The 144,179-nt window shown below is 43.5% G+C and overlaps 3 protein-coding genes and 2 non-coding genes across 7 annotated transcripts; 3 read left to right on the top strand and 2 right to left on the bottom strand.

Annotated features, from left to right (window-relative positions):
* Positions 1 to 41,908: 41,908 nt before the first annotated feature.
* LOC106583638 (cytosolic 10-formyltetrahydrofolate dehydrogenase) lies at positions 41,909 to 77,691 on the top strand. Of its 3 annotated transcripts, none has more exons than XM_045705652.2 (23): positions 41,909 to 42,057; positions 43,410 to 43,552; positions 45,498 to 45,732; positions 46,158 to 46,323; positions 46,549 to 46,650; positions 46,937 to 47,026; positions 48,587 to 48,724; positions 64,732 to 64,857; positions 65,025 to 65,116; positions 67,357 to 67,504; positions 67,769 to 67,888; positions 68,066 to 68,193; positions 70,206 to 70,356; positions 71,529 to 71,599; positions 71,696 to 71,801; positions 72,596 to 72,683; positions 72,929 to 73,022; positions 74,171 to 74,270; positions 74,406 to 74,504; positions 75,994 to 76,159; positions 76,397 to 76,502; positions 76,669 to 76,868; positions 77,516 to 77,691. In XM_045705652.2, exons 2-23 carry the CDS (start codon positions 43,423 to 43,425, stop codon positions 77,569 to 77,571), a joined length of 2,712 nt encoding a protein of 903 aa, XP_045561608.1. In that variant the 5' UTR covers positions 41,909 to 42,057; positions 43,410 to 43,422; the 3' UTR covers positions 77,572 to 77,691. The 3 variants fall into 3 exon arrangements, with proteins under 3 accessions (XP_045561608.1, XP_014023521.2, XP_014023522.2); XM_014168046.3 differs by having other exon boundaries at positions 43,407 to 43,552; XM_014168047.3 differs by having other exon boundaries at positions 41,925 to 42,062.
* On the bottom strand, positions 53,317 to 63,826 carry LOC106583639 (uncharacterized). The gene is made up of 2 exons (XR_014382204.1): positions 63,509 to 63,826; positions 53,317 to 57,455 (listed from the first exon to the last, which is right to left on the bottom strand). It is a non-coding gene; the product is annotated as an uncharacterized LOC106583639 (transcript).
* Positions 77,230 to 77,284, top strand: LOC123729734 (U7 small nuclear RNA). Its single transcript, XR_006761442.1, has one exon. It is a non-coding gene; the product is annotated as a U7 small nuclear RNA (small nuclear RNA).
* A 6,684-nt stretch (positions 77,692 to 84,375) lies between the features above and the next one.
* LOC106583640 (solute carrier family 41 member 3) lies at positions 84,376 to 96,867 on the top strand. Its single transcript, XM_014168051.3, has 10 exons — positions 84,376 to 85,350; positions 86,910 to 87,017; positions 87,299 to 87,370; positions 87,865 to 88,009; positions 88,309 to 88,455; positions 89,638 to 89,782; positions 90,120 to 90,199; positions 92,023 to 92,157; positions 92,886 to 93,034; positions 95,648 to 96,867. The coding sequence occupies exons 1-10, from the start codon at positions 85,156 to 85,158 to the stop codon at positions 95,819 to 95,821; spliced, it is 1,350 nt and encodes a 449-aa protein (XP_014023526.3). The 5' UTR covers positions 84,376 to 85,155; the 3' UTR covers positions 95,822 to 96,867.
* Positions 96,868 to 97,830: 963 nt separating this feature from the next.
* On the bottom strand, positions 97,831 to 137,783 carry LOC106583641 (carbohydrate sulfotransferase 11). The gene is made up of 3 exons (XM_014168052.3): positions 137,322 to 137,783; positions 110,768 to 110,850; positions 97,831 to 99,383 (listed from the first exon to the last, which is right to left on the bottom strand). Exons 1-3 carry the CDS (start codon positions 137,512 to 137,514, stop codon positions 98,538 to 98,540), a joined length of 1,122 nt encoding a protein of 373 aa, XP_014023527.1. The 5' UTR covers positions 137,515 to 137,783; the 3' UTR covers positions 97,831 to 98,537.
* Positions 137,784 to 144,179: the final 6,396 nt, after the last annotated feature.

Raw genomic sequence — 144,179 nt, 5'->3', positions numbered from 1 at the left:
ACTTTTTTGGTTACTACATGATTCCATATGTGTTATTTCATAGTTTTGATGTCTTCACTATAATTCTACAATATAGAAAATAGTCAAAATAAAGAAAAACCCTGGAATGAGTAGGTGTGTCCAAACTTTTGACTGGTACTGTATATTTCAACTGAATGTTTGAATTCCCTTGGGAATATACAGTAGTCCACTTCCTCTAGTGTCAGGGTTGGCTTATAGTACCAATAATTATATCACAAAATATATCACAATATAGGCCATACAAGAACTGTATCAGAATATCGGCCATAGTGTATAGATTCTATAGTATATTTTTGTATTGCCATGCATGCATGGTTTTATTCATTTTTATTTCATTTATACTGGGACTGCAGTGTATAACACACATGCATCTCAGCCTGAAGCAATAACCCCTCAAAGTTCTCTCTCCATGTCTTAACTCTGTCATATCATATTTTAGCACTGCTGCCATGTGAGGTGGAAGGCTGCTGGCTGCTGAGGCCTCACTGTTTCCCCTTTAGGTCTTTAGGGCTTCCTGGTAGGATAATCAATCACCAGTTAGAATGAGCCTTTTTTTCTCCCAGTTCAATGATGTTTGTGTTTCCCAGGAAGGCCCACAGACCCAGGGGCGTAACTTTCATTAGGGACAGGGGGGAACCCCCCCAGTTTTATCATTTGAATGTGATACAAAACGAGACAACGGTGTGCTTTAGGACCATGCGGACGCCTCTGAGCGGTTGGGTAGGCTGCTTGGAGTGTTTATCACCCCCCCCAAAAAAAGTTATGTCCCCCCACTTCTAAAACCAAAATTGCGCCCCTGCCCAGACCTACTCCAGTTGGGCCCCAGAGCCCAACCATAGGTCAATGAGAGGGTAAAAGCCAGTTAGCCTAGCTAACACTTCTGAGTCAAAACAAGTGTTGTCTATCGCTAACACTTACAGTTAATGAGAAGCAAATCGTGGGGACGGGCTAAGGGGAGGGGGGAGACATATTTTTTTCAAGGGCCTTGTTATTGGTGTTAGGGTTAAATGTAATCAATGTTTGTTCCTCTTTTATTAGAGCTGTTAAGCTCTCTTGTGTTGTTTTTCCATACTTCAGTTACTACCTGGAAATAATCCCAATTAGGTAATTCATGTCACAAGTGGATTGGCTGTCTTAGTTTTTTTTACTGTAGGACTCCAGCTGGACTTCATGTAGACACGTGGTGGTTTCAGTGGTGAAAAAAAAGAGACCAAAAAGAAAACTATTCCTGGTGCTTTATGCAACGTTCACTCTATCATGGTTATGATGACCAGTTGTCTTCCTTTCCTGGAAAGGAAAGCCTTTTAATGGAATGTTATTTCTATAATACCCAGTACTGAAAAGGACTGCATGTCTGTCTCCAGGGTCTAAATACAGTATGACACATAAACACACACACATGCTTCCAAGGGCACTTGGGTGGAGATAAAGAGGCCCTCGAGGCATAAGTAAATGGCATAGCTCCAGTAAATGAACAACTCTCAGCCTGTAAGGTGTTCTTTGTGTGTGGATGGGTGGGTGTGTGTGGGTCTGTGTGTGGTTTGGTTTGACTATCCATGTGGGTACTGAAAGTCCTCACAAGGATAGTAAAACAAGCACAATTCGGACAAGTATTTGTTAAGTAGGGCTGGCTGGGCAGTATACCGTATTTTACAATATACCGGTATTGATGCACGGACCGGTTTGGGTTTTTAACTTTACCTTCTATAACGGTATTTGAATGTTTGGTTTGTTAAATGTGATATGCCGTGTGTAACGTCCATTTGTATAGTTTACTCCGCTACTTGAGTCATCCCTCTCTGCCCTCGCTCTCTCTCCATGCCGCTTTCCACACAGACCTAGTCCCACCCCGTCACTCAAGGAGCGCATGTTGTTGTTGTTGACCACGAGACACTTGTTCAGTCTGCATGGACAATGCAGCAAATGCAACAATGTTCACAACGATGTTGTTTCCACTTTGATCTTATTATAAATCCACAAGCTTTTATAATTACAATATTAGTTTGTGTTTCTTACATCTGCAAACAGCTAGTTTGTATTTTCTTAGCAAGTTAAGTTAAATCGTGTTAGACACTAATGCTAATCGCTAGTTAGCTGGCTATCTTGCTAGCTAACTAGCTAATAAAAGTACTGAGTCAGAGCAAACGTAGTTAGCTAATACAGCCTGATACCAGTACTGGTGGAGGCTTTAATCAGCATGTTGTTTGAGCAACAGTATCTTCTAAATCAAAGAGGAATAGACGAAGCATGTATATGTTGGCTAAATGAATAAAGATTTAATGTAGCCAAAGATTATAGGGTCCCCTAGGAAACACTGAACGTGACTTTGGTTCCTACCCTGTCACAGTAACTCATCCATGGCATTAATGTCAAACATTGTATTGAAAGTGCCCACTATTATTTATATTCTAACTATAGAATTAGAATAAACATTCTATTTCCATGATTCCAAAAGTTCACCCAAGTTTTTTGAGCTAAATCACGTTTGCAATATTTGGTTGAAAATAAGGCCTAGTATTTTTGCCCATATTGTGGCAGTGTGGAAATGATCTCAAATGAGTGCCGGAAATGCAGGAAATGATTTTAGGTTGAAGTTGAATTGAACAGTATAAAACAATCCGAATGGAGAAAGACCCATTGAAATAATTTAGAATATATGTGTTGCCACCCTAGGGTCATGCACTACTCATAAAGCACATGTAGAACTTTTATTAATCAAAAACATAAAATACCGTCAAAAACTGTCACACTGTCAAACATGTGAAAATGACCATGGTATGATATTTAGGCCATCTTGCCCAGCTCTAAGTTCATGTTTTAAGTATCCCTATACTTCTGTTATTACAGTGCTCTCACTCTATCATTAGTGCACCTGGCAGAGATTTCCCTCTCTGTTGGACCGGGCCTGAGTGTAATGGCAACTTTGTACCATGGAGATACAGTAAAGTAAGCATTGTTAAACTGGAACCTAGTCGTTGTGTCATTTGGAATTGGGGACATTTGTGGGGACATTTCGCCGGTCCCAACAAGGAAAAAGGCTATTTTAGGCTTAGGGGTTAGGTTTAGGATTAGGGTTACAATCAGGGTTAGGGTTAGAATTAGGGTTAAGGGTTAGGGTTAGGGGTTAGAGTTAAGTTCAGTTTTAGGGTTCAGGTTAGGGGTTTGGGTTTAAGGTTATGGTTAAAGTTAGGTTAAGGATTAGGGAAAAAAATATTTTAAATGGAATAAATTTGTTGGTCCCCAAAGGCACATCTCCCAGATGGATGGATGAAGGCCTGCATGGCTCAGAACATTTTAGCCACTCGTGGTCTATTAGCACTTAATGCAAAGGCAGCGCTATCTACGTAGCAATTATCAATGAGGCGTACAAGAGAGAACTCACCACCACTGTCATTGAGCCACACCTTTGACTTCTTGTTCTGAAGCAGCTTGGCTGCCTTCACTAAAAGCAGAGCTGCATGGTTCTGTAACCACGGAGATGTTGCAAGACCAGTCTGAGAAGATCTTTAACCTTGTATCTGAATCAATGATTAATTGGTTGTTTTTACATTTCTTCTTCGGTACAGTGGGTTTTGAGATGAATATGCACCGCTACAACTTTCCTCCTAGGCAGACTTTGGACTCCAAGAGGTCTGAAAGAGGCCTGGGTCTCAAATAAATCAACCATCGTCATGTCTCCGCAAAGTAGAGCCAAGCTTACATAACTTTCAGAAATTAAATGAGTCTACAAACCAATATTACAGAGACTGTCTTAATTGGAAGATCTCAAAAAGGCTTTGTTATTACACTGTACTGAGCTAAAGTTGCTGGGACGTTGGATTGAAGTTGACTTTGTTAGTTCGCTTTGCTATATTCCTTTGTGGATAGTTTCAGCATATGGCTACTAGAAAGGACACTAATGAAATAAGGGAAAGGAAGATGGGTCTGATGGGGTAGGATGTAGAGGGGGGTTTGGTTAAAATAGACATAGCCCAACAAACACAACGTTTCCTCAACGTTCCCTCAAAGTTTTCTTTTAGTTATCAGAAAAATTACTTTCGCACAGCGTTCTGGGAACCACAATGACTGTTCTTGGGCCTGGCCACTGTAGTGAAGTTTTGTGGCGAGGAAAAGGAGAGGTTGGCGGAATGCGTCAGGGCCAAAAGACTTGGAAAACCTTGATTGTTACAGTACTACGGGTCAACCTTACCTCCAGGAGTCGTCTAGGAATTAAACTCTTGATCGTTACAGTACTACGGGTCAGGCTCACCTCAGGAATCATCTAGGAATGTGCTGTAATCATTAACACCAAGCGGAAACCTTGGAGGAGAGGCGCCAGTTTCATGAATGAATGTATGGATATGTACACAGGCTCACACATACACACCTACACCTCCACATGTGGCAAATACCTTAGAGCAGCAGAATTGCACAGATGCCTTTTCATGTAATTGACTGAGGTTTGTTATGTAATTCCACGATCTGCCCAGATGTCTGTTTGTGTTGGAATGGTCACCTCATCGTAGCACCACTGATAGCGAAGCTCTGAGAGCTCTCTCTCTCCCAGACAGGCCTCTCTGTCCTGCAGAGAAGCACTCTCCTGTTCACTCTTATCCTCAACCTGAACTGGAAGCCAGTTACTCTGCTCTGCGCTGACTATGACTTTGCACTTTAAAAACTACAACTAAATTAAGGAGGGGGATGGAAACAGAGTACGCACTGAACACCGTGTCGCCGTGGATGTGCCTTGCCATGGAAACATGAGTATGAGGTCATGTCTTCTTGTCACTGCATGGGCAGTGAGGGACAGGACTGAGATGAGTGTATACCGTATTTGTAGAGGGTAAACAAAGACAGTCTTATACTCACATATGTCATTCCAAAAGTAAATGAGCCTTGGATCACCAATCCAGAGTAAAGAAATACCACATGACACAAGACTTATAACAAGCATGCCTCTATCCATTTTCAACAAAATGTATCCTCTGACTCATAACAGGAGTTGACTATCATGAGGGAAAGTCCTTCAATTGAACTTCATAGACCTGTCATGTTGGTCATTGAGCATGATGGTTATAACTACATTACCAATGACCAGCCCCTGCAGTTAGGTGCTGTCATAGACATTTTACATTTTAGTCATTTAGCAGACACTCTTATCCAGAGCGACTTACAGTAGTGAATGCATACATTTCATACATTATTATAAAAAAACATTCGTACTGGCCCCCCGTGGGAATCGAACACACAACCCTGGCGTTGCAAACACAATGCTGGCATTGCAAACACCATGCTCTACCAACGGAGCCACAGGGAAGCACCGCTACTTGTACATGAAAAATGACAGTGCTTTATGAGACTGAGCGGAGTACTGTACAGTACTGTATAGGTCTAAAACTGCTTGATGAGACTGAGAGGAGTACTGTACAGTACTGTATAGGTCTGAAACTACTTGATGAGACTGAGAGGAATACTGTACAGTACTGTATAGGTCTGAAACTACTTGATGAGACTGAGAGGAGCACTGTACAGTACTGCATAGGTCTGAAACTGCTTGATGAGTCTGAGAGGAGTACTGTACAGTACTGTATAGGTCTGAAGCTGCTTTATGAGACTGAGAGGAATACTGTACAGTACTGTATAGGTCTGAAACGGCTTGATGAGACTGAGAGGAGTACTGTACAGTACTGTATAGGTCTGAAACTGCTTGATGAGACTGAGAGGAGTACTGTACAGTACTGTATAGGTCTGAAACTGCTTGATGAGACTGTTCAGTACTGTATAGGTCTGAAACTGCTTGATGAGACTGTTCAGTACTGTATAGGTCTGAAACTGCTTGATGAGACTGTTCAGTACTGTATAGGTCTGAAACTGCTTGATGAGACTGAGAGGAGCACTGTACAGTACTGTATAGGTCTGAAGCTGCTTGATGAGACTGAGAGGAGCACTGTACAGTACTGCATAGGTCTGAAACTGCTTGATGAGACTGTTCAGTACTGTATAGGTCTGAAACGGCTTGATGAGACTGTTCAGTACTGTATAGGTCTGAAACTGCTTGATGAGACTGAGAGGAGTACCGTTCAGTACTGTATAGGTCTGAAACTACTTGATGAGACTGAGAGGAGTACTGTACAGTACTGTATAGGTCTGAAACTGCTTGATGAGACTGAGAGGAGTACTGAACAGTACTGTATAGGTCTGAAGCTGCTTTATGAGACTGAGAGGAATACTGTACAGTACTGTATAGGTCTGAAACTACTTGATGAGACTGAGAGGAGCACTGTACAGTACTGCATAGGTCTGAAACTGCTTGATGAGTCTGAGAGGAGTACTGTACAGTACTGTATAGGTCTGAAGCTGCTTTATGAGACTGAGAGGAATACTGTACAGTACTGTATAGGTCTGAAACGGCTTGATGAGACTGAGAGGAGTACTGTACAGTACTGTATAGGTCTGAAACTGCTTGATGAGACTGAGAGGAGTACTGTACAGTACTGTATAGGTCTGAAACTGCTTGATGAGACTGTTCAGTACTGTATAGGTCTGAAACTGCTTGATGAGACTGTTCAGTACTGTATAGGTCTGAAACTGCTTGATGAGACTGAGAGGAGCACTGTACAGTACTGTATAGGTCTGAAGCTGCTTGATGAGACTGAGAGGAGCACTGTACAGTACTGCATAGGTCTGAAACTGCTTGATGAGACTGTTCAGTACTGTATAGGTCTGAAACTGCTTGATGAGACTGTTCAGTACTGTATAGGTCTGAAACTGCTTGATGAGACTGAGAGGAGTACCGTTCAGTACTGTATAGGTCTGAAACTGCTTGATGAGACTGTTCAGTACTGTATAGGTCTGAAACTGCTTGATGAGACTGAGAGGAGTACTGTACAGTACTGTATAGGTCTGAAACTACTTGATGAGACTGAGAGGAGTACTGTACAGTACTGTATAGGTCTGAAACTGCTTGATGAGACTGAGAGGAGTACTGTACAGTACTGTATAGGTCTGAAACTGCTTGATGAGACTGAGAGGAGTACCGTACAGTACTGTATAGGTCTGAAACTGCTTGATGAGTCTGAGAGGAGTACTGTACAGTACTGTATAGGTCTGAAACAGCTTGATGAGACTGAGAGGAGTACCGTACAGTACTGTATAGGTCTGAAACTGCTTGATGAGACTGAGAGGAGTACTGTACAGTACTGTATAAGTCTGAAGCTGCTTTATGAGACTGAGAGGAATACTGTACAGTACTGTATAGGTCTGAAACTGCTTGATGAGTCTGAGAGGAGTACTGTACAGTACTGCATAGGTCTGAAACTGCTTGATGAGACTGTTCAGTACTGTATAGGTCTGAAACTGCTTGATGAGACTGAGAGGAGTACCGTTCAGTACTGTATAGGTCTGAAACTACTTGATGAGTCTGAGAGGAGTACCGTTCAGTACTGTATAGGTCTGAAACTGCTTGATGAGACTGAGAGGAGTACCGTTCAGTACTGTATAGGTCTGAAACTACTTGATGAGACTGAGAGGAGTACTGTACAGTACTGTATAGGTCTGAAACTGCTTGATGAGACTGAGAGGAGTACCGTTCAGTACTGTATAGGTCTGAAACTACTTGATGAGACTGAGAGGAATACTGTACAGTACTGTATAGGTCTGAAACTGCTTGATGAGACTGAGAGGAGTACTGTACAGTACTGTATAGGTCTGAAACTGCTTGATGAGACTGAGAGGAGTACCGTACAGTACTGTATAGGTCTGAAACTGCTTGATGAGACTGAGAGGAGTACTGTACAGTACTGTATAGGTCTGAAACTGCTTGATGAGACTGAGAGGAGTACTGCACAGTACTGTATAGGTCTGAAACTGGAGCAGAGAAGATAGACTGGAATGACTGGTACAGGAACAAGGACAGCACCGGAGCTTTAAACACAAACACATGTGGAACAGCGCAGGCTGATATGCCCCAGACCTATGTGTGCGTGAGGGATTGACAAATATAATGTTATAGCTTCACAGTACAGTAACCATGGTGAAAAACACATAATAAAGTTATGCAATACATTGCAACCTCCAAAATTCTAGGTACAAATCAAACCATTGTGGATTGTTGTAACTGCTCCACAATTTAGTGAAAGGGGGTCTCATTGGAATGTTCACAAAAAAAACAGCCAGCTTTCCCCAATAATGATATTTGTACTACCAATGTACTATTGGATTTTATGGGCTCTATTTTCGGCTGGCGTTAAGGCGGCGCTCGTGTCAAACGCACATTATTTAGCAATTTCATCATGTAAAAACTGGCGCACTAGCATTTTCCAGCTCTAATGACAGGTTCGACAATTTACCTGTCGAAAATCAGCACGCTGGCGCTCAGATGGGAGAGGTGGAAATATTTGAGGCGTGTCCTTACAAACTTGAGCCAAAGTGCTAATTTCAGGCAGCGCTGGTAGGGATATTTTAGCTGTACGGTTATGGAGTTGGTTATGGCATGACTTTTGACATGCCGTGACGCACTGTGCCCATATGCGCATGGAAAAAAAATGTTATTTTGGTGCCTGTATACTTCGCATTTAGAAACATAAACACAAATGTTTTTTCCCCCATTTCATTTTACTGGATAAAAACCAAGCATAGCCTAGCCCCTATATCAATGTGAATGCTATGTATATATTTCCACATTGAAGCCATACAATTACTTAGAACAATGTGGACTGCAAACAGGTTCAAGTTAACATACTGTATTTGGCAAAGATAGGATAGGTCTACATTTTGTTATTTGGTTGCTGTAAGCTATTTAACATACTATAACAGACTAATGTTGGTATTGGAGTTGATTTCAAGGCAATACATAAAATACTGTAAATAACCAACTTGAAGCAACCACATATTTTTATCCATGGAACGAGTTCTGATTGGCCAGTTAGGGGCCACGCATAGACACACCCACAACTTGTTTTTTCATCAAAACACAGCCGTTTCGCACCACCGCCAACACTGCGCCAATAATATTTGGATGTGAAAATAGCAAAAAATATTTCTGACACCCCCGAACCTATAGTGCTACTGCCAGCGCTTAGACTTACTACTGAGTTAGGTTAGTTCACATAGAGCCCTAAGTGTTTGGCTTCAATGTGGAAATATATACATTCTGAAATATATACATTCACACTGATATTTATTTTGTATTTTATTTATTTATTTCACCTTTATTTAACCAGGTAGGCAAGTTGAGAACAAGTTCTCATTTACAATTGCGACCTGGCCAAGATAAAGCAAAGCAGTTTGACACATACAACAACACAGAGTTACACATGGAGTAAAACAAACATACAGTCAATAATACAGTAGAAAAATAAGTCTATAAACAATGTGAGCAAATGAGGTGAGATAAGGAAGGTAAAGGCAAAAAAAGGCCATGGTGGCAAAGTACATACAATATAGCAAGTAAAACACTGGAATGGTAGATTTGCAGTGGAAGAAAGTGCAAAGGAGAAATAGAAATAATGGGATGCAAAGGAGCAAAATAAATAAATACAGTAGGGGAAGAGGTAGTTGTTCGGGCTAAATTATAGATGGGCTACGTACAGGTGCAGTAATCTGTGAGCTGCTCTGACAGCTGGTGCTTAAAGCTAGTGAGGGAGATAAGTGTTTCCAGCTTCAGAGATTTTTGTAGTTCGTTCCAGTCATTGGCAGCAGAGAACTGGAAGGAGAGGCGGCCGAAGGAGGAATTGGCTTTGGGGGTGACCAGTGAGATATACCTGCTGGAGCGCGTGCCACAGGTGGGTGCTGCTATGGTGACCAGCGAGCTGAGATAAGGGGGGACTTTACCTAGCAGGGTCTTGTAGATGACCTGGAGCCAGTGGGTTTGGCGACGAGTATGAAGCGAGGGCCAGCCAACGAGAGCGTACAGGTCGCAGTGGTAGGTAGTATATGGGGCTTTGGTGACAAAACGGATTGCAATGTGATAGGCTGCATCCAATTTATTGAGTAGGGTATTGGAGGCTATTTTGTAAATGACATCGCCGAAGTCGAGGATCGGTAGGATGGTCAGTTTTACGAGGGTATGTTTGGCAGCATGAGTAAAGGATGCCTTGTTGCGAAATAGGAAGCCAATTCTAGATTTAACTTTGGATTGGAGATGTTTGATGTGAGTCTGGAAGAAGAGTTTACAGTTTAACCAGACACCTAGGTATTTGTAGTTGTCCACATATTCTAAGTCAGAACCGTCCAGAGTAGTGATGCTGGACGGACGGGCAGGTGCAGGCAGCGATCGGTTGAAGAGCATGCATTTAGTTTTACTTGTATTTAAGAGCAGTTGGAGGCCACGGAAGGAGAGTTGTATGGCATTGAAGCTCGTCCGGAGGGCTGTTAACACAGTGTCTAAAGAAGGGCCAGAAGTATACGGAATGGTGTCGTCTGCGTAGAGGTGGATCAGAGACTCACCAGCAACAAGAGCGACATCATTGATGTATACAGAGAAGAGAGTCGGACCAAGAATTGAACCCTGTGGCACCCCCATAGAGACTGCCAGAGGTCCGGACAACAGGCCCTCCGGTTTGACACACTGAACTCTATTAGAGAAGTAGTTTGTGAACCAGGCAAGGCAATCATTTGAGAAACCAAGACTATTGAGTCTGCCGATGAGGATGTGGTGATTGACAGAGTCGAAAGCCTTGGCCAGGTCAATGAGTACGGCTGCACAGTATTGTTTCTTATCGATGGCGGTTAAGATATCGTTTAGGACCTTGAGCGTGGCTGAGGTGCACCCATGACCAGCTCTGAAACCAGATTGCATAGTGGAGAAGGTACGGCGGGATTCGAAATGGTCGGTAATCTGTTTGTTGACTTGGCTTTCGAAGACCTTAGAAAGGCAGGGTAGGATAAATATAGGTCTGTAGCAGTTTGGGTCAAGAGTGTCCCCCCCTTTGAAGATAGAGGCCTACTGTAAATTGCATTAAGGTTGAGCATGCCAAACTTTGCCAATAAGCAAGATTAAATTCATTATTGAGGGTGGAACTTTACTTTAGGCTATGTCTCATAATGCTCAGACAAGTTTTTCTCAGAAACTGCACACTTTGTGCTATAACTTTGATTGCTGTCTGAGATCTCGAAACAAATCAGTCAACTCCTGTTGGCCTGAGGGAAAATAAACAGCCATTTCTGTCAATTTCTTAAATACTGTTTTTTTTTTTTTCCTCATACTCATGCACACTTGACCTAGCAGCACAAGCAATGAGGATTTGCCCTTGGGAATGAAAATTACTCATGGTTTGGCCACCATATGTGCCTTTTTTGTATTCTGGCATCCAACTTTAAGTGCTGGGTTAGAAACAAAATATGTACCGACTGAAGCAGTTTGAGTTAGCCAGGATTGAGTTAGCCAGATTTGAGTAATCCAGGCTTGAGTTCACTTGCCTTGCTTATGGTGAGTGAGGTGAGCATGGATTGAGATTCTGGAAATATTTTCACAGGTGGAACTGCTGTGTAATGCAACTGAAATAGTGCTTAATGTCAAATCCAATCTCAAACATGTACCCAATTGAGATACCAATCATTGTTTCGCTGTTATCTCTTCCTTATAAGAAAACAGTTACTTTCCATAGCCTCTAAGACATAAAATATGGCTCAATTCATAATGTACTTTCCCCAAGCGCTTCTAAAGAATTGAATGCCGACCAGAAAAATTATACTTTCATAACACATCTGGCCAGATACGGTAAAGTTGCTTTGAATAGAGCAAACATAAATCCCTATCATAGAATAAAAGGTAAGAGGAGGCTTGTGAATGGCTGTGGGCTTCTTGAGGAGGCTTGTGAATGGCTGTGGGCTTCCAGAAGTGGAGGCTTGTGAATGGCTGCGGGCTTCTTGTGGAGGCTTGAGAATGGCTATGGGCTTCCAGAAAAGGAGGCTTGTGAATGGCTGTCGGCTTCTTGAGGAGGCTGAAGAATGGCTGTGGGCTTCCAGAAGAGGAGGCTTGTGAATAGCTGTGGGCTTCTTGATGAGGCTTGTGAATGGCTGTGGGCTTCTTGAGGAGGCTTGTGTGTATGGCTGTGGGCTTCCAGAAGTGGAGGCTTGTGAATGGCTGTGGGCTTCTTGAGGAGGCTTGTGTGTATGGCTGTGGGCTTCTTGAGGAGGCTTGTGAATGGCTGTGGGCTTCTTGAGGAGGCTTGTGAATAGCTGTGGACTTCCAGAAGAGGAGGCTTGTGAATGGCTGTGGGCTCTTGAGGAGGCTTGTGAATGGCTATGGATGTCCAGAAGAGGAGGCTTGTGAATGGCTGTGGGCTTCTAAAAGAGGAGGCTTGTGAATGGCTGTGGGCGTCCAGAAGAGGAGGATTGTTAATGGCTGTGGGCTTCTTGAGGAGGCTTGTGAATGGCTGTGGGCGTCCAGAAGAGGAGGCTTGTTAATGGCTGTGGGTTTCTTGAGGAGGCTTGTGAATGGCTGTGGATGTCCAGAAGAGGAGGCTTGTGAATGGCTGTGGGCTTCTAAAAGAGGAGACTTGTGAATGGCTGTGGGCGTCCAGAAGAGGAGGCTTGTGAATGGCTGTGGACATCCAAAAGAGGAGGCTTGTGAATTGTTCATTCAAATCAATGAACTTGAAATTATGTAGTTCATGAGTTTTTAGATAGCAAACATGATAAGGTCAAGAATTGATTAGTTAAAAGGTGAAGTACCGGTATCCGATAAGAGTGAGTAGAGTGTGTGTGTGTGTGTGTTGAGGGATGTTACTGGAACGTCTATATACTCTAGTTCCAGTAACAACCCCTGCACACACACACAAATACTCACTCACTCACTCACACACACAATTTTCCACCAAAACATGATGTTCTCCCCACCGCCTGCCAACCACTATGAAGAGTAAAGGAAAAAAAACTATTTGAAACAAATGCAAAAAGTTTGTAAATTAATGAGTTCCATTATTTACATTTACATTTAAGTCATTTAGCAGACGCTCTTATCCAGAGCGACTTACAAATTGGTGCATTCACCTTATGATATCCAGTGGAACAACCACTTTACAATAGTGCATCTAAATCTTTTAAGGGGGGGGGGGGGTTAGAAGGATTACTTTATCCTATCCTAGGTATTCCTTAAAGAGGTGGGGTTTCAGGTGTCTCCGGAAGGTGGTGATTGACTCCGCTGTCCTGGCGTCGTGAGGGAGCTTGTTCCACCATTGGGGTGCCAGAGCAGCGAACAGTTTTGACTGGGCTGAGCGGGAACTGTGCTTCCTCAGAGGTAGGGGGGCCAGCAGGCCAGAGGTGGATGAACGCAGTGCCCTTGTTTGGGTGTAGGGCCTGATCAGAGCCTGAAGGTATGGAGGTGCCGTTCCCTTCACAGCTCCGTAGGCAATCACCATGGTCTTGTAGCGGATGCGAGCTTCAACTGGAAGCCAGTGGAGAGAGCGGAGGAGCGGGGTGACGTGAGAGAACTTGGGAAGGTTGAATACCAGACGGGCTGCGGCGTTCTGGATGAGTTGTAGGGGTTTAATGGCACAGGCAGGGAGCCCAGCCAACAGCGAGTTGCAGTAATCTAGACGGGAGATGACAAGTGCCTGGATTAGGACCTGCGCCGCTTCCTGTGTGAGGCAGGGTCGTACTCTGCGAATGTTGTAGAGCATGAACCTACAGGATCGGGTCACCGCCTTGATGTTAGTGGAGAACGACAGGGTGTTGTCCAGGATCACGCCAAGGTTCTTAGCACTCTGGGAGGAGGACACAAGTGAGTTGTCAACCGTGATGGCGAGATCATGGAACGGGCAGTCCTTCCCCGGGAGGAAGAGCAGCTCCGTCTTGCCGAGGTTCAGCTTGAGGTGGTGATCCGTCATCCACACTGATATGTCTGACAGACATGCAGAGATGCGATTCGCCGCCTGGTTATCAGAAGGGGGAAAGGAGAAGATTAATTGTGTGTCGTCTGCATAGCAATGATAGGAGAGACCATATGAGGATATGACAGAGCCAAGTGACTTGGTGTATAGCGAGAATACGAGAGGGCCTAGAACAGAGCCCTGGGGGACACCAGTGGTGAGAGCGCATGGTGCGGAGACAGATTCTCGCCACGCCACCTGGTAGGAGCGACCTGTCAGGTAGGACGCAATCCAAGCGTGGGCCGCGCCGGAGATGCCCAACTCGGAGAGGGTGGAGAGGAGGATCTGATGGTTCACAGTATCAAAGGCAGCAGATAGGTCTAGAAGGATGAGAGCAGAGTAGAGAGAGTTAGCTTTAGCAGTGCGGAGAGCCTCCGTGACACAGAGAAGAGCAGTCTCAGTTGAATGCCCAGTCTTGAAACCTGACTGATTAGGATCAAGAAGGTCATTCTGAGAGAGATAGCAGGAGAGCAGGCCAAGGACGGCACGTTCAAGAGTTTTGGAGAGAAAAGAAAGAAGGGATACTGGTCTGTAGTTGTTGACATCGGAGGGATCGAGTGTAGGTTTTTTCAGAAGGGGTGCAACTCTCGCTCTCTTGAAGACGGAAGGGACGTAGCCAGCGGTCAAGGATGAGTTGATGAGCGAGGTGAGGTAGGGGAGAAGGTCTCCGGAAATGGTCTGGAGAAGAGAGGAGGGGATAGGTTCAAGTGGGCAGGTTGTTGGGCGGCCGGCCGTCACAAGACGCGAGATTTCATCTGGAGAGAGGGGAGAAAGAGGTCAAAGCACAGGGTAGGGCAGTGTGAGCAGGACCAGCGGTGTCGTTTGACTTAGCAAACGAGGATCGGATATCGTCAACCTTCTTTTCAAAATGGTTGACGAAGTCATCCGCAGAGAGGGAGGAGGGGGGGGAGGGGGAGGAGGATTCAGGAGGGAGGAGAAGGTAGCAAAGAGCTTCCTAGGGTTAGAGGCAGATGCTTGGAATTTAGAGTGGTAGAAAGTGGCTTTAGCAGCAGAGACAGAAGAGGAGAATGTAGAGAGGAGGGAGTGAAAGGATGCCAGGTCCGCAGGGAGGCGAGTTTTCCTCCATTTCCGCTCGGCTGCCCGGAGCCCTGTTCTGTGAGCTCGTAGTGAGTCGTCGAGCCACGGAGCAGGAGGGGAGGACCGAGCCGGCCCGGAGGATAGGGGACAGAGAAAATCAAAGGATGCAGAAAGGGAGGAGAGGAGGGTTGAGGAGGCAGAATCAGGAGATAGGTTGGAGAAGGTTTTAGCAGAGGGAAGAGATGATAGGATGGAAGAGGAGAGAGTAGCGGGAGAGAGAGAGCGAAGGTTGGGACGGCGCAATACCATCCGAGTAGGGGCAGAGTGAGAAGTGTTGGATGAGAGCAAGAGGGAAAAGAATACAAGGTAGTGGTCTGAGATTTGGAGGGGAGTTGCAATGAGATTAGTGGAAGAACAGCATCTAGTAAAGATGAGGTCAAGCGTATTGCCTGCCTTGTGAGTAGGGGGGGAAGGTGAGAGGGTGAGGTCAAAAGAGGAGAGGAGTGGAAAGAAGGAGGCAGAGAGGAATGAGTCAAAGGTAGACGTGGGGAGGTTAAAGTCACCCAGAACTGTGAGAGGTGAGCCATCCTCAGGAAAGGAACTTATCAAGGCGTCAAGCTCATTGATGAACTCTCCAAGGGAACCTGGAGGGCGATAAATGATAAGGATGTTAAGCTTGAAAGGGCTGGTAACTGTGACAGCATGGAATTCAAATGAGGAGATAGACAGATGGGTCAGGGGAGAAAGAGAGAATGTCCAATTGGGAGAGATGAGGATTCCAGTGCCACCACCCCGCTGGCTCGATGCTCTAGGGGTATGCGAGAACACGTGGGCAGACGAAGAGAGAGCAGTAGGAGTAGCAGTGTTATCTGTGGTAATCCATGTTTCCATCAGCGCCAGGAAGTCTAGGGACTGGAGGGTAGCATAGGCTGATATGAACTCAGCCTTGTTGGCTGCAGACCGGCAGTTCCAGAGGCTGCCGGAGACCTGGAACTCCACGTCGGTCGTGCGCGCTGGGACCACCAGGTTAGAGTGGCAGCGGCCACGCGGTGTGAAGCATTTGTATGGCCTGTGCAGAGGGGAGAGAACAGGGATAGACAGACACATAGTTGACAAGCTACAGAAGTGTTGTTTCTTGTATTATTGTCTCTTGTGTCTTTAGAGAACTGTTTCACTTTGATATCCTTTTTCTTCTGTCCTGATTTTCTCTTTCTTTTCATTATGCTACTATTAGTTGTGCCAGCAATAAGCAGAGAAATGAAGAACGTACTTGAACCTCCACAATGAAACAGAGGCGTGGATTAGATAGTCTGCTGGACTTTCAGCACCTCTCCACATAGTTGCAAGGCAAGGGTTGAAAAGGAAATGGAAGAGGAGGCTCGCTAAGCACATGGCTCTGTGCTGGTATCCAATGTGTCCATGTATGGCTTTCCCACTGCCCCTCTGTGTGAGACATACACAGGCCCTTGCGTTAAGGGCAGAACAGGCCTTGGGTTACTTTGTTTCCAGCTGTTGGGAGCAGTGGGATATTTTTCATGACTTATTCACTGGTTCTGAGGTAAGTAAAAGGCAGAGGAAAAGAACAAGAGCCCAGTGTGACTCCCCCTTGAGGTTGGTCATACTCACACAGAGTATGTGAAAAACTGTTTCTACAAGGCTATGTGGGGAGTTTTTATGTTCAGAATAGAGGGTCTTGAAACTTGTCATGTCTCACAAACAATACACTGTCACAAACCCACTTCTAAGCTTTAATTCATGTTCTACTCTAAAATATATGTTCCTGCTACTGTGTTCTTGAGCTTGATCTCGACAAACCATTTTTGTATGGACCTCGCTTCGTGCACGGGAGCATTGTCATCCTGAAACAGGAAAGGGCATTCCCCAAACTGTTGCCAAAAAGTTGGAAGCACAGAATCGTCTAGAATGTCATTGTATGCTGTAGCATTAAGATTTTGAACTATGCATTGGGGCAGGTTGTGTTCTCTTGGCATCCGCCAAACCTGCTGTGTCTGCAGACATAGCCCCAAACAAACAAAAACCGACTCTCTGTGAAATAGTGCACAACTGGTAAATAGTCGCTTATAGATTATGTCAATCAGTCAGGTGGCTGCTGGCAGAGACTTCTATTGACGTAACGTTGAAGGGCAGCCTTTTCAAACCTGTGTTTTGTGGGTAGTTATTTTCTGTTTAGTATTTTCTGTTACCTGACAGAACTGTTGGCGTTTCGTTTTTGTTACTTTGTTCAGTTGTTTCATTGATTAAATTAAAATATCATGAACACTTACCACGCTGCGCTTTGGTCCCCTTCTCATTCCAACGAAAGTCGTTACAGGTTCCAGTTTAACAAAGTTTACTATACTTTATGAACACACTACAAGGTAGCCATTCCACTCAAGGCTAGGTCCATCAACAACCAAACTTCCCGCGCAGGCGCACTCTTGACCGAGTGATAGCCCCGTAATAACAGAAATATAGGGATACTTAAAACATGAACTTTACACCTACCTCAGCAGGAGCAAAATATAAGCTATTAAGTTCTCATAATAACTTTGCTTTACAGAGAGTGGGCTACTGAGACAGACAGTGATGTGCCGCTCAGTAGAGAAGCTGGGGCAGGCTGCAATGCATGCAGGGTAAGCAGATAAGACAGAAAGAGAGGTTAGTAAAGTGGTTCCCAAACTTGGGGTCAGGGCCCCATGTTGGGTCCCCTAATTAAATCTGTACTAATCTTATCCAACAAGTTATGGTAAAAAAAGAGATGTTTCAAATTGAACATCTCCACATGGCCTATCTTTTCTATAGGCCTACATAAAAACGCAATCAAAACTCAAACAATACAGTAAAAAGGCAGACATTTTCGTTTCGCCACATGTCAGTGTGAATCATTTATCATATTTCCCCCTTTCAGCAACAGAACATTACAAGTGTATAGCTAGTAGGCTATGGGTTTGTAGATAGACTGAGGTGAATGAACTGACAGCAGCCAAGGTGATAATGGTAGGGATAATTTTTGCTTGTTTTGGCTGTTCTCCAAATAGCATTTAAAAGTGTTTTAATTGTATAGAAATGCAATAAATGAGGTTCAACCCCCACCCGCTGGGTTCAGATACATGTGTTCAAATACTCAGCCCAAAACAAGTACTTTATAGATATAAGATCCCATGTTTAGGGGATCTGCATGGTTCTGGTACCGGTTCTGACCGTCATTCTTTCTTATACATCGATCTGTGGACACCGTAGATCGAAATGGCTTGCATTGAGCAATAGCCCTGGTTCCCACAAAGTAGTATATTTTTGCGTCTGTGTGACATATGATTTGAAATCTGAAACCACTTGAAGCTGGGATGTCCCTCCTACCATTTTATTCTGACTGTGTATCAACTGCTGAGTGAACCGTACATCACAGCCACCGACAAAGCACATGCCAGCAGCCCTTACATGGTAGTGCAGCAGGAGAGAGTGGTTTCGTCGTTGTAGCCCATTCAGAGATTTGTTTATAGCCATTCATCTAAAATAATTCATAGATTTTAAACAGAAAACACTTTCTGTTTGTCATAGACGGACGAGATTAATATGAGACAAGTTCCTAACGAGTTCAGGAAGCTAAGCTAAAGCTCTGTGTGACATTCACAGCTGTGGGGACAGACGTTTTGATCGAGAGACCTTTAGAAAATATGCACATTTTCTCTAACACTAAATATAGAAATATGTATTTTACAGTTATATGGAAGGTGAAATCATATAGTTAGTCATTTATAAATTGATTATACTATATTTAGAAAAGCATATAAGTCATTTCAAGCCTTATTCATACGGTTTTGTTGAATAGAAAATATATTTCCTATTTTTATCATATTTGTACTGTGTACTTGAGCTTGTGTACTGTGACTACATCTCAGCAATGTATAACATATTTTTACCAGAAAGGTGAGATTTCAGCCTTTCTTGGAGTATGCAACATTACTAGTTATTGTTTATGGTCCTCTCATGATAAATAATAACTTTCGGGGATTACGTAGATTACATTTTAGATTACATGTAGTTACATTTAAGTGGTTTTAAGTATTTTAATCATTATTTGTAAAAACAAAAGTCTACCTGTATTTGAGAGTATTTTCAAATACTTATTTTAAATACTATTTTCAAATACCTGGGTTAAATGCATGGGAGTGTATTTGAGTCAGTACAAAACTCCTCCCACCCAAACCACGGCTTGTTCTCCCCACTTCTATCTCTCAGGCGCAGACATTATAGGAGTATCATGGCAAGAACTGTCCGACTAGCTTCTACCCCCAGACCATCAGAATGCTGTATAGCCAATAGACACCTTCCTGCTAAGCCTGTCCCCCTCCTGCACCTCGGACATCCTACTCCCCCCCTTACCTTGCCCCCACCCCCCAATGGACATTTTTTATTGCTACAGTTGTGAATGTGTGTATGTTATTATTATTAGAATTTGTATTATTGTCTCATTCACTTCTCTTTTTTTGACCTGCACTGTTGGAGCTCCGAGCATAAGAATTTAACTTTACCCTGCGATGACATCGGCGACCCTGTGCATATGACTAATGAACTCATCTAATCTAATCTACCCACCTCTTGGTGGCCACACACCTCATTCAATGTAATCAACCAGGTCACATCCACTTGAAAGAGGCAGGGCTATGCCTTTAAATGCCCCCCACCTGCAATCCTTAGCCTCTTTCAAACCAAACCAACATGGAACCCTAGAGATGTGTTATTGACTGTGAGTGTCGTATGAATGTGGTGTGTGGTGGCCAAGGCTATGGCTGCGTTTATACAGGCAGCCCAATTATGATCTTTCTTTCACTAATTTGTCTTTTGACCAATCAGATTATCTCTGAAAAGATCTGTGATTGGTCAAGTAGTGGAAAAAAGATCAGAAAATGGCTGCCTTGCTTTGGCTGCCTGTGTAAATGCAGCCAATGCAATCCCTTCCTATTGTAAATGTAGCCTGAACTGTTTGATTTAAAGAGTACTTATTTAACCTATTGATGTTTGATGGATTGTCGTGCATACTATTGCAATTGTTTGCTACAGTAATAAAAATAGCATCTAAACATTTTATTCAAGTTTTTTCATTAATGCCCATATGTGCTTTATTTTAACATCAACCTCTTTCTGTCTGATCCTAGTGAACGGTTACTTGAAAACCATCAATGACGCCATAAAGACCAAAGAATAACATGATTTTAATGAAATGGTCGAAGGCTACCCTCTCTCCTTCTTCTTGCAGACATACCCATTGATTTACCTCCCAGACTTTAAGACATTTTTCACTTCCCAAGTGTGTTTCCAAATACAGTAAAATAGTCACCTTTCATTTTCACATAACATATATCTGAATGTAATTGAGGTTTTAAATAGTATTTGAACCCAGGTCTGGTGTAAACCTCATTCAGTTTATTGGCTCCTATACCCAATTCACTAATAGGCCAATGCTAAAATTATTTTACACTATGTGGACATGAGTGTAGGTGCATTTCTATGGCGATTGACTATGGCATTCCCCTTGGGTAACAATTAGACCAGCATCCTTAAATCCATAGCCTGCCTAAATTGGTTAATAGACCAATAAGAAAGGGTTCCAAATGTTCTGCCAATAAGAGCTAGTGTTACGCTCCCCACTCAGACCACTCCCAGCTAAATTCTTGCTTGAGAACTTGCTCTTTGCTAAAGTTCCATTTCTGTTTGTTTAAAATTTAAATTATTTAAAAAAATCACAGTAAGGTACTTAATTGTTACATAGAAATGATTTGATATTGAAAAACGGTTGCTGCATTGTACCTTAAACACCCACGAAGCCACAGGCGCTCCCAATGACCCTAATGTTTACTGGATAGCGTATTCGAATTTAAAATCGTCATTGCCTAGTCATATTGATGCAACCTCAGTGTCATATCAACTCTTAGACTATTACTATGCTTAAAGCTCTATATTACTATGCTTAAAGCTCTATATTACTATGCTTAAAGCTCTATATTACTATGCTAGGGCTCCCGGGTGGTGCTGCAGTCTAAGGCACTGCATCTCAGTGTTAGAGGCGCCACTACAGACCCTGGTTTGATCCTGGGCAGTATCACAACCAGCCGTGATTGGGACTCCCATAGGGCGATGCACAATTGGCCCAGCGTTGTCCGTGTTAGGGGAGGGTTTGGATGGGGTAGGCCGTCATTGTAAAATAAGAATGATTTGCCTAGTTAAAGGTTAAATAAATAAAACAATTACTGGATAGACTGGGCTCTTTCTGAGTACTTACATCTATTTATAGCACCTTTTAATGTTAACCGAAAGTACAGAAGTTAGACCTGAAGTTAATCTGTGTACATACAGTAGGAATGGACAGATGTTTTAGGTTATTCCAGGAAGAAAGATGGAGCGTGCTGTGTGCATTAAGTTTATTTATAGCAAATGAATCTCTGTGGAGAGAGAAACGCTGTATGAAAGTCCTGTCGGAGTCAGACCTTTGGAGACAATAACGACCCCCAGAGGCCAGATCTAAACGAATGGGTGGTCAGTGTTGAGTTGTCGGCCGGGGATAGAAGTTATAATTACTGTGTATGATGGGATCTTATGTGGGGTCCCATGCCAAACGGCCTAATGCGACGGCACAGAGCATCGCAGAGTCCATTTTATACACTGCAAACACACAAGAAGAAGTGTGTTTCAGTTGTGTATACATACAGCACTGCAAACACACAGGATGCCTTTGACTGGACCGTAGATTAAGGTAATGCAGTAAAGACTGGGGTCTTATTCATGTTAGAGTGGCCTTGTCTGTGCCAGTCTAAAAATGTAGAATTGTCTTTCTTCTTTATTTTCAAGTTATTACTGTGAGATACTGTATAATGTTATCAAAGTTTGTGGCTGTAATTAAATTTTTTTATGAAAGCATCAATGATTAACTCCTATTACACGATTAGGCCTATATGTATACTGTTCATATATAATGTATATCTCATAATTGGACTATAATATGACATAATGGAATGAGGCTATTTAGATATATTTCACACATACAGTGCCTTTGGAAAGTATTCAAACCCCTTGACTTTTTACACCTTTTGTTACGTTACAGCCTTGTTCTAAAATGAATTAAATAAAACATTTTCCTCAGCAATCTACACACAATACCCCATAATGACAAAGCAAAAAGGTTTTTAATGTAAGTATTCAGAGTCTTTGGTATGAGACTCGAAATTGAGCTCAGGTGCATCCTGTTTCCATTGATCATCCTTGAGATGTTTCTACAACTTGATTGGAGTCCACTTGATTAGTCAGTATTGAGGCAAAGATGAACGGAGCAAAGCACAGACAGACCCTTGATGAAAACCTGCTACAGAGTGCTCAGGACCTCAGACTGGGGCGAAGGTTCACCTTCCAAAAGGACAATGACTCTAAGCACACAGCCAAGACAACGCAGGAGTAGCTTCGAGACATGTCTCTGAATGTCCTTGAGTGGCCCAGTCAGAGCCTGGACTTGAACCTGATCGTACATCTCTGGAGAGACCTGAATATAGCTGTGCAGCAACGCTCCCCATCCAACCTGACAGATCTTGAGAGGATCTGCAGAGAAGAATGGGAGAAACTCCCCAAATACAGGTGTGCAGGCTTGTAGCGTCATACCCAAGAAGACTTGAGGCTGTAATTGCTGCCAAAGGTCCTTCAACAAAGTTCTGAGTAAAGGGTCTGAATACTTATGTAAATGAAATATTTCAGGTTTTTATTTTTAATAAATTAAACATTTCTAATAAACTGTGTTTACTTTGTCATTATGGAGTGTTGTGTGTAGATTGGGGGGGGGGGGGGGGGGGAACGATTTAATGAATTTTAGAATAAGTCTGTAATGTAACAAAAAGTGTTCCAGTGGTGACCCGTCATTCAGGGCAGGTGGGGCTTGTTTTGAGCTCCACATTTTTAGGCCCAATTTTATTTTTTTATTTTTTTTTGGGGGGGGGGGGGGGGGGGGTCATGCATGTTAAGGGGCTCTTTTCCAAGTTTAAAAATATAAACATCCAACATTGGCCATGCAGTCAATTATTATATACATAGGGAAGTAATTAGGGAAGTCAGTTAACAAATTCTTATTTAAAATGACAACCCACTGTTCCCCGGTAGGCTGACTGCCTTGTTCAGGGGCAGAATGACACATTTTTACCTTGTCAGCTCGGGGATTCGATCCAGCAACCTTTCAGTTACTGGCCCAACGCTCTAACCACTAAGCTACCTGACTTCAGTCAGTTCAAGACACTGAGAAGTTGGGAATAAACAAGCTCCGACTGGGAAAATACATTTTGAATGGCCATCCAACTCGGAATTGTAATTCCGGCCTCTTTCTACGACCTGAAGATCAATGACGTCATCATGATTCGACCTTGTTTTTTTCCCCCTGTGTTCCCATTTGTTTTGAAAGCACCATAAATACAGAGAATGCCAGACTTTGATGACAAAATTTGCCCATGAAGGGCCACCTTCCTGTTGAAGTGAGCACAGCACAACATGGTGAGTCCAAAAATGTATTGTATGCTGCTGCATAAATTATGTAATATGCAAGGGAGATATGTGTACTGTAGCTAAGAAAGTAATACTAAGTGTATGTTGTGTAGTAAGATATTAGTAGCCCATGTGACTCACCCTAATAATTTGGTCTAGTTACCCCTCTTAATGTCGCCTACTGTTCTGACTTGCTGGTGCACATATAGCCTTTAACCTATTTTAGAGAAATGTAATCATCGAATATTGTAAGAGAGTCCATTGTCTGCTCATATGCCCCCTTTATTTATCCCACAGTTCTGACTTGGTGTACAGGGAGAACACTTAGAATGGCCCATGTTCTGAATTCTGTCATTGTACATTTCAAAAGTGCTAAACAAATAGTTATATTGACTACGTCCATCCTAGCTCGCTCATTAATGTCTTAATCGAAATTACGGATTGCCTCTTATCTACTTGTCGTCCCCTTATGCCATAGTTTGGACATCTCAATTGTCATTAAAAAACACATTTGTCAGCCATATCAGCTATGTTTTCTTAAAAGGCAGTAAATGAGGCTGAATGAACTGTTTTTCTGCCAGACAAGGCTCCGCTGATAGCCACGTGTAGCAGTGGTAAGGTGTTGGGACTGCTGTTGGGACTCTGCTGTTGGGACATCTTTATGTGGGCCCTAACAGTTTGTTGGCACCGTTTGTCACCGTTATAGTGCAATTAAGGTATTGTTTAGTGTTGTGTTGTGGCTTTGCTGGCATACATCCCACTTTTTTTCCCCCCACCAAGATTTACATGCTAAAATCGCCACTGAAGTGTTCAAATACTCATACCACCTCACTCTTTACTGTAACCCCGATGAGTTTACTGTAACCCCTCACTCTTTACTGTAACCCCGAAGAGTTGAATACACACACACGCACACACACATGCACTAAGGTACTGATTTACTGGGGATATAAACAGAGCAGATCTGTGGAGGCTCTTCAATGCCTGGGTTTTGATGTCAGCGATTCCTCTATAACCCCAAGCAAAACAATCCATAACCACAACCCATCTATAACCCTAACCAAAACAATCCACATGCTCCAAGGGTTTGGATTTAAACGAGAGATTTGAGGTTCAACTCCTGAGGCTACTTCACTCTACTGTTGAGTCTTTAAACATGCTTATGGTATTAACGCCCTGTTATTTGAGATTATAACATAAACTAAATTGGAAGCAGACAATGGCGTTCTTTTCTGATACAGTGTTGCCCCTCTGTGGCTGAAATAGATATAACCTAATGGTCCGAAACTAAACCACATGAATAACAATACTGGACACTATGGAACGCAAAGCTTTTATCATCTCATCCTGGAATATACAAGGTCTGAGGTCATCTGCCTTTGACTTAAAGAGCAGGAACCCAGACTTCACCAAATAAAAAAAATACAGACATTGTTGTACTACAAGAAACATGGTATACATTGTTGCCCTCTAGGTTACAGTGAGCTGGTAGTCAAATCCACCAAACTACCAGGAGTGAAACAGTGAAAAGGGGGTATGCTAATTTGGTATAGATCAGACATAGCCCACTGTTCAATTAATAAAAACAGCACATCTGTGTGCTACCTATATCCCCCGAATAGAATCCCCATACTTTAATAATGACAGCTTCTCCATCCTAGAGGGGAGATCAACCACTTCCAGGCCCAGGGACTAGTCTGTGGTGTATTAGTCTGTGGTGACCTAAATGCCAGAACTGGACAAGAACCTGACACTCTCAGCACACAGGGGGACAAACACCTACCTGGAGGTGACAGTATTCCCTCACCAATATGCCCCCCGAGCAGGGTTGGGTAAGTTACTTTCTAAATGTAATCCGTTACAGTTACTAGTTGCTTGTCCAAAATTGTAATCATTAGCGTAACTTTTGGATTACCCAAACTCAGTAACGTCCAATCTGATTACATTCAGTTACTTTTAGATTTCTTTCCCCTTAAGAGGCATTAGAAGAAGACAAAAAAGGTATGTTAGCAATTGTAATGACATCTATTGCAGGATAAAATAATATGATTAAATTATATCTTTATATTTAAAAACCAAAGTCTATCAGAATTCCAGTCATTCCAATAAATGGTATACACTTTGATCTTCAAGAATAGGATTTGAAAACATGGAAGTATAGATTAGCCAAATTGTTTTACCTGAGTATAACCCCAAACTTAAGGACATTAACCAGCCCTACTGTTGTTTATGATTTGTGGTCATGGAGGACTGATTGGGCTCATTGATTCCAGTTGAAAAATAAATGCTGCACTCATGGAATGGCATGCTTTGAGCACTAAGGAAAAGCGCTGTTTACATGTGAAAAATTAATGCCATATGCTGCATTTGCTATAGGCCTATTGTTTACCTTTTTGTTGGTGACACTTTGATATCTTGATAATATGCAGCTGTTTAAAAGGGCAAATCCACAGATGAAACAATAACAAAACGGATGCCCCATCCTCTGTTTTGGAAAAAGCTGAGGGAGGGGCCTGAAGAAATGTAACTACTCTCAGATTTATATATTTATATCCATGATATCAAAGTTATTGTTTTAACCATGTTATGAGGCTTTACTTTGGTTGTTTACATGCACAATGTTTACAAAAATTGGAGTAAAACAAGCTTATAGTTTGGGTTCTCATGGAGTGTGACAGTTGAACTAAACTCATGAGGCATTTCTAAGTTATAATCAATGGATATACAGTACCATTCAAAAGTTTGGACACACCAACTCATTCCAGTGTTTTCTTTATTTTTAAAATGTTCTATACTGTAGAATAATAGTGAAGATATCAAAACTATGAAATAACACATATGGAATCATGTAATAATCAAAACAGTGTTAAACAAATCAAAATATATTTTATATTTGAGATTCTTCAAAGTAGCCACCCTTTGCCTTGATGATAGCTTTGCACACTCTTGGCATTCTCTCAACCAGCTTCATGAGGAATGCATTTCCAACATTCTAGAAGGAATTCCCACATATGCTGAGCACTGTTTGGCTGCTTTTCCTTCGATCTGCGGTCCAACTCATCCCAAACCATCTCAATTGGGTTGACGTCGGGTGATTGTGGAGGCCAGGTCATCTGATGCAGCACTCCATCACTCTCCGTCTTGGTCAAATATCCCTTACACTGCCTGGAGGTGTGTTTTGGGTCATTGTCCTGTTGGGAAAAAAATGATAGTCCCACTAAATGATAGTCCCACTAAACGCAAACCAGATGGGATGGCGTATCGCTGCAAAATGCTGTGGTATCCATGCTGGTTAAGTGTGCCTTGAATTCTAAATGAATCACTGACAGTGTCACCAGCAAAGCACCACACACCATCACACCTCCAATGCTTCCCACACTTGGCTGGATGTCCTTTGGGTGGTGGACCATTCTTGATACAAACCGGTGTGCCTGTCACCTACTACCATACCCTGTTCAAATCCACTTACATTTTTTGTCTTGCCCATTCACCCTCTGAATGACACACATACACAGTCCATGTCTCATGCCATCTTAATGTTTTGTGCATTTGGAAAGTATTCAGACCCCTTGACTTTTTCCACATTTTGTTACGTTACAGCCATGATCTGAAATTGATAAAATATTTTTTTCCCCCCTCATAAATCTACCCACAAGACCCCATAATGACAAAGCCAAAACATGTTTTTAGAAAACACAAATATCACATTTACATAATTATTCAGACCCTTTACTCAGACCCTTTACTTTGTTGAAGCACCTTTGGCAGCAATTACAGACTTGAGTCTTCTTGGGTATGATGCTACAAGCTTGGTACACCTATATTTGATACGTTTTTTCCATTCTTCTCTGCAGATCCTCTCAAGCTCTGTCAGGTTGGATGGGGAGCGTCGCTGCACAGCTATTATCAGGTCTCTCCAGAGATGTTTGATTGGGTTCAAATCCAGGCTCTGGTTGGGCCACTCAAGGAGATTCAGAGACTTGTCCCGAAGCCACTCCTGCGTAGACTTGGCTGTGTGCTTAGGGTCGTTGTCCTATTGGAAGGTGAACCTTCACCCCAGTCTGAGGTCCTGAGCGCTCTGGAGTAGGTTTTCATCAAGGATCTCTCTGTACTTTGCTTCGTTCATCTTTCCCTTGATCCTGACTAGTCTCCCAGTCCCTATCCCTGAAAAACATCCCCACAGCATGATGCTGTCACCACCATGTTTCACTGTAGGGATGGTGCCAGGTTTCCTCCAGACGTGACACTTGGCATTCTGCCCCAAAAGTTTAATCTTGGTTTCATCAGACCAGAAAATCTTGTTTCTCATGGTCTGAGAGTCTTTAGGTGCCTTTTGGCAAATTCCAAGCGGGCTGTCATGTGCCTTTAACTGAAGAGTGGCTTCCGTCTGGCCACTCTACCATAAAGGCCTGATTGGTGGAGTGCTGCAGAGATGGTTGACTTTCTGGATGGTTCTCCCATCTCCACAGATAAACTCTGGAGCTCTGTCAGAGTGACCATCGGGTTCTTGGTCACCTCCCTGACTAAGGCCCTTCTCCCCCGATTGCTCAGTTTGGCCGGGCGGCCAGCTCTAATAAGAGTCTTGGTGGTTCCAAACTTCTTCCATTTAAGAATGATGGAAGCCACTGACAGACATTTTTTGGTATCTTTCCCCAGATCTGTGCCTCAACACAATCCTGTCTCGGAGCTCTACAGACAATTCCTTCAACTGCATGGCTTGGTTTTTGCTCTGACATGCACTGTCAACTGTGGGACCTTATATAGACAGGTGTGTGCCATTCCAAATCATGTCCAATCAATTGAATGTTACCACAGGTGGACTCCAATCAAGTTGTAGAAACATCTCAAGGATGATCAATGGAAACAGGATGCACCTGACCTCAATTTCATGTCTGATAGCAAACAGCCTGAATACTTATGTCAATAAGTTATTTTTTATTTTTATTTTTGATACGTTTGCTAAAATTTAAAAAAACTGTTTTCGCTTTGTCATTATGGGGTATTGTGTGTAGATTGCTGAGGATTTTTTTAATATATATGTAATCCATTTTAGAATAAGGCTGTAACGTAACAACATTTGGAAAATGTCAAGGGGTCTGAATACTGTACTTTCCAAAGACACTGTAACTAAGGCTAGGAGTGTCAATACAATCAAACTAGCAAGGGCAATGATCACAAGTCAGTCATAACGTGGCTAATAGGCTAACATATCTATTTATGTAGCAAGCTTAAAACACGGAGCCGAACCGTAGCTAGCGGCTAGGAGGATGTCATGCCATTGGAGGAGTGAGTGGGTGGGTGGGTGGGTGAGTGACTGACTTTTTCCCCTCATATCGTTTTTCGATGGCTATACACAGCTAGAGATGCAGCTGTCATTTGGTTAGCTAGAAAGAACTTGAATGACTGTTATCCAGTTAACATATCTCTTGCATTCGCAAACTCACTCTGGCTATCTACTCCGATTTCAGAGCACTTTCGTCTGAGTGTGCCAGAGCACAGAACAACTGATGAATTTCTGAATGTGCATTACTAACTGAATATGACCGTAGTCAGTGAACATAGGCATAAAAAGTCATAGTTAGTCAATAATGCTCTAGATAACATGAAAACAGCCTAACCAGCTCTGCTAGGGTGAGTAAAATGGTCAGAGTGAGGTGTTCTCTCATTTGTGTCTGGAAGTAGCTTCAGTCATTTAGCTTGGGTGTTTGGCTGGGACAAGCATGCATTGGCAGGCAATTAACGGCCAACTAGCTGAAAAAGTTTGAGAGGGTTTATCTAATGTTCCTTTGTTGGATTTTAGCTCATCTTGCTCTGGCTAGCATTAATTGTCAATCTTGTTGTTGATGTGCATAACTGAAGGATAGAGAGTCTACCTTTTCATGGTTGTTTGATCAATAGGACTCAAATGTAAGAGGACTCTGTGATATTTACATATTTGCAGCAATCCATTCAGGTGTATTTTGCAGCTTTTGGTGAATGCGTTCTAATGATCTAAAGTCATGCTGTTGCAACTGCCTGTAAACACACAGTCCAGTTCAAAGTGAAAGATGGCAGGCCCGTGTGGCAAATGGCTTGTTTGTATAAAGGCCTACTGTAGTTCTGGTATGGTGCACCAGTCTGCGTAGACTCCGGTCCTGGACAAGACAGATGTTTTTATTTGGTTTTATTTGCTGCAGTGTCTATTAATTGTCCACACGCACTGCTGCTTTCCCACTCTATATTACTATAGCATTTCCACAAATGCCTTAGTATATGTAATTCCCAAACATTCTAAGAATTTATGAAAACGTAAAAAATGACCATATCTAGGTGGTCACGTGTAAGATTTTTTTTTTTAAGTATCATATTCTTCCTGGGGGTGTATATGACCAGATTTTAATAAGATTTTGTTTTGCTAAAATGCTTTCAGTTCCACTTTAAATGAAAGAATGTTTCACACACACACAGAAGTTATTATCAAAGAGATGGCTAACAGCCGCAAGCGCGCTGTAATAAAAAACACTGTTCCACTCATCAGATGGTGATCATTTCAAACTTAACTTCTTGTTGAAAGTTATTCTTGAAAAGAGCTAAGCTACAAAATGTAAACTAGCCGACAACAAAAGCTAGCTAGCTAGACCATGGGAAAACTACTGCTCGCTATTGCGCAGTGACATGTTGGCCTTCAAAGAAGGCAGAAGTTTCCATAACTTTTTGTAAAAACGGTCGCCCATTAAGTCAAAATATGATTGATTGAGTCCACTGTCCCTCCAGAATGTTGCCCTAATACAGTTGAATGGCATATGCCTTTATCTAGCTTCTGATGGCATAGCCAATGAATGACCTATCTAGCTAGATTTATCCCCCCAGAGACCAGCAAAGAAAAATCCTGATTGGATATTTTTTCTCTTCATCGTTAACCCTTTCCTTTCCAACAAAAACTGAAGTGATTAGGGCCTCCCGAGTGGCGCAGTGGTCTAGGGCACTGCATCGCAGTGCTTGAGGCATCACTACAGACCTAGGTTCTTTCCCAGGCTGTGTCACAGCCGGCCGTGACCTGGAGTCCCATAGGACGACGCATTATTGTCCCAGTGTGGTCCAGGTTAGGGGAGTGTTTGGCCTGAGGGGCTTTACTTGGCTCATCACACTCTAGTGACTCCTTGTGGCAGGCCGGGCGCCTGCAGGCTGACTTCTGACCCACTGGAAATGTGATGAAAGAAATAAAAGCTGAAATAAATCATTCTCTCTACTATTATTCTGACATTTCACATTCTTAAAATAAAGTGGTGATCCTAACTGACAGGGAATATGTACTAGGATTAAATGTCAGGAATTGTACAAAACTGAGTTTAAATGTATTTGGCTAATGTGTATGTAAACTTCTGACTTCAACTGTGGATATTCCATAAGAAAAATCTGCAATTTCCAGCTACAATAGTAATTTACTACATTAACAATGTCTACACTGTATTTTTGATCAATTTGATGTTATTTTAATGGACAAAAAATATATTTTCTTTCAAAAACAAGGACATTTCTAAGTGACCCTAAAATTTGAACGGTAGTGTAAGTCAAAACTGTAACTTGGCCACTAAGGAACATTCAACGTCTTCTTGGTAAGCAATTTTTCCTGTGCTTAGCTACATTACATTTATTTTTTATCCTGAAAAACTCCCCAGCTCTTAACTATTACAAACATACCCAGTATGTGTTGTGTTGGATTTGCCCCAAACATAACACTTTGTATTCAGAACAAAAAGTGAATTGCTTTGCCACATTTATTGCAGTATTACTTTAGTCCCTTGTTGCAAACAGGATGCATGTTTTGGAATATTTGTATTCTTTACAGGCTTATTTCTTTTTACTCTGTCAATTAGGTTAGTCTGTAACTGTTTTAATGTCACCATTGGCCTCGTGGTGAAATCCCTGAGTGGTTTCCTTCCTCTCCGGTAACTGAGTTAGGAAGGACACCTCCATCTTTGTAGTGACTGTGTGTATTGATACACCATCCAAAGCGTAATTAATAACTTCACCATGCTCAAACGGATATTCAATGTCTGCTTTTTTAAATTCTTCACCCATCCACCAATAGGTGCCCTTCTTTGCGAGGCATTGGAAAACCTACCTTGTCTTTGTGGTTGAATCTGTGCTTGAAATTCACTGCTCGACTGAGGGACCTTACAGATAATTGAATGTGTGAGGTACAGAGATGAGGTTGACGTCAAAAATCATGTTAAACACTATTATCCATGCAACTTATTATGTGATTTATTAAGCACATTTCTACTCCTGAATTTATTTAGGCTTGCCATAACAAAGGGGTTGAATACTTATTGACTGAAGACATTTCATCTTTCCATTTTTTATTAATTTGTAAAACATTTTTTTTAAACATAATTCCACTTTGACATTCAAATCAAATCAAATCACATGGATCAATGCAAATAGTCCGGGTAGCCATTTGATTAGCTATTCAGGAGTCTTATGGCTCGGGGGTAGAAGCTGTTAAGAAGCCTTTTGAACCTAGACTTGGCACTCCGGTACCGCTTGCAGTGCGGTAGCAGAGAGAACAGTCTATTACCTCAATTACCTCGACTAACCGGTGCCCCCGCACACTGACTCTGTACCGGTACCCCCTGTATAATGCCTCGCTATTGTTATTTTACTGCTGCTCTTTAATTATTTGTTACTTTTATTTTTTATTAACACTTATTTTTCTTAAAACTGCATTGTTTGTTAAGGGTTTGTAAGTAAGCATTTCACTGTAAGGGCTACACTTGTTGTATTCGGCGAATGTGACAAATAAAATTTGACTTAATTGAAAATTAGATTTGATTTGGCTGGAGTCTTTGGCAATTTTTAGGGCCTTCCTCTGACACTGCCTGATATAGAGGTCCTGGACGGCAGGAAGCTTGACCACAGTGATGTACTGGGCCATATGCGCTACCCTCTGTAGTGCCTTGCGGTCGGAGGCCAAGCAGTTGCCATACCAGGCAGTGATGCAACCAATCAGGATGATCTCGATGGTGCAGCTGTATGACTTTTTGAGGATCTGAGGACCCATGCCAAATATGTTCAGTCTCCTGAGGGGGTGTATTGTGTGTAGGCCAGTGACAACAACAGCAAATAGCAATTTAACCCATTTTAAATTCAGGCTGTAACACAACAAAATGTGGAAAAAGTCAAGGGATGTAAATAGCTTCTGAAGGCCCTTTAACATCCAGCCTGTCAGACCATTGTTGTCCCTCTGTGGCTGAAATAGATATAACATCCAGCTTGTCAGACCAGTGTTGCCCCTCTGTGGCTGAAATAGATGTAACATCCAGCTTTTCAGACCATTGTTGTCCCTCTGTGGCTGAAATAGATATAACATCCAGCTTGTCAGACCAGTGTTGTCCCTCTGTGGCTGAAATAGATATAACATCCAGCTTGTCAGACCAGTGTTGTCCCTCTGTGTCTGAAATAGATATAACATCCAGCTTGTCAGACCAGTGTTGTCACTCTGTGGCTGAAATAGATGTAACAAAAACCTGACAGAACAGTGTTGTCCCTCTGTGGCTGAAATCCAATTGTTGCCAAATCAAGTGTTTGGTGAAACACAAATATATACTTCAGGTCCCACAGTTGACAGTGCATGTCAGAGCAGAAACTTTACCATGAAGTCCATGATCTCCAAGATATAATTTGATGAGGCATATAGCCAAGTAATCCAAGATAGTGTAGCAGTCAGACGTGTGTTTGTCTTGTCCCGTGTAAATAGTCGGGTTCTTTGTTTTTCGTATATATTTTAATCTAATTTTCCATCTACGAACTGAATACACTTTCCTGCAACCCGCCTCACCCAATGTGGTACGGTTCTGCTATTTTTATACTTTCTAACTGGAACCCCCATCAGCAGCTAGCCAGCTAACTAACTACTAGCTAGTAGTCAGTTAGCCACAGCTAGTGGTCTTCACCGTTAGCTCGGACACCAGCCAGCTTTAGCTCGGTCAATACCTGCACGTCTGCACAGCTCGAAATCAACCCAGAGCATATCGGACTACTTTTCTTTACCACATCACCGGATTCCTGCCTCAAGCTCTGGAGCATTACAACCGATCATCTCAGCTAGCTAGCTGCAACCGAGTGGCTATTGCTGGCTAACGCCTCTGTCCCGAAGCAAGCACCAGTTAGCCTTGAGCTAGCCTCGAGCTAGGCCCATCTCCCGTCTAGCCGAAGAGGTATACCAGCTAATTCTTGGGCTACAATACATCTTTTGTCAATTGGCCTGGACCCTTTATTTTCAACACGGAGCCTCGACCGATTCATCACGACTGGTCTGCCAACGTAATCGTCCGATATGGTTCCAACAGGCTTTTCCGTTGCGATGTCGCCAAAGACCCATCTGCTAGCCCAGGCCTGCTAGCTTTCTGAACGCCGTGTCTCCCGCTCGCCTAGCGTAGAAGTGACTACCAAACAGCTCCCTGACTCACGCATTGCTGCTCATTGGACCCTATGATCACTCGGCTACACATGCCTCTCCCTAATGTCAATATGCCTTGTTTACTGCTGTTTCGGTTAGTTATTATTGTTTTATTTCACTGTAGAGCCCCCAGTCCCGCTCAACATGCCTTAGGTAGCTCTTTTGTCCCACCCCTCACACATGCGGAGACCTCACCTGGCTTAACTGGTACCTCCAGAGACACAACCTCTCTCATCGTCACTCAATGCCTAGGTTTAGCTCCACTGTACTCACATCCTACCATACCCTTGTCTGTACATTATGCCCGGAATCTAATCTACCATGCCCAGAAATCTGCTCCTTTTATTCTCTGTTCCCTTTTATTCTCTGTTCTCTCTCTCATTTGTTGACTTCTGTAACCGTAAAAGCCTTGGTTTCATGCATGTTAATCTTAGAGCTAGGGTCTATTTTCCAGAATTTCCACCTGACTGATGTGCCCAAAGTAAACCGCCTGTTACTCAGGCCCAGAAGCCAGGTTATGCAAATAATTGGTAGCATTGGATAGACAACACTTTGAAGTTTCTAGAAATGTTAAAATAATGTCTGAGACTATAAGACAATTGATATGGCTGGTGAAATTCCAAAGAAAAACCAACCGGAATTCTTTTTTTTTGAGCTCCCAGAAGAGGACGCGCGCTTACTAATTTTACTTTTCTATTGAACATACTTCTTTCCGTATTAAATATTATAGTTTATTTCTTAAGGACGCCTATCCCTAAGAAGTTTTTAACATCAGAAGCCTCCTTCCTAAGTTTGTTTTATTCACTGCTTTAGCACACTCCACCAACCCTGATGTCCTAGCCGTGTCTGAATACTGGCTTAGGAAAGCCACCATAAATTCTGAAATTTCCATCCCCAACTACAACATTTTCCGACAAGGTAGAACTGCCGAAGGGGACGGAGTTGCAATCTACCGCAGAGATAGCCTGCAGAGTTCTGTCACAACATCCAGATCTGTGCCCAAACAGTTCGAGCTTCTACTTTTAAAAATCCACTTTTCCAGAAATAAGTCACTCACTGTTGCCGCTTGTTATAGAACCCCCTCAGCTCCCAGCTGTGCCCTGGACACCATACAGTATGTGAATTGATTGCCCCGCATCTATCTTCAGAGTTCGTACTGTTAGGTGACCTAAACTAGGATATGCTTAACACCCCGGCTGTCCTACAATCTAAGCTAGATGCCCTCAATCTCACACAAATGATCAAGGAACCTACCAGGTACAACCCTAAATCCGTAAACCTGAGCACCCTCATAGATATCATCATGACCAACTTTCCCTCTAAATACAATTCTGCTGTCTTCAACTAGGATCTCAGCGATCACTGCCTCATTGCCTGCATCCGTAATGGGTCCGTGGTCAAACTACCAGCCCTCATAACTGTCAAACGCTCCCTAAAACACTTCAGCGAGCAGGCCTTTTTAATCGACCTGGCCCGGGTATCCTGGAAGGTTATTGACCTCATCCCGTCAGTAGAGGATGCCTGGTTGTTCTTTAAAAGTGCTTTCCTCACCATCTTAAATAAGCATGCCCCATTCAAAAAATGTAGAACTAAGAACAGATATAGCCCTTGGTTCACTCCAGACTTGACTGCTCTTAACCAGCACAAAAACATCCTGTGGCGTACTGCATTAGCATCGAACAGCCCCCGAGATATGTAACTTTTCAGGGAAGTCAGGAACCAATATACATAGTCAGTTAGGAAATCTAAGGCTAGCTTTTCAAACTGAAATTTGCATCCTGTAGCACTAATTCCAAAAAGTTTTGGGACACTGTAAAGTCCATGGAGAAAAGAGCACCTCCTCCCAGCTTCCCACTGCACTGAGGCTAGGAAACACTGTCACCACCGATAAATCTACGATAATCGAGAATTTCAATAAGCATTCTTCTACGGCTGGCTATGCTTTCCACCTGGCTATCCCTACCCCGGCCACCAGCTCTGCACCCCCCACAGCAACTTGCCCAAGCCCCCCCGCTTCTACTTCACCCAAATCCAGATAACTGATGTTCTGAAAGAGCTGCAAAATCTGGATCCCTACAAATCAGCTGGGCTAGACAATCTCTTTCTAAATATTATCTGCCGAAATTGTTGCAACCCCTATTACTAGCCTGTTCAACCTCTCTTTTGTATCGTCTGAGATCCACAAAGATTGGAAAGCTTCTGCGGTCATCCCCCTCTTCAAAGGGGGAGACACCAGACCCAAACTGTTATAGACAAATATCTATCCTGCCCTGCCTTTCTAAAGTCTTCGAAAGCCAAGTAAACAAAACAGATCATCGACCATTTCGATCCCACCGTACCTTCTCCACTATGCAATCTGGTTTCCGAGCAGGTCATGGGTGCACCTCGGCCGCACTCAAGGTCCTAAATGATATCATAACCGCCATCGATAAAGATAGTACTGTGCAGCCATCTTCATCGACCTGGCCAAGGCTTTCGACTCTGTCAATCATCGCATTCTTATCGGCAGACTCAATAGCCTTGGTTTCTCAAATGACTGCCTAGCCTGGTTCACCAACTACTTCTCAGATAGAGTTCAGTGTGTCAAAGTGTCAAATCGGAGGGCCTGTTTTCCGGACATCTGGCAGTCTCTATGGGGGTGCCACATGGTTCAATTCTTGGGCCGACTCTTTTCTCTGTATACATCAATGATGTCGCTCTTACTGCTGGTGATTCTCTGATCCACCTCTACGCAGACGACATCATTCTGTATACATCTGGCCCTTCTTTGGACACTGTGTTAACAAACCTCCAAACAAGCTTCAATGCCATACAACACCCCTTCCGTGGCCTCCAATTGCTCTTAAATGCTAGTAAAACTAAATGCATGCTCTTCAACCGATTGCTGCCCACACCCGCCCGTCCAACTAGCATCACTACTCTGGACGGTTCTGACATAGGTATTTGTAGTTGTCCACATATTCTAGGTGTCTGGTTAGACTGTAAACTCTCCTTCCAGACTCACAAAGCCCCATATACTACCCACCACTGCGACCTGTATGCTCTCGTTGGCTGGCCCTCTGTCACGTATTCTCTTAGGAGCAGGAAAGGAGCAGAGTCAAATGCAGGAGACTGAGGTCCGGTAGATCAGAAGTTTATTTCCACCGTAGACAATAAGGCGTCCGAAAAAAAGCACAGGGTGCGCATAACACCCAAAAATAGGAGAATCGTACGGAAACGTTTAACGCACGTGGCGCAGCCCGGCAAACACCGTACAGAACAGTAACACGTTTAATATTAAGCCAGCGCTAACTAACACCTGTCCTCTAGCGACAGATAGACAATCCCGCACAAGAATCCCAACTGAAAATAACCCCCCCACTAATTACAGACACAAAACAGGTGCGGGATAGACAGACAAAACCAAAAGACACAGAAACAATGATCGGTGGCAGCTAATAGGCCGGCGACGACGACCGCCGGGCGCCGCCTGACCGAGGAGGGGCGCCACCTTCGTTAGATACTGTGACACCCTCGCTACATATTCGTCGCCAAACCCACTGGCTCCAGGTCATCTATAAGTCTATGCTAGGTAAAGCTCCGCCTTATCTCAGCTCACTGGTCACCATAGCAACACCCACCCATAGCACGCGCTCCAGCAGGTATATTTGACTGGTCATCCCCAAATCCAACACCTCATTTGGCCGCCTTTCCTTCCAGTTCTCTGCTGCCAATGACTGGAACGAATTGCAAAAATCACTGAAGCTGGAGACTTATTTCTCACTCTCTAACTTTAAGCATCAGCTGTCAGAGCAGCTTACTGATCACTGTACCTGTACACAGCCCATCTGTAAATAGCACACCCAACTACCTCATCCCCATTTTGTTATTTACTTTTTTTGTTGCTCTTTTGCACCCCAGTATCTCTACTTGCACATCATCATCTGCATAGCTATCAATCCAGTGTTAATGCTAAATTGTAATTATTTCGCCACTATGGCCTATTTATTGCCTTACCTCCATAATCTCACTACATTTGCACACACTGTACATATATTTTTCTATTGTGTTATTGACTATACATTTGTTTATTCCACGTGTAACTCCGTGTTGTTGTTTTTGTCGCACTGCTTTGCTTTATCTTGGCCAGGTCGCAGTTGTAAATGAGAACTTGTTCCCAACTGGCCTACCTGGTTAATTAAATAAAGGTGAAATAAAAAATAAATTATCTGGTGAAAGTATAAAACAATTTCTAGAGTGTTGAACATTTCCAAGAGCCCAGTGGTCTCCTTCATTGGGAAATTGAAAAAATATGTAACTACCCAGACTCTGCCTAGAGCTGGTCATCTGACCAAACTGAGCAACCGGGTAAGAAGTACCTTGGTCAGGGAGGTGACCAAAAACCTAATAACCACTCTGTTTCTTGGCTAAGATGGAAGAACTTGCCAGAAGGACACCAGTCTCTACAGCACGTCACCAATCTGGGCTTTATGTGAGAGTGGCCAGACAGAAGAAGTGGCCCGACAGAATCCTGAGAAGAAGGCACATGACAGCACACTTGGTATTTGCAAAAAGGCACATGAAAGACTCTGAAAGCATAAGGAAAATTATTCTGTGTTCTGATGAGACAAAAAAAATGTACTCTTTGGCCTGAATGCAAAGCGCTATGTCTGGAGAAAACCAGGTACAGCTCATTACCCATCTAAAACCATCCCTACCATGAAGCATGGTGTTTGCAGCATCATGCTATGGGGATGCTTTTCAGAGGCAGGGACTGGGAGACTGATAAGGATAGAGGGAACAATGAATGAAGCCAAATGCAGGTAAATCCTTGATTAGAACCTGCTTCAGAGTGCAAACGACCTTAGACTGGGGCAAAGATTTACATTCCAACAGGACAATGACCCCAAGTGTACAGCCAAAGCAAAGCTGGAATGGCTTCAGAGCAAGAATGTGAAAGACCTTGAGTGGTCCAGCCAAAGGCTAGACTTAAATTCCATTGATAATCTGTGAAAATACTTGAAGATTGCTGTTACCGCCACTCCCCATCTAATTTAACAGAGCTTGAGAAAATCTGCAAGGAAGAATGGTAGAAAATCCCCAAATCCAGATGTGCATAGCTGATAGAGACATACCCAAGACGACTCAAGTCTGTAATTTCTGCCAAAGGTGCTTCAACAAAGTATTGCCTCAGGGGTGTGAATACTTATTTAAATTAGATATTTCTGTATTTCATTTTCTATACATTTGCAAAATTTTCTAGAAACATATTTTTACCTATTTTCTAAAAAATGTGGAATAAGTCAAAGGGTATGAATACTTCTGATGCACAGTACAGTGGCAAGAAAAAGTATGTGAACCCTTTGGAAATACCTGGATTTCTGCATAAATTGGTCAGAAAATTTGATCTGATCTTCATCTAGGTCACAACAATAGACAAACACAGTCTGCTTAAACTAATAACACAAACAATTATACCTTCTCATGTCTTTTTTGAACGCACCGTGTAAACATTCACAGTGCAGGGTGGGAAAAGTATGTGAACCATTGGATTTAATAACTGGTTGACCCTCCTTTAACAGCAATAACCTCAACTAAATGTTTTCTGTAGTTGTGGATCAGACCTGTACAATGGTCAGGAGGAATTTTGGACCATTCCTCTTCACAAAACTGTTTCAGTTCAGCAATATTCTTGCGATGTCTGGTGTGAACTGCTCTCTTGAGGTCATACCACAGCATCTCAATCGGGTTGAGGTCTGGACTGGGCCACTAAAGAATGTGTATTTTCTTCTGTTGAAGCCATTCTGTTGTTGATTTACTTCTATGTTTTGGGTCGTTGTCCTGTTGCATCACCCAACTTCTGTTGAGCTTCAAATGGGGGACAGATAGCCTAATATTCTCCTGCAAAATGTCTTGATAAACTTGGGAATTCATTTTTCTGTCAATGATAGCAAGCTGTCCAGGCCCTGAGGCAGCAAAGCAGCCCCAAACCATGATGCTCCCTCCACCACACTTTACAGTTGGGGTGAGGTTTTGATGTTGGTGTGCTGTGCCTTTTTTTCGCCACACAAAGTGTTGGGTGTTCCTTCCAAACAACTGAACTGTAATTTCATCTGATCAGAGAATATTTTGCCAGTGGAACATCCAGGTGCACTTTTGCAAACTTCAGACGTGCAGCAATATTTTGTTTGGACAGCAGTGGCTTCTTCCGTGGTGTCCTCCCATGAACACCATTCTTGTTTACATATTTTAGACTTCAGAGATGCTAGCATGTTTCAGAGATTTATGTAAGTCTTTAGCTGACTCTAGGATTCTTCTTAACCTCATTGAGCATTCTGCGCTGTGCTCTTACAGTCATCTTTGCAGGACGACCACTCCTAGGGAGAGTAGCAACAGTGCTGAACTTTCTCCATTTATAGACAATTTGTCTTACCATGGACTGATGAACATCAAGGCTTTTAGAGATACTTTTGTAACCCTTTCCAGCTTTATGCAAGTCAACAATTCTTAGGTCTTCTGAGATCTCTTTTGTTCGAGACATGGTTCACATCAGGCAATGCTTCTTGTGAATAGCAAACTCAAATTTTGTGAGTGTTTTTTATAGGGCAAGGCAGCTCTAACCAACATCTCCAATCTCGTCTCATTGATTGGACTCCATGCTAGCTGACTCCTGACTACAATTAGCTTTTGGAGAAGTCATTAGCCTAGGGGTTCACATACTTTTTCCAACCTACACTGTGAATGTTTAAATTATGTATTCAATATAGACAAGAAAAACACAATCATTTGTGTGTTATTAGATTAAGAACACTATGTTTGTCTATTGTTGTGATTTAGAGGAAGATCAGATCAAATTTGATAACCAATTTATGCAGAAATACAGGTAATTCCAAAGGGTTCACATACTTTTTCTTTCCACTGTATATCACCACCACTGTCTGCTGTGCTGGTCTGATGCAGTCAGGTGACTCCATTCCTGTCACTCATTAACCCTAATGATAACTGGTTACTAGTGTAAACTGGCTCTAACTAAACTGGGTTACATTCAGACGCTGTGTGTGACGCAAGCACTATGGCCTGAGGTTTTCAACATTTGCGAGAAAAAGGATACAGTTGAGTCACAGTGACGGTCCCTTGTATTTTAGTGACCTAGCACACAATGAACTGTGGGAAATGCCAATACTATTAGTAGAGTTGTAATGTCCTAACTTAACCTGTGTGGTTGCTACAATACTAACATTGGTACAACTATGCCCCAATCACCTGAGCTATTATCAGAATTTGTCATTAATTAATGGTGGTAGCACAAACCTGCAATTTGTGTGCACCTTGAATAACTTCCTGTGAAGGTCAATACAGTTAATTAACCAATATGATGACAATTATTAAAGATACACAATGCAAAAATCGCTCCACTATTTCCTGGTTGCAAAAATTCTAATAGTTTGCCTAATTTCAGTTTGTGACAAAACAAGCAGTCATTGTGGAGGGAATCATTGTAGCATCTAAATTACTTTGAAATATATTTTCTATACCCCAAAATATTGTATTTTCAGCTGTTTGAATCTGGTGTACAAAACTAAAAGTATAAGACACAAAAACTAAACTTAAGAACAGAAGCAAATTGTAGCAATAGAACACATAGAACAGATCTACCCTTTCTTGGACTTGCTTTCAATGAGAATGAAATATCTATAACTCACATTTCTATGTGAATTTGGTTGGGGTGCCCAAAAAGTTACATGTTGTAGCTTTAACTTTATTAACATTTGCAGGAGTTTATGGTAAATGGGAGTGGTAAACTAAGCTATAACCTACTGACCATTGCTCTCCTATCTTTCTGTCTCTATAACAACCTGTTTTATGGTATAGATATGAACCAATGAGGAAATTATCACATTTTAGAGACTGTCATAAACTACTGCCATGAACTATACCACAAACACTTCTCAACTGGTCTGGGAAAAGTATGGTTCCATATTAAGTTCTACTGAAAAAAAATACCATACACTGATTAAGTTTACGACCTCCCCTTGCGGCTAGACCGCCCTATCATATCACACGATTTCAACTGTTGTGTAATTCCTAATGGCTGTTACAGTCGCTCACATGCAGCAACCAGCCATCTGACATTCTCGGCCCGAAATAAAGAGTAACGGTGTCCACACGATCCCTCTCTGCACGCCAGTAGGGGAGACTTTGGCCAGCATTAAAGTAAGGTTAATGATCGTTTTTAATATTCAACTGCATATTTCTATGTGTTGAGATTCGCTATCTCGAGATTGCACAGTGCACAATGTTCTAGAATTTGACGTTTGGTTCTGGCTCGCGCGCCTAGCTTTACGTACTTGACATCGTTGTGTTTATACATTACTTTATAAAGGTTTGCAACGTTGCCAACCTGCAAGGTAGCTTGCTCACACTGTAATAAACTCATATGACGCTGTCAGAAAAGTTCTCACTTTGTGGTGTAGCAACTTTCATTTGTGTTTGCTATCGGAGAGTTTATTGCAAAAGTGAAACTTCACTGTGCATCATTTAAAAATAAATTCAAAGATTTGTTTCTGCACATTTTTTCATTGTAGGGAAGATATATTTAGGCTTTTTGCACGTAGAAGTCTAGTGTACTGTAGAGCTATGTCGATTCTATTGGTCAATCCTCCATAGGCAGAGATCTGCTCTGCAACGTGATTGGTTGAAATAAGTGCGACCCCAGTTATAAAATATGGAGAAAAAAATAAAAATTTTGAGTGAAAGTCATGTTCCAGCGGGTCACTTTTTCCTAGCCGGTGACCATCGTCGGACACTGCCTTTCAAAGTGTGTTGCATTATTGGGAAGAAAAACTAATCTGATTTGCATCTACATGTGGACTGTATGAACTTTACAAAAATCGTGTGTTAGTCATGAAGTTTTGATTGCAGTCCACTGCAAGTTTCTGCAGTTGCTATTCACCAACTTCATCCTGCAACCATAGCCTGCATTGGATAAACATGATAAAAGACATGACTGAAACAAGAACCAACTTTGTCACAATTTGTGTATCCAGATGCAGTAGATTTACAAATAAATGAATGTGATATGAGTCTTTCTCTCACCAATTGATTGTACAATGTACACACATATATGTTCAGTTTGTGAGTGTGATATGGGGGTTGGAGACATTATAAAGAACAGCTTGTATAAATAATGGCAACACTGCCATATTGATCTGAGCCTTGCTGTTGGAAAACCACATCAGTGTCTGACTTTCGGCTGTCGCAGTTGAACCGCCAACGAATTGAATCCTCTACATTCGTCTACAGTCGGTTGCTTGAGCCTTACCATTCAAACGCGCCCACTGTCAACCACTTTTCATGACCTTACTAACAAATGGATCTGATATTTGATGATCTATTTGCCTGATTTTACACAAATGAAAATGGAAAACTTCTGGATAACATAAATATAATTTGGTTATTTTGAAATTGATCATATTCAAATGCTTCTGTTATAAATCTCGAGAAGTGCTTGAAAGTAAAATGCTCTTTTGCTGTTTTTCTGTGGTGTTGCCTTTTTGTGCCAGTAGTTTGTGATTGCTCATGATGAGGATAGCTGTGATTGGTCAGAGTGTTTTTGGCCTGGAGGTGTACAAGGAGTTGAGGAAGGAGGGCCACACCATCGTTGGAGTGTTCACTATACCCGACAAGGATGGCAAAGCCGACCCTCTAGGTGAGCAGGCATGACAGCACCTTTTTTCCTCAGCAATAACAAGACCCTCTGTCTCTACACTGCTATAATACAAAATTAATTTGCATATGAAACACAAAAGAGAGATATTCTCATAGTGGTGGGAGTCTTACTTTTTCCTGAAGGACATTTTACTTGGATATCAAGAACCCGCTCAAAGCCTGGATAAACAGTATGCATATTGAATTTTCTACCCTTTTCTATCAGGTTTTGTCCTCACACCAGAGTACATAAAGTAAACCAAAGACTACACAGAGAACACATATTGTGAGGGCAAACATAATATAATCTTTTTAATGTCAAGTGAACACATTATCAGTCAAAGAACAGTCCTGTCCCAAACAAGAACAGTCCTGTCCCAAACTATAAGAAAATCAATGGGTTCTTCTTAACATGTTGAAAGGAAACAGGGGCCTTGATCATATCAACCTAACACTGATAGAAGTTGTGCCTGTTGTTCACCCCAGACCAAAGTAGACATTAGATACATTCCACTAGGCACACACTGGTTGAATCAACGTTGTTTCCACAAAATTTTAATTAAATTACATTGAACCAATGTGGAAGAGACATTGTGCCCAGTGGGATCACACCAATCCTTTCCCCCATGTCCTCTGTCCTCAATGCATTTTCTTAATCAAAATAAACAAGTATCAACATACAGTCTGCCCATGGTAATTACCATTTACATTTGGCTCTATTGAAAATGTTGATGCCTACAGCCAGCCTGTGAAATTCCCCCTACCGAAAAGGAGCCAAGGGCCCTGTTTGAATACATTAAATATGTGTCCCTTGATGTAGCCTGATCTGACATGACTGACTTTGTGAACTCTATTCAGTGGCATACTTACTTTTACCTAATCAACCTGAACCAGAACCTGGGCTTGAGGAGATGATGAATATGATGGGATTTCCTCTGACACCTAGGATCCATCAATTCAAAGTCCTATTAAGCAGCTCTGCAAACGTTAATGTCAAAATATCAAGTTTCTCAGAGCAACTATAGTCATTACTGCCATTACGCATGGTATGTACTTCCAAAAAAAATTCTAAATAAAATTTTGGGATACTGTAATGCTGCTGGATAAGCCGACCTGTGCATGGCAGTAATGAGTGATTTTATTGGAGGTGCGCATGCACACTTGGTTAAAAATAATAGATAATTGTTATTTTGATCTTTTTTGGAAGTACATACTGTGTGTAACGGCAGTAAGGACGACAGCTGCTTACAAAGAACTTACAAAGGGCCAAGGACAAAGGGTAATTCCATGGTAACGGAATTACACTGCGACTGATTTTTCACTTTAAACAAAAAAGACAACAACATTGATTTCAAAGTTTAACAAACCATACAACTCTATGCAAAATGACTACTTTGAACAATTTGCACAGTATAAAAAAAAAAGATCATTAAAATCTTCTGTTACCAAACTTTGCATCTGCACAGTTCTTCCTGTAAATGTGTTTTTGTAAAATGTTCTGTGGAAGTTGTTAAAACTAGTACTTGTGCATAGAGTTGTATTGTTTAGTAAATGTTGAAATCATTGTTTTTTTTGTTTGGTATACATTTTAAAGTGAAAAATATATGTCTTGGCGTAATTCCGTTTCCATGAAATTGCCCCAAACAGCCCAGTACATCACTGGAGGTACATCACATCCCTGCCATCCAGGACCTCGATATCAGGCGGTGTGAAATCAGTAAAGACTCCAACCACCCAAGCCAAGGAGTGTTCTCTCTGCTTCCGCACGGCAAGTGTTACCGGTGCATCAAGTCTGACACCAACAGGCTCCTGAACAGCTTCTATCCCCCAAGCCATAATACTTAAATAGCTAACAAAATGGCTACAGAGACTTTTTGAGTTGGCCCTTGTATTTATAATCTCTATCCACACTCACAGGACTACACACTCACACTCTACACCTACAGGCGCGGAGGCTGAGAAGGATGGCGTGAACGTCTTCAAGTTCCCACGCTGGCGCCTGAAGGGGAAAGGCATCCCGGAGGTGGTGCAGGTCTACAAGGCCACGGGGGCCGAGCTCAACGTCATGCCCTTCTGCTCCCAATTCATCCCCATGGAGGTCATCGACCACCCGGCCCACGGTTCCATCATCTATCACCCCTCCCTGCTGCCCCGACACAGGGGGGCCTCCGCCATCAACTGGTGAGTCGGTGGCTGCTTGGACAAACGGATGGATGTTGGTTGGGTGGATGGACAAACAGATGATTGGTTGGTTGGTTGGTTGGTTGGTTGGTTGGTTGGTTGGTTGGTTGGTTGGTGGGACAGTGGGTTGGTTGGTTGGTGTTTTTGGGACACTAGTGGGTTGGTTGGTGTTTTGGTTAGTTGATTTATTGATCTTGTCTCCACAGTAGGCAAAATGTTGTGTAATTTGTTTGTTTATCTGATTGATTATTGATGGCTTAGTTTGTTGGTTGACTGATTGTTTGGTTGGTTGATTTACACATGGTTAAAACATAAAGCTGCTGATTGGACAAAAGAGGTGAGAGGCTTGCATGGGTAAACTAAAAAACGTCAAGTAGCTTGAGTGTGTTAGCCTTACTTTACCCTCTCCATGGGTTTGACAACAGGACCTTGATCCACGGGGACAAGAAAGGTGGGTTCACAGTATTCTGGGCGGATGACGGACTGGACACTGGACCAATCCTGCTGCAGAGGGAGTGTGATGTGGAGCCTGATGACACTGTCAACACCATCTACAAGAGGTTCCTCTTCCCTGAGGGAGTGAAAGGCACAGTAAGTCAAAGAGATACAACAAGGCCACACTTCAGTACTCCGAGGAATGCAGAGTTTTCTCCGTCTGTCACATAGGGCCAGCCAAATCAACAAATATTGTTTGAAACAGAGTTTCATGTATGCAAAAAGAAAGTGCAGCATAGTACAACAACACATGGAGGGTGAGACCCATTCCGTACTGTTGGGAATCTTTGAGCATGTTTGTCAAGTTTACCTGGTTCACAGGTGGATGCAGTGAGGCTGATCGCAGCAGGGAATGCCCCAAAGATCGTCCAGCCAGAGGAGGGAGCCACCTATGAGGGGATTCAGAAGAAAGACAATGCCAAGGTAGGCCAAGACCCTAACTAAATTCTCTACAAACACTGCTCCTGCCATCTTGCTTCTAACCACAAGATCAGTGGACCGCTCAAGCACTACTGTAACACTATGTTTGAGATGACCTATTACATAGGACCACATATTACATACTGAGATTACATATTACATAGGACCACATATTACATATTGAGATTACATATTACATAGGACCACATATTTCCTATTGTTTGATTCAGATATGCATGTCTATGTTGATTTGAGGTAATTAGTTATTATGATTTGTGTTTTTCTGTAGATTGACTGGAACCAGTCTGCACAGGCCCTACACAACTGGATCAGAGGAAATGACAAAGTGCCTGGAGCCTGGGCAGAGGTTGATGGACAGGTAAGAATATAGTTATTTACTGATTGTATTGTTTGTTGGTTCGGTAATGACACTGTCAGCCAGCCAGCCAAAAGAACATGCTGAGAAGGATTATCACCACAGCAAGCAAGGTACTTGGAGTCAAACAGACAGGCTTGATGAGATCTTCAAGGTCAGGGCCCTCAGCAAGGCTCACAAAATAATTTTAGACCCAAGCTACCCCCTGTACCTGGACTTTGAACTATTCCCCTCTGGGTGCAAGTATAGGGCACCCCCCTGCAGAAAAAACAGCACTAAACAATCATTTTTACCAAATGTGATATCCCTTTGGGGGCGACAGGTAGCCTGGCGGGTAGGAGCGTTGGGCCAGTAACCGAAAAGTTGCTTGATCGAATCTCCGAGCTGACAAGGTAAAAATCTGTCATTCTGCCCCTGAGCAAGGCAGTTAACCCACTGTTCCTCAGGCGCCGATGATGTGGATGTTGATTAAGGCAGCCCTCCGCACCTCTCTGATTCAGAGGGGTTGGGTTAAATGTGGAAGACACATTTCAGTTGAATGCATTCAGTTGTACAACTGACTAGGTTGCCCCCTTTCCTTTCCTAAATAGCTCAAGCTAATGCCCCTATCCATTCACTGAGACCACTGTCCCTTCACTGAGACCACTATCCCTTCACTGAGACCACTATCCCTTCACTGAGACCACTATCCCTTCACTGAGACCACTATCCCTTCACTGAGACCACTATCCAGTCACTGAGACCACTATCCAGTCACTGAGACCACTATCCCTTCACTGAGACCACTATCCCGACACTGAGACCACTATCCCTTCACTGAGACCACTATCGAGTCACTGAGACCACTATCCCTTCACTGAGACCACTATCCCTTCACTGAGACCACTATCCAGTCACTGAGACCACTATCCAGTCACTGAGACCACTATCCCTTCACTGAGACCACTATCCCTTCACTGAGACCACTATCCAGTCACTGAGACCACTATCCCTTCACTGAGACCACTATCCCTTCACTGAGACCACTATCCCTTCACTGAGACCACTATCCCTTCACTGAGACCACTATCCCTTCACTGAGACCACTATCCAGTCACTGAGACCACTATCCCTTCACTGAGACCACTATCCCTTCACTGAGACCACTATCCCTTCACTGAGACCACTATCCCTTCACTGAGATCAGCAGGCTGGGATTCTTACTGTGTCTACTGTGTATACATGTCACGAATGTGTATTGTCCTTTTCTTAAACAGCATTTTGAAACAAGTACGTGATACGGCAACATATTTTCCCCAAGGGGACAATAAAGACAGTAAAGTACATGCAGAGCCAGTGGTCTAACTGTAACTGCTCCCCACCGGAGACCGGTGTTCAAATCCCTGTGTCCACCCTTCCTGTTTCTAACTGGCTAATAAAAGGTGAATCATATAGCCGTGTTCTCACCTGTTCAGTCACATCGGTGCAGATGAGGTATAGGAGAAAAGGAAAGGAGGCCAGTCTAGACTATTGAGCTCCACCCAAAGGCTGATTCCACTGTGGTCTCTCCTGTCTCTCCTCTAGAAGGTGACGTTCTACGGTTCCTCTCTACTAGACAGTGGTGCCACTGCTATTGGTCAGCCCCTGGAGATCCCTGGTGCCAGTCAACCCGGTCTGGTCACTAAGGCAGGCCTGATGCTGTTTGGCAACGACGGCAAAACGGTAGGTCGCTTAATGTTACACAAACATCATTTAAAGATTATAATTATATTACTACCACTACCAGGGATTCTTGATTGTTTTTAAAGCCTAATTTCATATTATCACAATTTCATAGGACCACAGCTTTTCCTTTGGTTGTAAGCTTTGGAAGAAGAAACATTTTTTTCAAACTTTTGGGCTATAAACATAGGTGTATGTAGCATCCCTGCATGCAGACATGCTGTACTACCTGGCCTTCAGGTCAGGGCTTTTATGGCACAGTTTGTAGTATTTGTATGTGTATTTATTATGGATCCCCATTAGCTGCTGCTTTTCCTGGGGTCCAGAAAAATTAAGGCAGTTTATACCATTTTAAAACATTACAATACATTCACAGATTTCACAACACACTGTGTGCCCTCAGGCCCCTACTCCACCACTACCACATATCTACAGTACTAAATCCATGTGTATGTATAGTGCGTATGTTATCGTATGTGTGTGTATGCATGTGTCTGTGCCAATGTTTGTGTTGCTTCACAGTCACCACTGTTCCATAAGGTGTTTTTTTTTTTAAATCTAATTTTACTGCTTTACAGTTACTTGATGTGGAATAGAGTTCCATGTAGTCATGGCTCTATGTAGTACTGTGTGCCTCCCATAGTCTGTTCTGGACTTGGGGACTGTGAAGAGACCTCTTGTTGCATGTCTTGTGGGGTATGCATGGGTTTCTGAGCTTTGCACCAGTAGTTCAAACAGACAGCTCGGGGCATTCAACATGTCAATACCTCTCATAAATAAAAGTAGTGATGAAGTCAATCTCTCCTCTACTTTCAGCCAGGAGAGATTGACATGCATATTATTAATTTTAGCTCTCTGTGTACATCCAAGGGCCAGCCGTGCTGCCCTGTTCTGAGCCAATTGCAATTTTCCTAAGTCCTTTTTTGTGGCACCTGACCACACGACTGAACAGTAGTCAAGGTGTGACAAAACTAGGGCCTGTAGAACCTGCCTTGTTGATAGTGTTGTTAAGAAGGCAGAGCATCGCTTTATTATAGACAGACTTCTCCCCACCTTAGCTACTACAGCATCAATATGTTTTGACCATGACAGTTTACAATCTAGTGTTACTCCAAGCAGTTTAGTCATCTCAACTTGCTCGATTTACATATTATTTATTACAAGATTTAGTTGAGGTTTAGAGTTTAGTGAGTGTTATGTTCCAAATGCAATGCTTTTAGTTTTGGAAATAAATAAAATAAACGTATAACTTATTCCTTGCCACCCACTCTGAAACTAACTGCAGCTCTTTGTTGTGTGTTGCAGTCATTTCAGTCATCATTGTAGTAGCTGACGTGTATAGTGTTGAGTCATCCGCATACATAGAAACTCTGGCTTTACTCAAAGTCAGTGGCATGTCGTTAGTAAAAATAGAAAAAAGCAAGGGGCCTAAACAGCTACCCTGGGGAATTCCTGATTCTAACTGGATTATATTTGATAGGCTTCCATTAAAGAACACCTTCTGTGTTCTGTTAGACAAGTAACTCTTTATCCACATTATAGCAGGGGGTGTAAAGCCGTAACACATATGTTTTTCAAGCAGCAGACTATGATCAATAATGTCAAAAGCTGCATTGAAGTCTAACAAGACAGCCCCCACAATAATTTTATCATCGATTTCTCTCAGCCAATCATCAGTCATTTGTGTAAGTGCTGTGATTGTTGAGTATCCTTCCCTATAAGCATGCTGAAATTCTGTTGTCAATTTGTTTACTGTAAAATAGCATTGTATCTGATCAAACACATTTTTTTCCAGAAGTTTACTAAGGGTTGGTAACAGGCTGATTGGTCGGCTATTTGAGCCAGTGAAGGGGGCTTTACTATTCTTGGGTAGCGGAATGACTTTAGCTTCCCTCCAGGCCTGAGGGCACACACGCTCTAGTAGGCTTAAATTGAAGACGTGGCAAATAGGATTGGCAATATCGTCTGCTATTATCCTCAGTAATTTTCCATCCAGATTGTCAGACCCCAGTGGCTTGTCATTGTTGATAGACAACAATAATTATTTCCCCTCTTCCACACTGACTTTACGGAATTCAAAAGTGTAATTCTTGTCTTTCATAATTTGGTCCTATATACTTGGATGTGTAGTGTCAGCGTTTGTTGCTGTCATGTCATCCCTAAGTTTGCTTATCTTGCCAATGAAAAAGTTATTAAAAGTAGTTCGCAATATCAGTGGGCTTTGTGATGAATGAGCCATCTGATTCAATAAATGAAGGAGCCGAGTTGGCTTTTTTCCCCAAAATGTCATTTAAGGTGCCCCAAAGCTTTTTACTATCATTCTTTATATAATTTCTTTGTTTCATAGTGTAGTTTCTTTTTATTTAGTTTAGTCACATGATTTCTTAATTTGCAGTACGTTTGCCAGTCAGTTGGGCTGCCAGACTTAATTGCTATACCTTTTGCCTCATCCCTCTCAACCATACAATTATTAAATTCCTCATCAATCCAAGGGGATTTAACAGTTTTTACAGTTATTTTCTTAATGGGTGCGTGCTTATTAGTAACTGGAATAAGTAGTTACTAAGTAAATGCGTCAAGTGCAGCGTCTGGTTGCTCCTCATTACACACCACAGACCAGCAAATATTATTTACATCATCAACATATGAATCACTACAAAACTTCTTGTATGACCTCTTATACACTATATTAGGCCCAGCCTTTGGAACTTTGGTTTTCCTAGATATGGCTATTATGTTGTGATCACTATGGATTTGGATACTGCTTTAAAGCAAATATCTGCAGCATTAGTAAAAATGTGATCAATACATGTTGATGATTTAATTCCTGTGCTGTTTGTAACTACCGTGGTAGGTTGACTGATAACCTGATCCAGGTTGCAGGCACTGGTTATAGTTTGACGTTTTTCCTGAGTGGACAGCTTGATGATTGCCAGTTAATATTTAAATCACCCAGAAAATATACTTCTCTATTGATATCACATACATTATCAAGCATTTCATACATATTATCCAGATACTGACTGTTAGCACTTGGTGGTCTATAGCAGCTTCCCACAAGAATTCGCTTTAGGTGAGGCAGATGAACCTGTAGCCATATTATTCCAACAGTATTTAATATTAGATTGTCTCTAAGCTTTACAGGAATGTGGTTCTGAATATAGACCGCAACACTGCCTCCGTTGGCATTTCTATCCTTTCTGTAAATGTTATAACCATGTATTGCTACCACTATCATCAAAAGTATTATCTAAGTGCCTTTCAGAGATAGTCAGAATATGAATGTTATCTGTTACAAGCAAGTTATTGACTTCATGGACCTTGTTTCTTAGGCTACATATGTTAATATGGGCTATTTTTAGCACTTTTCTGGGTTGCTTGATTGTTTTAATGCTTTACTGGGAAGCTTATCAGAGGTAGACTTCTTCATGTTATTTACATTGGAGCTGATAGTGCAGGGTGAGCAGCATAAAGTGGTGATCATACCCTGCCATCTCATGGTGACTGGCTGTTCCCCCTCATTAGCAGGGGAAATAACTGGTCTGTTACTACTGTACTTTTTTTTGTCAGAGCTGGTCCAATGACCTTTGGCCTACACTGAAAGGCTCTTTGTGTGGTGTTATGTAATATGTAGGAGTAACAGAGAGGGTAGACACTTCACTTTTTGTTTATTTCACTTTTGTTTATCCATTTCACTTGCTTTGGCAATGTAAAAATATGTTCCCATGCCGATAAAGCTCCTTGAATTTTAATTGAGAGAGGATAGAGGGGTTTTGCGTGAGAGTGTGTTAGAGACTGACTGAACGAAAGAGAGAGTTGAGAGGCAGCCCAGTGTTAATGATTCATAGGGAGACTGTGTTTAGTAGCTCCATTGTCTTACCTCTTTTCAGTCAGCTCTATGGGCTGAATTTCCAGGAAGATGAATTAGTTCCGGGACTTCTCCTCAATCGGCTCTAAATTTGTTTGTTCCCCACGATCTCACATTACTTTGTATAAGGACATACTGTACGTGTTTTACACGTTTATACATTCTGAATATATTTTTAAGCCCATATATGTTGTCATGCTATTGGGTTGTAAATACGCATACAGGGTATATATGCAGACGTAATGTATCCAAGCCCAGAATGAGTCCTGTAATAAAGTGTTTTATTTGACTAATCTGGGTTGACCATAGACTGTATAGGATATGGCCCGAGTCTACTGCACACGGTCTCGATATGACCCAGGCTTTTCTGGCCTCTACTGGTCATAAATTGTAATACAAGTGGAGCTAAATAAAACTGTTGGTGACCTCCTGCCCACATACAAACTCAATGTGTCTCATTGTGAAGACAGGGAGAGTCTACCTGGGTTGTGTTCATTAGGTACACCAAATTAAAGAAAATGTATAAAAATATCTAATTTCTGTTTTACATTGTGAAAGGTTTTCCATCCTGTGCACTTATGAACACGCCCCTGGAGTTTTAACAGTGCTCAAAATCAGCCTGCAATAGCTAGGACTTTGACTTTGCAATTATGACTTTATAAAAGTGAATTTATACAGTTACCCTGCATGCGTGTTTGAAGTCTGTTTGAAAAACAAAGCACACTTTCAGTGAACAAATTGGTTTTAATAATTAATAGGTGTACACAAACTTAATTCCCTTCAATAATAGTCAATATTTTTCTAACATAGTTCTCAATTTGAGAACTGACATTCTTCGAAAGGGGTTATACTATGAAGCAAGCTAGATCTACGCAGGGTTTTCTAAAGCTAGCCAGCTTCAGTTAGCGTCCCATTCCAGCTCAGGCTTCATCCGTACTACTACGGTGGAGATTTCTCGTCCGCCTGCCACTAACTCTAGCAGGCTTGTAACTGCGCGTGCCTGTCACGTGGCTAGTCAAACTCTTCATTGAGACAATGCTGAAACATCAATCCATGTCCACGTCAGTGCTGAAATCAAAATGAAATAAACTTTTAACAGCACCGTCTTTATTTTATTACTTTGGTGTGGTTATCAATGCACGATCACCTTATTTCCCACTCATATGATAAAAATAATTGTTAAGTCATAAGTTTTACTGTGCGTGAAGTTTCCAATGCATTTGTAATTTAAGTGTAATGTGCTAGGTATTTTAACATGACAATTTTTATTTACAAATAAAAACATTTGATTAATACAATATTTAATCAGTTGTCTTCCTCAAATTATTTAATTGGTCCTCGATTCGCGCCTCAGACACTTCATTCAGGATAAATGTATTTAGCCTGCCCCGGAGCAATGCCAAAGAAATTTACCGGGCTAAAATGTGAGCCACATTTGTGGTACTGGTTATTCCAAGTTGAACTCAGCATTGACCAAAGTTACCTCGCTAACCCCTCAAACTGCATTCGTAGTATAGGGCTCAGGTCTAAAATCTACAGTATATGCCTCTGGCTTTTTTACATTTTATATACAGTATGATCACACTTTTTCCCCCCCTACCCTATCATCCCTACTCTGATTGGAGTAAATTAACGGACAACAATACTTCTACTGCTATTTATAGCTATTTTCGCTCACATCTACGGTACCTGTAGTTAAATAATAATTCCCTCTTTCTTCAAGTGATGGATTTTCACCCACAGTAGCCAATCCACCATTCATTGACTCCAACCCTCCGATGTCCACAGATATTTTATTTATTTAACCTTTATTTAACTAGGCAAGTCAGTTAAGAAAAAAAATCTTATTTACATTGACGGCCTAGGAACAATGGGTTAACTGCCTTGTTCAGGGACAGAACGACATGTTTTTACCTTATCAGCTCGGGGATTCAATCTAGCAACCTTTCGGTTACTGGCCCAACGCTCTAACCACTAGGCTGCCGCCCCAGATTTTTCCCAGTATGCCCTTATGCAATTTATTTTTGCATTAAATCCATCCATTTTACTGAATTACAAGGGTCCATAACTTCCCTATTTGTAACATCTCTACCGATAGTGCCCTAAAAATAAATTTCTTTACCCAAGAGTATAATGATATTTCCCACTCACTGATCATGGTTTTTCAGATCCTCTAACAATACAGTTTGCAGGTCCATCTGAACCCTGATATTATGATAGAACAATCATTCCTGGACCTGACTCCAAAAGCAAGCCACTGAGGAACAGTATTAGAAAATGTTATCTTTATTCTGTTTCCTCGTGGCAGAGTCTGCACAAGGCTGACTATTCAATGCCCCATATATTGAGCATTATTTTTGTAGCAAGTATTTTATATAATAGCTTAAATTGAAATTAACGAAATGTGTCAATTGTTGTGACACGTTTTTGTTGTTTTGGCACTCTACTCCAGCACTTTGGATTTGAAATTATACAATGACTGTCAGCTTTAATTTGAGGGTATTTTCATCCATATCGGGTGAACCGTTTAGAAATTACTGCACTTTTTGAACATAGTCCCATTGTAGGGGACCAAAAGTATTGGGACAAATTCACTTGTGTATTAAAGTGTCGTATTTGGTCCCATATTGCTAGCATGCAATGATTACATCACGCTTGTGACTCTACAAACTTGTTGGATGCATTTTCTGTTTGTTTTGGTTGTGTTTCAGATAATTTTGTGCCCAATAGAAATGAAATGGTAAATATATTGTGTCATTTTGGAGTCACTTTTATTGTAAATAAGAATAAAATGTTTCTGAACCCTTCTACATTAATTTGGATGCTACCATGATTATGCATAGTCCTGATTGAATAGTGATGAGTGAGAAAGTTACACACACAAATATCTTATCACCAAGACATTACAAGAATGGAAGGTTATAATTGTTTTGGGGGGGGTATGGTATTTGTGAAAGTGATGTTTTTTTCACACATGATTTGAAAAAGGATTCTCCTGGAGTCAGTAGAGCCAAGAATAAATATTTAAACTGCGATGTCACTAGATAATTAATCAGGGTAATCTTCTTGTAAATGGATAGGTTTTTCCCTCCACAGTTTCAAGATTGTTTTTTTTTAATCAAAATTAGTTGCTTAACTTTTCCAGGATATACACATCAACTTCACCAACTGCCCATTTAATTGGGAGACCACATGGCAATTTAAAGTTTATCTTTTAGAGACCCAATCCATAATATAACACTTTTTAGTCAAGAGAAATTGGAGAAGTTATCCAGGTCCTCAACGAGGCACTTCAAGGTTGAAGATTTGAAGATAACTTCAAATCATTTGCCTACTGATACTCTTGTCTCTAATTCCTTAATTTTTAGCCCCTTAATGTTATCTTTTAAAGCTAACAGTTCAATGGCCATAATAAATAGTTATGGTGACAGAGGGCAACCTTGTTTTACGCCTCTTGACAATTCAAATTTATCAGAGAAGTAACCATTTATTTATTATTTTACATAAAGGATTGTTGTACATTACTTTTACCCATCTTATGAGATATTCTCCAAAATTGAGAATGTCTTCCACTCTCACAAAAAGACATAGAAAGCTAACAGGAGGGGGGAAATGATATCCAAGATATCCAGAATATTATTGACAGCCCACAAAATGGGTCACATACCTCTCAATCAGGGACTCGGAGTGCTCCACAAATATTTTTGGGGTATATTTATACAATATGAGGTACCATAGAACTACTTAAATTGACAACTATCTCTCATGGGACACTGACACTTGCCAACCACCACATACAGACAACCACATAGGCTACATGCTTTCTGGAAACTCCCCTCCCATTTATGAATTTTGACAATATAGGAGATGCTCTCTCAAACTTTTATAACTGTGGACAGATCATTCTTCCTTTGTTTGTTCAATAACACATTTGAATGGTCCTTATCATGGCTGCAAGTCTAAAACGTCCTGGTCACCAAAGGCATCAAGGGAGTGAAAGTTACATCAAATTTGGGCCCAGGACAATTGGACCACAGCACACTGTCCTATGCACTTGCATCTCTCCCATCTGACTGAAGCTTTCGCCACAATCATGGCATCTGTATGGTTTCTCCTTGTGAGTCCCCCTCAAATGTCCTTTCATATGGGCATCCTGCCTGAACGCTTTCCCACAGACTGGACAGACAAAGGGTTTCTCTCCTGTGTGAACCCTGATATGCTCTTTCAGATGACTCTTCACTTTGAAACCTTTCCCACAGAGGTGACAGCTGTGTGGTCTCTCCCCTGTATGAGTTGTCATGTGGTCTCCCAGACCATTCCTTGCTGGGAACCCTTTTCCACAGACATGGCATCGAAATCGCTCATACAAAGCGCGTCTCTTCTTAAGTTCAGACAGCGTTCCTATATGTCTGAATGGTCTTCCAGTCTTTGTTTTCCGTTGCAGAGGGCCTCCAATCTCTGTTCCATGCATGTTTTCACTCGGAGCTGCAGAACAGTGTGCGTTTACTGCAAACATGAGCTGTGGGTCACTCGTTAGTACTCCATAGTCCTCTCCTCCATCAGGTTCTGTTTTAATGTGTTCCACTAGGGTGCTTGATAGATTATTCGTCTCATTGTCCTCCACAATTTGGGTTTGGAAAAGGTGTGAGGGCCAAGGGTCCTGGACAAAATCACCTTTCACACAAGGAGGAGTGAACCCGAACTCTATGTTATGCCCATGAGTCTCAGGCCCTTGCATTTGCTCTTCTCCCAGATTGGTCCTGAGGTCCTGTTCCTCTGTACTTTCTGTGAGCTCTGAATTTTCCCTCCTCCACTCCTGCTCAAGGGGAACCTCTTCTTCAGAGACATGGTGCTGCCTAGGGTCTGGAGGGAAGGACAAGCAAATAAATGTTATTCAATAGATAGACATTAATATTTTCAATGTTTAACTTCTTTGGGCTTAAATCCCATTAACGGGATCGATTTGACAACATCCGGTGAAATGGCAGAGCACCAAATAAAAAATATTTAACTTTCATACATTCACAAGTGCAACACACCAAATTAAAGGTTAACTTCTCGATTAATCTAGCCACCGTGTCAGATTTCAAAAAGGCTTTACAGCGAAAGCAAACCATGCGATTATCTTAGGACAGCACCCAGCATACCAACACATGAAAATCAGATTTCAACTCACCAGGCACAATACAAAAGTCAGAAATAACGATTTAATTCATGCCTTACCTTTGAAGAACTTCTTCTGTTGGCACTCCTATATGTCCCATAAACATCACAAATGGTCCTTTTGTTCGATTAATTCCGTCGTTATATCTCCAAAATATCCATTTATTTGGCGCATTTGATTCAGAAAAACACCGGTTCCAACTCGCCCAGCATGACTACAAAATATCTCATAAATTACCTGTTATCTTTGTCCAAGCATTTCAAACAACTTTCCTAATACAACTTTAGGTATTTTTTAACGTACATAATCAATCAAATTTAAGACGGGCTAAACGGTGTTCAGTATCGGATAAAAACAACGTGAAGCGCGTGACCTGGAGCGCGCATCAAAACAGCGTGCACTAGGCTGGACCCTCGTTCTGAACTGCCGTACTTCTTCATTTCTCTGAAGAAAAACATCAACCAATTTCTAAAGACTGTTGACAAACTTTAGAGTTTTCTACCCAAATCTACCAATTATATGCATATCCTAGCGTCTGGGCCTGAGTAGCAGGCAGTTTACTTTGGGCACGTTTTTCATCCGGACGTCAAAATACTGCCCCCTAGCCCAAAGAAGTTAAAGGCCCAGTGCGTTCAAAAATGTGATTTTTCCTTTATTTTATATACACTGAGTGTACACAATATTTAGGAACACCTTCCTAATATTGAGTAGCACTCCCCGTTTTGCCAATAGAACAGCCTCAATTCGTTGGAGAATGGACTCTACAAGGTGTCGAAAGCGTTCAACAGGGATGCTGGCCCATGTTGACTTCAATGCTTGCCACAGTTGTGCCAAGTTGGCTGGATGTATTTTGGGTGGTGGCCCATCCTTGATACACACGGGAAACTGTTGAGCGTAGGGCTGGGTGATATGGCCAAAATATCATATTTAGTATTTTTCAGTTTTGACAGTATTTTATGTTTTTGATTAATAAAAGTTCTACATTTGCTTTATGAGTAGTGCGTGACCCTAGGGTGGCAACACATATATTCTAAATTATTTCAATGGGTCTTTCTCCATTCGGATTGTTTTATACTGTTCAATTCAACTTCAACCTAAAATAATTTCCTGCATTTCCGGCACTCATTTGAGATCATTTCCACACTGCCACAATATGGGCAAAAATACTAGGCCTTAATTTTAACCAAATATTGCAAATGTGATTTAGCTCAAAACACTTGGGTGAACTTTTGGAATCATGGAAATAGAATGTTTATTCTAATTCTATAGTTAGAATATAAATAATAGTGGGCACTTTCAATAGAATGTTTGACATTAATGCCATGGATGAGTTATTGTGACAGGGTAGGAGCCAAAGTGATGTACAGTGTTTTCTAGGGGACCCTATTATCTTTGCCTACATTAAATCTTTATTTATTTAGCCAACATATACATGCTTTGTATATTCCTCTTTGATTTAGAAGATACTGTTGCACAAACAACATGCCGATTTAAGCCTCCACCAGTACTGGTATCAGGCTGTATTAGCTAGCTACGTTTACTCTGACTCAGTACTTTTATTAGCTAGGCACTAACAGACAATAGCCCTATTTGGTAAAAAACCAAGTCCGTATTATGGCAAGAACAGTTCAAATAAGCAAAGAAAAATGACAGTCCATTACTTTAAGACAGGGAGGTCAGTCAATACAGACTTTGAAAGTTTCTTCAAATGCAGTCGCAAAAACCATCAAGAGCTATGATGAAACTGGCTCTCATGAGGACTGCCACAGGAAAGGAAGAGCCAGTTACCTCTGCTGCAGGAGATAAGTTCATTAGAGTTAACTGCACCTCAGATTGCAGCCCAATAAATGCTTCAGAGTTCAGAGACACATCTCAACATCAACTGTTAAGAGACGACTGCGTGAATCAGGCCTTCATGGTCAAATTGCTGCAAAGAAACCACTACTAAAGGACACCAATAAGAAGAAGAGACTTGCTTGGGCCAAGAAACACAAGCAATGGACACTAGACCGGTGGAAATCTGTCCCTTTGGTTTGATGAGTCCAAATTTGAGATTTTTTTGTTCCAACCACCGTGTCTATGTGAGACGCAGAGTAGGTAAACGGATGATCTCCGCATGTGTGGTTCCCAACATGAAGCATGGAGGTGTGATGGTGCTTTGCTGGTGACACAGATTTATTTTTAATTCAAGGCAGACTTAACCAGCATGGCTACCACAGCATTCTGCAGTGATACGCCATCCCATCTGGTTTGCGCTTAGTGGGACTATCATTTATTTTTCAATAGGACAATGACCCAAAACACACCTCCAGGCTGTGTAAGGGCTATTTGACCAAGAAGGAGAGTGATGGAGTGCTGCAACAGATCACTCGACCTTAACCCAATTGAGATGGTTTGGGATGAGTTGGACCACAGAGTGAAGGAAAAGCAGCCAACAAGACCTCAGCATATGTGGGAACTCCTTCAAGACAGTTAGAAAAGCATTCCTCATGAAGCTGGTTGAGAGAATGCCAAGTGTGTGCAAAACGGTCAAGACAAAAAGGGTGGCTACTTTGAAGAATCTCAAATATTTTTATTTGTTTAACACTTTTTTGGTTACTATATGATTCCATATGTGTTATTTTGTGGTTTGTTTTCACTATTGTACAATGTAGAAAATAGTAAACTTTTGACGGCTACTGTATGTGTTCTAAACATCCATGTCTAGTTGCAGGGGTTTCGTTTGAACTAAGAAAACGCTCCATTATTAAATTAAAATTTGCTCCATGAAGTAATCCAACAATGTGGACTCTGCCATCTTGTCTATTTCAAATCTTCTCTCACTGAGGGAGTTCTATTAACCTGATTAACCTTGATTCATACTGGTGCACCGGCCTATGGCCAGTGACTGGCAAAAGTGGTGAGTGAGGAGCGCCCTTCTCAAATCAAACAGTAATCTGAGCCGCTCGGTCATGTTGTCAACAAGGCACTATTGTCCATCGTCCAGGAACATGCATCTCTAAATGGGGTAAAACAATGTTGGAGGCGGCTTATGGTAGAGAACTGAAGTCAATTCTCTGGAAACACCTCTGGTGGTCATTCCTGCAGTCAGCATGCCAATTGCATGCGCCTTCAAAACTTGAGACTACTGGCATTGTGTTGTGTGACACAACTAGACACTGCACATTTTAGAGTGGCCTTTTATTGTCCCCAGCACAAGGTGCACCTGTGTAATGATCATACTGTTTAATCAGCTTCTTGATAATCTATCCACCTAGCAGGTGTGGCATATCTTGGCAAATGAGAAATGCTCATTACTAGGGATGTAAACAAATGTGTGCACTAAATTTGAGAGAAATACACTTTTTGTGCGTATGGAAAGTTTCTGGGATCTTTTATTTCAGCTCATGAAACACAGGACCAACACTTTACATGTGGCGTTTATATTTTGGTTCAGTGTATTATAAAGTCACCATTGTCCACATGGTGAAATCCCTGAGCAGTTTCCTTCCTATCTGGCAACTGAGTTAGGAAGGAAACCTGTATCTTTGTAGTGACAGGGTGTTTGTACACCATCCAAAGTGTAATGAATAACTTCACATTTCTCAAAGGATATTCAATGTCTGCTTTTTTATTTTATTTTTACCCATCTACCAATAGATGCCCTTCTTTGCGAGGCATTGGAAAACCTCCCTGGTCTTTGTAGTTTAATCTGTGTTTGAAATCCACTACTCAACTGAGGGACCTTACAGATAATTATATGTGTAGGGTACAGAGATGAGGTAGTCAGTCAAACATCCTGTTAAGCACTATTATGTGTGAGTCCATGCAACTTATGTGACTTGTAAAGCACATTTTTGCCCGTTAACTTATGTATAGTTTCCCATAACCAAAGGGTTGAATACTTGTTGATTCAAGACATTTCAGCTTTTAAATGTTTTGTTTGTAAAAATGTCTAAAAACTAAATTCCACTTTGACATTGAGGTATTGTGTGTAGGCCAGTAACATAAAATGTAAATTTAATCCATTTTAAATTCAGGCTGTAATACAACCAAATGTGGAAAAAGTAAAGGGGTGTGAATACATTCTGAAGGCACTGTTCCAGCCAGCTGGAACAATAAGAACGTCTGACTAGGCCAGGGTTCCCCAACTGCCCTCCCGTGGGACGAATCTGGTCCGTAGGTGATTTTATTTCCCCCGCCCCCCCCAAGTTTCAGCGCAAAAACTTTACATTTTTTAAATTGTTCGACATGACTGTAAATATGTTCCAAAGCTTTACCCCGCATAATACAAACACTAGTATGTGGACACTCCTTCAAATGAGTGGATTCGGCTATTTCAGCCACACCTGTTTCTGACAGGTGTATAATTATTTATTTTTTTAAAACCGAGCACACGGCCATGCAATCTCCATAGACAAACATTGGCAGTAGAATGGCCTTACTGAAGAGCTCAGTGACTTTCAACGTGACACCGTCATAGGATGCCACCTTTCCAACAAGTCAGTTAGGCACATTTCTGCCCTTGTCAACTTTAAGTGCTGTTATTGTGAAGTTGAAACGTCTAGGAGCAACAACGGCTCAGCCGCAATGTGGTAGGCCACACAAGCTCACAAAACAGGACCGCCGAGTGCTGAAGCGCATAAAAGTAGTCTTCCTCGGTTGCAACAGTCACTACCGAGTTTCAAACTGCCTCTGGAAGCAACATCAGCAAAATAACTATTCGTCGGGAGCGTCATGAAATCGGTTTCCATGGCCGAGCAGCCGCACACAAGCCTAAGATCACCATGCGCAATGCCAAGCGTCGGCTGGGGTGGTGAAAAGCTTGCCGCCAATGGACTCTGGAGCAGTGGAAATGCGTTCTCTGGAGTGATGAATCGCGCTCCACCATCTGTCAGTCCAACGGACGAATCTGGGTTTGGCGGATGCCAGGAGAACGCTACCTGCCCGAATGCATAGTGCCAACTGTAAAGTTTGGTGGAGGAGGAATAATGGTTTGGGTTAGGCCCCTTTGTTCCAGTGAAGGGAAATGTTAACGCTATATCATACAATGACATTCTAGAGTCAAGACGATTCTGTGCTTCCAACTTTATGGCAACAGTTTGGGAAAGGCCCTTTCCTGTATCAGCATGACAATGCCCCCATGCACAAAGCGAGGTCTATACAGAAATGGTTTGTCGAGATTGGTATGGATGAACTTGACTGGCCTGCACAGAGCCCTGACCTCAACCCCATCTTACACCTTTGGGTTGAATTGGAATGCCGACTGCGAGCCAGGCCTAATCACCCAACATCAGTGCCCAACCTCACTAATGCTCTTGTGGCTGAATGGAAGCCCCCTCAGCAATGTTCCAACATCTAGTGGAAAGCCTTCCCAGAAGAGTGGAGGCTGTTATAGCAGCAAAGGGGGGAACCAACTCTATATTAATGCCCCTGATTTTGGAATGAGATGTTCGACGAGCAGGTGTCCACATACTTATAGTCATGTAGTGTATATGTGATCGTACACAAATGTACAAAAGCAAAGTTTGAAATGATTATGTTTTAGTCAAGTATTATCTGTTTGGGCTTCTTGCGGTCAATTTGCAGTCTACAAATTATTTGTAATTAAATTCCGGCCCCCTGACCAACAATCGGCCCGCCGCTGAATTCAGTTGATGATCCCTGACCCTGGGGACGGTATTTTTAATCAAAGCAAGCATCGCGAGGGCAGTGAAAGAGAGTAGGCTACAAGCCAGTCAAACAGTACATTGAAATAGTCGCCGTTACAAACCTGCTCTATGTAACTTGACTTGAGGTTTAATGACCATATCCAACATTTTCTGTAAACGTTCGTTCTCTTCCTTCGAACGGGTGATTTCTTCTTGATATTCCACTATCGTCTTTTCAACTACTCCAAATATCTCTACAGCAGCCGCTGTCAATCGCTCGCGCAGAAACATATTGAGCAATTGCATTTTTGACATATTGTAAATACACTGTTGCTTGTATTTTATTATCAAGGTAAATAAATTGAAAGCTTTTTTTGTGTGCCAGTCCGAGAGCCCGGAAGTAAACACTGCTAACTCTACTAGTTACAGTGCGTGCACGGCAACCCAATACCGCACTATATCGCCACCTGTTGTCCGGAGTGGAAACGAAGTCTTTTTATTTTTTATTTAACCTTTATTTAACTAAACAAGTCAGTTAACAATGACCACCTACCAAAAGGCAAAAGGCCTCCTGTGGGGATAGGGGCTGGGATAAAAGATAAAAATCAAATAGGACAAAACACACATCACGACAAGAGAGACACTACATAAAGAGAGACCTAAGACAACAACATAGCATGGCTGCAACACATGGAAACACAGGATGGTAGCAACACAACAAGACAACTACATGGTAGCAACACAACATGGCAGCAGCACAACATGGTAGCAGCACAAAACATGGTACAAACATCGACAAGGTTTCTTCGACTTCCATTTCTCCTCCTGTCTTTGATCCGGCTTACAGCTCACTCTGCTTACACTTTTCTACCATTCTTCTTCAACTAAACCATCTCCCTTTTTTTCAATTTTTTTTACCATTTCAACCTCACCCTCTTCCTTCCTCTCTTTCTTCGACCTCCTCTGCCTCTCTCTTTCTCTCCATTCCTTCTCCGTAATCCAAGTATACATCTCCTTATCTTTTATTTTTTGTTCAAATGTTCAGCACAGACCACACTCTCAAATCGCTATTTCTTCCAAACCCACTAACCAGACAGGAACTTGTGCTGCACCCTGGCTATTGGTTAACTGTTTGGTAGCTCCAAAGACAGTAAGAACCTCTCTGGTCACTGTCCTAGTACTGCATGACTAGGTATGTCCCTTTCCCTTTCACTAATGTGAAGCCAGATGAATAGATAGTTGAATCCTGATTCAGTGTATTATAATGGCATGACTTTGGACTGTTTGAAACAAACTAAACCAGTGCATGCAGACATGTTGAACGGTATGATGTCTGTCTGTCCAGTTGCTAGTGAAGAACCTGCAGTTTGAGGATGGGAAGATGATTGCGGCGGCAAGGTACTTCAGCTCGGGGAGCAGTGCTTCTGTGGAGCTCACTGAGGAGGAGAAGGCCTTCGCTGAGCAAATGAGGGTAAGAAAATAAAAAAGTACTAACACTTTACTATTGAATCTATCTCTTACACTGATTTTTCAGCTAATTTGAACAAGGTTTTAAATGTAAATGTTGATCTCTCACCTTAACCCTTGATAAACTGACTCCAGACCAGTGTTTACAGTGTTGTCTTGTCCCATTGACAGGGTGTGTGGAAGAGCATCCTGACTAACGTGGATGCCATCGAGGACTCCACTGACTTCTTCAAGTCTGGGGCTGCTTCTATGGACGTGGTCAGGTAAACAACACACCAGCATGGACATCTAAAAGTTCAAAGGGTGCAAGTCAATGGGTTTTAGACAGAAAAAACATTTCCCATTTGGTGTACTATCAATGATTACGATGAAAAGGGAAACGCATTAAAGCAGCTGGAGTTGAACGCCACCTCTTCCCCATCCACCACTCCCTTCATCCCTACCTCACCTCTACCACCTCTTCCCCATCCACCACTCCCTTCATCCCTACCTCATCTCTACCACCTCTTCCCCATCCACCACTCCCTTCATCCCTACCTCACCTCTACCATCTCATTCACCCCTACCACTTCCTTCATCCCTACCTCACCTCTACCATCTCATTCACCCCTACCACTCCCTTCATCCCTACCTCACCTCTACCATCTCATTCACCCCTACCACTCCCTTCATCCCTACCTCACCTCTACCATCTCATTCACCCCTACCACTCCCTTCATCCCTACCTCACCTCTACCATCTCATTCACCCCTACCACTCCCTTCATCCCTACCTCACCTCTACCATCTCATTCACCCCTACCACTCCCTTCATCCCTACCTCACCTCTACCATCTCATTCACCCCTACCACTCCCTTCATCCCTACCTCACCTCTACCATCTCATTCACCCCTACCACTCCCTTCATCCCTACCTCACCTCTACCATCTCATTCACCCCTACCACTCCCTTCATCCCGACCTCACCTCTACCATCTCATTCACCCCTACCACTCCCTTCATCCCTACCTCACCTCTACCATCTCATTCACCCCTACCACTCCCTTCATCCCTACCTCACCTCTACCATCTCATTCACCCCCACCACTCCCTTCATCCCTACCTCACCTCTACCATCTCATTCACCCCTACCACTCCCTTCATCCCTACCTCACCTCTACCATCTCATTCACCCCTACCACTCCCTTCATCCCTACCTCACCTCTACCATCTCATTCACCCCTACCACTCCCTTCATCCCTACCTCACCTCTACCATCTCATTCACCCCTACCACTCCCTTCATCCCTACCTCACCTCTACCATCTCATTCACCCCTACCACTCCCTTCATCCCTACCTCACCTCTACCATCTCATTCACCCCTACCACTCCCTTCATCCCTACCTCACCTCTACCATCTCATTCACCCCTACCACTTCCTTCATCCCTACCTCACCTCTACCATCTCATTCACCCCTACCACTCCCTTCATCCCTACCTCACCTCTACCATCTCATTCACCCCTACCACTCCCTTCATCCCTACCTCACCTCTACCATCTCATTCACCCCTACCACTCCCTTCATCCCTACCTCACCTCTACCATCTCATTCACCCCTACCACTTCCTTCATCCCTACCTCACCTCTACCATCTCATTCACCCCTACCACTCCCTTCATCCCTACCTCACCTCTACCATCTCATTCACCCCTACCACTCCCTTCATCCCTACCTCACCTCTACCATCTCATTCACCCCTACCACTCCCTTCATCCCTACCTCACCTCTACCATCTCATTCACCCCTACCACTCCCTTCATCCCTACCTCACCTCTACCATCTCATTCACCCCTACCACTCCCTTCATCCCTACCTCACCTCTACCATCTCATTCACCCCTACCACTCCCTTCATCCCTACCTCACCTCTACCATCTCATTCACCCCTACCACTTCCTTCATCCCTACCTCACCTCTACCATCTCATTCACCCCTACCACTTCCTTCATCCCTACCTCACCTCTACCATCTCATTCACCCCTACCACTCCCTTCATCCCTACCTCACCTCTACCATCTCATTCACCCCTACCGCCTCCTTCATCCCTACCTCACCTCTACCATCTCATTCACCCCTACCGCTTCCTTCATCCCTACCTCACCTCTACCATCTCATTCACCCCTACCACCTCCTTCATCCCTACCTCACCTCTACCATCTCATTCACCCCTACCGCTTCCTTCATCCCTACCTCACCCCTAGCACATCCTTCATCCCTACCTCATCCCTACCACCTATTTCATCCCTACCACCTCCTTTGCTTCCCTCCCTCCCTCTCGCTCTCCACACCCTCTCACTCCCCCTACCTCGCCCTCGCCCTAGCCTCATTCCCCACTCCCCCTCCATCTCCCCCTCTCTCTGCAGTAAGTAAATAACTCCAAAGCATAAATAAAATTAGATGTTGATGAAAAAGTATGATATTTTCCTTCTGGTACAATAAAGTTAATCCTATGTTATATTGTCAGGCTGGTGGAGGAGGTGAAGCTGAGGGCCAGTGGGTGTCAGCTGCAGAATGAGGATGTGTACATGAACACCACCTTCCAGGACTTCATCCAGATGTGTGTGAGGAAGCTCCGAGGGGAGGACGACGAGGAGGAGCTGGTCGTTGACTACGTAAGAGTCATCGTCGTCATTATTACTATGATCCTCTATCTTCATCATTATCATAACCATCATCATCATTATTACCACCAGAATCAGCATTATCCTCAATACTCTAATCTAATGTAGGCCGTTAGGAACAGGAGTGAAACTTTGGAGGGCGTTCCAGTTGTTATTTCAGTCTCCTGCGTTAGTAACATGATCACTAAGGAAGAACACAACAAGCCTTGAAAGGCCTTTGGATTAGGTAGCGTAACGTAAATGTCCTGTAACCAGGTGGAGAAGAACATCAACAACATGACCATCCGGATGCCCCACCAGCTCTTTATCAACGGGGAGTTTGTGGACGCTGAGGGAGGGAAGACCTACAAGACCATCAACCCCACAGATGGAACAGTAGGGAGCTAGCTTTCACCTGTCCATTAATGTCTGATCCATGGTTTTCCTAAAGTTCTTAATAACTTGATCTGCTCGCACCAATTTGGTTTGTCTCAGACGATGACAAATTAAGTGACTATATCACTCTTACAGTATGTGTGTGTGTGTTTCCCATCTCTCTCGCTCTCTCTTTAGGCTATCTGCGATGTGTCTTTAGCTCAAGCCAGTGACGTTGACCGAGCTGTAGCGGCTGCCAAGGAGGCGTTCGAGGAGGGAGAGTGGGGAAAAATAAACCCCAGAGACAGAGGCAGACTCCTATATAAGTCAGTTTATTAGAAACAAGCATGTAAAATAGCATCCTATTATAGCGCAGTACTTTTAACCTGGGTCCATAGGGAATAGGGCCCATAGGTTCCATAGAAAATAGGGCTCCATTTCTGATGCAACACAAGACTAAGACCCAGCCACATATAATAATACAGGTGGTCTTTGAAACACTCAAATGCAGGCAACTATACATTCAACCATGTATCGCTGTGTCAAATCAAATCTTATTTGTCACATACACATGGTTAGCAGATGTTAATGCGAGTGTAGCGAAATGCTTGTGCTTCTAGTTCCGACCATGCAGTAATATCTAACAAGTAATCTAAACTAACAATTTCACAACAACTACTTTATACACACAAGTGTAAAGGAATGAATAAGAATATGTACATAAAAATATATGAATGAGTGATGGCCGAACGGCAGGCAAGATGCAGTAGATGGTATAGGGTACAGTATATACATATGAGATGAGTAATGTAGGCTATGTAAACATGATATAAAGTGCCATTGTTTAAAGTGGCTAGTGATACATTTATTACATCAATTTTTTCATTATTAAAGTGGCTACAGATATGAGTCAGTATGTTGGCAGCAGCCACTCAATGTTAATGGCTGTTTAACAGTCTGATGGCCTTGAGATAGAAGCTGTTTTTCAGTCTCTCGGTCCCAGCTTTGATGCACCTGTACTGACCTCGCCTTCTGGATGATAGCGGGGTGAACAGGCAGTGGCTCGGGTGGATGTTGTCCTTGATGATCTTTTTGGCCTTCCTGTGACATCGGGTGGTGTAGGTGTCCTAGAGGGCAGGTAGTTTGCCCCCGGTGATGCGTTGTGCAGACTTCACTACCCTCTGGATAGCCTTACGGTTGTGGGCGGAGCAGTTGCCGTACCAGGCAGTGATACAGCCCGACAGGATGCTCTCGATTGTGCATGTGTAGAAGTTTGTGAGTGTTTTTGGTGACAAGCCGAATTTCTTCAGCCTCCTGAGGTATTTCTTCAGCCACCACGCTATCTGTGTGGGTGGACCATTTCAGTTTGTCCGTGATGTGTACGCCAAGGAACTTAAAACTTTCCACCTTCTCCACTACTGTCCCGTTTCCATGTTTCCTGAAGTCCACGATCATCTCCTTTGTTTTGTTGACATTGAGTGTGAGGTTATTTTCCTGACACCACACTCCGGGGCCCTCACCTCCTCCCTGTAGGCCGTCTCGTCGTTGTTGGTAATCAAGCCTACCACTGTAGTGTCGTCTGCAAACTTGATGATTGAGTTGGAGGCGTGCATGGCCACGCAGTCATGGGTGAACAGGGAGTACAGGAGAGGGCTGAGAACTCAGCCATGGGGGGCCCCAGTGTTGAGGATCAGCGGGGTGGAGATGTTGTTACCTACCCTCACCACCTGGGGGCGGCCCGTCAGGAAGTCCAGGACCCAGTTGCACAGGGCGGGGTCAAGACCCAGGGTCTCAAGCTTAATGACGAGTTTGGAGGGAACTATGGTGTAAAATGCTGAGCTGTAGTCGATGTAGTCGACCTTCTTACATAGGTATACCTCTTGTCCAGATGGGTTAGGGCAGTGTGATTGCGTCGTCTGTGGACCTATTGGGGCGGTAAGCAAATTGGAGTGGGTCTAGGGTGTCAGGTAGGGTGGAGGTGATATGATCCTTGACTAGTCTCTCAAAGCACTTCATGATGACAGAAGTGAGTGCTACGGGGCGATAGTCATTTAGCTCAGTTACCTTCGCTTTCTTGGGAACAGGAAGAATGGTGGCCCTCTTGAAGCATGTGGGAACAGCAGACTGGTTGAATATGTCGGTAAACACACCAGCCAGGGTCTATAAGATACACAGGATAATATATAGATGTTTTTTGAAGACGTACGTGAGGTCACACTTCACTTTTTGATTTGTGTAATATTTTTCATTAAGGTGCATTTTCCAGTGTTAAATTACTAACGCGTTGCTGTGGTAGATGTTTAAATGAAACTATTTAACCCTTCACTGCCCCCTCCAGGCTGGCTGACCTGATGGAGGAGCACCAAGAGGAGTTAGCCACCATAGAGTCCATGGACTCTGGGGCCGTATACACACTGGCCCTGAAGACCCATGTGGGCATGTCCATCCAGACCTTCCGCTACTTCGCTGGCTGGTGTGACAAGATCCAGGTGAGAGAGTGAGGGATATCACAACATTGTCCATATTGCCCACTGCTTTTCATTTTGTGCAACAAAGAAGCAGGTGCTTTAAAGATCCAATGCAGCTGTTTTTATCTCAATATCACATCATTTCTGGGTAACAATTAAGTACTTTAATTATTAAATGGTAGGTTCTTAACAAAGGGCAATTTCTCAAGCAAGAATTTAGCTAGGACTGTCTGGAAGTGATCTGAGTGGGGAGGGGAAAACTGGAAATTAGCTGTTATTGGAAGACAGGTTTGAAACTCTTTCTTATTTCTATTAACTCATTTACCACATGGCGATGTCACCATCGAAGGCCAAAACTCCATCCCGCCAAAACAGGCTGAAATTTCAGGCAGTATTTTGAAACAGCTTGTACACTAAAGCGGCATTATCATAATTTTCACAATATTATTCTAACAACCTCATAGCATGGAAATATATGTAAAACACTGGAAAATCACATTTTTGACTGCATTGGGCTTTTAAGTAAAGACTTGTTACCTACTCTGAATATCACAGGTAAGGGGCCAGTCATTCCTAAGTGCTTTATTATAGTTTCATAATGCTTTGACTGCATCTATAAGGTGCTATATACACCGAGTGTACAAAATATTAAGGACACCTTCCTAATATTGAGTTGCACCCCTCCCATTTTACCCTCAGAACAGGGGCATAGACTACCAAGAGTTGAAAGCGTTCCACAAGGATGATGGCCCATGTTGACACCAAAAATCCTTCTTTAACCTGTCTCCTTCCCTTCATCTACACTGATTTAACAAGTGACATCTATAGGGGATCATAGCTTTCACCTGGATTCACCTGGTCCGTCTATGTCAAGGAAAGAGCAGGTGTTCCTAATGTTTTGTACACTCAGTGTATATGTTTATAAGGCAATATAACACTCACTTTATAAGCTTCTTCTAATTATTCTTCTGGGTTATTGCTGTAGTGTTATTTGGATTGTAATATGGATTTGTTCTGATATTTATAGATTTTTTTAATTATTCTTTTGACATTCTACTGTATTGTTGAGGAACTGGCAACTCAAGCATTTCGCTGCACCCGCTACAACATCCATTTCACTTTCTATGCGACCAAGAAACTTAGATTTGATGTTTAAGTTTATGTTCATGATCAGTGACTGTCTCCTTCTACAGGGCTGCACCATCCCCATCAACCAGGCCCGACCCAATCGCAACCTTACCTTCACCAAGAAAGAACCAATCGGGTGAGATACACCAGCCACATGCAAATACACAGCCAATCAATTTTTGGGTCAAAACAAGATTTTGAGAATAAGCATATTTGTCATTTTAACTCTCAGAGTGTGTGCTATCGTAATTCCCTGGAACTACCCTCTCATGATGTTGGCCTGGAAAACTGCTGCCTGTCTGGCTGCTGGTAACACTGTGGTCCTCAAACCTGCCCAAGTAAGCAGCATCACAATCCCGTTCATATTTTTTCACTAAAGAGGGGCACAAAGGGATATTGTAAAATGTTCTGTACTGTACTGTGCACTAAATTGTGTACTGTACAGAAAATGTTTCAACCAGAGGAGGTTGGTGGCACCTTATTTGGGGATATTGGACTCCTGGTAATGGCTGAAGCAGAATCATTAGAATGGTATCAAATACATCAAACGCATGTGTTTGATTCCATTCCATTTGCGCCGTTCCAGCTATTATTATGAGCCGTCCTCCCCTCAGCAGCCTCCAGGGGTTTCAACCCCTTCTCCAATGGAGCATTTAGTTAGCGTGATCCATTTGAACGTTTTGAAAAGCGATATGGCCACATGTTCTATTATATCCGTACCCTGTACTGCCAGAAGACTGGCCACCCCTCAGAGCCTGGTTCCTCTCTAGGATTCTTCATAGATTCCAGCCTTCTAGGGAGTTGTTCCTAGTCTACGTGCGTTTCCCTCTGCATTGCTTGCTCTTTGGGGTTTTAGGCTGGGTTGCTGTAAAACACTTTCTGACAACTGCTAATGTAAAATGGGCTTTATATAATACATTTGATTGGCCTATGGGGTTTAGCCAACTCCTGACTATTGTTAGCGTGTCCTTCAATAAAGTTACAGAAGCAGTCTTTTTACAGGGGTACAACTGATTTCAATCCATTTGATACAGTATGCCTGAGATACCTGCATTTGTCAAGGAATATGAATTACCTAAAGCTAGCATGTTCAATCATTTTGGTTGTGTGTGTATATTCCTATGGTCCTTAGGTGACTCCACTGACAGCGGTGAAGTTTGCTGAATTGGCTGCGAGGGCAGGATTCCCCAAGGGAGTGATCAACATCCTCCCTGGATCAGGTAAACATGCTTTTCTGTTTTTGATCGTTGTTTTATACAAATGTTCATATCGAAAGAGTTGCGCCTATCTTTTCTTTACACACCTGGTTTTTGGCTGCATCTCAGTTGTCCTCTCACCCCCTGCAATAAAGAACCTGGGAAGGTGCACCATTTTTTCCCAGATTACTGAAAAGTTGACTTATAGGAGATACAAGGTTTTGTTGTGATGCAGATAGTGTGCTGGTTCCTCTTCTGCTGTCTGTCAGGTGCTCTGGTGGGCCAGCGTCTGTCCGACCACCCGGACGTCCGGAAGCTTGGCTTTACTGGCTCCACTGAGATAGGGAAACACATCATGAAGAGGTGAGTTGTCACTGTTGTGGCAACCTCAGTCCAGAGAGGTCATGACTTTAGGCTCTGGGTGGTTGGCCATGACTTTGGCCGATAATAGCATACTGTTTATGTGTATGTATTACAGCAGTGGTCACCAACCTTTTGGTGTCAAAATCACTTTCTGAGACAAAATTCAAGCCAAGATCTACCGCACAGATTATTATTCTTTTTTACGTGACTTAAAACCCCCTAACATGCTGACTACACCGCTAACATGCTGACTACACCGCTAACATGCTGACTACACCGCTAACATGCTGACTACATTATTGCACCCACACTGCTCGCGCGCACCAATGAGCGTCTGCGTTGCCAAGTGTTAAAATAGGAGTCAGTTCTATTTCTGACGCTGAGTCCTGCCTCTCCCATCTCCTCATTGGTTTATAGAAGCTGATACCCACGTGCCATCTCCTCATTGGTTATACCCACGTGTGTGACTGAAAGACGAAGGGAGGTCGGTGGTGGTAATACACCTTATGAAAGTTAGTTGCCAATCGCAATATAAAGTCTAAAGAAGAAAAAGCCTGGAAGGAGGAGAGATGACTAGAAATGATTCGGTTGACAGTTTTATGTGTGGATTAATTGTCGGAGTAGAGGACCTTGTGTAAATGGGAGAAATGAGCTAGCAACTGCAAGCTAGCTAGCTAAATTGCCATAAATGTTTAATGCTTTTCGACCTGTCCCCAAATTAATATAATTGGTTCAGAGTTTGTTTTGATATTTTAACCTGCGTGTCGTGATGGCGTTTGGTGTAGGGGGACAAAATCAATTTGTGCACGATGGCGCACGCACGCGGCCGGTTTGGGTATGGTGTAAAAGGTCGATGTCCATGCCCCCGCTAAAATCGAATTCGCACAATCAAAAACTCCCAAAATGGGAACACTTTGCCTTCCCGGCATTAGGGCTGCTGAATAAAGTGCAGCTACCATCAACAGCGCGAAACAAATAAAAAAATAGGAATGCAAGGCCTTAACAGAAATGTTTTGTGATCAACTAGGAATGGCTTGGAGATCGACCAGTTTATCGCGATCCACTGGTTGGGGACCACTGTAGTGCAGTATGTGTCTGTCTGTGTGTTTGTGTATTAACACCTGTTTTTGTGTGTACCTCTATCTCAGCTGTGCAGTCAGTAATGTGAAGAAGGTGTCCCTAGAACTGGGGGGTAAATCTCCACTCATCATCTTCAGTGACTGTGACATGGACAAGGCCGTCCGCATGGTCAGTGGGCCTTCAATTCAATGCTGGTCACTACATAACATTAATACAAAAATATGTATATCAAAGAATATAAAATATGAATATTTCAGAATATTGTAAGGCGTCAATTTCACTGTATTTATTTGTGTATTTTAGGGAATGAGCGCTGTATTCTTCAACAAGGGAGAGAATTGCATTGCAGCAGGCAGACTCTTTGTGGAAGAGAACATCCATGACCAGTATGTCAAGAGAGTGGTACGTGTCTCAATGCTAACTTAGTCACCCGCTCGCTACCTTATCTCACAGCGCTATGCTAACTTAGCCACCCGCTCACTACCTTATCTCACAGTGCTATGCTAACTTAGCCACCGCTCGCTACCTTATCACACAGGGTTATTCTAACTCAGCCATCCGTTAACTTATCTCACAGAGCTGTGCTAACTTAGCCATCCTCTTCCTTATCACTTCTGTCATCATGAAGTGCTTTGAGAGGCTAGTTAAGGATCATATCACCTCCAACTTACCTGACACCCTAGACCCACTTCAATTTGCATACCGCCCCAATAGGTCCACAGATGATGCAATCGCCATCGCACTGCACACTGCCCTATCCCATCTGTACAAGAGGAATACTTATGTAAGAATGCTGTTCATTGACTATAGCTCAGCCTTCAACACTATAGTGCCCTCGCAGTCCCACGCAGTCAACTCAATCATCAAGTTTACAGACAATACAACAGTTGTAGGCCTGGTTACCACTGACAAGACAGCCTACAGGGAGGAGGTGAGGGCCCTGGCGGAGTGGTGCCAGGAAAATAACCTCTCCCTCAATGTCAACAAAATGATCGTGGACTCCGGGAAGCAGCAGAGAGAGCATGCTCCTATCCACATCGACGGGACCACAGGAGAGAAGGTGAAAAGCGTCAAGTTCCTCGGCGTACACTGACGATCTGAAATGGTCCACCCACACAGACAGTGTGGTGAAGAAGGTGCAACAGCGTCTCTTCAACCTCAGGAGGCTGAAGAAATTTGGCTTGGCCCCTAACACCCTCACAAACTTTTACAGATGCACACCACCTGTTACGGCAACTGCTGGGCTCTCCAGAGAGGGGTGCGGTCTGCCCAACGCATCACCGGGGGCAAACTACCTGCCCGCCAGGACACCTACAGCACCCGATGTCACAGGAAGGCCAAAAAGATCATCAAGGACATCAACCACCCGAGCCACGGTCTGTTCACATCGCTATCATCCAGAAGGCGAAGTCAATACAGGTGCATCAAAGCTGGGACCGAGAGACGAAAAACACCTCAAGGCCATCAGACTGTTAAATAGCCATCATTAGCCGGCTACCGCCTGGTTACTCGACCCTGCACCTTAGAGGCTGCTGCCCTATATACACATAGACATGGAATCACTGGTCACTTTAAAATGGAACACTAGTAACTTTAATCATGTTTACATACTACTGCTTTACTCATTTCATATGTATATACTTTATTCTATTCTACTTTATTTTAGTCAATGCCACTCCTACATTGCTCGTCCTAATATTTATATATTTCTTATTTATTTTACATTAGATTTGTGTGATTTGTTAGATACTACTGCACTAGAGCTAGGAAAACAAACATTTCGCTACACCCGCAATATCATCTGCTAAATATGTGTATGTGACCAATACAATTTCATTTGAATCTCACAGTGCTATGCTAACTTAGCCATCTGCTAACTACCTCATCTCAGGTGGAGGAGGTTAAGAAGATGAAGATCGGAGATCCTCTGGACCGCTCCACAGACCACGGACCCCAGAACCACAAGGCCCACTTGGACAAGCTGGTGGAGTACTGCCAGACAGGCGTGAGGGAAGGCGCCACTCTGGTGTGTGGGGGCAAACAGGTCTCCCGCCCAGGTTAGACTTCTTTTTTCAGTTCATAGCGCTGTAGATTTTACTAATATTAGCTGTGAGGCAGAGTTAGGGGCAAATGTCACTCCAATTCCAGTCCGTTCAGAAATGGAATTGGATGTCATACTGTGACCATTTGTGGTGTTACCATTTCTCAGTTCAAGGGATGACTATCGGCTACAAAATGACTAAAATAGTAAATAAGTTGTTTAGTATATCTTTCCCTGTGGTACCTCTCTCCAGGATTCTTCTTTGAGCCCACCATCTTCACCGATGTCCAGGACCACATGTTCATCGCTATAGAGGAGTCGTTTGGCCCCGTCATGATCCTCTCCAAGTTCAAGAGCGGGTCAGTGCTTGCCATTGTCAGATGGGTGCCCTGTGTGGTTCAGCTGACCCCAGAACACTTACATACCTGAGTCGGCATGGGTTTCAAATCTTGCGCATTGCTCCTCTGACTAGCTCTCCTCCGACCTTTCTCGACCTCTCTGTTCATCCCTTTCTCTCTCTCTTAGTGATGTGGACGAGGTTCTGCGGAGGGCCAATGCCACTGAGTATGGCCTGGCATCAGGCGTGTTCACCCGTGACATCAGCAAGGCACTGTATGTCAGCGAGAAGCTCAACGCCGGCACCGTCTTTGTCAACACCTACAACAAGACGGACGTGGCTGCTCCCTTCGGCGGCTTCAAGCAGTCCGGCTTTGGCAAAGACCTGGGTAAGACCTGCTGATTCTGGGACATTGTTTCCACACAGGTTAGATTAATCATAGAAGCCCACATGGAAAAATACTACAGTTTACTATAGAATACAACAGTACTTACTATATAATTCTCTAGTAAACTGTGGAATACTATAGTAAACAGAGCAAAAACACTACACTTTTTTAACTGTAGTAAATAATACAGTATTTCATTTGTAAATACCCTGCTGATTCCCCTCCCCCATATCCCAATTTGTGCCACCCAAAAGTGAGAAACCTACAGGCTAAGTATAGACCATATTGTGTTCCCTACAGGTTATAGAAATAGGGCAGAAGCTCTGAAGCTTCAGACCTACCTACCTACCTACAGGTTATGGAAAATTTGCTATTTTAGTATTTCTCCAGTAGGTTTCCTCAAAGAGCAAGCCTCCACTTCTATGTCAAAGATAATAAAACTAAAACACTATTGTAAATACTCCAGTAATATGGGTAAAAACACTACAGTAAATACTATATAGTATGTATACCATAGTATACTATAGTATTTTTTTCATGTGGGAGTAGAATAACTAGAATGGGAAAAGTCCAAAGATGCATTTTCTAGGAATGCCAATTCAATTGCATTTATATCCTGTCTCAACATCACTGGCTTTCTCCAACAGGACAAGAGGCTCTTAACGAATACCTGAAGACCAAGGCTGTCACTGTAGAGTACTAAATATACAGCTCTGCAAAAAATTAACAGACCACTGCAAAATGATCAGTTTCTCTGGTTTTACTATTTATAGGTATGTGTTTGGTTAAAATGAACATTTTTGTTTTATTCTATAAACTACTGACAACATTTCTCCCAAATTCCAAATAAAAATATTGTCATTTAGAGCATTTATTTGCAGAAAATTAGAATGATCAAAATAACAAAAAGATGCAGTGTTGTCAGACCTCGAATAATGCAAAGAAAATAAGTTAATATTCATAAAAATAAAAAAACACAATACTAATGTATTAACTTAGGAAAAGTTCAGAAATCAATATTTGGTGGAATAACCCTGATTTTCGATCAGACTGATCCTCCACTAAATTTCACAGTGGTTGTGAGACAGCATGCCAAGACGCATGAAAGCTGTGATTGAAAATCAGGGTTATTCCACCAAATATTGATTTCTGAACTCTTCCTAAGTTAAAACATTAGTATTGTGTTTTTTTTTTATGAATATGAACTTATTTTCTTTGCATTATTCGAGGTCTGACAACAATGCATCTTTTTTGTTATTTTGATCATCCTAATTTTCTGCAAATAAATGCTCTAAATGACCATATTTTTATTTGGAATTTGGGAGAAATGTTGTCAGTAGTTTATAGAATAAAACAAAAGGTTAATTTTACCCAAACACCTACCTATAAATAGTAAAACCAGAGAAACTGATCATTTTGCAGTAGTCTGTTAATTTTTTGCAGAGCTGTATATAGAGAGATGTGGGGTCAAGGGAAAACTGGGCACAGACGTCAGTTCAACATCTAGTTTTGATTTACATTTGGGTGAGTTGTCAACTAACGCAAATTCAACCCCCAAAATATCCCCATGTCATTGGATTTAGGTTAAAAGTTTGGTAAAAAAAAAAGTTCAGTTTTTGCAAATCCAATCAGTTTTCCCTGTTAAATGGCTTAGAAACAATATTGATTCCAAACAGTTTTCCCTGTTAAATGGCTTAGAAACAATATTGATTCCAAACAGTTTTCCCTGTTAAATGGCTTAGAAACAATATTGATTCCAAACAGTTTTCCCTGTTAAATGGCTTAGAAACAATATTGATTCCAAACAGTTTTCCCTGTTAAATGGCTTAGAAACAATATTGATTCCAAACAGTTTTCCCTGTTAAATGGCTTAGAAACAATATTGATTCCAAACAGTTTTAGCCCAGTGGGTATTCTATCTTTATAATCAGACCATATGTCACTAAGCATATTCCTGAACTAAATGTGAATGATAGACGAGGTAGAAATGAAACATAATACCTCCACATGCCCTGAGGAACAATTTGACTTGTAATTCAGTCTTTCTAAAATGGGATTAACCCTCTAATATTTCTTAGTGCTGTTTAGCACAATTACTTATGAAATGTAATATTTTTATGGATGAGAAATACAATGTGAAATGATATCCCCCTCTTAGAAATAAGAAATATTGACGTTATGTTGTAGCAGTTGGTCGACACTGGTAAATCTACCAACAATGTTTTGAAATTGTCTACACCAGTGGTTCCCAAACTTTTATAGTCCCGTACCCCTTGAAACATTCAACAACTAAGCTGCGTACCCCCTCTAGCACCAGGGTCGGTGCACTCTCAAACGTTGTATTTTGCCATCATTGTAAGCCTGTCACACACACACTATACGATACATTTAACATAAGAATGAGTATGTATTTTGTTACAACCCGGCTCGTGGGAAGTGACAAAGTGCTCTTACAGGACCAGGGCACAAATAATAATATAATAATCAATAATTTTGCTCTTTATTTAACCATCCTACATATAAAACTTTATTTGTTCATCGAAAATAGTGAATAACTCACCACAGGTTAATGAGAAGGGTGTGCTTGAAAGGATGCACATAACTCTGTAATGTTGGGTTGTGGAGAGAGTCTCAGTCTTAAATCATTTTCCACACAGTCTGTGCCTGTATTTAGTTTCATGCTAGTGAGGGCCGAGAATCCACTCTCACATAGGTACGTGGTTATAAAGGGCATCAGTATCTTAACAGCGCGATTTGCCAAGGCAGGATACTCTGAGTGCAGCCCAATCCAGAAATCTGGCAGTGGCTTCTGATTAAATTCAATTTTCATAGAACCGCTTGTTGCAATTTTGATGAGGCTCTCTTGTTCAGATATCGGTAAGTGGACTGGAGGCAGGGCATGAAAGGGATAACGAATCCAGTTGTGTCATCCGTTTCGGAAAAGTACCTGCGTAATTGCGTACCCAACTCACTCAGGTGCTTCGCTATATCACATTTGACATTGTCCGTAAGCTTGAGTTAATTTGCACACAAAAAAAAATCATACAATGATGGAAAGACCTGTGTGTTGTCCTTGTTAATGTAGACAGAGAAGAGCTCCAACTTCTTAATCATAGCCTCAATGTTGTCCCTCACATTGAATATAGTTTCAGAGAGTCCCTGTAATCCTAAATTCAGATCATTCATGTGAGAAAAAACATCACCCAGATAGGCCAGTCGTGTGAGAAACTCGTCATCATGCAAGCGGTCAGACAAGTGAAAATTATTAAAGAAAAGTTTAAGCTTGTCTCTCAATTAAAAAAAAATATGTTAATACTTTGCCCCTTGATAACCAGCGCACTTCTGTATGTTGTAAAAGCGTTACATGGTCGCTGCCCATATGATTGCATAGTGCAGAAAATACACGAGAGTTCAGGGGCCTTGCTTTAAGAAAGTTAACGATTTTCACTGTAGTGTCCAAAACGTCTTTCAAGCTGTCAGGCATTCCCTTGGCAGCAAGAGCCTCTCGGTGGATGCTGCAGTGGACCCAAGTGGCATCGGGAGCAACTGCTTGCACGCGTGTTACCACTCCACTATGTCTCCCTGTCATGGCTTTTGCGCCATCAGTACAGATACCAACATGAGCAGCAGCTACATTTGGCTACATACGGACCGTTAGTGGAATTCCCACGAGAGAGTAACGGTTAATGTGATTGGATGTTAATTATTTGACTAGGCTACCTGTATTTGACATTGTGTTGTTATTTCACTGAACACTAGATGGTTTCATTTTATTTTGGCCAGTGAAACAAGGCTACAGGGCTATCACCCAAATGTATAGCACTGTTGGAAAATATAAATGGACTGTTTGAAATTGTGGAGAAAAAATAAAGTCATTTTAATTTTTTATTTTATTACTGTGAATCACATTTTTATTTGACGTACCCCCGAAGGCATAGTTTGGGAATACCTGGTCTACACAATAGATGTGTTGTGTTCATGGACAATACTGGATGACAATTCAATGGAACTTTATGAATGATGATCTCCATATCAGAGCTGGAACAAGCGCCTTTTTCTAGTTTTCCTGATTCATTAAAATCACCAAGGTTTATACAGTAATATGACTGGTCTTTGCCTCTTACATATTCCATTTGTTAAATTGCTAATGCAAATGTACTTTGGTGGACTGTATCCAAGGGACTGTATCCAAGGGAGAGGGCAGGCTGAAAAGACAACGCCGGTCATGGAGGAACAAGTGAAAATTATTTTCTTAAACTTAAACACTTCCCTGTGGCTCAGTTGGTAGAGCATGGTGTTTGCAACGCCAGGGTTGTGGGTTCAATCCCCACGGGGGGCCAGTACGAAAAGAAGAAAAAAAAATATGAAAATGAAAAGTATGAAATGTATGCATTCACTACTGTACGTCGCTCTGGATAAGAATGTCTGCTAAATGACTAAAATGTAAATGAATCCTGGTTGGCATGTGTTTGTTTGTGCATACTTGCGTGTTAGACAGTTTCACACACCAATAATGATCTTCAATGGAGGTCTCCTGCCCTGTCTTGGACTAATAATAAGATAGATGAGGAGAACGACAAGTCCAACAGAGAGCTACAGGTGGTGGTGCTGTAACTTGAGGTTGGGCTGGGGATGATGACTGCAGGCATAGTTCTGGATGCTGTACAGGTGGGTGAAGGGATTGTAAGGGCTGCATTCAATCTGTATCGCGGAAGATCCACATTAAAATGTAAAGGTCACAGCTCAGAGAGAAGCTGGGACATTGTGGGGGGTCACAGGGACCTAAATGGCACGCCACCACTAGGAACATGTCAGTCTTGGCACAATGGGATGACAGAGGCCTATTAGTGTGGACATTTACACTTCTCTCCCTTTTTTCACCCTCATAAGACTGGCCCACCGGCCTAAACATGGACTGGCCCACCGGGCATTTGCCTGAACTATCCTTTGGCCAGTCCCTCTCAGGTTGGAAATGACAAACAGGCTATCTGTGTTTTTACTCAGTGTTGTTGTCCATCTTAATGAAGAGTTTACATATGTCAAAGCATTACACTTTTGACGGACCACAGTCCGACAGAGAAGGTAGTACAGTATAACATACACATGCATCACATTCGTCTCGGTCTGTACAGTTCCTAATAAAAAAATGCAACCACGTCTACAACAACCTCGGTCTAAAGACAAGCTCTGCATAGCAAGTGCCAGACAGTCTTTCATTATGTAATCCTGGATCCAACTCAAGGTGTGTAATGGGTTGTCTAGCCTGTCATATTGAGTCCCATAGACTTGCTATTTAACAACAAACCCGAAAGGCCATTGCTATCAATATGTCAGTGTGGACTACTACATGTATAGCTTGTAAGTTTCACTAAACTTGTTTTCACTGCACACACACTGAGGATTATATGGCTCAAATAGGCCAGGTTCACACTGAAGTTGTACAACTGTTGTACCGCACATTTGACAGTGGTTTTGATAGTTTTTCTTCACAAAAAGAATTACACAAGCATTGTGGAGACTGCACAATGGTTGTGTGTATAAAACTGAAAGCTTGTCTGCACATAAATGTATCACAAAAATAGCAGTTGTACCAAACCATTGTGTCAAATGCGCTGTACATTAGTTGTACAACCTGTGTGTGTACAGGGCCATAGATCCTAAAGTGGTAGGAATTTTGGCATTTCAGGTCAACAATTGGAAAATCAGAGCAGGCATTATCATATAAATAGAATGATTCATTAAGTAATTATATTTTTATTGCCATTATCTTCTGGGTATAAGCAACAAATAATCTCTCAGTTATAAACGTGTCCCATAGTCCTGAGTTTACAGTTTAGCTCCGTTTATACCTGGAGCTAGCTTTGTCCTGATCTTGTCTACATTCTGATTGTGCCCACATTTCCAGGATTGTGTCTACTCATCACTGGAGGTTGGTGGCACCTTAATTGTGGAGTACAGCCTCGTGGTAATGGCTAGAGTGGAATAAATAGAATGCTATCAAATACATCAAACACATGGGTTCCATGTGTTTGATGCCATTCCATTTGCTCCTTTCCAGACATTATTATGAGCCGTCCTCCCCTCAGCAGCCTCCACTGCTACTCATGGTATTAAACTGTGTCTGTTATCCATCCACTGTGTCTGCATTGTGACCAGACTTCCTGGTTCCTTCCTTTATGCAAATTTGTTCACAGCTATTCATTCAAAGTAATATTTATTTACTGTAAGACACTTATTGATGTAATCAGTCAATAGTGCCATCTGTCAATGATTTTAGAGGGCAGAATAATGATGATTTAAATGGTTTCTCCGTCCAGATTTGTCTACACTTGTAAGATATCCAGACACAATGCGTGTCTGACTACCTCCGGAGGTGGGCAGGATGATCTGATCGCAATGTGTCTTTTGATTGTGTCCACATTTTTAGACAGGTGTAGACAATCAAAATGTGTATAAGATCAGGACAAAGGACGCAAGTTAGAACCAGGTATAAACGGGGCTTCTAAATTCCAACAAGGTGTCAGTGGCGGAGCAGGAGGCAACAGACTGTCCACGTCACGTCTCAGGGACGCCTCAGCTGACTCACTTTCACTGTGTGTGTGTGGGGTGGGGGGGCTATAGGACAAGGAGGAATAAAGAGCTGAACTCGGTTCCTTCTCTCCTCTCTGGATAACAGCATGCAGGTCTCAAATGTCTGTCATGGTCATGAATGATTAAGAAGCTATTGATATTTACTTCACTTCCAGTGTTTGGCAAATATTTACTAAATGTCTCTCTAGTCAATGTAGTGTTTCAATCTGAATTTAAGTGAGAAGGGGGATAAATAGAGAAAAAGACAGGGGGTGAGGGGGGTGAGAGACTGGCTAATAATACTAACAGGTAGAAAGAGCCAAAACCCCATAAGCTCAGAAGGTGTTACACAAATGGAGAGGAGACAGTCAGGAAGGAGAACAGATGTCCTTTAGAGGGGACCAGGCTAAATCCACGTGTTGGTGACAGGTACAGCACATGCTGGCACTGAGGATGAAACAACGAGGAAGAAAAGAGAGGAGAGAGAGGAACAAGATGGAGTTATCATGAGACAGAGGGAAAGGTAGAAAGAATGAAAATAGAAAGAAAGCAAAGGAGAGAGAGGGATAGAAAGAGAGCTAGAGAGAGACCCCGTTTCAGTCTGATAGCCCTGCTCGCACAGAAGACGGCAGCACCCCTCCTTCTCTCCCACCCGTTTCAGTCTGATAGCCCTGCTTGCACAGACGACAGCAGCATCCCCTCCTTCTCTCCCACTTGCACAGAAATACATCACGACCCAATTTGTTTGCGTCCCAGAGGAGAGGAAACCCCTGCCAGCAACTGGACAGGTACTCTTAACGCTTCGCCTCGGGACTCACACCTCATCATCCTCACTCAATGTCACCCTGCAGTCCTTCGCCTTCCGAGCCTTAGAACCACGGACCGTCATCTATTATCACCTCGTTTCTCATCTGCGACTCACCAACCAGCGCCCCACGTCACGTCTCTCCAGCCCAACATGAGAAAGGGACTCCAGGCCAGCCAGGCTGCTCACACAGGGCAGTGGGACGAGCAGAGGCATCACGAGCAGCGGCTGGGGAGGGCAGAGAAAAAGTTAGCAGCCTTCTGGTTGTCCTTGTCGCAGAGGACGTGGACGTTTTTCAGGCCCCGCGGCGGCAAACGCACTGGCTGCTTCCAGCGGAGCTCCTCGGCAGCTCGCCTACTGAAGAGCGAAGTGTGAGGACTGTGTGTGTGAGTGTTTGTGTCTGTCTGTCAGCGGCGGGTGTCAGAAGAGTCCTGGCAGACACCCCTATCTGGAGGACCCATATCTGCGTGTGTATGTGACCTCCACCCCAGAGGTCAAAGGCAGTCTATGTCGTTCTTCAGCCTTCTCCACCATTGGCATTCTTTCTTTGTTGTGTTATCTTAGCAACATTGACTAAAGATGGAAGGACAAGCTGTCATTATAATGTCATTCTCATTCAGAAGGACAAACAAACTGTCATTCTAAAGCCTCTGAAATACGTCGAGCCCAGTGGATTGGTTAAAGAGCGTTTGGCGATTTGCTGCTGTCGACTGGAAGGAATCTCCCCTCTTGTTGTCGTCAAAACCAGGCTTCCCTCCTCAGAAGAAACTTTCATTCACTAAACTATCAAAGAGGAGACCATACCACAGAGAAGACATTAGTGGTGGAGATTAGTGTGAAAAGGGGCAACTGTCACTCCCTTAACCTCTACTGGTGACTTTCCAGATGGGGTAACTGGGACCTGCGGAGACCATGGTGGTCACCCATTTAGAGCTAGAGCTGTGCTACCAGGGGAAGAAGCTGAGGGGCTTCACCTGTAAGCTGACCCGCTTCCCCCATGGCTATCTGCCCGAGAGTGCCTGGCTCATCGCGGCTCAGATCCTACTGCCCTACCTGGTGGCTGGCCTGGGCATGGTGGCGGCAGGCATGGTCATGGACTTGGTTCAAGTATGGGCTAGCTTTGAGTGTATGTGTATGTGTTTGTTTGTGTGTTGTATTTAACAGGGCATGCTGTGATGTGTTGAGTAAATCCCCTTCAATCTAAGCAAAAAACAGGTGAGAGAGAAGCGCTGCCACAGAGGTTTAGGTGTCTACATTGGCAGATTGCTTTGTATTAGCGATCCCCTTTATAGTGCACTACTTTTGACCAGGGACTCTGGTCGAAAATAGTGCACTATATAGAGACTAGGTGGCCATTTGGGACGCAGACACTACTGAGTCATCTCCGGCAACGTGACGCTTGTGTCGCGAGAGGAGCCGAGCTGTTTGCTATGGAAAATGTAGGAAGAAACTATCAAGAAAGCATTGAGAACTGTGGGAAATGTAGCATGAAATGATAAAGAGGCCAATTTAAATGTAGGAGGTGGTTTGACATGCATGGTATGGAAAATATAGGAGAGACTGATAAACAGACGACAGGAGGATAGCAGCAAATCTATCTGGGGACTTCAAAGCTGTTTCAAAGAGCAGTCAGAAGACCCCTGACAGTGGCTATAAATGACAGCTAGAAAGAGCATCCACGACACGATTGGGCTGCAGCCATTTGGAAATGTGTGTCAATATCGAATAGATCATGCACTTGAAGTTTAGCCCGAATCCCAGATCTGCTTGTGCTGTCTTGCAAACTCCTATGTCATTGTCAATAGGAGTTGGCACGACAGCACAAACAGAACTGGGACTCAGGCTAACTTGTGGCTATACTCCGTGGTACATTTTGAGGATGGATGACCCACTTGACTGATGAGGTCAGTACCTTGCCCTTCAAAGTGCATTCTATAAAACATGCAGATAGGCATTGTGTATAGATAGTAGAGTAGCACAAATGACATATAGGCAAATAAGTTTAGAGCAGCAAAATAGCTTTTTCCCTGGTTCACCCTTTGGAAAGATCCCAGCAGTCGCATGGCGTGACTGACTCCCTGAATAATGGAATAGGTTAGTGGGTTGGGTAGTGACTTTGACTGAAGTCAGCCTTGAAAGCTCAGGGATTTTGTTCCTTTTCAATTGGAAATGAAAATGTGCAGAAAAAGAAAAAAAAAACATAAAAAATGTTCACCTGTAATCAACAAGAGTTATTGTATGCCACTAAGTTACAGTAAGACTGTCATTATAGTGTCACATACTTAACATGTTCAGATTATTGTTATTAGATTATAATGGGATGACAACAGCAACAGATTATGGTTTTAATCTGAATAAAGAAATGATATAATAGCGGTAATAGTCTTTTCCTGTTACAGTGAATTATTCTGGTTGCCAGATCTGTTTGTGCTTGATCCAACTCCCTTCTGTTTTGGCATGACAACGACCAAGCAGTTGGCTAAAGCATGAGTACTGTATATTTGGCAACCAGGCTGGCAGTGTTGGGAGGGATTGTTATGTTTCAGCACTGGGAGGTGCTTGAGGAGATCATTGTGTATGTTTCAGCACTGGGAACTGTTTAGGGAGATCATTATTCATGTTTTAGAACTGGGACATGTTTAAAGAGGTCATTGTGTATGTTTCAGCATTGGGAAGTGTTTAAGGAGATCACAGAGGTGTTTATCTTGGTGCCAGCCCTGGTGGGACTGAAAGGCAACCTGGAGATGACACTGGCATCCAGGCTGTCTACAGCAGTAAGTGTACACACACACACACACACACACACACACACACACACACACACACACACACACACACACACACACACACACACACACACACACACACACAACACACACGCACGCGCACGCATGTAGGCATGCATGCACACAGACACTGCTGACACACATGCACACATTCAATGCTGCAACAACATGTTTGAATGTAAAACTAAAATTAGATTTTACATACAAACTCACACGCACACCATTTAAAATGTTAAATATTTCTCCTAACCGGTCTATGTCCCTATCAGGCGAACACCGGGCAGCTGGATGATCCAAAGCAGCAGTGGAGGATAGTGTGTAGCAACCTGGCTCTCATTCAGGTGACACTGACCTCTCCTTCAGCAAACACAGGCAATGGCATTTTATCAAACCAGTGCTGTCACTTTGGCTAGCCTGTAATGTCAACCACACGTTATTATAAAGTACGTTTATCTGTGAATCCAACAGAGGGCACAAGAGGGTTCCCTGTATCAAGGCAATGACATGTCTCAGTGTTATGCCTCGTTCTCCCTCCCTCTATCCCCCTACATCTCCCTCCTTTATTTCCTGCCCCCCCTTTCCTCTTCCCTTGCTGCCTCTTCTGTTCATTCTTTCTCCCCTTCGCTGCCTGCCTCTCTTGCTCTCCCATCCCTTCCCTTGCTCCCTTTTCACTCTCTCTCCCTTTCCCTCCCTGCTCTTTCTCTCTCTCTCTCTTCCCTTGCTGCATCTTCTGTTCTCCCTCTCTACCTGCTCCCTCTCTCTCTGCTCCCCTCTCCCTCTCTCTGCTCCCCCTCCCCTCCCCTCCCTACCTCTCCTATTCTCTCTCCCTCCATAGGTTCAGGCCACAGTGGTGGGTTTCCTGGCTGCAGTAGCTGCAGTGGGGTTGGGCGCGATGACCAGGGGTCGTGTAGACCTGCTGCAGGCTGCTGTTTTATGTGCCAGCAGCGTCACCACAGCCTTTGTAGCTGCCCTGTCATTGGGCAAGTCAACCAGACAAAACCACAATAGCTGTCATGCCACTAGCCAGTGATAGTGTTAGGTAGTGTCACTTCCATCGTTCAGATGTTAATTAAGTTAGTGTTTCTTAGCATAGCTAAATCAGAGTACAAAATTAAGATGGCAATCTCAGTGGGCATTTCAAAGAATAATGTTTAATATTTTGGCATTTTTGCAATTATTATGGATTCCTGAGTTTTGATTTTCACAATAGGGTTTTATCCAACAAATGTATCTACAACTAGATGATTCTAGATCTAAAGTCCGCTCTCTGTGTCGGTAGGCCTGGTGATGGTGGGAGTGATCATTGGCTCCAGGAAGGTGGGCATCAACCCTGACAACGTGGCCACGCCCATCGCTGCCAGCCTGGGTGACCTCATCACCCTCTCTCTGCTGGCTGGGGTCAGCAGCTTCCTCTTCCGGTTTAAAGGTCAGATCATTCACAGCAGAATAACTGGTATGTGCCGGAGTCTGGTCGAGCGGTAACACTCGACTCCCAGACCACACATGCTCCCCCGGCGACGGGGTTCGAGCCTCGGCTCAGCCATTGTTTGTCCCCTTCCTACCCGTCATTGCTTTGTCATTGTCTATCCCCCTGACTTTCTGTCCAGTCGAAAAAATATATAAAAGTAAGAAAGGATGTTTGACATCTAATAGGCCCAAATGTTATCTGAATCTTAACCCCTATCACTGACTCGGCCCATATTGATGATTCCTTGGGCTGGATGCAATATTGAGCAAAGCCTTGGTGGAGCCATTTCCATTATGCCTGGGTTCTGATTCCCTACACTTCCCCTGAAATGGGCACTTGTTCACTCCCCCTCATGGATTTAAACATTTTGAATTGATGTATGCTTGGGGTGGACTAGATAGAGTTTCCACAATATTTCTTACACCAATCCGTTCCATTTAAATCCATGAAGCACTCTTTGACGAGAAGGGTAAAGAATCAGACAGTAGGCCAGTTCTTTCAAATGTTCAAAGTATTTAGTAGAATGTGTTGGTTTGAAACTGATCTCTCATTATTTCTAACTGGAATAGACTATGAGCACCAACAAGATATCTTACAGAACTTCACCATTATTTCATTTCATTTCACATGCATTTTCCTTTCCAGGCATTAAAAAAATCATATTGATCTTTATAGTCAATAAAAAATCTCTTATTAGTTTCCAAATGAAATATCCTCAAATCTCACGAAAGAAAATTAATATTCGGTACTTCAATTGTGTCATCGATAGAGGGCAGCACAGTCTCTTTCACGACTAGTTATTTCAGATCTGCTTAATAAATGTCCAACACAGTACATTGGGTGGGCTCCAGAAAATGTACCCGGGCAATGTTCTCGAATGTCCAAATCCCTAACATTACTTGAGCAATTTCTATTCAGGTCTGCCCAGATTATAGGATCATTTTATCATGTTGACATACAATATTTCTTGTAACACTTCTTTTCTACCTGCATAGAAAATGTGAATGTGGAATGTGCCCACTTTCTTACACACACACACACACACACACACACACACACACACACACACACACACACACACACACACACACACACACACACACACACACACACACACTTGCTACCTTTCCTGTCTTCCAGAGATGTGGTACCTGCCTGCTCTGGTGTGTGGCTTTTTCCTGGTTCTCATTCCGCTGTGGGTGGTCATCGCCCGGCACTCTCCTCCAATCAGAGAGGTGCTGAGGTCTGGGTGGCAGCCCGTCATCATGGCCATGTCCATCAGCAGGTAAATGCCTGGGGCTATCAGCATTCTATCAATGTTCAATCCATGAGCTTTCAACTAGATTTCGAAGAAACAAACATGCAGTATATTCACTTGCAGTTACGAGCGCAACTTGAAGGTCTTTTGTCACCTTTATCCAAACTGATTTTACAGAACTGGACAGGTGACAACTACTGGTCAGTAGGCTTAAATGAACCATATCACATTCACCTAACCTCTCCTTTCAGATCAGTGCAGATGGAGGACACAGAGTGGAACTTATCACATGCCCCTTAGACAATCTACAGCTTTGAACATGTTAAGTGACGTTTGTGTCCCATTGTATCCTTGTAAACCACAGTATTGGGGGCCTGATACTGGATAAGACAGTGAGCGACCCGAACTTTGAGGGCATGGCGGTGTTCACTCCCGTAATCAACGGTGAGTGGACCGAACCTAACTCCTCAGATCAAAGAGTGGGGCATGTGTGTAATTCAATGCTCGGATTTCAATTTTGTCTCAATATTATTTAAATGTTGAAGAGTTCTTACTTCCTCCTTACTAACAAATATCCTCAAGGAGCCATCTAAGAAACAGCTGCATGGGCAAAACTAGAAACAGGTTTACCCCATTTGCAATGCTGCTTACCATTGCTTAATATGTATCTTGTAAAACCGCCATGAAATCTCATTTGGACATGTGTACGAGTCGAGAAGCCATAGCTTTATTGGTCTCAAGTGGTTATGAAAAGAGCATTAAGTTCCACTCATCCCTAGCCTGTCCACTACTGTAACATATGATGTAAGCTTAAATGTAAAATCTGGTATTCCTTTCCTTAGAAGACAACATCTGGTTGTCTTGGTGGAAAGATAGATGGCATGTTTGACAAAATAATAGACAGGCGTGGTTCTTGTCCTGTTACATTTAAACAGTCTTTGAAGTATGACAGTAAATTACTATAACTTGTGTTACTAATTACATGAAGCCACTGCGCTATTGTAAACAATGTCATTTTAAAGTTTAATGTTTTAACGGCGGCAGGTAGCCTAGCGGTTAAGGGCATTGGGCCAGTAACTGAAAGGTTGCTGGTTTGAATCCCTGAGCTGCCAAAGTGAAAGAAATCTGCTGTTCTGCCCTTGAGTAAGGTAATTAACCCCCAACAACAACTGCTCCCTAGGCGCTGATGATATCGATTAAGGTAGCCCCCCCGCACATGTCTGATCCAGAGGGGTTGGGTTAAATGTGGAAGACACATGAATGCATTCAGTTGTGCAACTGAATAAGTATCCCAATTCTGATATTTCTCCCACCATTGGTCTGACCAATCACAGCAGATCTTTTCACAGCATATTTTTTCAGAGCTGATCTGATTGGTCAAAAGAACAATTAGTGAAAAAAAGATCAGAATTGGGCTGCCTGTGTAAACACAGCCTAAGACTAGCATGACAATGTTTGTTGCCCACGGTTAGTCACCATCGCTGGAGAAGACTAACAATAAGGTTTACATAAACCTCTTTAGAATGACAACTATGTACTGTCTGCTTCAGAGGATTTCCTCTATATCTTTGCCAGCCTCAGCTAACGCTAGCAAAACTTTTCGCATTCATCGGCATTTCAAGACAGGGAGTACATTTGCATTGCCATTCAGTGGGGTTTTTTCTCTCTTACGCGCTCTCTCTTTTTCCCTCCCTCCTTGTTTATTCTTCTCTTACCTTTCTCCCTCTGCCTCCCTCCCAATCTTGTTCTATCTTCTTCCCTCTTTCCTTCTGCCTATCAATCTTTCTGTCCTTCTCCACCTCTCTCCCTCCATCCTCCTTACCTACAATGGACACAAGATCATGCAATCTCTACGCACAAACTCACTTTAAAGATATGCTATTACATTCACATCAGAATTATCCCTACATAATTAACTAGAAAGAGTTGCAGAAAAAACAAAATCAACTAAAATTACCTTGAAGACGCTTCATCATAACCTTGAAAATACCTATAATTTACTAAACCCAAAGCTCAAGCCTAAATATGTAAATAACGAATTATAATATTTCATAGAGCAGACGCTTTTATCCAAAGTGACTTACAGTCATGTGTGTATAGATTTTACATATGGGTGGTCCCAGGAATCAAACCTAGTATCCTGGTGTTAGAAGCACCATGCTCTACCAACTGAGCTACAAAGGACCAACAGACAACTTCAACAAAATACGATTATAAAAATGCCTACTGGTATTTCAACGACTGTTTGGCTCCTTCCCTTCACCCAGGTGTGGGAGGTAACCTGGTAGCCATCCAGGCCAGCCGCATCTCCACCTACCTACACTACTGGAGTATGCCAGGGACCCTGCCCTTCCAGATGACACAACAATGGCCTGGCCCCTGCCTGACCTTCTGCTCCTCAGGTCAGCAGTCAAAACACACTTCAAATTAAAACGTACACAAACACACAAGATGACACAACACTGCCCTTGCCTGAACTTCAGCTCACAACACTTCCCTGACCCCTGCCTGACCTTTAGCTCACAACAATGCCCCTGCCTGACCTTCAGCTCACAACACTGCCCTGACCCCTGCCTGACCTTCAGCTCACAACACTGCCCTGACCCCTGCCTGACCTTCAGCTCACAACACTGCCCTGACCCCTGCCTGACCTTCAGCTCACAACATTTCCCTGACCCATGCCTGACCTTCAGCTCACAACAATGCCCTTCCCAGATTTTCAGCTTACGACAATGCCCTGACCCTTGCCTGAACTTCAGCTCACAACACTGCCCTTGTCTGACCTTCACAACACTGCCCTGACCCTTGTCTGACCTTCAGCTCACAACCATGCCCTTGCATAACTTTCAAACCACAACACTGTCCTTGCTTGACCTTCACAACACTGCCCTGACCCTTGCCTGTCCTTCACAACACTGGCCTGACCCCTACCTGACCTTCAGCTAACCAGTCAAACAAACTTAAAAGAAACACAAAACTGCACACATCTACACACAATATTACTATCCCGTAACAGTCGTCAGTACCCTGCCCTCTCTTGTACACTTCCTCCTAGACATTAAAAGGGTTTTGGAAGTTTAGCTTATTTTCTGCTTAAGATGTCGTCTAAGTCTCCTGTTTACATCAACAGGGGTCAACTCCAAGTCAGCGAGGGTTCTAGTCTTCCTGGTAGTTCCGGGTCACCTGCTTTTCCTCTACACCATCCACTTACTGAATGGCGGCCATGGCGCCCTCACGCCTGCCTTTGTCTGCCTTTACCTGTGTGCGGCCCTGCTACAGGTCAGAGGCCAAACTGATATGTACCACAGACATGACACACTGTACCATTCCTACTTTAAAAGGTGACATATGGCGAAAAATGAATTTAAAAAAAAGTAGTGACCTTGGTGAAGACTGAATATGGCCCCTGGGGAATTTATTTTGACACTTCTATGCTATAGTATTTTATTCTAAATAATTTAATTTAACCTAGTTATTCCATAGTGACACTGCAAAAATAAAGTCCTATGTCTGTATTGCCATAAACATGTGAACTTTGTGATAAATTAAGTGAAAGTTCATGTCAAATTTATGTCAATTATATTTATTTATTTTATTTTATTGAACCTTTATTTAACTAGGCAAGTCAGTTAAGAGCAAATTCTTATTTACAATGACGGCCTACCAAAAGGCAAAAGACCTCCGGCGGGGCTGGGATTAAAACATTTAAATACAATAAAATAAATAACATATAAATATAGAACAAAACACACATCACGACAAGAGAGACAACACTACATTAAGAGAAACCTAAGACAACAACATAGCAAGGCATCAATACATGACAACACAGCATGGTAGCAACACAACATGACAACAACATGGTAGCAACACAACATGGCAGCAGCGCAACACAACATGGGAGCAGCACAAAACATGGTACAAACATTATTGGGCACAGACAACAGCACAAAGGGCAAGAAGGTAGAGACAACAATACATCACGCAAAGCAGCCACAACTGTCAGTAAGAGAGACCAGGATTGAGTCTTTGAATGAAGAGATTGAGATAAAACTGTCCAGTTTGAGTGTTTGTTTGTTTGTTTGGGGGTCTTGCGACTGGGGTATAGAGAGATGACCAGTTTACAGAGGAGTATAGAGTGCAGTGATGTGTCCTATAAGGAGCATTGGTGCAAATCTGATGGCCGAATGGTAAAGAACATCTAGCCGCTCGAGAGCACCCTTACCTGCTGATCTATAAATTATGTCTCCGTAATGGGTAGGATGGTCATCTGAATCAGGGTTAGTTCGATTGAGCCTTGGGGTACTCTCTTGGTGACAGGCAGTGGCTGAGACAGCAGATTTTCAGACTTTATACACTGCACTCTTTGAGAGAGGTAGTTATCAAACCAGGCCAAAGACCCCTCAGAGACACCAATATTCCTTAGGCGGCCCACAAGAATGGAATGGTCTACCGTATCAAAAGCTTTGGCCAAGTCAATAAAAATAGCAGCACAACATTGCTTAGAACTAAGGGCAATGGTGACATCATTGAGGACCTTTAAAGTTGCAGTGACACATCCATAACCTGAGCAGAAACCAGATTGCAAACCCAAGAGAATACTATAGACATCAAGAAAGCCAGTCAGTTGATTATTGACAAGTTTTTCCAACACTTTTGATAAACAGGGCAAAATAGAAATAGGCCTATAACAGTTAAGATCAGCTTGATCTCCCCCTTTAAATAAAGGACAAACCGTGGCTGCCTTCCAAGCAATGGGTACCTGCCCAGAAAGGAGAGACAGGTTAAAAAGGTCAGAGAAAGGCTTGGCGATGACAGGGGCAGCAACCTTAAAGAAGAAAGGGTATAAACCATCTGACCCAGATGTTTTTTGGGGGTCAAGTTTCAGGAGCTCCTCTAGCACCTCGGACTCAGTGACTGCCTGCAGGGAGAAACTTTGTATCGGGGCAGGGCTAAAAGAGGGAGAAGCATCGGGGATAGTCGCATTATAAGGGGTGGGAGATGAGGAAATGTTGGACGGGCAAGGAGGTATGGCTGAGTCAAATAGGAATCCTGACTTAATGAAGTGGTCATTAAACAACAACCACATCAGTAACAACCACATCATCAACTTTAAGGGACATGGGCAGCTGTGAGGAGAAGGGTTTATTCTCCAGGTCTTTAACCGTTTTCCAGAACTTCTTGGGGTTAGACCCACAGAGAGAGAACTGCTCCTTAAAGTAACTAACTTTGGCCGTCCGGATAGCCTATGTCAATTTCACGGACAGATGTTCCTTTACACTACGCCTCTCTTTTGTTTGGATCTCACACATTGAGGGTTTGGGTCGAGTAAATCATAGTTTTACACTACGAGAGCCATTGCCGATATAAACAGCAGCCTTAGTAGAAATGTTAATAAAAGATTTACTGTTTTCAGGCCTCTTGCCAAACTCCGGCGCTGCAATTCAAACCACACGTCGCTGAAAATGCTGACCAGTATACCGATACATCTGTAGAACACCAGCCCAGTGTTTTAGTCCTGCTACTTATCAGATTAAACATATTTTTCAGTAGAGTTGATATGACCTGTGGTGTCATTAGCAACTTTTTAGATACTTGAAAAAACTAAAATAAATGTATACTGACAGTGTGAACCATGTATGCGTTTTTGCCCTTAATGTTTATTGTTCACATGACCTCAACTTCTTTTTACTTGTTCACATACAGTGTGTGTTGCCAGTAATCTACATAACAATGGGATGTTACTAGACAGTATAACAGAGAAGCTATTGAACATGGCCTATACATCTTTCCCAGGTTGAAGGGACATTGTGTTTCAGGTTCTGCACTGTCCAACTTCCCTCAGTTACCTGCACTAGTGGGTTACTCATCGTGCTGTCAACTGATTCACAGGTCGTGATTCTGCTGTACCTGGCTGACCTGATGGTGCGCTGGATGTGGCGGAGGGGGCTGGACCCGGATAACTACTCTATCCCGTACCTAACAGCTCTGGGGGATCTGTTAGGGACCAGCTTCCTGGCCCTGAGCTTCAGGGCCATTCAATCTATACCAGCCCACCATGTCTAGTGCGACTGAAGTTAAGATTTAACAACGTGGCCTACACACTGTAGTTTCACAGGCCTCCGACAACCACCAAGCTTGACTTCACATACGGTCTCTTGGCTCCACAGAAGCCCTGTTTATGCCTGCCGTTAACATGCGTCCTTCGTCCTGATCTTGTCCGTCTACACTTATAAGGTCTGATCACATTGCGTCTTTTAAAAGTCTACACAATCAGAATGTGGAAAAGATCAGGGAAATGGTGGCATGTTAGAACCAGGTATAAACAAGGCTTAAGAAATTAATGCTGCTAAGGGAGTACCTGTATACTGTAGCTCGACAGTCTTTCAGCACCCAGTAACCACATAGAAGCTACCTGTTGAGATGTCCTCTGTAAACGCTTTAATGGTAAAATGGCAAATGCACTGTACTAAAGCAATAATGTTGTCTGCGCTTGTTTGCTTGCTGACTGTCTATACATTTATCCTCATGCTCAAAAATGGTTCACTTGTGAGTTTAGTCACAATAAATGTACTAATGCACTCACGGGATATACACACTATAAACCAATAGAGGACATGGGATTAATCCATGTATCACAATTTCAATGATCGACCACTGCTATTTTCATTTGTGCCTTCCAACCATTACTGTACAAACTACAGGAGTCATGTGCAGTATTTCTGTTTCTTATTATTAGTCAAGTAATGACATCGGCAATGTTGCTTGATCGGCAATTAGTCTGCTGCAGTGAATTGGTTTGAAAGTGAATGTTTGTATCAACGTCTCTAACACATACTGTACCACTGTTGCCCACATTTTGTTATTATTTTTTTGTGCCAAAAGTGTTATGCTTATCTCTTCAAATAAATGGGGCCTTTTAAGTCAATTAATATATACTTTTAAAAACAGGCTTAAACCATCTTTGATGCTCTGCAATGACACAAACAATATAACTTTCACCAAAGATTTCAACAGTTAGAATCATGTTTTCAATTGTACAGGACACATGTTGACTTAGTATGTATGCTACTGTGTTAACAATAGTCAGATTGTACCTAGTGAGCAAGTTATTTTAGTAACCCAATTTGTATCAATATGTTCCATTGTTGGAATAAAACCATTCACATACAATGTCGGTCTTCCATTTTATGACCCCACATATCTTACAGTAGAATCAATGCATGTCATGTGATTTTACAAAACAGATCAATAAAATGTGACCTCACCACCAGCAACATTCAAACACGTCCTTGTAGCGACCCTGCATTTCAACACCACGGCACCCTGGCTGGTCATCTGATACGGGGGGGGGGGGGGGGGCATAAATACCTGTGTTGAACACTCCAACCGTTATTTCTCACACACACACACACGGTAAAACGTTACCAAAACCACAGATTTCATAAAGCGATGCAGGTGCTGTAGGGATAGACCCGTGTCGGGGTCAAGGTTCGTGTCTTTCGGCTGTGGAGCACATACTGTAGAAGTGCTGTGTTGACATTGTGTCAGAGAACATGACAGGTATCCAGATTGAGTGAAGCCTGTGACAAATGGCTAGACCTTTACTTAAAGGGATAGTTTGGAAAAAATTACATGTTACGATATTTATTTATTTACCTTGAAAGTGGTTTGTGGACAAGGAGTGACAGCATTACACACTTTTGGTTTTGTTAAACTAGCCACTGCCAACAAATGTAATTTCACTGAACTATCAAAGTAAGCCCCATGTTGTCTTAGGTAGACTTTATCAGACAGGTGTCCAAGCCTCCAGAAGGGTCACTGTTGGTACTAGCATAATGTGAAGAGTATTGACGTCAAGACTGATAAAACTATTGCCTATACAATTGGACACAACTCTGTTTTGAATGCAGTGAAAGGGCTCTCTTCTCATACCTTTGTTCACAGGACCTATAAAACTGCATGATTTGACCTCAATATTTCAAACATACACAGTAAATTCAACATATTGCACAGATGGATTCTTACCCTTTGTGTTGACTGCTACGCCAGCATTCCAGACACAGACACATAAAAACTGCTTAAATGTGTTTATTTGACTGAGGTTATGGTAGTTATTCCAAATGTCTAAATGTGTGGTCTATCTGCAGTTTGTTGACATTGGGACACAAATATCACAATAAATAAACCGTCCAATGAGAGTCAACTCTCTACAGTATAAGGAAAACACTGATGTCATACACCTTTAAGTCATAAGGCCCACTCAAAGGCACTAATAAAGATACTTTCAGCACCCCTATTACTTCAGATAGCTTGTGTTCCTTTTAGTCTTACTCTAGAATGGTGGTGACTAAATAAACTTTGAAAGAAAAAATAATAATTGTAACCAAAGTTTGTTGGTGGTGTCAAAGTTTGGTCATTTTGAGTTAATGTGCACTATAGGTGCATTTTACACATACAGAGGCAATCATTTCATCTCCATTGGCTCATTGCTAACAGTACAAAATCTTCATCTTAAGTGTCCATTCCCGTTGTCTCATCTTAAAGCCACTCTCACTTTTGATATGAAAGATATCTATAGTTCCTTAGATTTCACCAGGTTAGTCCTCTCCGTAATAAACATTACTGTGCTTTGAAGAGTCCCGGGACCCATGTTAAAAGTGTCTGTACCACTTCTTTTGAACCCTCTGTCATAGGTTACAATGTCACGCTTCCAACTACATGACGTAGTGCTTATGATAGATGGTTCAAACTAAGGCTCCTCCTAAGAAGCGTAACGTCATCAAAACTTCAGGTACTCCGGCGTGGAGTAGTTGAACAGCAGGAAGTCCATGTGGTAGAGGTTATACAGCTTCTTCTGATAGAAGGGGCTGATGTTGTTGAAGAACTGAGCGGCCATGTCTCCCGTAGTCCTGGTGTTCTTGGCCGAGGAAGGGAAAGTCACCTGGCCCTCCACCCCAGCCAGCTGCAGCACGTAGCGGGAGTCCTGCTCCAGCGTCTCGTACTTGCCCACCACGTTGTAGTGGATGAGGCAGGGGTGGCAAAGCGAGTGCACGCGCGCCCAGTGCTCGTTGAAGGGCTCCTCGCGCTGTGTGGCCGGGTCCACCAGGTAGTACACAAACTCCTCGAAGGAGACGTCGTCTCCCCGCTCCAGCGCTTCGGCCTGCGGGTTGGGCCGGTGCCGGCGGATGATCTTGGTGCCATAGCGCTTGTGGAAGGCCGTGTTGTAGCTGCGTGTAAACTTGTTGCGGTAAGCCGAAACAAGCCGCTCAAAGGGCTCACGCACGAACACAAACTTTAGGTAGGAGCGCAGCCGCTGGTTGATCTGAGAGGTGGAATACTCAGAGAGGGTGCGCAGGTTGCCAGACACGTGGGCCTCATTGGCGGGGATGGAGAGGGGGTCGCGGTGGGGGCCGGCGGCACCTGTAAGGACCATTAGGACACGCTTCCAGTTGGTGCAGGCCACCTTGGGCACATAGCAGTAGAGCAGGCCGTGTTGGTCATCCACAATGACGTGCTTGAGGTCCTCGGGGATGAGCACGTGACGCTTGCGCGTGTACGAGCGGCAGGCGTCCTCCAGCAGCTCCCGCCGACCCTGGTGGGTCACCTGCACCGTCGACTGCTCCAGCTGTAAGAGAGGAGAGGATTCCAGACACTGACACAAATGGTAGACGGCTCAGCGTGATTTAACAGTTAATTGAGCTTGAGGAGAGTAGGAAATTAGATGGCTAGTGGTTATTGCTCGGGGATACGTTATTATATCCATGTCACTGAACACATTGACATATTTTAACATGTTAACACATGAACAAGTTTCAACATTTTACCTCATTAGATAGGAGACAGGAAACTGGTCTGGAGAACACCAAAAATATGTCATGTCAGGAGGCTGAGCACAAGCGCTGAACAATCTATAAAGGGTTTTGTATCCAGAACTAAAATGTTTTGTCTCCAGAACTAAAGTGTTTTGGCTCCAGAACTAAATGAGTTTGGCTCAGGAACTAAATAGTGTTGGCTCCAGAACTAAAGGAGTTTGGCTCAGGAACTAAATAGTGTTGGCTCCAGAACGAAATAGTGTTGGCTCCAGAACTAAAGGAGTTTGGCTCAGGAACTAAATAGTGTTGGCTCCAGAACTAAATAGTGTTGGCTCCAGAACTAAATAGTGTTGGCTCCAGAACTAAAGGAGTTTGGCTCAGGAACTAAATAGTGTTGGCTCCAGAACTAAAAGAGTGTTGGCTCCAGAACTAACCCCTATGGCCAGTCATGTACAGTGCATTCGGAAAGTGTTCAGACCCCTTGACTTTTCCACATTTTGTTACGTTACAGCCTTATTCGAAAATTAATTAAAACGTTTTTTTCCTCGTCAATCTACACACAATATCCCATAATGACAAAAAAATAAGGTTTTTAGAAAATGTTGTTAATGTATCATTTTTTTAATTGAAATATCACATTTGCATAAGTATTCAGACCCTTTACTCAGTACTTTGTTGAAGCACCTTTGGCAGCGATTACAGCCTTGAGTCTTCTTGGGTATGACGCTATAAGCTTGGCGCACCTGTATTTGGAGAGCTTCTCCAATTATTCTCTGCAGATCCTCTCAAGCGCTGTCAGGTTGGATGGGGAGCGTTGCTGCCATTTTCAGGTCTCTCCAGAGACGTTTGATCGGGTTCATGTCCAGGCTCTGGCTGGTGCACTCAAGGACATTCAGAGACTTGTCCCGAAGCCACTCATGCGTTATCTTGGCTGTATGCTTAGGGTTGTTTTCCTGTTGGAAGGTAAACCTTCGCCCTAGTCTGAGGTCCTGAGCACTCTGGAGCAGGTTTTCATCAAGGATCTCTCTGTACTTTGCTCCGTTCAGCTTTCCCTCGATCCTGACTCATCTACCAGTGCCTGCCGTTGAAAAACATCCCCACAGCAAGATGCCGCCACCACCATGCTTCACCGCAGGGATGGTGCCAGGTTTCCTCCAGGCATGAGGCTTGGCATTCAGAAAAAATAGTTTAATCTTGGTTTCATCAGTCCAGAGAATCTTGTTTCTCATGGTCTGAGTCTTTAGGTGCCTATTGGCAAAATCCAAGCAGGCTGTCATCTGCCTTTTACTGAGTGGTTTCCGTCTGGCCACTCTACCAAAAACGCCTGATTGGTGGAATGATGCAGAGATGGTTGTCCTTCTGGAAGGTTCTCCCATCTCCACAGAGGAACTCTGAAGCTCTGTCAGAGTGACCATAGGATTCTTGGTCACCTCCCTGACCAAGGCCCTTCTCCCCGATTGCTCAGTTTGGATGGGCAGCCAGATCTAGGAAGAGTCTTGGTGGTTCCAAACTTATTCCATTTCAGAATGATAGAAGCCACTGTGTTCTTGGGGACCTTCAATGCTGCAAAAATGTGTTGGTACTCTACCCCAAATCTGTGCCTCTCGGAGCTCTATGGACAATTCCTTTGACCTCATGGTTTGGTTTTTACTCTGACATGCACTGTCAACTGTGGGACCTTACAGTTGAAGTCGGAAGTTTACATACACCTTAGCTAAATACATTAAAACTCACTTTTTCACAATTCCTGACATTTATTCCTCATAAAAATTCCCTGTCTGTCACGGCTGTCGCAAGAACAGGACCAAGGCGCAGCGTGTGTAGAGTTCCACATCTTTATTCCAAAGTGAAACGAACAACTAAACGAGACTACGTGGGGCACAGGCAAAAACACAAAACAATATCCCACAAACACAGGTGGGAAAAATAGCTACTTAAATATGATCCCCAATTAGAGACAACGATTACCAGCTGCCTCTAATTGGGAATCATACAAAACACCAACATAGAACATATAAACAAGAACACAACATAGAAATATAAACTAGTCATGCCCTGACCTACTACACCATAGAGAAACAAGGGCTCTCTATGGTCAGGGCGTGACAGTACCCCCCCCCCCCCCCCCAGACCCCGGATCCGACCATGGCACCGGGCTGAACGCCATGCCTGGACTGGGCACCGGCGCAGAGGAGGGCTCCGGCCATGGAGTGGGACTGGACACTGTGCCTGGACGCCATGCCTGGACTGGCCACCGGCGCAGAGGAAGGCTCCTGCCCTGGAGCTGGACTGGACGCCGTGCTTGGACTGGGCATCGGCGCAGGGGAAGGCTTCGGCCATGGAGCTGGAGGTTCCGGACCGTTGACCGTCGCTGGAGGTTCCAGGCCGTAGACCGTCGCTGGAGGTTCCGCACTGTGGACCGTGGCACGAGGTTCCGGACTGTGGACCGTCACAGAAGGTTCCGGACTGTGGACCGTCGCAGGAGGTTCCGGACTGTGGACCGTCGCTGGAGGTTCCGGACTGTGGACCGTCGCTGGAGGTTCCGGACTGTGGACCGTCGCAGGAGGTTCCGGACTGTGGACCGTCGCAGGAGGTTCCGGACTGGGGACCGTCGCAGGAGGTTCTGGACTGGGGACCGTCGCCGGAAGCTCTGGACTGTGAACCGTCGCCGGAAGCTCTGGACTGTGAACCGTCGCCGGAGGCCGAGTGCGTGGAGCCGGTACAGGTGGCACTGGACTGGTGACACGCACTTCAGGGCAAGTGCGAGGAGCAGGCACAGGACGTACCGGACTGGGGAGGCGCACTGGAGGCCTGATGCGTGGAGCCGGCACAGGTGGTACCGGACTGGTGACATACACTTCAGGGCGAGTGCGAGGAGCAGGCACAGGATGTACCGGACTGGGGAGGTGCACTGGAGGCCTGATGCGTGGGGCCGGCACAGGTTGCACCAGACTGCTAACCGGATTCTCTGGTCGGATGTTGAGCAGAACACACTTGCACAACATCTCTCTCATCTCTCTCTCCCTCTCCCAACTTCCCCATTGCCTCCCTGATGGTCTCTGGCTCTTCAAGGCGAGTGCAGGGAGCAGGCACATGATGTACCGGGCTGGGGAGGCGCACTGAAGATCTGGTGCGTGGAGCCGACACAGATGGCACCAGACTGATGACCCAATCTTCAGCCCGCCTGCATTGCCGCATACTCCTAGCCAACTCCATCTTGGGGTTGTCCTTGGGCTTTCTGTGGCCGCGAACCCCGGCGTCGTCGCCTTCCTCCATCATTACCTTCCGTCTGCCGCCAAGGAAGGGTCTCGCATCCACCCATCACTTCTTCCCATGTCAAAAACACTTTCACCTGGTGAACACGCTGCTTGGTCCTGGTTTGGTGGGATATTCTGTCACAGCTGTCGTAAGAACGGGACCAAGGCGCAGCGTGTGTAGAGTTCCACATCTTTATTCCAAAGTGAAACTTCAAGCAAAAACAAATCAATCAAATAAACGAACACCTAAACGTGACTATGTGGTGCACAGGCACAAACACAAAACAATATCCCACAAAAAATAGCAACTTAAATATGATCCCCAATTAGAGACAACGATTACCAGCTGCCTCTAATTGGGAACCATACAAAACACCAACATAGAAAATATAAACTAGAACACATCATAGAAATATAAAATGGGCTACCCCTAGTCATGCCCTGACCTACTACACCATAGAGAAACAAGGGCTCTCTATGGTCAGTGCGTGACACTGTCTTAGGTCAGTTAGGATCCCCACTTTATTTTAAGAATGTGAAATGTCAGAATAATAGAAGAGAGAATGATTTATTTCAGCTTTTATTTCTTTCGTCACATTCCCAGTGGGTCAGAAGTTTGCATACACTCAATTAGTATTTGGTAGCATTGCCTTTAAATTGTTTAACTTGGGTCAAACGTTTCAGGTAGCCTTCCACAAGCTTCCCACAATAAGTTAGGTCAATTTTGGCCCATTCCTCCTGACAGAGCTGGTGTAACTGAGTCAGGGTTGTAGGCCTCCTTGCTCACGTACACTTTTTCAGTTCTGCCCACACATTTTCTATAGGATTGAGGTCAGGGCTTTGTGATGGCCACTCCAATACCTTGACTTTGTTGTCCTTAAGCCATTTTGCCACAACTTTGGAAGTATGCTTGGGGTCATTGTCCATTTGGAAGACCCATTTGCAACTGATATCTGATGTCTTGAGATATTGCTTCAATATATCCACCTAATTTTCCTACCTCATGATGCCATCTATTTTGTGAAGTGCACCAGTCCCTCCTGCAGCAAAGCACCCCCACAACATGATGCTGCCACCCCATGCTTCACGGTTGGGATGGTGTTCTTCGGGTTGCAAGCCTCCCCCTTTTTCCTCCAAACATAATGATGGTCATTATGGCCAAACAGTTCTATTTTTGTTTCATCAGACCAGAGGACATTTCTTCAAAAAGCACGATATTTGTCCCCATGTGCTGTTGCAAACCGTAGTCTGGCTTTTTTATGGCTGTTTTGGAGCAGTGGCTTCTTCCTTGCTGAGCGGCCTTTCAGGTTATGTCAATATAGGACTCGTTTTACTGTGGATATAGATACTTTTGTATCTGTTTCCTCCAGCCTCTTCACAAGGTCCTTTGCTGTTGTTCTGGGATTGATTTGCACTTTTCGCACCAAAGGACATTCATCTCTAGGAGACAGAACGCGTCTCCTTTCTGAGTGGTATTACGGCTGCGTGGTCCCATGGTGTTTATACTTGCGTACTATTGTTTGTACAGATGAACGTGGTACCTTCAGGCATTTGGAAATTGCTCCCAAGGATGAACCAGACTTGTGGAGGTCTACAATTCTTTTTCTGAGGTCTTGGCTGATTTCTTTTGATTTTCCCATGATATCAAGCAAAGAGGCACTGAGTTTGAAGGTAGGCCTTGAAATACATCCACAGGTACACCTCCAATTGACTCAAATGATGTCAATTAGCCTATCAGAAGCTTCTAAAGCCATGACATAATTTCTGGAATGTTCCAAGCTGTTGAAGGCACAGTAAATTTAGTGTATGTAAACTTCTGACCCAATGGAATTGTGATACAGTGAATAATAAGTGAAATAATCTGTCTGCAAACAATTGTTGGAAAATTTACTTGTGTCATGCACAAAGTAGATGTCGTAACCGACTTGTCAAAACTATAGTTTGTTAACAAGAAATTTGTGGAGTGGTTGAAAAACGAGTTTTATTGACTCCAACCTAAGTGTATGTAAACTTCCGACGTCAACTGTATATAGACAGGTGTGTGCCCTTCCAAATCATGGAAAGGCACATCTCATGAATGATCAATGGAAACAGGATGCACCTGAGGTCAGTTTCTAGTCTCATAGCAAAGGGTCTGAATACTTACGTAAATAAGGTATCTGTTTTTTATTTTGTATAAATTTGCAAACATTTCTAAAAACCTATTTTCGCTTTCTCATTATGGGGTATTGTGTGTAGATTGTTGAGGGGGGAAAATGATTTAGTCAATTTTAGAATAAGACTAACGTAACATAATGTGTAATTTGATAGATAAGCAATATGGTTGTGGCGCCACCTTGTCCTCAGATAGGCTAGCTGAGAGGAAGATATTGCAATATGGTTGTAGGGTAAAATTTTATTTGGATAGTCCATCTGTAGATGCTCTATATACAGACTATTAGTAACATTTAAACTATTGACTAACCCTAACCCTAACCTTAACTCTTATCCTAACCCTAAACTTAACCCTTCTTCTAAACCTAACCCTCAGATAGGCTAGCTGGGAGAAACAAAATGGTTGTAGCTCCACCTTTCCCTCAGACAGGCTAGCTAGGAGGAACATATTGCTTATACTCATCCAATCCTTTCTGATCTACCTATGCCTTGTAGAGGCTGGGGGTTATTTCTGGACTGGGGCCTTTGTCTATGACTACGAGAAGAAGAAAAAAAATCAGGCTTGGACCTCCTCTGTTTATTGACATTAGGAAGTTACTTACAGGGGCAGAAACACTCCTCGCATTCCATTGTCACTTCATATAATTAAATCAACACCTTGACTTTACCCTCACAGAAAAAATGTATTCTGAAAAGGAATTAGCTACATGCTTATGCAGTAGTATACATGTCTGGGAGATTAACCATAATGGGCATAATCTGTCCAATGTAGTTAATCTCCAGAAAATTGAGAGTTCAGGTGGGACTTCATGCTTCAGCATACAAAGGAAAGGAGGGGTGCTCAACAACAATGACAAAAATCATGAGAAGGGCTTAGCAAGAAACATTTCCAAAAGGACAAATTCGAGGTAAAAAGGAGTTGGAGCACTCATCAAAAAAAAGCAGAGATGTATTTAATTTAGCTCACTTAATCCATTGTACAGGATACGAACAGGTGACTGACGTTTTGACGTCATGTTGACATCCTCGAAGAAATTGAGAGAATATGAGGAGAGGCTGAAAATGTGTGCATTATGGAGTCTACAACGATCTTATTGTTTGTCAAACTTCATAGTTGAGTTTTATTGACCCATCTCTCTCCGTCTTGTAACACACATACAAACACTGCAGCTGGATGTCCTAATCACATTCCATCTCTCCCATCCACACACCGCTGTACTAACACTACAGTTCAGCCAGTTCAACGTGGCTTCCTTCCTGTACAAAACCTGTATTTACTCTCTCCTGTATTTACTCCTTCCATTTACTCAGCCAAATGCGGAGGCTCTCAGTTTGCCTCAGTGTCTGGTGGCATGTGTGGTCCTCTGTCCTGGTTTGAGAAGACACTGTTGACACTGAAATATCAAGGACACACTGGAGCAGGCAACACCGATGCTAACGGAGGCTTCACTCACTGTGTAGCTGGGTAGTTACATCTTTCAATCAAACAATATTGTCACGGCAGAAGTTAAAGTAAAACCTCAAGTAAACTATTACTTTATCTTTGTGAGGCACAAGGTAACTTGTCAATGTCATTCATTATCACTGATAGTGTAAAGACGATCTTCCATAAAAATCTTGATCTTAATTTGTGGAGAAAAATGTATTTTGATGGTGTCACGTCCTGACCAGTATAAGGGGTTATTTGTTATTGTAGTTTGGTCAGGACGTGGCAGGGGGTATTTGTTTAGAGTGTTTCGGGGTCAGTTGGGCTATGTGTTTATGTAGAGGGGTGTTTGTTTAGAATGTTCCGGGGGTTTTGGTTATTGTTCTATGTTTTGTATTTCTATGGTTTTTCTATGTTGTGTATTTCTTTGTTGGCCTGGTATGGCTCTAATCAGGAACAGCTGTACTTCGTTGTTGATTTTTGGGAGTCATACTTAGGTAGCCCTGTTTTCACCTGTCTTTTGTGGGAAGTTGTTTTTGCACTGCTAGGGGTAGCCTGCAAAACTGTTTAGCTGTCGTTCGTTTTGTTATTTTTGTTAAGTGTTCAAGTTTATTAAAATAAAACGTTAAAATGAGCACTCAACCCGCTGCGCCTTGGTCTACTTCATACGACGGCCGTTACAGAACTTCCCACCACCAAAGGACCAAGCAGCGGGGTAAGGAGCAGCAGAGGAACTATATGGACTATGGGGAATCATGTACATGGGAGGAAATTCTGGATGGGGCTGGACCATGGCACCAGGCTGGTGAATACCGTCGCCCACCGGAGGAAATAGAGGCAGCCAAGGCGGAGCGACGACGTTATGAGGCATTATACACGCCGAGGGGCAAGTACGAGAGGCACCCCCAAGAAATATTTTTTGGGGGGCACACAGGTAGTTTGGCTGGGCCAAGGGTGAGCCCTAAGCCAACTCCCCGTGCTTATTATGGGGAGTGTATGAAGTGGAGAGCGGCGGAGTATGCGGAAGTGCGCACGATCTTGCCCATGTGCACGCACAAGTGCCGTGCTAGAGTGGGCATCCAGCCTGGAAGGAGGATGCCTGCGCAGCGCATCTGGCCACCTGTGCGCCTCCTAGGCCCAGGCTACCCTACGCCTGCTCTACGCACGGCAACCATCAGGCTTCTACACAGCCCAGTTCGCCCTGTGCCAGCACTCCGCTCGTGCAGGGCTGCTATTACCATCCAGACAGGACGGGTTGTGCAGGAGGTGCGCTCCAGACCTCCAGTGCTTACCCATGGCCCGGTGTATCCAGTTCCTGCTCCTCGTACTAGCCCTGAGGTGCGTCTCTCTAGGCTGGCGCATCTAAAGCCAGCACCATGCACCAGGCCTCCAGTGTCTCAGCCCAGTCTAGTACGTCCTGTTCCCGCTCCTCGCACTAGCCTTGGGGTGCGTGTCACCAGTCTGGTACCTCCACTACCAGCCCCACACACCAGGCCTCCAGTGCGTCAGCCCAGTCCAGCTCGTCCAGCTCCTGCTCCTCGCACTAGCCCTGTGGTGCATGTCCTTAGTCTGGCGCGTCCTAAGCCAGCCCCACGCATCAGGCCTTCAGTGCGCAGTCCCCGTCCAGAGCTTCCGACGGCAGTGCCTCGTCCAGAGCTTCCGACGACAGTGCCTCGTCCAGAGCTTCCGGCGACAGTGCCTCGTCCAGAGCTTCCGGCGACAGTGCCCCGTCCAGAGTGTCCGGCGACAGTGCCCCGTCCAGAGTGTCCGGCGACAGTGCCCCGTCCAGAACTTCCGGCGATAGTGCCCCGTAGAGAGACGGCCCACAGTCCGGAGCCAGCAGAGACGGCCCACAGTCCGGAGCCGAGAGAGACGGCCCACAGTCCGGAGCCGGCGCAGCCAGAGTCACCCTACAGTCCGGAATCGGCGCAGCCAGAGTCGCGCTTCAGCCCGAGGTCTACAGCGACGCGCTTCAGCCCAAGGTCTACAGCGACGCGCTTCAGCCCGAGGTCTACAGCGACGCGCTTCAGCCCGAGGTATTCAGCGGGGGTGGACAGGTTAGGTGGGGGACTAAGGCCAGAGCCTGAGCCACCTCCACAGTAGGAGGATTGGGGAGGGGGGGGTGTAGCACAAGAACCGTCGGTGACGGTGGCCACCCTCCCTTCCCTCCCTTTAGTTTGTGTTTATTTTTCATTTTGTGTTTATTTTTGTGTTTTCTGTAGGTGCATCCGGGGTCTGCACCTTGGGGGGGGGGGGGGGGGGTACTGTCACGTCCTGACCAGTATAAGGGGTTATTTGTTATTGTAGTTTGGTCAGGATGTGGCAGGGGGTATTTGTTTAGAGTGTTTCGGGGTCAGTTGGGCTATGTGTTTATGTAGAGGGGTGTTTGTTTAGAGTGTTCTGGGGGTTTTGGTTATTGTTCTATGTTTTGTATTTCTATGGTTTTTCTATGTTGTGTATTTCTTTGTTGGCCTGGTATGGCTCTCAATCAGGAACAGCTGTACTTCGTTGTTGCTGATTGGGAGTCATACTTAGGTAGCCCTGTTTTCACCTGTCTTTTGTGGGAAGTTGTTTTTGCACTGCTAGGGTTAGCCTGCAAAACCGTTTAGCTGTCGTTCGTTTTGTTATTTTTGTTAAGTGTTCAAGATTATTCAAATAAAACGTTAAAATGAGCACTCAACCCGCTGCGCCTTGGTCTACTTCTTACGACGGCCGTTACAGATGGCACATACTCTTATCTGGAGTCGTCTCTGTCGGCTACGATTTACCTCAAGTAGATTCAACGTGCTCCTTGTAAACCTAGATGTAACTTACGCATGCAAGGTCAACTCTACATGCATTGTAAAACATTTGCTTAGGTTAAACTTCTTGTAAGAAGTAATTACACCCTTTAGTGATCCAACAAAATATTCTCGTAGGCATATACAGAGAAGTAAAATGAATACAATTGGTTATAATGATCTTCCAGTTTTGCTTGCTGTCTTCATAAATTCAAACACTTTCCTCAGAGTATCGCAACACCACGGGGTTCCACTTTGGACGAGCTAAGTGCAAAATAACAAATAAAACCGCCAGCGATTTAAAGTAAATTATGTCTTTAGGAGTTCTTCAGTCCTTTGGCATGGGCCTCGGACTCCCCTCCCTGAGATATAATTGGCAACAGCTCACTTTTATAGAACAATTTTTTCTGGACCCTAGCCAAGCTAATTTCTCTCACGCTCTCTCCAAGTCTTAGTTCTGGAACAGTCCCTATGTAATGTCATACTGTATAATTGTAGAGAGTTTGTGGGCCAGGGCTTATCCTTTGGCCTCAGTTGACACCAAAATTTCAATCCATCGTAGTGACACACTGACTGTACACATTTGTTTTGAAGTTGAATGACATGGTACACTTAAGTAGTCTATTCAACTCTATAGGCTACATACACGTAGTGTATAAAACATTAACAACACCAGCTCGCTCTTTGCATGACAGTGACCAGGTGAATCCAGGTGAAAGCTATGATCCCTTATTGATGTCACTTCTTAAATCCACTTCAATCAGTGTAGATGAAGGGGAGGAGACAGGTTAAAGGATTTTTAAGCCTTGAGATAATTGAGACATGGATTGTGTATGTGTGCCATTCAGAGGGTGAATGGGCAAGACAAAATATTTAAGTGCTTTTGAATGGAGAATGGTAGTAGGTGCCAGGTGCATCGGTTTGAGTGTGTCAAGAACTGCAACGCTCAACAGTTTACCGTGTGTATCAACAATGGTCCACCACCCAAAGGACATCCATCCAACTAGATACAACAGTGGGAAGGAGAGGCGAAAGATAGAGACAAATCCTGGCAGAATTACAAAGTCAGGGTTATAATTTTTTATAAGAGACAGTTTTATATTTTTCAATCAAGTGCCTGTCCAAAATAATAGCAATTATACTCAAACATAACAAAATCAGCTGGGGCCCCATGCAATGAAATGTTTAACATTTTAGATTCTCCCTGACTGTCTAGTTTTTATTTTGGTGATTGTTAGTTCTCAAAGATGATCTTATTTAAAAAATATATTGCTCCATTATCTTTATATATACTTTATATCTGGTTTTAGTCATTTAAGTTTACACTGAAAATGTTTCACCATCCCAAAAATTATTTATTTATATATAAAATAAAACATTTATAATTTTTTGGAGTGGCGGCAGCTAAATTAATATAGGGGAAACACTGATAAGAGACTTTCAGCAAGTAAGCAGTAAGTACTGAATAGCTTACCAATGATTGTATTTTCACAAATCACCTATTCTAACTCATAAAACATGACCAAAACAAGTTCAGTGGTCATCAACGTGAATCCTACCTGGTAGTGGGCAGGACTTACCTGGTCACTGTCATAGAGCCTCTGGAGTGGACTCCTCCATGACTTCACCTGGCCGCTGCTCCTCCCACTACCCTGTGCTGAGGCTGAGAAAACGCAGACGGTACACACGTCAAGGTCAACACAGGCAAATTACCTACAGTACACACTCAAGACCATCTCTGCTGCATTCTGATTTGGTATACAGTCCATGGAATGCCATTGTGGCAACCCATGAGGTGATTATCTCACCTAAATGCAAATGTCATGTCAATTTTATGTTGAGCCAAATGCTTGATAAGTGAGCTAAATTACAACTTCCTAAGGGGGATAATCATTAACCATGTTAAATGTAAAGGTATGAATGCAACAACAACCAGACAATTTCATACATCCTAATAACAAAGAAGTCACAAGACAAGTACCATTGAGAATCTCACGGAAACCAGAGGAGAAACTCGCCAATGGGTCATTTATTTAATATTATAAACTGGGTGGTTCGAGCCCCGAATGGTGATTGGCTGACTACCGTGGTATATCAGACCGTATACCTAGGGTATAACAAAACATTTCATTTTACTACTATAATTACATTGGTAACCAGTTTATAATAGCAATAAGGCACCTCAGGGGTTTGTGGTATATGGCCAATATACCATGACTAAGCTCTGTATCCAGGCACTCTGCATTGTGCCGTGTCTAAGAACAGCCCTTAGCCGTGGTATATTGGCCATATACCACACCTCCTCGGGCATTATTGCTCAACTGTACACACCTGAGGGTCATTAAACACCAACACACAGGTGCACACCCAAAACAACATCTTATACAACACTACAGGTTGTCATAGAAACACACAGAAGAGAAAGAGAAGAAACCAGGCCTCAAAAAGGACTGTGCATCCATTCAGACTACTAATGTACCTCTTACTGTAGCGCTCCGCTAAACATACAACGCAGAAACACTGCAGAAAACAGCTCTCCTTTATGGAAGTAGCTGAGGAGAGGGAAAAAAGGGAAGGGAATCCCGAAACCACATGGGTACTGAAGCATAGCAATGAGAGAAAACCAAGAGGGCAGATGGAGTATAAACAGAGGTAGAAAACCTCTGTGACTACTTTAGAGTTCCTTTAAGAAACATGACATGGCGTTTAGATTGTTGTTGTTGTCGTTTCATATGCTGTTGCTCTTTTAGTTCCTTGGTAGTTGTAGGAGCGTACGTTTTTGGTTTCCCATTGGTTCTAGGAACGAAGCCATGAGTTTCCTGACCAGTAAAACTGTATATTTTTTAAACGTTCTGACAATGGAAGTTAAAATTTGGGACTTTTGTTTTTAGGTTGCAGGGAGGTTCTGAGAACATTATAATCTGGTTCCTTTAAAGTTTTCCTGGGAGGTTTTAATAACGTTCTGAGAATGAAAATTATAGATTATTTTGAGTGTTTTGAATATCTTAACTTTCTTTGAATGTTTCAATAAGACTTTCAATAACACTGCTAGCTTACAGTACGTTCTGCTGAAGTAATGAAATATGTTATTTAACGTATTTCAAAATAATGTAATTTTGTCAAGTTTCTTAAATGTGCTGAGAATGTTCCAAAGCTAAGCAATTATCGTGCACCATTCCCAGAACGTTGTGAGAAGGTTATATGCAAAATAACCAAAGGACAACCATGCTCCCACCAAGCTCTTATTTGCTAGCTGGGAAGAGACAAAGAGTCACAGATATGGTCCCTCAAGGCAGGGGAGGGGTAGGTGAGGGTGCAGACAGACAGGGCATGGCTGAGATCATGTTCTGCATCAAGCATAACTTCAAAAACCCTACATAATAAATGGCATAGAAGACCAAATGTGTTACCTTTAAGGGAATGTACAACAATGGAGAATTCAGCTACTGACATGCTTATGATTTAAAATGAAATTAGTTAGCAAGACTTCAGTAACTATACTGAACAAAATTATAAAATGCAAAATGTTTTTACTGAGTTACAGTTCATAGAAGGAAATCAGTCAATTTATATAAATTCATTAGGTCCAAATCTATGGATTTCAGATGATTGGGCAGGGGCGCAGATATGGGTCGGCCTTGGAGGGCATAGGGCCAGCCACTGGTGAGCCAGGCCCAGCCAATCAGAATGAGTTTTTCCCCACAAAAGGGCTTTATTAAAAATCAAATCAAAGTTTATTTGTCACGTGCGTCGAATACAACAGGTGTAGACAGTGAAATGCTTACTTACAGGCTCTAACCAAAAGTGCAATTTCTAAGTTAAAAAAAGGTATTAGGTGAACAATAGATAAGTAAAGAAATAAAAACAACAGTAAAAAATAATAGCGAGGCTATATACAGTAGCGAGGCTATAACAGTAGCGAGGCTACATACAGACACCAGTTAGTCGGGCTGATTGAGGTAGTTGGTACATGTAGGTATAGTTAAAGTGACTATGCATATATGATAAACAGAGAGTAGCAGTAGCGTAAAAGAGAGGTTGGCGGGTGGTGGATGGTAGATGGCGGGACACAATGCAGATAGTCCGGGTAGCAAATGTGCGGGGGCACCGGTTGGTCGGGCTAATTGAGGTAGTATGTACATGAATGTGTAGTTAAAGTGACTATGCATATATGATAAACAGGGGTTGGGGGGGCACACAATGCAAAAAGTCTGGGTAGCCATTTGATTACCTGTTCAGGAGTCTTATGGCTTGGGGGTAAAAACTGTTGAGAAGCCTTTTGGTCCTAGACTTGGCACTCCGGTACCACTTGCCATGCGGTAGTAGAGAGAACAGTCTATGACTGGTGGTTGGAGTCTTTGACAATTTTTAGGGCTTTCCTCTGACACTGCCTGGTGTAGAGGTCCTGGAGGGCAGGCAGCTTAGCCCCAGTGATGTACTGGGCGGTACGCACTACCCTCTGTAGTGCCTTGTGGTCGGAGGCCGAGCAGTTGCCGTACCAGGCAGTGATGCAAACAGTCAGGATGCTCTCGATGTTGCAGCTGTAGAACCTTTTGAGGATCTCAGGACCCATGCCACATCTTTTTAGTTACCTGAGGGGGAATAGGCTTTGTCGTGCCCACTTCATGACTGTCTTGGTGTGTTTGGACCTTTCTAGTTTGTTGTTGATGTGGACACCAAGGAACTTGAAGCTCTCAACCTGCTCCACTACAGCCCCGTCAATGAGAATGGGGGCGTGCTTGGTCCTCTTCTTCCTGTAGTCCACAACCATGTCCTTAGTCTTGGTTACGCTGAGGGATAGGTTGTTATTCTGGCACCACTCGGCCAGGTCTCTGACCTCTTCCCTATAGGCTGTCTCATCGTTGTCGGTGATCAGGCATGTGCTGACCAACTGTTGTGTCGTCTGCAAACTTAATGATGGTGTTGGAGTCGTGCCTGGCCACGCAGTCGTGGGTGAACAGGGAGTACAGGAGGGGACTGAGCACGCACCCTTGAGGGGCTCCAGTGTTGAGGATGAGCGTGTCAGATGTGTTGCTACCTACCCTCACCACCTGGTGGCGGCCCGTCAGGAAGTCCAGGATCCAGTTGCAGAGGGAGGTGTTTAGTCCCAGGATCCTTAGCTAAGTGATGAGCTTTGAAAGTACTATGGTGTTGAACGCTGAGCTGTAGTCAATGAATAGCATTCTCACATAGGTGTTCCTTTTGTCCAGGTGGGAAAGGGCAGTGTGGAGTGCAATACAGATTGCATCATCTGTGGATCTATTGGAGCGGTGTGCAAATTGGAGTGGGTCTAGGGTTTCTGGGATAATGGTGTTGATATTAGTCTTTACCAGCCTTTCAAAGCACTTCATGGCTACGGACGTGAGTGCTACGGGTCTGTAGTCATTTAGGCAGGTTGCCTTTATTTTCTTGGGCACAGGGACTATGGTGGTCTGCTTGAAACATGTTGGTATTACAGACTCAATCAGGGACAAGTTGAAAATGTCAGTGAAGATACCTGCCAGTTGGTCAGCACATGCCCGGAGCACACGTTCTAGTAATCTGTCTGGCCCAGCAGCCTTGTGAATGTTTACCTGTTTAAAGGTCTTACTCACGTCGGCTACGGAGAGAGTGATCACACAGTCATCCGGAACAGCTGATGCTCTCATGCATGCTTCAGTGTTGCTTGCCTCGAAGCGAGCATAGAAGTGATTTAACTCGTCTGGTAGACTCCTGTCACTGGACAGCTCGCAGCTGTGCTTCCCTTTGTAGTCTGTAACAGTTTGCAAGCCCTGCCACATAAGACGACCGTCGGAGCCGGTGTAGCATGATTCAATCTTAGCCCTATTGACGCTTTGCCTGTTTGATAGTTCGTCGGAGGGCATAGCAGGATTTCTTATAAGCTTCCGGGTTAGAGTCCCGCAGCTTGAAAGTGGCAGCTCTACCCTTTAGCTCAGTGCAAATGTTGCCTGTAATCCATGGCTTCTGGTTGGGGTATGTACGTTCAGTCACTGTGGGGACGACATCCTCAATGCACTTATTGATCAAGCCAGTGACTGATGTGGTGTATTCCTCAATGCCATCGGAAGAATCCCGGAACATGTTCCAGTCTGTGCTAGCAACACAGTCCTGTAGTTTAACATCTGCTTCATCCAACCACTTTTTTAATAGACTGAGTCACTGGTGCTTCCTGCTTTAATTTTTGCTTGTAAGCAGGAATCAGAAGGATAGAATTGTGGTCAGATTTACCAAATGGAGGGTGAGGGAGAGCTTTGTATGCGTCTCTGTGTGTGGAGTACAGGTGATCTAGAATGTTTTTCCCTCTGGTTGCACATTTAACATGTTGATAGAAATGAAGTAGAACTGATTTAAGTTTCCCTGCATTAAAGTCTCCGGCCACTAGGAGCGCCACCTCTGGGTGAGCGGTTCCTGTTTGCTTATTTCCTTATACAGCTGACTGAGTGCAGTCTTAGTGCCAGCATCCGTCTGTGGTGGTAAATAAACAGCCACGAAAAGTATAGCTGAAAACTCTCTTGGAAAACAGTGTGGTCTGCAGTTTATCATAAGATACTCTACTTCAGGCGAGCAAAATCTAGAGACTTCCTTAGATTTCGTGCACCAGCTGTTGTTTACAAATATGCACAGACCCCCCCCCCCCCCCCCCCCCCCCCCTCGTCTTACCGGAGTGTGCTGTTCTATCTTGCCGGTGCAGCGTATATCCCGCTAGCTGAATATCCATGTCATCATTCAGCCACGATTCCGTGAAACATAAGATATTACAGTTTTTGATGTCCCGTTGGTAGGATATACCACTTACCTCTTCTAATTTATTGTCCAATGATTGCGTGTTGAAGAGTAATATTGACGATAAAGGCAGCTTTCCCACTCACCTTCTGTGGATCCTTACCAGGCACCCTGCTCTGTGTCCTCTGTACCTGCGTCTCTTCCTCTTGCCAATAACGGGGATGTTGGCCTTGTCGGGTGTTAGCAGTATATCCTGTGCGTCCTGCTTGTTGAAGAAAAAATCTTTCTCTACTTTGAGGTGAGTTACCGCTGTCCTGATATGCAAAAGCTATTTTTTGCCGTAAGATACTGTGGCAGAAACATTATGTACAAAATAAGTTACAAATAACGTGAAAAAAAACACATAATAGCACAATTGGTTGGGCGCCTGTAAAACTGCTGCCATTTCTTCTGGTGCCATTTTATCTTTAAAAGACAGAAATACACCAATGTTGGAGGCGGCTTATGGTAGATAAATGAACATTCAATTACCTGCCAACAGCTCGGTTGGACATTCCTGCAGTCAGCATGCCAATTGCACGCTCCCTCAAAACAACTTGACATATGTGGCATTGTGTTGTGTGACACAACGGCACATTTTAGAGTGGCCTTTTATTGGTGGTGCACCTGTGTAATGATCATGCTGTTTAATCAGCTTCTGGATATACCACACCTGTCAGGTGGATGGATTATCTTGGCAAAGGAGAAATGCTCACTAACAGGGATGTAAACAAATAAGGTTTTTGTGCAAATTAAACATTTCTGGGATCTTTTATTTCAGCTCATGAACAATGGGACCAAAACTTTACATGTTGCGTTTACTTATTTTTTCAGTATAATTAAATACTTTCAGAGGGAAGAAACTTCAATAACTAATCTTACTAGGTTCTGTCAGATCCAGACATATCCCAATTTACAAGATCTTTTTCTTTTCTTTTGGCCCATCCATATTACAAGGTGAAATGTTGTTGAAATGGACAGATTCCACCATTCTTCTGCGACTGGGAAAAAAAGACTGATGTGTCACACACACACTGTACAAGATCAAACAGAGAACAACATCTCCAACTCATGCACCCTACAGTACACACCAGTCTGGTGGAGAGATTTAGACTGAAGAGCCTGCTACTGATTGCACAAGGTCTTCCTACATACCCAACTGTCCTCTGACCCAACCACGGTAGATTGCTCTAAAATGAAACGTTATCATACTAATCACTAGTGCTTGATTCAACCAGTATTGCATGTGTAGTCTACTCACATCACACCCGAGATCCATCAGCACAAGAGGACATCAACATTCAGAAAATATGTTTATATAGTCATCGCATATGTTCCTATATGTTCGGCTCATTTGGCAAAAGCAAGACAGTTAATGTTATGTTAAGTTTGAAGGGTATTGCAAACAGCGGAAGCCCATACTGTAACCAGACCATGAAATCTAGCAGTACAAAGGACATATGGTGTGGTCTATATCCTTTTATAAACTGGGTGGTTCGAGCCCTGAGTGCTGATTGGCTGACAGCCGTGGTATATCAGACCATATACCACAGGTATGACAAAACATTTATTTTTACTCTTCTAATTATGTTGGTAACCAGTGGCAATAAGGCACCTCGGGGGTTTGTGATATCTGACCAATGTACCTCGGCTAAGGGCTGTATCCAGGCAATCCGCGTTGCGTCGTGCATAAGAACAGCCCTTAGCCGTGGTATATTGGCCATATACCACACCTCCTTGGGCCTTATTGCTTAAGCATAGGCTTCACAAAAAGTTCCTAAATTATTATCAGCTCGTTAGACAGGTACACATGCTTTCAGATGCTTTTAATATCTTCTCCCCTGCTTTAATGACCTGCACTGTTCCTGTCAATATGACTGGTACTAACTCAGTCCTGTTAAGACTTCAAAAGCAGTCAGTCTCAAGTTCAAAGGCAAAGAGTTTCAACTCTAGAGGAACGCTATACAGAGGCGCTTCTCAAACCTGCCATGTTTCAACTCTAGAGTAAAGCGATACGGAGGCACTTAAGGCTTGTTCACAGTGCAGGCCTTAATGCTTGTTATGGCTTGGTAATTGTGGAGGAGGAATGAGGCGCAGGAAGCAGCGAACACAGGGTAGTGGTGTTTTTAATATACACTCACAAAAAACAAATGTTCCCACACACAGGGGAGAAAATACATACGGCGTACAACAACGTCGACATGAACACAAGCCGTCTCACAAGAAACAATCATTAATCCCGCACGAACAGGAGCGGGCCAGCTAAACTAAATAGCCCCTCTAATGGCTAATTGACCACAGGTGTCACAAAATAAAAAAAGGGAAAAGCAAAAGGGAATCGGTGGCAGCTAATAGGCCGGTGACGACGACCGCCGAGCGCCACCCGAGCAGGAGGGGGCGCCACCGTCGGTGGGAATCGTGACAGTACCCCCCTCCTGACGCGCGCCGACACCGGCCTCGAGGTCGACCCGGAGGGCGAGGGGCAGGGCGATCCGGACGGAGGTGGTGGAACTCCCTCAACATAGATGGGTCCAGGACGTCCGCCGCCGGCACCCAGCACCTCTCCTCCGGGCCGTACCCCTCCCAGTCCACGAGGTACTGTAGGCCCCTCGCCCGGCGTCGCGAGTCCAGAATGGCCCGTACGCTGTATGCCGGGGACCCCCCGATGTCCAGAGGGGGCGGAGGGACCTCCGGCACCTCATCTTTGTGAAGGGGACCAGCTACCACCGGCCTGAGGAGAGACACATGAAACGAGGGGTTAATACGGTAATAGGAAGGGAGTTGCAACCGATAACACACCTCGTTTATCCTCCTCAGGACTTTGAAGGGCCCCACACACTGCGGCCCCAGCTTCCGGCAGGGCACGCGGAGGGGCAGGTTTCGGGTCGAGAGCCAGACCCTGTCTCCCGGTGCGAACACGGGCGCCTCACTGCGGTGGCGGTCAGCACTCCTCTTCTGCCGTGCACTGGCCTCCTTTAGTGAGTCCTGGACGGCTCTCCAGGTCTCCTTGGAGTGCTGGACCCAGTCCTCCACCGCAGGAGCCTCGGTCTGACTCCGGTGCCATGGTGCCAGGACCGGCTGGTAACCTAACACACACTGAAAGAGTGATATGTTAGTAGAGGAGTGGCGAAGTGAGTTCTGGGCTAACTCAGCCCAGGGAATATACCTCGCCCACTCCCCTGGCCGGTCCTGGCAATACGACCTCAGGAACCTGCCCACCTCCTGGTTCACCCTCTCCGCCTGCCCATTGCTCTCGGGGTGATAACCGGAGGTCAAACTGACCGAGACCCCCAGCCGCTCCATAAACGCTCTCCAGACCCTGGATGTGAACTGGGAACCTCGATCAGAGACAATGTCCTCCGGCACCCCGTAGTGCCGGAAGACGTGGGTAAATAGGGCCTCCGCAGTCTGCAGGGCCGTAGGGAGACCGGGCAATGGGAGGAGACGGCAGGACTTAGAGAACCGATCCACAACCACCAGAATCGCCGTGTTCCCCTGAGAGGGGGGAAGATCTGTCAGGAAGTCAATGGACAGGTGCGACCATGGTCGTTGTGGAACGGGGAGGGGCTGTAACTTCCCTCTTGGTAGATGCCTAGGAGCCTTACTCTGGGCACACACCGAACAGGAAGAGACATAGGACCTCACGTCCTTAGCTAAGGTGGGCCACCAGTACTTCCCCCTTAGACTCCCCACTGTCCTCGCCTCATCAGGATGACCAGCAGTAGGTAGCGTGTGCGCCCACCGAATCAAACGATCACGAACACCGAGCGGCACATACATGCGCCCCACGGGCACCTGCGCAGGCGCAGGTTCCAACACCAATGCCCGCTCGATGTCCGCGTCCACCTCCCATACCACAGGTGCCACCAGCCTAGACGCTGGAATGATGGGAGTTGGATCGATGGGCCGGTCCTCCGTGTCATAGAGACGGGACAGCGCGTCGGCCTTAGTATTTAGGGAACCCGGTCTATAGGAGATGGTAAACCTAAACCGGGCGAAGAACATGGCCCACCTCGCCTGACGTGGATTCAGTCTCCTCGCTGCCCGGATGTACTCCAGGTTTCTGTGGTCGGTCCAGATGAGAAAGGGGTGTTTAGCCCCCTCAAGCCAGTGCCGCCACACCCTCAAAGCTTTAACCACTGCTAGCAACTCCCTGTCCCCCACATCGTAGTTACGCTCCGCCGAACTGAGCTTCTTCGAAAAGAAAGCGCAGGGGCGGAGTTTCAATGGCGCACCCGAGCGCTGTGATAGCACGGCACCCACCCCAGCCTCGGATGCGTCCACCTCCACTACGAACGCTAAAGACGGGTCCGGGTGCGCCAACACGGGTGCGTCGGTGAACAGCGTCTTCAATTTATTGAATGCTCCGTCCGCCTCCGTCGACCATCGCAAACGCACCGCCCCCCCCTTCAGCAGTGAGGTAATGGGAGCCGCTACCTGGCCAAAACCCCGGATAAACCTCCGGTAGTAATTGGCAAAGCCTAAAAACCGCTGCACCTCCTTCACCGTGGTTGGAGTCGGCCAATTACGCACGGCCTTAACGCGGTCACACTCCATCACCACCCCTGTGGTGGAAATGCGATAACCCAGAAAGGAGACGGCTCGTTTGGAAAACTCACACTTCTCAGCCTTGACGTATAGGTCATGCTTCAGCAGTCTACCAAGCACCTTGCGCACCAGGGACACATGCGCGGAGCGGGTGGCGGAATATATCAGAATGTCATCGATATATACAATCATGCCCTGCCCGTGCAGGTCCCTGAGAATCTCGTCAACAAAGGCTGGAAAGACGGCTGGAGCATTTTTCAACCCATACGGCATGACGAGGTACTCATAATGGCCCGATGTGGTACTAAAGGCGGTTTTCCACTCGTCTCCCTTCTTGATACGCACCAGGTTATACGCGCTCCTGAGATCCAGTTTTGTGAAGAACTGCGCTCCGTGAAATGATTCCACCGCCGTAGCGATGAGAGGTAGTGGGTAACTAAACCCCACCGTAATAGCGTTTAGACCTCGGTAATCAATGCACGGACGCAGACCTCCCTCCTTTTTCTTCACAAAAAAGAAACTCGAGGAAGCGGGTGAGATGGAGGGCCGAATGTACCCCTGTCCCAGGGATTCCGTGACATATGTCTCCATAGCCGCCGTCTCCTCCTGTGACAAGGGGTACACGTGACTCCTGGGAAGCGCAGCGTTAACCTGGAGATCTATCGCACAATCCCCCTGTCGATGAGGTGGTAATTTAGTCGCCCTCTTTTTACAAAAAGCGATCGCCAAATCGGCGTATTCAGGGGGAATGCGCACGGTGGACACCTGGTCTGGACTCTCCACCGACGTGGCACCTATGGAAACTCCTAGACACCTACCTGAACACTCCTCTGACCACCCCTGGAGAACCCCCTGTTTCCACGAAATACGGGGATTGTGACCAGCCAGCCAGGGGACCCCCAGCACCACCGGAAACGCAGGCGAGTCAATAAGGAAAAAACTAATGCGTTCCTTATGATTCCCCAGCGTTACCATGTCCAGTGGCACCGTAGACTCCCTGACTAGCCCTGACCCTAATGGTCGGCTATCTAGGGAGTGCACAGGGAAAGGGGAATCTATCGGCACCCGCGGAATGCCCAGCTTAATGGCAAGTCCACGGTCCATAAAATTCCCAGCTGCGCCTGAATCGACTAGCGCCCTATGCTGGGAAGAGGGAAAAAATTTAGTAAACAAAACAGGTAAAAACACATGACCAACAGGGGGTTCTGGGTGAATCTGGTGCTGACTCACCTGAGGTAACCGAGAAGTGTTCTGCCTACCATCTCGACTCCCAGACTGGCTCCTCCGGCACCGGTCGGCCGTGTGTCCTCTCCGACCACAGCTGGTGCAGGAGGAGCCACCTCCTCCGGTGCCCCTTGGCACGGCCCCCCCTACCTCCATAGGGGTAGGGGCGGGGGTGCACGGGGGTGGAACGGGCAGGACCCTCTCCGAACGCCCGCGGGCAGCCAGCAAGTTGTCCAGTCGTATGGACATATCTATCAGTTCGTCCAGGGACAGAGCTGTGTCCCGACAGGCCAGCTCCCTGCGACCGGAGACTGCAGCAGTAGTGGTCTATGAGGGCCCTGTCGTTCCACCCCGCCCCAGCAGCCAAGGTCCTGAAGTCCAGCGCGAAGTCCTGGGCACTCCTCGTCTCCTGCCTGAGGTGGAACAGTCGTTCACCCGCCGCTCTTCCTTCCGGAGGGTGGTCGAACACGGCCCGAAAGCGGCGGGTGAACTCTGGGTAGTGGTCCCTCGCCGAGTCTGGACCGTTCCAGACCGCATTAGCCCACTCCAGAGCTCGGCCCGTCAGGCAGGAAACGAGGGCACTCACGCTCTCCTCCCCCGTGGGAGCAGGTCTGACGGTGGCCAGGTACAGCTCAAGCTGGAGCAAAAACCCCTGGCACCCAGCCGCCGCCCCATCGTACTCCCTCGGGAGCGCCAGACGAAGCGCGCCAGAGCCAGACGTCATGGGAGGCGAAGATGGCTGTATCGGGGGAGGTGGAGGTGGAGAGAGGATACCACTTCTCTCCCATCTGTCCATCCTCTCCATCATCTGGTCCATTGCCGATCCGATGCGATGGAGGACTGTCGTGTGGTGGAGTACGCGTTCCTCCATCGAGGGCAGAGGAGTGGCCGCTGCTCCCGCTGATTCCATGCCTTCTATCAAGGTGCGGGATTCTGTTACGGCTTGGTAATTGTGGAGGAGGAATGAGGCGCAGGAAGCAGCGAACACAGGGTAGTGGTGTTTTTAATATACACTCACAAAAAACAAATGTTCCCACACACAGGGGAGAAAATACATACGGCGTACAACAACGTCGACATGAACACAAGCCGTCTCACAAGAAACAATCATTAATCCCGCACGAACAGGAGCGGGCCAGCTAAACTAAATAGCCCCTCTAATGGCTAATTGACCACAGGTGTCACAAAATAAAAAAAGGGAAAAGCAAAAGGGAATCGGTGGCAGCTAATAGGCCGGTGACGACGACCGCCGAGCGCCACCCGAGCAGGAGGGGGCGCCACCGTCGGTGGGAATCGTGACAATGCACAAATCAGTTTAGTTTTTTAAATCAGTTTTGGAATACTCATTTTCCAAACAGCAAGTTAGAAGTGACTAACGCTAGTTGCCATAGTAACCATGGGTGTGGCGCAATGGGGTAGGCTGATTGGTGGAGGTGCTACTGTTTATGATCCCTCAAAAGTCATGTAGCAAGCTATGGTGACAACAATACCTGTCATGGATGCAGTGGTGTAAATTACTTAAGTAAAAATACTTGAAAGTACTACTTTAGTAGGCTTTTGGGGTATCTGTAAATAACTATTTATATTTGACAACTTTTACTTCACTACATTCCTAAAGGAAATTATGTACTTTTGACTCCATAACATTTTCCTGACACAAAAAATACTTTTCACATTTTCAATGATTAGCAGGACAGGAAATTGTCTAATTCACATTTATCAAGAGAACATCCATGGTCATCCCTACTGCCTCTGATCTGGCGGACTTACTAAACACACGTGCTTCATTTGTAAATTATGTCTGAGGATACCCCTTGCTATCGGCAGGTAGCCTGGCGGGGGCAGCAGGTAACCTGGTGGGTAGGAGCGTTGGGCCAGTAATCCCCAAGCTGACAAGGTAAAAGTCTGTCGTACTGCCCCTGAGCAAGGCAGTTAACCCACTGTTCCCCGGGCGCTGATGACATGGATGTCAATTTAGGCAGCCCCCCACAAATCTCTGATTCAGAGGGGTTGGCTTCAATGCGGAAAGAAACATTTCAGTTGAATGCATTCAGTTGTAAAACTAATTAGGTATCCCCCTTTCCCTATCCGTAAAAAAAGAAAATGGATGCTGTCTGGTTTGCTTTATATAAAGAATTTGAAATGATTTAATACTTAAGTATATGTTAGCAATTAAATGTACTTTTGATACTTAAGTATATTTAAAACCAAATACCTTTACTCAAGTATTACAATTGGGTAATTTTTCCACCACTGCATGGATGGTTCCCAGTTGCTTTGAATGTTCAAAATCATAGTGTAAGAACACTTTTAAAGCCTCAAAGGATAAAAGTATCCTACTTTCAGAATGAATCCTTTTTGGCTAGCCACAGCAGTCAGCTAGCTAGGTAGCTGTTTAGCTATCTAGAACATTCACTCATTTGTTCATTAACTAAACAATTAACAAGGTAGTTAAATACCATATGTTCTTCTAAAACTGTCAACAGAGTAGCTAGCAACCAATAAGATATGCCAAATAAGTCTAAAAACCACTTGAGGGCAAAAAAAAAAATCAGATTTGAGTCACATGGCAAGGAATCAGATATCTATTCATAGGTGGTTTGAAATATCTGATTCCATGTGCTTTTTGGCTGTTCAGACCACCAGAAAAAAAACAGATTAGAATTGGACATGCAAAAAAAAAAGATTTGAGTCACTGCCAATGTAAGCAGGGCTTTAGGGACCTGGCTTATATGATATGATGCAAAACTCATCATAGTGGCTATATTTCTGCCTCCTTGAAAAGTAATCGCTCAGAGACGCACAAAAAAGATAAAGGAAAGATTCCCCCATGTTTAATTAAGTGGCATCTGTATGTGGACCCAACGCTAGCCTTGATTCCACGCTTGTGAGTATGGTATGCAATTTACCCGTATTAAGAGCAAACTTTATGAGCCTTGCTTTAACTTTCACATAAAAGTTATCGGAAGGCAGTTATTGCATGAGTCAGGGTATGATTTCATGGTGACTGTTGTGTTCATTCTGGAAAAATTACTTTCGGACAAGATAAACCCGCAAAGCCCCAAGGATTTCTCAAATGGACTTTTTACCTCAACAGTTCTGTAAACAAAGCAACTCAATGTGCTGTAGACGGATTAACCCAAAAGGCATACATTCAGAGAGAGGGAGGAAAGTGACACCTAACTGCTGTGTGGATTAAGTTAAACACACACAGACAGAAGAGGAAGGGCTGTGTGCATCAATAATTCATATAGATGTTTTATTGTCACATACACCGGATAGGTGCAGTGAAATGTGTTGTTTTACAGGGTATGCCATAGTAGTACAGTGCCCCTGGAACAAATGAATATGTGAAATGAAATGTTGCTTAAAAAAGAGCTAAGGACAATGTTAGTCTTGTTAGCATTCATGCTATCACATCGAATGGCCCGGCTCTGATAGCAACCATAATCTTCCCGAGCCCAATCCAATCAACCATTCGCATGCCATCACAATATTTACAACACAGTTGAACTCCAAGCTCTTTAAATACCCATCAGGTTAAGTACCATTATATCCAATTGGATGATGCTGCTGTGACATGAAAAAAGTCAATGACTTAAAACAGTTCTCTTTTCAATGGGAATTGAGTCATATTTTACAATGTAAAACTGTCACAATCAATTGAGCTATTTGCCTTCTGAAAACTGCAGACAATTACTTTGGACTATCCCTGGTAAATGCTGAACATACTATAACAGTTAGTTCAAAACTGATTTGAGTTATTAGAGGGTAACATCCAGCAGACCAGGGTTTAAACCAGCAACCTTTGCAGTTATGCACACACACCACCTTTTGGCAGAGGCCAAATTAAAGGTTACAATAGCACTGCCAATGATAGACTTTTGTTTGTAAAAAGATTACAATTATGGCTTGGCATGTGGAAATGTTGTATAATGACCCTTTAACAGAAAATCCCCTTCCGGTGTAAAAAACATGGGGAAAAAAAAAATAGACATTTTAAGTGAGAAGTAGGCATTGGTTTAATGCCAAAAACTAAAAGAAATTCACAAGCACCACAATGCCTACTCCACCCATGCTCTAACAAGGTTTTCCAGTACACAGCTTTTACATAGTACAGTAGTTATGTTGGTCTAGTGTACTTCAAATAATGTGTATGCAGGTTGCTTAGGATTCAGATATTCTCAAACAGCCTAATTCAGAGAAATAATGGACTTTACAGTGTCCTATTAAAATAATGTATATACACTGAACAAAAATATAAACGCAACATGTAAAGTGTTGGTCCCATGTTTCATGAGCTGAAACAAAAGCTCACAGAAATGTTCCATACACACAAAAAGCTTATTTATTTAAAATGTTGTGCACAAATTTGTTTACATCCCTGTTAGTCAGCATTTCTCCTTTGCCAAGATAATCCATACACCTGACAGGTGTGGTATATCAAGAAGCTGATTAAACAGCATGATTATTACACAGGTGCACCTTGTGCTGGGGACAATAAAATTCAAATCTAAAATTTGCAGTATTGTCACACAAAATAATGACACAGATGTCTCAAGTTGAGGGAGCATTTGAGGGAGCATGCAATTGGCATGCTGACTGCAGGAATGTCCATCAGAGCTGTTGGCAGAGAATTTAATGTTAATTTCGCTACCATAAACCGGCCTCACAACCGCACACCACGTGTAACAACGCCAGCCCAGGACCCTCCACATCGGATAGATGATGAAACTGTGGGTTTGGACAACCGAAGAATTTCTGCACAAACGGTCAGAAACTGTCTAAGGGAAGCTCATCTGCGTGCTTGTCGTCCTCACCAGGGTCTTGACCTGACTGCAGTTCGGTATCATAACTGACTTCAGTAGGCAAATGCTCACCTTCAATGGCCACTGGCACGCTGGAGAAGTGTGCTCTTCACGGATAAATCCCGGTTTCAACTGTACCGGGCAGTATGGCGTCGTTTGGGCAAGCGGTTTGCTGATATCAACGTTGTGAACAGAGTGCTTCATGGTGGCGGTGGGGTTATGCTATCGGCAGGCATAAGCTACGGACAACAAGCACAATTGCATTTTATCAATTGCAATTTCAATGTATTGTTTAGGGTTACGTGACAGACACCGTGGTCTACAAGGCTGTTTAAGCCTTTTGTGGTAGTTCCACCATGTATAAATGTAACGTAATACTATTTGTAAGATCAATAGAGAGTGTGGAGGGAAAATGTAGTATGTGTGGCACACTCGTGTGAGACTTGGCAAGTCTGAGTGCCAAGCCGCGTGTGAACAGTGAACCCACTGACACGCTCCATGCCACAGCAAGGCATGCATGAAATATATATACTGTAAACTGTAACCCACTGTACCTGGGGATAACCTGAGCTATGCACCACCATGAGGGAGAGGGGAGAGTGTGAGAAGCAATAGATGGAACGATACATATTAAACCAAGTCTCTAGATTTGCCATCTGCTGTCCATCTGCATACAACCCGACAGCTGCTAATTTGGCAAACTAGATCTGAATAACTGCATGACAATTTTAACTTTCTCATTGTACAGATCTCTTACTAATAGAAATGAAATGTTATTTGTGTAGAGAAACAACTATTTCCATGCAGAAGACCGTTTAAAGGTTACTTTCTCAACAGACATGGGTTTACTATTTGTTGGCTAATCACAAAAACATGTTGCCTCATTGTCAATGGAAGGGGCTTTGTCACTTCAGTCTGGCCCTTGCTCAGCATTTGCGAAAGTGTGGGGCATTTTGTGGTGAAGTGTTGCTGTACATACATTTTTTTATCGTGTTTTCTAAACACATAACCAGTTCCTTATGGAAACTGCGGCTGTGAGTCAAGGCAGCAGACATTTTAAATATGACCACTCCCAAACCTTTTATTTATTTTTTCTAATTAAAATGCCAGAAGTACAGGCAACGTCAGTACTATTTTTGAATGTACTGTCAGTCTAAATAACCTGGCAGAAAGTGACTTTAGCTACTGTACTCCGGGAACAAGCAGAGACGACACATTGAACCAATAAGTACTCTTAGTACCTTACCTTCCTGTTATTATCATTCAACAACCATGGAAAATTACACACAAAAAACCTTCAAATAACTGTTTGTAGCTATTCCTCTGATGCATCAGCTGATTACAGAGTAGGTACACATTAGAGCCTAGCACTTACAACTGTTCATATGTCGTTTCATTGGCAAGCATTGCAAGCCAAACTGCTGAAGATCTAAGTCACGGACTGTCACTCATAATAAGATCCATCTGCTAGCTAGTGAGAAAAATGTAAACAGTGAAAGCCAAGTAGACACCCGTCTACCCTACAAGGGGGTTTAAAGCACTCCCCCTAAACCTATTTAATGCCAGCTGTTAAGTGCTATTGTTTTCCTCTTGACTAGATCTCATGCTGATTCCCTCTTTCCTTCTCTGGTACATTAGCAATGGCTTAGTAGATGAATATAGAAAGGCCAATGTGCGCTACTCCTGTCCCTGCCATGAACACTGCTCTGTGTGGAAGTCCCTCGGGAAGCAGAGGCCCTCCTCCCCTTCCACAGGCTCTCCAGGTCTGCCAAAGAGAGTGCGCTTTAGTGAGAGACACACTGTGCTGTGTGGAGGCCGATCCCTGCTGTTGCCGCAATGTGTGTGAAGGGTGTTCGTGCGTATGCATGGGCGCGTGTGTGGTATCTGTTTAACAAGAGTGAGAGTCTTAAAAGAGAGTGTTAGCAGATGTGGTACAGGTATCTTCTTGGTCTTGGTCCTAGAGACACACTGTGTAGATTACAGAACATGTGGGGGCTGTTTTCCTATAAGCAAATTTGCGGGGGTAAAGAGTAGCAAAGCTGCTAGGCAGGAAGAAGCCCAAAAAGCAAATCAGGCCATGGTGTTCCACAAGGAGGGTCATCTTCCAGGTGGTGATTGGGTCATCACCAAGGTTTAAGTCTTTAATTCATGGATTAATTGCCCGCCAGGCTGTCCTGGGAACACCATGTGTGCTATGCCTGTCATGTGCTGATCAGGAGTCAAGTGTTTCGCAAAGTGAGGAGAACAAGGCTCTTAACCTCTTAAAATGTATCTAAATGTAATCGAAAATATAATCTATGTAATCCACCAAAGTAATTATTTATCATGAGAGGTCTATAAACAATAACTAGTAATGTTGCATACTCCAAGAAAGGTTAAAATCTTAACTTTCTGGAATTTTTTTAAATAAATTGCTGCGATGTACTATCTTTTGAGGACACAAGCTCAAGTACACAGTACAAATATGATAAAAAATATGAAAATAACATCTTTTATGATGTATTGCCTATTTAACAAAACTGTAAAAATAACGCTTGAAATTACATAATTTTTCTAAATACAACATAATCAATTTATAAATGACTAACTATACAATTTCACCTTCCATATAACTGTAAAATACATATTTCTATATTTAGTGTTAGAGAAAATGTGCATATTTTCTAAAGGTCTCTCGATCAAAACGTCTGTCCCCACAGCTGTGAATGTCACACAGAGCTTTAGCTTAGCTTCCTGAACTCGTTAGGAACTCGACTTTCATATCATATTAACCTTGTCCGTCTATGCCAAATGTATGACTTATTTTAGATGAATGGCTATAAATCGATCTCTGAATGTGCTACAGCGACAAAACCACTATCTCCTGTTTCGTTACGATGTAAGGATTCCAGGCATATGCGTTGTTGGTGGCTGTAACATAAGGTTCAGCCAGGAGTTGAAGGACATTCAGAAGAGTGAATGAAATGGTAGGAGGGACATCCCAGCTTCAAGTGGTGTCAGATTTCCCATCCTGCTTTACAAGGGCAGAAGAGATATACTCCTGTGTCCATGAGAATCTATGGTGTCCACATATCGATTTATACTGTAAGTGAAAATGTCAGACAGAACAAGTACCAGAACCACGCAGGTCCCCAAAACAGGGGAATTTACATCTAATTAACGCACTCAACAATTTCCCAGATCAACGTTAAGTCAGCATGGGCAGATAAGGTGACCACAGATCTTGGGACATTTTGAACGCCAAAACTAACATTTGGGTGACAGTGCAAGACTGACCGTAGATCAAAATAAAAAGCTTACGAAGCACATACAAATTATGCATTCCCAGTAGTCCTCTGTGTGTGAGAGGATAATCAAATCCTACGTGGGGTTTGTGCCTTGGTGAGAGCAGCTGGAAGTAATGGAGGCCAATTATGAACCAAGCCTAGAGTGAGGGAAGAAATACGTCTTCCGGAATCACAAAATAATCTAATCCTGGAGTGCTTGGTCATCATGAATATGCAGTTGGCAGGGGGAAAAGAACAGCGAGGCCTAATCGAGCTGTCATCAATATCCCAAGATGGCTACAGATCTGACGGAAATCCCAGGCAGAAATGATTTCACTTGGGACACTGAGTGCCATCGAGATCACCTTAATGAGAGACAGTCAGTCGTTATCGCTTCTGGGACACTACATTCTAGACTGAAGTCAAACAATGCCAAACACTTCAAAAATGAGAAACTGGAGCATATTTCAAGACTGTGCTCCTACTCTTCTGACAGGAAACAGAATGTACAGATTAGCCCCTAAGGGGATTTTTATTAGTCTGGGGTGCTGTAGTTGTTCTTGACACTCGCGTGTTGAGCAGGTACATCTTATATAACTGCAATGCCCTTGAGTCAAGCCCAGGCAAGGCATGTATGAAGTGGGGACCAGCTTTATTGTGTAAGCTGATAGAACCAAAAAAACAATAATAATTGGGGGGGCATCCCAGCAAAGCCACTACACAACACATTAATTGCACTATAACGGTGACAAACGGTGCCCACCAACTGTTGGGGCCTACATAAAGATGTCCCAACAGCAGAGCTTTCTTTTCAACACCATGGAATGAATCCTTACCACCGCTACACCTAGCTATCAGCGGAGCCTTGTCTGGCAGCGAAAAAGTTAATTCAGCCTCATTTACTATTTTTGAAAAAAACATAGCTGACAGGGCAGACTTGCTTAAACAAATGTGGTTTATACAGGAAATTGAGATGTACATAGTACATACTATGGCATAAGGGAAGGATGAGTGGATAAGAGGCAATCAGTAATTTCGATTAAGACATTAATGAGTGAGCTAAGATGTATGTAGTAAATATAACTATTTGTTCAGCACTTTTGTACTGTATAGCAACAGAATTCAGAACATGGGCTGTTCTTACAGTATTATCCCTGTACACCAAGTCAGAACCGTAGGATAAATAAAGGGGGCATATAAGCAGACAATGAAAGCTCTTACAATATTCGATGATTACATTTCTCTAAAACAGGTTATAGGCTACATGTGCACCACCAAGTCAAAACAGTAGGCTAAGTTGTGAGGGAAAAGTGACAAAATTATTAGGGTGAGGCACATGGGCTACTAACGGCTTACTACACAACATACACTTAGTATTACTTTCTTAGCTACAATATACATATCTCCCTGGCATATTACATAATTTATGCAGCAGCATACAATACATTTTTGAACTCCCCTTGTTGTGCTGTAATCACTTTAACAAGAAGGTGGAAGGTGGTCCATATTGTGGGCAAATTTTGTCATCAAACTTTGTCAAAGTCTGGCATTCTTTGGATTTATGGTGCTTTCAAGAGAACTGAAACCTCGAGAGAATAAAAAACAAGGTTGAATCATGACGTCAGTGATCTTCAGGTCAGAGCTCTAGAAAGAGGCCAGAGTTCACGACTTGGAATTCCGAGTTGGATGACAGTTCAAAACATATTTTCCAAGCCGGAGCTAGTTTTTTTCCCCCCGAGTTCCCAGTTGTCTTGATCTCACTTGAAGTCTGAGATTTCCCAGTTGTTTTGAACGTGGCAGAAGTCATGCTGGTTTGACAGCATGGCCAATGTATTCAACCTCTTCTGGCCCATGGTGTTGCATGTGAATGTTTATCCTTTTAAGCTTGGAAAAGAGACCCTTAAAACCAGACTGAGACCACACACCCTCTCCACTGAATAGCAGGCTAGTGATTGCTTTGCAACACTTGCAATTAGCCACTGATTCCTTCCAAACCACTCGATTTCCAACTTGTTGTGTAATGTTTATGTCCAATGGCCGATGAGCACCGATACGTTTCATCTATAATTTCTCTTCATATGACAAGGGTTGAAAAGGATTTGCCAGGAGATTGTCGACTTGACTCATGATGATAACTGCTTGTCTAGCTTGCTAACTAAGATTTTGAAAGTATGATGTTGACATGATCAGTCCAATTAAAGCTACAGTAGAAAGATGATTTGACATCATTTTATCTGTGGCCAATGATCTTGAATCTTCTTGGGATGGGCACTTCTAACGTAAATCTATGGCAACACCCAAGGGTCTTGAATTTTCAAGCTATTACCGTAGATTTTGTGGTGATGTTTGAGGACCCATGCCAAATCTTTTCAGTCCCCTGAGGGGGAATAGGTTTTGTTATGCCCTCTTCACGACTGTCTTGGTGTGCTTGGACCATGTTAGTTTATTGGTGATGTGGATACCAAGGAACTTGAAGCTCTCAACCTGCTCCACTGCAGCCCCGATGAGAATGGGGGTGTGCTCGGTCCTCTTCTTCCTGTAGTCCACAATGACCTCCTTTGTCTTGATCACGTTGAGGGAGAGGTTGTTGTCCTGGTACCACATGGCCAGGTCTCTGACCTCCTCCCTATAAGCTGTCTCGTTGTCGGTGATCAGGCCTACCACTGTTGTGTCATCTTCAAACTTAATGATGGTGTTGGAGTCGTGCCTGGCCGTGCAGTCATGAGTGAACAGGAAGTACAGGAGGAGACTGAGCACGCACCCCTGAGGGGCCCCTGTGTTGAGGATCAGCGAGGCGGATGGGTTGTTACCTACTACCTGGGGGTGGCCCGTCAGGAAGTCCAGGATCCAGTTGCAGAGGGAGGTGTTTAGTCCCAGGGTCCTTAGCTTATTGATGAGCTTTGAGGGGCACTATGGTGTTGAACGCTGAGCTGTAGTCAATGAATTGCATTCTCACATAGGTGTTCCTTTTGTCCAGGTGGGAAAGAGCAGTGTGGAGTGCAATAGAGATTGTATTATCTGTGGATCTGTTGGGGTGGTATGCAAATTGGAGTGGCCCTAGGGTTTCTGGGATAATGGTGTTGATGTGAGCCACGACCAGCTTTTCAAAGCACTTCATGGCTACAGACGTGAGTGTTATGGGTCGGTAGTCATTTAGGCAGGTTACCTTAGAGTTCTTAGGCACAGGTACTACGGTGGTCTGCTTAAAACATGTTGGTATTACAGAATCGGACAGGGAGAGGTTGAAATTGTCAGTGAAGACACTTGCCAGTTGGTCAGCGCATGCTCGCAGTACACGTCCTGGTAATCCGTCTGGCCCTGCGGCCTTGTGAATGTTGACCTGTTTAAAGGTCTGCGTAGAGCGTGATCACACAGTCTTCCAGAACAGCTGGTGCTCTCATGCATGTTTCAGTGTCATTTGCCTCGAAACGATGATAGAAGTAGTTTAGCTCACCGGGTAGGCTCGTGTCACTGGGCAGCTCTCGGCTGTGCTTCCCTTTGTAGTCTGTAATAGTTTGCAAGCCCTGCCACATCCGACAAGCGTCAGAGCCGGTGTAGTACGATTCGATCTTAGTCCTGTATTGGCGCTTTGCCTGTTTGATGGTTCGACGGAGGGCATAGCGGGATTTCTTATAAGCTCCCGGGTTAGAATCCTGCTCCTTGAAAGCGGCAGCTCTAGCCTTTAGCTCAGTGTGGATGTTGCCTGTAATCCATGGCTTCTGGTTGGGGTATGCACGTACGGTCACTGTGGGGACAATGTCATCGATGCACTTATTGATGAAGTCAATGACTGATGTGGTGTACTCCTCAATGCCATCGGAGGAATCCCGGAACATATTCCACTGTGCTAGCAAAACAGACCTGTAGCTTAGCGTCTGCTTCATCTGACCACTTTTTTATTGAGCTAGTCACTGGTGCTTCCTGCTTTAATTTTAGCTTGTTAGCAGGAATCAGGAGGATAGAATTATGGTCAGATTTGCCAAATGGAGGGCAAGGGAGAGCTTTGTATGTGTCTGTGTGTGTGGAGTAAAGGTTGTCCAGATTTTTTTTCTCACTTTGGTTGTACATTTAACATGCTGATAGAAATTTGGTCAAACGGATTTAAGTTTCCCTGCATTAAAGTCCCCGGTTACTAGGAGCGATGCCTCTGGGTGAGCGTGTTCTTCTTTGCTTATGGCGGATAACAGCTCATTCAATGTTGTATAAGTGCCAGCCTCTGACTGTAGTGGTATGTAAACAGCTACGAAAAATACAGATGAAAACTCTCTAGATAGATAGTGTGGTCTACAGCTTATCATGAGATACTCTACCTCAGGCGAGCAATAGCTCGAGACTTCCATAGATATTGTGCACCAGCTGTTATTTACAAAAACACATAGCCCCTTGTCTTACCAGACGCCGCTGTTCTATCCTGATAGTACAGCGTATAACCAGCCAGCTGTATGTTGATAGTGTCGTCGTTCAGCCACGACTCCGTGAAGCACAAGATATTACAGTTTTGAATGTCCTGTTGGTAGTTTAATATTGCGCGTAAGTCATCGATTATATTCTCCAAATATTGCACGTTTGCTAGTAGAATGGAAGGAAGTGGGGGTTTATTCGACCGACTACAAATTCTCAGAAGGCAGCCCACCCTCTGGCCCCTTTTTCTCTGCCTCCTATTCATGCAAATCTCAGGGATCTGGGCCTGTTCCCGAGAAAGCAGTATATCGTTCACATCGGGCTCGTCAGACTCGTTAAAGAAAAAAAAGGATTCTGCCACTCCATGGTGAGTAATCACAGTCCTGATATCCAGAAGTTATTTTCGGTTATAAGAAATGGTAGCAGCAACATTATGTACAAAATAAGTTTAAAAAAATACATTACAAACAATGCAAATAAACGAACAAAAAACACAATCGGTTGGGGACATGTAAAACGTCTGCCTTCTTCTCTGGCACCATTTTCACTGATAAATGGGAAAAGTTCTTAAAAACAATGTTGTAACAAGTAGAGCAACAGGCAGAGGTGACCATTCTTTTCGAAAGTTTGATAAAAAGCGCAAAAATGTACTCTTTTAGGCTTACTTGGTCTCAGTATGGCTGGGCATGTCTGAATATGGCAATTGTATTGGCAAAGAAGGACCAAAGTGGGATAGGCCTTGCAGTAAAATAAATGCAGCAACAGCTGGAAACTCTCACCACGTTATTCCACATAGCAGAGGAAACACTGAACCAATCAGACTGGTAATCAAAGTTTTCCTTCATTCTGGTCCACATCCCAAAGGCAAATGGAGACAGGTTTTGCCAGGAGGTAAAACATTAATGAAAGCTGTTGAGAGTGGGGTGGAGACGCAATACAACAATAACACACACTGTAAACAGTGTGGTTTACTCACTAACAGCAAGGCATTGGAAGATGTGTTTATATCTGTAGTGTGGTGTAGGCCAAGTCTGCAAAATGACCAAATTTCTCACTTAAGTCAAATTACTAAGTAAATGGGCATACAGTCGCTATTTAAAGTCTACACCACCCTTGCAGTCTTCACATTTTTCTGCCTTAAAATTAAATCTAAAAAAGGGATTACATTAGATTTTTTTCCCTATAGATCGACACAACCTGCTTCACATTTTCAAAGTAAAAGAAAAATGATAGAACATTTTCCAAATTACTAATAAATACAAAATGAGGATGCATTGATTGAGTGTCTATACACCCCAGAATAAACCCTTTAACTGGCACACCAAGAAAAAAAATATCTGACAAATATTTTTTCTGTAAAGTGTGTATTTAGCCTCAGTATAGGTCATAAATGAAGACTTTTTGTTTGCATGCCTTAAACTTTGATAAATAATGCATCGCAAACATCTCAACCAGCAGGCTGAGTTGCCCAATTAGAGTAAACAAATGTTGTATTGGAATTTGCTTTAAATCATCTCAAATATGACACATTAATTTACATTATGTCTGCTTCATGTAGGCCTAGTAAATGAGGACAGACTTCAAATAATAAAATTATACATTTCTGTCAAAATATAAATATTAGAAAGCATGTAAATTAATGTGTTTACATTTTATATGCTTAGAATACCAATAAAATGACATGTACTGAACGATATTGTGAAACATAATGAAGATAACAGGCAGACAATGCATAATGATATGGATTTGAAAGGATTTTTGTATTTGCACAAACAAAATCTAATTACAATATTTCTCCTTTATCACTAGATTTGACTCAAAGCTGCAATATGTACGTTTTTGAGCGACCCGACCAAATTCACATATAAATATTATTTATAGATCTGTCATTCTCATTGAAAGCAAGTCTAAGACACTACATCTGTTCTTTGTGCCTAATTTCTATGCTTCCTGTTCTTATGTTTCATTTTTTTAAGCCTTTTACTTCTGGTTTTATACACCAGCTTCAAAGAGCTGAAAATACTATATTTTTGGTTATGGAAAATATATTTTACAGCGGTTTAGATGGTACAATGATTCCCTACTCAATATTTACTTGTTTTGTCACAAACTGAAATTAGGCGAACTTAGAATTTTTGCAACCAGGAAATGGTGGAGCAATTTCTGCATAGCGCACCTTTAATAGCATTCATTTAACCACCTAGGAGAGCATATTTTTCAAAACTTCCTAAAATTGTAAAACAACATTAAGTAATTTAATCAATCTTAAATTATGTAATTTAATTTAATCAATCTTAAACATTTTACAACGTTGTATTTTCCCATTTTATACACAATTATTACAAAAAACGTGGTAAATTAGGTTACGTTTTTCTCATGTTCACTTACTGGTTTTGAACGATCTTTGAATGTGGGAGTCCAACAATGAAAACCACATGATCATTTTACCAAATTGCATTATTTTACCTTTATTTAACTAGGAAAGTCAGTTAAGAACAAATTCTTATTTACAGTGACGGCCTAGGAACAGTGGGTTAACTGCCTTGTTCAGGGGCAGAACGACAGAATTTTACCTTGTCAAATCGGGGATTCGATCTTGCAACCTTTCGGTTACTAATCCAACGCTAGTTCCACTAAATAATGTGTAATTTAATTAAAAAAATGTAAAAAGAGCAGCCTGCTAAATACTTGGTGGCAGCACCTTTGGCAGCCATTACAGACAGCTGTGAATAATTTTGAATACGATTCTACCAACCTTTACTCTCTTAAAGCAACATTTGTTTTAGTAAACATTGCTCAAGCTCAGTACATTTGGTTAGGAATCATTCATGAACAGCAATGTTCAAACATTCTCTTCACTTTTTTAAGCAGATTGAAGTCATGGCTGAGACTGGACCATTCAGGAACACTATGAGAACACGGATATTTGCCTATTACTGTACAATTAGGATACTTATTAATATGAAGAAGAAATAAAAATATCCCAATGTAGGGCATGCCATTTGAGAGCTTTAAATATACATACTGTATGTTCCAAAGTTACTCTGTATGCACAACACATGGTGAAACTATGAACCCATATTAACGTATAAATATAAAACGCTCGTGCAGGGTATTCGACTCACCTGGTTTCAAGTTGCTCTGAAAATAGAATATAACCATTATAAAACACCCCAAGCACATCGCAAGAACCATCCGATTAACTTTGGGTTTTCTCATCCTGAATCTTAAGGAACGACAAAGCCGACCCAAATCCGTTTGTAATTCATGCGAAAAAATGACCGTTCCACGCTCAAGTAATGTTAGGGATTTGGACATTCGAGAACATTGCCCGGGTACATATAGAACAGCCTCTTCTTCAAGTAAAATTGCTGGTTGTTACTTGTGCAATTCGTCATGTTGATGTACATCCACGCATGTTCTGCGCCGTTGAAAAGTTGCAACTATTCAACCACAAAAGGAGCGACACTTAACGGTATGTGAAGCCAGCAAATAATTAGTTGCAGACACAACTGGCCAGGGGAAAAACATACATGTATTTTTATGATGAAGGGTTTTATATGCCCGTTGAAGCTTCTTTCCAAACGCTTGCTTTTTTTAACTCTTTACTTTCCAGAAACATGGCTGGCACGTGGCATGGGGTGAATCATATGCTATACTGAACAAAAATATAGCAACATGAGCAGAATAAAGCCATTTTGTGGGGGGAAATTAATTCTGATTGGGTGCACCCCTGCCCAGTCATGTGAAATCCATAGATTAGGGTCTAATACAGTTATTTAAATTGACTGATTTCCATATATGAACTGTAACTCAGTAAAATCTTTGAAATTGTTGCATGTTGAGTTTATATTTTTGTTCAATATACATACACCCACAAGAGTTTAGTAAGGTGAAATTGGGAAAGAAATATGATGCATATTCAGTGAACCAATGCAAATTAATTGATGGTATTAAATGAATGACTACAGTGATATTTATTTTTGGGGCAGCTAAATGTTAATGATCTAGCACCTATTGCACGCAAGCTACATAAGCAAGTAGGGTAATTACAGTATAGACATTGTTACATATACCCAGGTAACAATCAGTTCTGGGCCATACACCACCATTCACTACTACAGTGATATTTCAAATCAAATTTTATGTCACATGTGCTGAATACAACACGTGTACACCTTACAGTGAAATGCTTACTTACAAGCCAAGAAAGTATTTACTAAATAAACTGAAGTAAAAAAAAATTACAAATTAAAGAGCAACAATACAATAACAGTAATGAGGGTATATACAGGGGCTACCGGTACAGAGTCAATGTGCGGGGGCACCGGTTTGTTGAGGTAATATACATACGTAGTAGAGGTAGGTGGGGCGGGGGGGGGGGGGGGGGGGGGGGGGGGGGCAATGCAAATAGTTCAGGTAGCTATTTGATTAGCTGGTCAGGAATCTTATGGCTTGGGATAGAAGCTGTTAAGAAGCCTTTTGGACCTAGACTTGGTGCTCCGGTACTGCTTGCCGTGCGGTAGCAGAGAGAACAGTCTATGACTAGGGTGACTGGAGTCTTTGGCATTTGTAGGGCCTTCCTCTTCTACCCCTGGTATAGAGGTCCTAGCACCAGTGATGTAATGGGCCGTATGCACTAACCTCTGTAGTGCCTTGCGGTCGGAGGCTGAGCAGTTGCCATACCAGGCGGGGATGCAACCAGTCAGGATGCTCTCGATGGTTCAGCTGTAGAACCTTTTGAGGATCTGAGGACCAATGCCAAATCTTTTCAGTCTCCTGAGGGGGAATATGCGTTGTCGTGCCCTCTTCACGACTGTCTTGATGTGTTTGGACCATGATAGTTTGTTTGTGATGTGGACACCAAGGAACTTGAAGTTCTCAACCTGCTCCACTACAGCCCCGTCAATGAGAATGGGGCCATGCTCGGCCCTCCTTTTCCTGTAGTCCACAATCATCTCCTTTGTCTTGATCACGTTGAGGGAGAGGTTGTTGTCCTGGCACCACACTGCCAGGTCTCTGACCTCCTCCCTATAGGCTGTCTCATCGTTGTCGGTGATCAGGCCTACCACTGTTGTGTCATCATCAAACTTAATGATGGTGTTGGAGTCGTGCTTGGCCATGCAGTGAACAGGGAGTACAGGAGGGGACTGAGCACGCACCCCTGAGGGGTCCTTGTGTTGAGAATCAGTGTGGCAGATGTGTTGTTACCTACCCTTACCACCTGGGGGGGCCTGTCAGGAAGTCCAGGATCCAGTTGCAGAGGGAGGTGTTTAGTCCCAGGGTCCTTAGCTTAGTGATGAGCTTTGAGGGCACTATGGTGTTGAACCGTGAGCTGTAGTCAATGAATAGCATTCTTTTGTCCAGGTAGGGAAAGGAACAGTGTGGAGTGCAATAGAGATTGCGTCATCTGTGGATCTGTTGGGGCGGTATGCAAATTGGAGTGGGTCTAGGGTTTCTGGGATAATGGTCTTGATCTGAGCCATGACCAGTCTTTCAATATGTATAGGCCTTTTAGAAATGTATCAATATTTGGCATGGGTTTATGTTTCTGCAGCTACCTCTAGTGGCTGACTAAACATCAGTAATAAAGGAAGATAGTGATGTAGCACTTATTACATGTAAGCTACATAAGCAAGTATAATGTAATTACAGTGTAGACATGGTTATTAGCATACTTACATCTCACATACCTGCAGCATGTGTATATATATAACCCTCTTTCCAATGGCGTGGCCTTCCCTGTAGCTCAGTTGGTAGAGCATGGTGTTTGCAACGCCAGGGTTGTGGGTTCGATTCCCACGGGGGGCCAGCACAGAAAAAAATGTATGAAATTGTATGAAATGTATGCGTTCACTACTGTAAGTTGCTCTGGATAAGAGCGTCTGCTAAATGACTAAAATGTAAATGTAAAAATATATATATGCAACCATCTAGCTGTAGTTACAGCATACCAGTCAACGTACATATATTAGGGACACACATTACATGGACATGTGGCTGTTAGACAGACTGAATCATTTGTGTTTGTTGATCAAATGACCATCCAGACATTTGGTATGTTCGCTTCTCCCTGGGTCTCAGGGCAGAAGGTCCTGAAAGGAGCCAGTGTGGGTTAGGAACCAAGCGAGTGATCAAACAATCACTTTTTTCCACTTACTCTGAAAGTAGTCTATGGCCCAGGAGAGAAAGCTGCGACCGAAAAATAACCCACCAGTACATCTCGACCCATCATTTGGGAAAACACTGCTGTGAGGAACTTAAGGGAAAGTGTAATTGTAATGGGAGAGATTAGTAAATACAAGGTTACATTTCTTAACCAATAAACATGGTTGGTGGGAGGACAGAGTAATAAAGCCATGATAGATTCTCAAAAAACTGTAAACAAGGCCTTTAGGAAAGGTGTTGAAATGTTCTTGCTCCACAATCAATAATCCGTTTGGCTATTTAAAACAAAACAAGACTTATGAAATAAAAGCAAAACCGCACCATACTGTACAGTATGTGCTTTAAAAAGTAATGCGCTTGTTCATTTGGACTACCCTTCGTGTAGCTTTCCCTCCCAGAGTTTCAATGATTTCACTGTTATAGACACTAAGCATCACATAGTTGGAGCATACAAACGTTTCTAACATATCTTTACCTTTGCCCTGCCTCCAAAGTCGACCTGTTACATAACACAAGAGAGACAAAAGAAATGATAAGCGGCTTCGATATTTGACATTTTTGTTCTTGAGAATGTAAATCTCTAACATTGTTTTGGTTATTGGCATGATAGACTAGCAAGCCAGGGCAGTATCTGCATTCCACCGTAATACTTATTGTCAGTGTTTCATTCTGCTGTGTCAGACCACATCTGTCAGAGAACTGGAAGCGGCGGGAGAGCAGGGATGAGGAGAAAAGACAACTGCAAACCAGTTTCAAATACACAGAGAAAAAAAGACGTCAATCATTAATACTGTTTTTGCCATCTTTACTGCAGAGCAAGCAGTATTTTATTAATCATCTCAAAGTCAGCTACAACATCCCTTTTAGAGATGATTTGGGCATGAAATATGAAGTTTGCTAATTGGGGTACATTGACTAGCACTGGAATTTGGTTACAAAATTGTCATTTTAGCAGTTGGTGGCAGTGGCTAGTTTAACTAAACCAAAGCGTGGATTGCACTCTCTCTTTGTCCATAGACATTTCACGTATGGCCCAATCATCCCTTTAATAACCCTGCAAGCTTATATTTGAAAACGAAGGCCATGATGGTAAGGTGTAACTGTCACTCAAATGACAAGAAGGACAGCATCTGCTGTGGCAATAGTAGGGCAAAGGAGAAAATTACAGCAAAGTGAGACACAGTCACACACAGAGAGAGACCCAGAGAGAGAGCGCGCTCCCTGGCATGGTCTCTCGCTCTGTGCTTGACACAGATCTGAGGCTGAGCACCCTTGTGATATTGTCGGGGCGTAAGAGCTCACTCACTCCCCTCCCTTCTTCCCTCCCCACCTCCTCCTCCTCCATCAAGCCATCCCTCCTCCTCCTCTAAAAAATTACACTCTGTCCCAGGATTCATTGCAAGCACAATTTTGTCCAGATGAGGTGAAGGGTCCATTTGTTTATGGGAACATGTTCCCAGACAGTACAACAAACTGCGTGAGTGGCTCCACATAAAATGGGTAAATAAAAACAAACTCAGTTTGTTACAAATATGGGGATGGTTTGGTCTCTAAGCAAAGAATTGTTCAGCTCTTCGTGGACACCAGGGACTAGTGAAACTGTACTGTCCCCTACTGGACAACAATGATAAAACGGTGAAACTTTGAGATGACAGAAGACACACAGAAAACGAGAGGAGGTACAGAATGATTCTCCTTGTTCACACTCCAAGTTTGTAACTGAAATTGTTACTCATTTTACATCTGTACTTATTTGCTATTAGTCATCTAACGCTCACATAGAATGGTCGGTAGAATGGTCACACTTTAAAGCTGTAATGTGTAACTTTTTAGGCGACCCAACCAAATTAACTTAGAAACCGGAATTATAGATCTGTAACTCTCATTGAACGCAAGTATGAAGAAATCAGTAGATCTGCGCTATTTCTATGATTCCCGGTTTTGTACACCAGCTTCAAACAACTGAAAATATTTTTGGTTACTGAAAATACATTTCACAGCGGTTTGCACAATGATTCCCTCCACAATGACTGCTTGTTTTGTCACAAACTGAAATTAGGCAAACTATTAGAATTTGATCAACCAGGAAATGGCAGAGCGATTTATGAATATTGCTCTTTTAAACTAGCGTTTAAATGCATCTTATAAAGACTCAAGGAAACCTTCGTAAGATCTTTATTAGGCCTATATAAAATGCATCACTCTGTATAGCACCTTGACTTTTCATGAGCAAGTTTGATCATCCAAAGCACCAGCAGAGGACGCATGGGTCCATACCCCGCACCCTGCCATTGTGTGAACCATAGAGAGAATCATAGGAAGAGGTACATTCCACTCATACTAGATATAAACTCAGCAAAAAAAGAAATGTCCTCTCGCTGTCAACTGCGTTTATTTTCAGCAAACTTAACATGTGTAAATATGTGTATGAACATAACAAGATTCAACAACTGAGACATAAACTGAACAAGTTCCACAGACATGTGACTAACAGAAATGGAATAATGTCCCTGAACAAAGGGGCTGTCAAAATCAAAAGTAACAATCAGTATCTGGTGTGGCCACCAGCTGCATTAAGTACTGCAGTGCATCTCCTCCTCATGGACTGTACCAGATTTGCCAGTTCTTGCTGTGAGATGTTACCCCACTCTTCCACCAAGGCACCTGCAAGTTCCCGGACATTTCTAGGGGGAATGGCCCTAGCCCTCACCCTCCGATCCAACAGGTCCCAGATGTGCTCAATGGGATTGAGATCCGGGCTCTTTGCTGGCCATGGCAGAACACTGACATTCCTGTCTTGCAGGAAATCACGCACAGAACAAGCAGTATGGCTGGTGGCATTGTCATGCTGGAGGGTCATGTCAGGATGAGCCTGCAGGAAGGGTACCACATGAGGGAGGAGGATGTCTTCCCTGTAACGCACAGCGTTGAGATTGCCTGCAATGACAACAAGCTCAGTCCGATGATGCTGTGACACACCGCCCCAGACCATGACGGACCCTCCACCTCCAAATCGGTCCTGCTCCAGAGGCCTCGGTGTAACGCTCATTCCTTCGACGATAAACGCAAATCCGACCATCACCCCTGGTGAGACAAAACCGTGACTCATCGGTGAAGAGCACTTTTTGCCAGTCCTGTCTGGTCCAGCGACGGTGGGTTTGTGCCCATAGGCAATGTTGTTGCCGGTGATATCCGGTGAGGACCTGCCTTACAACAGGCCTACTAGCCCTCAGTCCAGCCTATTGTGGACAGTGTGAGCACTGATGGAGGGATTGTGCGTTCCTGGTGTAACTCGGGCAGTTGTTGCCATCCTGCACCTGTCCCGCAGGTGTGATGTTCGGATGTACCGATCTTGTGCAGCTGTTGTTACACGTGGTCTGCCACTGCGAGGACGATCAGCTGTCCATCCTGTCTCCCTGTAGCGCTGTCTTAGGTGTCTCACAGTACGGACATTGCAATTTATTGCCCTGGCCACATCTGCAGTCCTCATGCCTCCTTGCAGCATGCCCAAGGCACATTCACACAGATGAGCAGGGACCCTGAGCATCTTTCTTTTGGTGTTTTTCAGAGTCAGTAGAAAGGCCTCTTTAGTGTCCTAAGTTTTCATAACTGTGACCTTAATTGCATGCCGTCTGAACAGGTGCATGTTCATTAATTGTTTATGGTTCATTGAACAAGCATGGGAAACAGTGTTTAAACCCTTTACAATAAAGATCTGTGAAGTTATTTGGATTTTTATGAATTATCTTTGAAAGACAAGGTCCTGAAAAAGGGACGTTTCTTTTTTTGCTGAGTTTAGTTCCTGAGTCACTGAT

This window comes from Salmo salar, chromosome 22 (genome assembly GCF_965601325.2).
Source record: "Salmo salar chromosome 22, fSalSal1, whole genome shotgun sequence".
NCBI classification, from domain to species: domain Eukaryota; kingdom Metazoa; phylum Chordata; class Actinopteri; order Salmoniformes; family Salmonidae; genus Salmo; species Salmo salar.
The sequence above is the reverse complement of the archived record's forward strand: the minus strand, read 5'-3'. Positions and strand labels throughout refer to the sequence as shown.

What these genes read in the sequence shown, in the direction of transcription:
- LOC106583641 (XM_014168052.3), bottom strand. Translation starts at nt 137,514, where the DNA reads ATGTCCAAATCCCTAACATTACTTGAGCGTGGAACGGTCATTTTTTCG. An exon ending in TCAGAGCAACTTGAAACCAG is followed by an intron (nt 110,851 to 137,321) that starts GTGAGTCGAATA and finishes GCGTTTTCTCAG; the next exon opens with CCTCAGCACAGGGTAGTGGG. An exon ending in GGCTCTATGACAGTGACCAG is followed by an intron (nt 99,384 to 110,767) that starts GTAAGTCCTGCC and finishes CCTCTCTTACAG; the next exon opens with CTGGAGCAGTCGACGGTGCA.
- LOC106583640 (XM_014168051.3), top strand. Translation starts at nt 85,156, where the DNA reads ATGGTGGTCACCCATTTAGAGCTAGAGCTGTGCTACCAGGGGAAGAAG. An exon ending in TGTAGCTGCCCTGTCATTGG is followed by an intron (nt 88,010 to 88,308) that starts GCAAGTCAACCA and finishes CTGTGTCGGTAG; the next exon opens with GCCTGGTGATGGTGGGAGTG. An exon ending in GTTCACTCCCGTAATCAACG is followed by an intron (nt 90,200 to 92,022) that starts GTGAGTGGACCG and finishes CCCTTCACCCAG; the next exon opens with GTGTGGGAGGTAACCTGGTA.
- LOC106583638 (XM_045705652.2), top strand. Translation starts at nt 43,423, where the DNA reads ATGATGAGGATAGCTGTGATTGGTCAGAGTGTTTTTGGCCTGGAGGTG. An exon ending in TGGCAAAGCCGACCCTCTAG is followed by an intron (nt 43,553 to 45,497) that starts GTGAGCAGGCAT and finishes CTACACCTACAG; the next exon opens with GCGCGGAGGCTGAGAAGGAT. An exon ending in TGGACAAGGCCGTCCGCATG is followed by an intron (nt 74,271 to 74,405) that starts GTCAGTGGGCCT and finishes TGTGTATTTTAG; the next exon opens with GGAATGAGCGCTGTATTCTT.